Source organism: Sminthopsis crassicaudata, chromosome 5 (assembly GCF_048593235.1).
Source record: "Sminthopsis crassicaudata isolate SCR6 chromosome 5, ASM4859323v1, whole genome shotgun sequence".
Classification (NCBI taxonomy): domain Eukaryota; kingdom Metazoa; phylum Chordata; class Mammalia; order Dasyuromorphia; family Dasyuridae; genus Sminthopsis; species Sminthopsis crassicaudata.
In genome coordinates this window covers 293,936,387-294,078,016 of record NC_133621.1, presented here as the reverse complement: position 1 = coordinate 294,078,016, position 141,630 = coordinate 293,936,387, and the positions used below count along the sequence as shown (strand labels likewise).

The following is a 141,630-nucleotide window of genomic DNA, read 5'->3' as shown; positions in this document are numbered from 1 at the left end:
AGAAGCGTCCCAGACACAAACCAACCTTTCCCGTCCGATTTGTCCCGTTCTCATCCCTGCCATGGCCGTGCTTCTAAATCATTCTTCACTCATCTTTTCCCTCAGCCACAAGATGCCCCAGGCTCTCTTCCCAGTCCTGGTCCAATCTTAAGGGCTCGGCAGGGAATCGGGTGTAATTATGTTTTTAATATCTTCTTGTTGAGCCCTAATTGCTCTTAATTGTTCCCAGTGAAGGACATCTCTGCCATCTGTTCTATTTCTCTCCTCGAGACTGCACAATTCCCTTCATAAAGGGACCAACCTCATGTAGATGGCTGTGGAGTTAGTGACATCATACCTTTAGCTCCCCCCCCCCATCCCTAGTGAAGAATGGGTCCCCCATTTTTAAAGTGGTCAGACCCATTTTCTTTGAAATTAAAAAAAAATCACAAATTATCAAATGAGAGATTTCTATAAACACATCAAGATTTTATATATATTATGAGACAGCTAGGTGGTATGGTGGATGAAACACGGGGTAAAGAGTGAAGAAGACCTGAGTTCAAATCCAGACTTTGACACTTACTAGCTGTGTGACTCTGGCCAAGTCTCTAGACCTCTGTTGGCCTCAGTTTCCTCATCTGTAAAATGGGGATAATCACAGCACCTCCCTCCCAGAGGTATTGAGAGGATCAGATGAGATATTTATAAAGAGCTTAGCACAGAGTAAGCATTATATAAATGCTAGCTGTTAGTATAACAATCACTCATCGCTATCAAAGCACCATCTTCTCTTGGGGAAGAAGTCTTGGAGATCCCAGGAGGCCATTTGGCCTATTTTCACCCCTATTTGTGAGACAGTATAATGGGAAGCACATCGTTCTTAGATCAAGCATAACCCAGAATTCCCCTAGTGTATTTGCATAAGTCTCTTCTCATTGGTGGAGAGAACAATAACTCACAGGCACAGAGTTGGGAATCATTCTTTCCACCAATGAGGAGCCTTATGCAAATAAGCAGGTTTGAACCCCAGGTTACATTCGGAAAATGGATTCTGGATTTGATTTAGCTGTAGGATTTCCTTGTGTGTGTGTGTGTGTGTGTGTGTGTGTGTAGATAAAAATATTTTTATTTCAATTTGTATAGAGACAGAAATTTAGATATACATATATCACATATATGTGTATATATAGATGATATAGATATAAAGATATAGGCATCTTATTTAGAACCTCAAAAGGCTCTAAAACCTTCAAAAACCTCAGTATCACTCTATGTAATGAGAATATTATTTGAAATAAGTAGACCTGGGTTCAAGCTCCTTTGGTGTACCTTAGATCCAGTCAATTAAACTCTCTGGACTCCAGTTTTCTCATCTGAAAATGAGGGAGTTCGACTCTAAAATCCCTTGCAGCTCCAATCAATAAGCATTTATTATTCGCTCCAAGTTCTAGGCATTGGGGATTGAAAAAAAAGAAAACAGCGTCTGCTCTCAACTAGCTTATATTCCATTAGGAGACATAGTCTCCCTTGTGGATCTAATAGTTCTTGGATTCTGTTTATAGCCAGGGGCCATGGGGACCTGCCCATTGACTCATGCACATACCTTTTCTTTTATGAGCTTCAGTAGGGTGGAGTGTGGATGGGAATGGCCACTTAGTTCATCACAGAAATGACTTACCTTGACCATTACCATCACTTTTTTTTTTTTTTTTTTTTTTTGCTCCATGCCCAGTCCTGCAAACAGAATTGCCTACTCTAAGTAATAATTTATGCTGAGAAAGAAAATGATGAACCTTGTTTGTACTCTCTCTTTCTCTCTCTCTTTCTCTTTATTTCTCTCATTCTTTTCTCTCTTTCTCTTTTTATTTCTCTAATTCTGTCTGTCTCTCTTTCTCTTTATCTTTATTTCTCTCATTCTTTTCTCTCTTTATCTTTTTATTTCTCTAATTCTGTCTGTCTCTCTCTTTCTCTCTCTTTATCTTTATTTCTCATTCTTTTCTCTCTTTATCTTTTTATTTCTCTAATTCTGTCTGTCTCTTTCTCTTTCTCTCTCTTTATCTTTATTTCTCTCATTCTTTTCTCTCTTTATCTTTTTATTTCTCTAATTCTGTCTGTCTCTTTCTCTTTCTCTTTCTCTTTATCTTTATTTCTCTCATTCTTTTCTCTCTTTATCTTTTTATTTCTCTAATTCTGTCTGTCTCTCTCTTTCTCTCTCTTTATCTTTATTTCTCTCATTCTTTTCTCTCTTTCTCTTTTTATTTCTCTAATTCTGTCTGTCTCTCTCTTTCTCTCTCTTTATCTTTATTTCTCATTCTTTTCTCTCTTTCTCTTTTTATTTCTCTAATTCTGTCTGTCTCTCTCTTTCTCTCTCTTTATCTTTATTTCTCATTCTTTTCTCTCTTTATCTTTTTATTTCTCTAATTCTGTCTCTCTTTCTCTTTCTCTTTATCTTTATTTCTCTCATTCTTTTCTCTCTTTATCTTTTTATTTCTCTAATTCTGTCTGTCTCTCTCTTTCTCTCTCTTTATCTTTATTTCTCTCATTCTTTTCTCTCTTTATCTTTTTATTTCTCTAATTCTGTCTCTCTTTCTCTTTCTCTTTATCTTTATTTCTCTCATTCTTTTCTCTCTTTATCTTTTTATTTCTCTAATTCTGTCTGTCTCTCTCTTTCTCTCTCTTTATCTTTATTTCTCATTCTTTTCTCTCTTTATCTTTTTATTTCTCTAATTCTGTCTGTCTCTTTCTCTTTCTCTCTCTTTATCTTTATTTCTCTCATTCTTTTCTCTCTTTATCTTTTTATTTCTCTAATTCTGTCTGTCTCTCTCTTTCTCTCTCTTTATCTTTATTTCTCATTCTTTTCTCTCTTTATCTTTTTATTTCTCTAATTCTGTCTGTCTCTCTCTTTCTCTTTCTCTTTATCTTTATTTCTCTCATTCTTTTCTCTCTTTATCTTTTTATTTCTCTAATTCTGTCTGTCTCTCTCTTTCTCTCTCTTTATCTTTATTTCTCATTCTTTTCTCTCTTTATCTTTTTATTTCTCTAATTCTGTCTGTCTCTCTCTTTCTCTCTCTTTATCTTTATTTCTCATTCTTTTCTCTCTTTATCTTTTTATTTCTCTAATTCTGTCTGTCTCTCTCTTTCTCTCTCTTTATCTTTATTTCTCATTCTTTTCTCTCTTTATCTTTTTATCTCTCTAATTCTGTCTGTCTCTCTCTTTCTCTCTCTTTATCTTTATTTCTCTCATTCTTTTCTCTCTTTATCTTTTTATTTCTCTAATTCTGTCTGTGTCTTTCTCTTTCTCTCTCTTTATCTTTATTTCTCTCATTCTTTTCTCTCTTTATCTTTTTATTTCTCTAATTCTGTCTGTCTCTCTCTTTCTCTCTCTTTATCTTTATTTCTCATTCTTTTCTCTCTTTATCTTTTTATTTCTCTAATTCTGTCTGTCTCTCTCTTTCTCTTTCTCTTTATCTTTATTTCTCTCATTCTTTTCTCTCTTTATCTTTTTATTTCTCTAATTCTGTCTGTCTCTCTCTTTCTCTCTCTTTATCTTTATTTCTCATTCTTTTCTCTCTTTATCTTTTTATCTCTCTAATTCTGTCTGTCTCTCTCTTTCTCTCTCTTTATCTTTATTTCTCTCATTCTTTTCTCTCTTTATCTTTTTATTTCTCTAATTCTGTCTGTCTCTCTCTTTCTCTCTCTTTATCTTTATTTCTCTCATTCTTTTCTCTCTTTATCTTTTTATTTCTCTAATTCTGTCTGTCTCTCTTTCTCTTTCTCTCTCTCTATTTCTCTCATTCTTTTCTCTCCTTATCTTTTTATCTCTCTAATTCTGTCTGTCTCTCTCTTTCTCTTTCTATCTTTATTTCTCTCATTCTTTTCTCTCTTTATCTTTTTATTTCTCTAATTCTGTCTGTCTGTCTCTTTCTCTCTCTCTTTCTCTTTATTTTTCTCATTCTTTTCTCTATCTTTTTATTTCTCTAATTCTGCCAGTCTGTCTCTCTTTCTCTCTCTCCTCTCACTTTTTGACTGTCACTGTCTCTCTGTCTCTGTTTCTGTCTCTCTGACTCTCTGTGTCTTTCCCCTTTCCCCCCAATTTGAACTCCTTTAGTCATTATTGCCTATGGCACTTATTTGCTACTTAGGAAACTAATAATAAACTAATAATGAAGTAATGATAACTCATTTCCTACTAAATAATAATAATGATAACAATAACTAGCATTTCTATAGAGCCATCAAGCATTACTCCCTTAAACTTGGAGTGTATTCTCCCTGAAATGTACACAGCATCAAAGGCACAAACTAAGATTTTGATGACAAAGAAATATACATCTAGGGCACTCGTAAGACCAAGGCAACTCATCCCTCCAGTGTTACTACAATATCTCAATATTCTTGTTTTTCCCACCCAGTCTCCATGGGCTCAGCTTCTCTTTGGAGCAGATTACTAAGCTGGGTTCCCTAGATCTGCTCCTTTCCAAAGCTTCACTCCCTACTGCCAGTTCTCTTGAATACACAGTTGGCTCTATTCTCTGCTGCCAGAGGTCACACTCCTAAAAGCTGTTTCCTGCCCCTGGCTCCTCTGTTTTCTGACTCTAGAGAGGATGTCTTGTCTTTTTAAAAGCCATCAGGATCATAGTCTCTCCTTGGCTAGCTTAAAGGATAGCTGTTCTCTAACAACATCAAAAAAAAAAAAAAAAAAAAAGTCTCCATCAGCCTTCCTAAAGAGATAACAGTGGTTTCCCATTTCCTTTCCCGGCTCATTTTACAAATGTGGGGACTGAGGCATTAAATGACTTGTTCAGGGTCACACAACTAATAATTGTCTAAGGCCGCATTTGAATTCAAGAAGATGAGTTTTTCTGACTTTGGGTCCAGGACTCTATCCACCTCGCTGCCCCTTCTAGTACTTAACATAGTATATAACATAGTGATATAGCACATAATTTTTTGCTGTTCAGTTATTTCAGTCATGTCCAATTCTTTGTAATCTCATTTGGGGTTTTCTTTTTTCTTTTTTCTTTTTTCTTTTTTTTTGGAGAGGAATTTGGGGTTAAGTGACTTGCCTAGGGTCACACAGCTGGCAAGTTTCTGAGGCTGCATGTGAACTCGGGTCCTCCTGACTCCAGAACCTGGGCTTCATCCACTAGCTGCCCCTAAACATAGTACTTAATTAAAGTTGACCAACTGACTGATTGACTCATCTTAGTCCTGTGTGTCCTGGAGTGTGAGAGAAGGACCAGCCAGCCTTGAAAAAGGCATCAAGAGATATTATGTTTTAGGGAGAAAATTATGAGCCCTAGAAGACAGAAAGAATATAGGATGAGAGATGAAGGATCTGGGATAGCATCTACTTAAATGCCTCATTTTAGAGATGAGAAAATGAGAGCCCAGATTGGTCCAATAACTTGCCTATCCTTGGTCCAAGTGACATGTGATAAGTGATTCTACAAAGCCATCTACACCCAGAGAGAGGACTGTGGGAACTGAGTGTGGATCAAAACATAACATTCTCACTCTTTTTGTTGTTGTTTGCTTGCATTTTGTTTTCTTTCTCATTTTTTCCTTTTTGATCTGATTTTTCTTGTGCAGCAAGATAATTGTACAAATATGTTTACATATATTTTAACATGTTATTATATTTATATTTATTTATATTTATATTTATATTTATATTATATATTTAACATGTTTAACATAATTGGATTACTTGCCATCTAGGGGAGAGGGTGGGGGAAGGAGGGGAAAATTTGGAATAGAAGGTTTTGCAAGGGTCAGTGATGAAATATTACCTATGCATATGTTTTGAAATTAAAAAGCTGTAATAAATTTTTTTTAAAAAAGAAATGATTCTTTTTGCAAAGGCTAGTCATAAAGGGTGCAATGGAAACAGAACAAGGAGATTAGTATCTAAGAAGGAAGGGGGCCAAGGATGAGTTTACTGTTGGACTGATAGGAGTAGGCAGTGGCTGCCATGAATCAGGCAAGCTTCCTTCACTGCAATTCCCCTATGCTGATTCTGGGCATCTTACACACCCAGTTCTAAGTAGCTAGAGCTCATTATTAAATTTTTAGTGTGACCATTTATACCTTGGAAACTGGAAAATCCTACAAGTCAACACTTGACTCTTGCTTTATTGATTGTGTAGACTTAGGAAAATGATGGGAAAGAAATTAGTAATGCACATTAAATTTTAAAATATGTCTTGCTTATTTCCTCCTTCCCCCCCCTCCATCTAAGTAAAGTTTGTGAAATTCTTAACAGCACAGTCCCCGATATGCTCCTACTCCCCGTCAGGGCTACCCACGATAAGCCAAGAAGGCTCCCTGGAGGAAGAAGGGATGAGATCCTATCTGTCAAGCTCCAGGAAGGAGGTGCCCAGGTAGAGGAATGAGTGGTGAATGTGACTCTGAAGTGATGGAAAACCAGGTGGGTAAGGGATAAGGTAGTATGGCTGACACTAGGAGGGAGGTGATCCCCTGGGGACAGAAAATTGTGCCCCTTTGGATGTTAGCCTCTGATATAGCCCCAGTTCTTGTTCTTTTCCATAAGGTATTAAGTCAGGGCTGGAAAAATCCTTTCAATAGAAATTTAAAACTGGAAGGAATTAAGACATAACATTAGATACAGGAAGACCTTAGAGCAGTCATAGGAACCACAGGTCAGCCCCAGAAATGTCCTCATTACCTCCTAAAAGAGCCAGGGGCAGGAAACAGCTTTTAAGAGTGTGACCTCTGGCAGCAGAGAATAGAGCCAACTGTGTATTCAAGAGAACCTCCTCTTCTCAAATGGATCAGTAAATAAATTCTCTCCATTGTCCAGCGTTTCATTGTCCCAGAATCTCCATCCCCACTCATCTTTGCCCTTGTATTTATTATTGTTTTTACAATTTCATCATAAATTGAGGGGATATTTTCTACTCCCTGTCCTGAACCCCAATATTCTTAGCCATCCCCTGTGTGAATGACTGAGCTATTGATCTTCATGTAGCTGGGGGATTGATTAGCCAGTCTCTATTAATAAGCGTTCTTTGTCGTCAACTTTTCCATCGTCAGAAAGACATCAAGGAAAAGAGAGACGCTTTAAGGGTATCCCCTCCTCCCTCTATCCCCACTCCTGCTTCAAATGTATAAACCAGTTGTGATGGTTTTACTGTCTGAATCCACTTCCTTCTGCGGTCTCTGCGGTTTCATTCTGGCCATGGTTAATGACAATGAGTAATGTAACATGAAAAGGCTGTTGACAGGTCTTTACCAAAGGACCCAGTTAAATTGCAGCTTGAGGATTAAAAAACCATCTCAGCACTCAGAAGAGCCTGCAACTTTCTTAAGAGACATACAGTGATAATAATCAAAGAGCTGGAAACAGTTCTATAATTTAATGGACAAATAGGAGAACTAAAAAGCAATTGTGAGAATTTCTCCTCCCTCTTCCCCTGTGTCCCCTCCTCCAGCTGTTTGAGAGATGAAAGCTCACTGATGCATTTGGCTCTTGGGCCCCTGACAAAGTCAAAATACTTGTCCAAGGAAGCATAACTGCTCCGCAGAGAAGGACTCCTGGGGTCTCCATTTTTGTCAGAATCCATATTCCCTGGGTGATAAATGGGATCATGGTTATCTTTGTGAACTTGATAAAGAGATTTTTGGAGATGGAGTAGAGAAAGAAATAGAACCTTTCTCTAGACAGTACCAACTTTTGAAAAGTGCTTTGGCAATGAGAGGATCCAAATCAGTTCCAATTGAGCAGTGATGAACAGAACCAACTATACTCAGCGAAAGAACACTGGGAAATGAGTATGGACCACAACATAGCATTTGCACTCTTTCTGTTGTTCTTTGTTTGCATTTTTGTTTTTCTTCCCAGGTTATTTTTACCTTTTTTCTAAATCCAATTTTTATTGTGCAACAAGAGAACTGTATAAATATATATACAACATATATTGTATTTAATTTATACTTTAACATATATAACATGTGTTAATCAACCTGCCATTTGGGGGAGGGGGAGGGGGGAAGGAGGGGAAAAATTGGAACAAAAGGCTTGGCAATTGTCAATGCTGTAAAATTACCCATGCATATATCTTGTAAATAAAAAGCTATAATAATAAAAAACAAAAAAACCCAAATACATATATATACATATATTATATTTAACATATACTTTAACATGTTTAACATGTATGGGGCTGCCTGCCATCTAGAGGAGGGGGTAGAGGGAGGGAGGGGAAAAGTAGGAACAGAAATTTTTGCAAGGATCAATGTTGAAAAATGACCCATACATATGTTTTGTCAATAAAAAGCTATAATAATAATAAAAAAAAAGAAAGAAAGAAAAGTGCTAATCCCCTTCCGTTGGTTAGATCCAGGAATTGCTGGCCCAGAACATGAAATTTTCCCCCAGTCTGATGGGGCAGCTGAAAAACACTCTGAGCCATATAAGACTATGGATGGCTTTGAAGTCTGAGTCCTCAAGACTGACAATAGGATGACAAGAATCTGTGATAGCTACTGAGACAAAGTAGAATCCATCAATCTCGACTGCTCATGTTGATGGGAAGTACACTGGTGGAGGGCTCATGAACTACATCACATTAGAGAAAGACAAGTCCTCAGAATCTAAGTTCTAAATCATGGTTGAGTAAGGATGTCACTGCTATATGTGATGAAAAGATTGAGAATGTCAAGGAGTTTATTCACAACACTATGAGGATGGGGGAGTGAGGGAGAATGATGAAAGAAATGAAAGACTGCAGCAGCTAAGTGGATAGAGTACCAGCCCTGAAATCAGGAGGACCTGAGTCTCAGACACTTAACACTTCCTGGCTGTGTGACTCTGGGTAAGTTAATACCAATTGCCTCAGAAAAAAAAAAAAAAAAGAAAAAGAAAGAAAGAGTATCGATAGATAGATGAAATGATTGAATGAATTAAATAAGTCCTCACCATATGGAAGTAAAAAGATGTCCTTATACCTTAGGATCATATTGAGAATCAACCAATCAGTCAAGTACTTTAGATTAAGTAGGAAATGTCCTTGGATGAACTGGGGTGAGTTTATCTGGAAGAATATTTGGATTGGCTGAAGAAATGTGGCCATACAATGAGAATCAATTATAAAACAGACCAGGACAAAACTTTTTTTTTTTTCAATACAATAAATCTTTTATTCCATTTCTACCTTTACAATATCATTCCCATAAGTTCCTTTCCTTCCCTCACACCTGGGTTAGGTCTTTATTCTTGTAAGTCGATTGCAGTAGCCTTCCATTTGTTTTTCTGGCCTCAGGTCTCATCCCACTCCTATGTATCCTCCACTGCTGGTGAAATGTGATGTTTTTTTTAACATTTTATTTTATTTTATTTTTAATTTTTTTAATTTATTTTTATAATTATAACATTTTCTTTGACAGTACATATGCATAGGTAATTTTTTTTAACAACATTATCCCTTGTATTCCCTTCTGTTCCAAATTTTCCCCCTCCTTCCCTCCACCCCCTCCCCTAGTTGGCAGGCATTCCCATCCATATTAAATATCTTATAGTATATCCTAGGTCGACCAGGACAAAACTTAAGTTTTTAGAGTATGTAACAGAGATTTGTATTCCAGCAAATGCCAAAGAGCTAAAACCCTTGAGCAGTCTCTTAGGGAGAACGAGAATCCTTTAGCTTTAGCCTTAGTTTTCTCCCTCTCCCTCCTTCCCTCATCCCCTTGACCAGAGAAGGACCTTGTAAACTTTGGAGGTCAGGAGAATTTCTGATTATCCCATTAACATCCTAGTGGTGTCCCAGATCAAGGACCTTATAAACTTTATAGATCCAGAGAATTTCTGATGACTGCATTAGCAGCCTAGTAGTGTCTCCGGATCAAGGACCTTATAAACTTCGGAGGTCCAGAGAATTTCTCATTATTCCATTGGCATCCTAGTGGTGTCCCGGGATCAGTTAACGACATGGCTGCATTTGTAGCCAAGGGCAGAATGAATAGTAATTCATGGCTCCATAAGGAATTCAGGTAAGAATGGTTCCATACCTAAAGAGATGTCTTGAGCAGTCTGAGAAAAGGAGAAAAGCCATTAGGAGCTGAGAGATCTCTAAACTTGAGCCTCCTTTTCTCTGGACCCTTTCATAACCCCTCTCTCTAATTCTAGTATCTTCTGAGAATTATTCTCTATTACTCTCATATATAGCTTTCTGATCTACATGTTGTCTCCCCCACTAGATTTTAAGTCTTTTGCTTCTTTTCATATTCCTAGCACTTAGTACAGTGCCTGGCTACAAGTAAGGACTTAATAAATGTTTATTGGCTCACTGATTATTCTAAAGGGAGAATGTGTCATAGACTTTTAGTGGGAATGTTTCATACCAACTATTCTTCTCATATCTATAGTTAGTGCCCCTTCCTAATAGACATTTCAAGATGACTGACTAAGTTGGTTCTTGATTGCTAATGTACACTGATGGGGGCTCATGACATACATTAGAGAAGGACATCTCCTCCAAACCTTCAGAATAGCCCTTAGGCCTGAAGGAGACAGAGAAGTTCCCTCCATGGGCCTCCATGTTGGGCCTCCATGTTGGGCCTCTATGTTGGGCCTCCATGTTGGGCCTCCATGTTGGGCCTCCATGTTGATATAAGTGGGAATTAGAATTGTTACCTCAGAACATATGTTACAGGAAAATTTAAAGTATACAAAAAAAAAAAAAAAAAAGCAAAAAGGGAGACATGAATTGGGCAGTGCATTAGAACTTTCTTGTTGTTTGTTGCTGTTCACTTATTTCAGTAGTGTCCGATTCTCGGTGACCCATTTGTGATTTTCTTAACAAAGATCTTGGAGTGGTTTGCCATTTCCTTCTCCAGCTCATTTTACAGATGAGGAAACTGAGTCAAACAAAGTGAAGTGTTACACAGCTAGTCAATGTCCCAGGCCAGATTTTAATTCCAGAAGATGAGTCTTCCTGACCGCAGGTCTGGCACTTTAATCACCAGGCCACCTTGCTGCCCCAGCTGGTTTGGAGTTCTCCTGTTAAATTTGTTGTATACTTTAAAAAAAAAACAAAACCTAAAAAAACTACAAGCTATACATAATAGAGACCTGCTGTGTCACATACAATCTTCCTTTTCTCTTTGGTTATTTTTTTGTTTGTCATAATAAGGAAATATTTGTGTTTGTGGACTTTTGTCAAATTTATGATTTTTAAAAAAAATTTTAAATCACAATAGATATATTCTCTTGTATATCTATCTATATATAGATATTCTCTGTATATATATAGAGAGAGCGAGAGCGAGAGAGAGAGAGAGAGAGAGAGAGAGAGATCAGGTATTTTCTAATATCTATATCAGAGAAATAACAAGTAATTGGGAAGATATTGATCATTAGAAGGAAAAAAGTGGGGAAGATTAAGGGATTAAGCCTCTAGAGAAAGCAGGACAGAATAGCATCAAAGGCCCAGATAGAGGGATTGGTCTTGACAAAAAGAGTTGCCTCATTATCCGAGGAAAGGTGGTATCAGGGATGACGAAAAAAAGGTCTGGAGATAAGGAGGAGGGGAAAAGATGGAGTTCATAATGAACTCAATTAGTTCAATAAAGTAAGAAGTGAGGTCCCTCACTGAGAAGGCTATGGAGGTGGTGAGAGAAGCTGGTGGAAGGAGAAGAAGCTTCTGTGGGGTATGGAAAACTGAATCAATTAGTGGGGATTCAAAGGATTTCCTTCTTGCCAAGAGTCCAGTTGAGATACAATAAAATAAATTTGTAATGTAAAAAAAGATACAGCAGTGGTTCTGGAAGAACCATTTAAATGTACAAGGGAACCTTCAAGGTGCTCTCAATAACCAGTCCTGGCCCAGAAAGTCCAAATATGAGAATGTACCTTCTTCTTCTTTATAGTGGTTGGACACTCTAGGTGTGGAACACTGCATCCATGGAGATGTTGGTTAGCTTTGCTGACCTTTTTTTCCTCTCTTTTTAAAAAATGCTCATAAAGGACAACTCTCTTGATGAGAAGATGGGGGACAGATTGGGAAACCAAGGTAATATGGAAAAAAGATATTGAAGAAAATGTCATTAAATTGACAGTATTCTTTTTAAATGATGCAAGTGTTTGCTATGGCTCATGAAAAAACATGAGTGAAAACAAAGAGAGATGTAACCTGGAGAGTTGGGTACAAGCAGACCAGAAGGGAAAGAGAAAGCTCTGAAATGATGATGCTAGATGGCACAGTGGATAGAGCACCAGGCCTGGCTTCAGGAGGACCTGAGTTCAAATCCAGCCTCAAACATTTAACACTGATTAGCTGTGTGATCCTAGGTAAGTCACTTAACCCTAAATTGTCTTGCCAAAATATACATACACACTTTTTTTTTTTTAATGATGGTTCAAATTGAAAGGAAAATGGAATTTGAGTCATAAGGAATTCCCATCTGCCCCATGGCTCCTTGATATGACTCTATTTTTATTGACTTTGTAGGAATCTATTTCATTCTCCCCTCCCACCCTCTAAAATGTACACTCTTTAAGGGCAGGGATGCTTTCATTTTTGTCTTTGTGTCTCCATGGCCTAGCATAGGGACTGGACAATTGTTCTTCAATTGCATCTGACTCTTGGTGACCCAATTTTGTAGTTTTCTTGGAAGAGATACTTGGAGTGATTTGCCATTTCTTTCATAAGCTCATTTTACAAATAAGGAAACTGAGGCAAACAACATTGATTTGCGCAGGTTCATACAACTAGTATCTGAGGTCAATTTGAACTCAGAACCTTTCACTATGACATCTACCTGCACCTGGCCCATAATAGGTACTTTATAAATGCAGGTGAATTGAATTGGATTGAATCGGAAAGACTCCGGGCATTTCTGACCTGTGATAGAGGTGAGCCTTTATCTTAGACTTGCTTAATTGGCCATAAAAATGACGATGATGATAACATATAGAGAGACCTTTATAAATATCATCTCACTAGATCCTCATAGCAATCGTGGGAGATGGGTGCTCTTATGATCCCCATTTTTACAGATGAAAAACTGAGGCAGATGAAGGTTAAGAGTCTTGCTCAAGGTCATAATGCTAATAAATGTCTGAATCTGGATTTGAACTCAGGTTGGACCTAATATAGGATTAAGCTATCTATTTCATACTAAATTTTCATGACTACTTTTCTTTTCCCAGGGGAAGCATAGTAATAAACGCACTAGATTTAGAGTTGCAGAAATTATATCCCTGAAGGAAGATAAATGAGACAGTCAATAAGGTTCAAATCTTGCCTCACACACTTATTAACTTTGTTTTAACCACTTAGCCTCAGTTCCTTTATATGTAAAATGGGGATAATAATCTGGATTTTTTTTTACTTTTAAAAATGGATAGAAAAGAAGGAAGAATAATATTATAGAGGTGTGGTAAAGATTAAAATGAGATAATGTTTTGAAGTGCTTTGTAAACCTTAATGTTAGCTATTATTCTTTTTTAAAATCGTATTTTATTTTTTGTGATACATGCAAAGATAGTTTTTAACATTCACCTTTGTAAAAATCCTGTGTTCCAGATTTTGCTATTGTTATTAACCCAGCTGGGCTGCTTGCTAGCCATGGGGCCACGATTATCTGTGCCTCAGTTTCCTCCCTTGTAAAAGGAAAGGGCTGAACGAGATGCAGGTGGCCTCTGAGACCCGCTCTACGGCTGTGATGGCAGATTTGCTCAGGCATATAGAACTGGCCAGTCTCAGAGACAGGTGTCCTGATTCCAAACATGGTGATGCTCTCTCTAGCATTTTCAAAAATAATGCATCTTCTGCCCTACTTTTCTCCTTAAAAGAGGGCTCCCTCTCAGTACAAAAAGGAAGCTGGATATTTTAATATTTCATCCTTGCACTGAGAGCCTTCAGGAAGATTTTTGGCCTCTTCTTTAAAGAAAAGTGATATTCATTAGATCTAAGAGCTCATTTTTAAAAAAAAATTCCCCCAAAGTGTTTCTCACAGTCATGACCTTGCCCTGAACGTAAAGTCTGGGCTCTTTACCAAAACAAAGCCACTAAAAAACTCTCCAGACACTCAGGGACTTGGTCAAATATCCTCTCCTCTCCCCCAGACAGCAAGATAACACCGGCATTCTCCCCATTTGCTTTTAATTAGTAAATATAACACACACACTGGCTTTCGTCATTTGACCTCTTCTTTTGGGGGAATAACATCCTCCCTGGAGGAAGAAACAGGAAAAGGGGGGGCTGATGAGGGATGGGACTGACTCTATATGAGCAAAACAAAAATAATGTTAAATATAATTATATATCATAATAACTATCATATATATGTATAATAATTGGAGCCAAAAAACCTGCAACTCTTAGGCAAGACAAAGTCTTTGACTTAGAATTATTCTGGCTTTTCCTTCTGAGTAGTTGAAAATCAGAAGCTATTCTGAATAATGAGAGCCATCACAGTCCAGTTTTTTATTCGTTATTATTAACAAGCATTTATTAGGCGCCTATTACATACTAGGCATGGGGGATAGAAAGACACAAGCGAGGCAGCAGTGAGCCAGCATGTGTATGGTATGACATAAATCTCAGACCCACGATGCTCCAGATCCCAGGTGAAAAGCTGGCACCGAGGCCAACCCCCTCTTTTCACAGAGGAGGAATCGGGCCCAGAGAACTGGAGGGACAAGCCAAAATTTACAAAAGAGCCTGGGACTCTGAGTCCAAGGAGCTTTCCACTGAACCAGCACCTGGGGTGGGGCCCAGCACGTCCCAGGCACTGAACAAATGCTAGGTCACTTGGCTGACTGCCCCGGCAATGATTTGGCGCCCATGAGTTTGAACCCTGGCTCTGCCCCAGACTACCTGTGCTCCGGGGCTGGAGACCTGGGTTCCAATGCTGCTCCTGAGGCTTACCACCCATTACCTTGGCCAAGCCACTTCTCCTCTCAGCCTCCATTTCCTCTGTAAAATTAGGAGGCCAGATTAGATGGTCTCTGGGGAGGACTCTTCCATCTCCCCTCTGCTGCAGATAGCAGCCCTTCCATAATTCAGTAGTCTTTGGTAGATGGCGTTGCCCTTACATTCACCATCCTGTGAAGAGGAGCTTCTAAGCACGTAGACGGTCTGGTTTTGCTGTAAATCTGTCCATTCTCTCTCCCCCTCCCTCCTTCCCTTGCTTATCATCTCTTTTTCCTTTTTCTCTCTTTCCCTTCCTTGTCATTTGTTTGTGTGTGTGTCCTCTCTGTCTCCGTCTCTCTTCCTTCTCGCTCTCTATTTCTGTCTCTTCCTTCTCTCTCTCTGTCTCTCTCTGTCTTTGTCTCTGTCTGTGTGTGTGTCTTCCTTCTATCTCAGCTTCTGTTTCTCTCCTCTCTTTTTGTCTCTCTCTTCCTTCTGTCTCTCTCCTCTCTGTCTTTTTATTTCTGTTTCTATATTTCTGTCTCTCTCCCTTTTCTCCCCCTTTCTCTGTATTTCTGTCTTTCTTCCCCTTCTCCCTTCCTGGTCTCTATCCTTTTGTTTCTCAGCCTCTGTCTGTCTGTCTCTCCCCCTCTCTCTTTTTGTCTCTGTTTCTCTCTCTCTCTCTCTCTCTCTCCCTTCTCTTTCTGTCTTACTCTTTCTTCTCTTTGTCTCTCCTTTTTCTTCTCCTCTTTCTGTATTTCTGTCTCTCTTGCCTCTCTCTCTCTGTCTCTTCCTTCTCTCTCTCCCTCTTTCTCTCTCTTTCTCTTCCCTCTATCTCAGCCTCTTTCTCTCTCCTCTCTCTTTTTGTCTCTGTTTCTGTTTCTCTCTGTCTCTTCCTTCTCTCTCTCCCTCCTTCTCTCCCTCTCCCCCCTTCTCTCTGTTTCTCTTCCCTCTATCTCAGCCTCTTTCTCTCTCCTCTCTCTTTTTGTCTCTGTTTCTGTCTCTCTGTCTCTTCCTTCTCTCTCTCCCTCTTTCTCTCTCTTTCTCTTCCCTCTATCTCAGCCTCTTTCTCTCTCCTCTCTCTTTTTGTCTCTGTTTCTGTCTCTCTGTCTCTTCCTTCTCTCTCTCCCTCTTTCTCTCTCTTTCTCTTCCCTCTATCTCAGCCTCTTTCTCTCTCCTCTCTCTTTTTGTCTCTGTTTCTGTCTCTCTCTTCCTTCTCTCTGTCTCTTCCTTCTCTCTCTCCCTCCTTCTTTCCCTCTCTCCCCCCTTCTCTCTCTCTTTCTCTTCCCTCTATCTCAGCCTCTGTCTTTCTCTCTCCTCTCTCTTTTTGTCTCTGTTTCTGTCTCTCTCTTCCTTCTCTGTCTCTTCCTTCTCTCTCTCCCTCCTTCTCTCTCTCTTTCTCTTCCCTCTATCTCAGCCTCTGTCTTTCTGTCTCCTCTCTCTTTTTGTCTCTGTTTCTGTCTCTCTCTGTCTCTTCCTTCTCTCTCTCCCTCCTTCTCTCTCTCTTTCTCTTCCCTCTATCTCAGCCTCTGTCTTTCTGTCTCCTCTCTCTTTTTGTCTCTGTTTCTGTCTCTCTCTGTCTCTTCCTTCTCTCTCTCCCTCCTTCTCTCCCTCTCCCCCCTTCTCTCTGTTTCTCTTCCCTCTATCTCAGCCTCTTTCTCTCTCCTCTCTCTTTTTGTCTCTGTTTCTGTCTCTCTGTCTCTTCCTTCTCTCTCTCCCTCTTTCTCTCTCTTTCTCTTCCCTCTATCTCAGCCTCTTTCTCTCTCCTCTCTCTTTTTGTCTCTGTTTCTGTCTCTCTGTCTCTTCCTTCTCTCTCTCCCTCTTTCTCTCTCTTTCTCTTCCCTCTATCTCAGCCTCTTTCTCTCTCCTCTCTCTTTTTGTCTCTGTTTCTGTCTCTCTCTTCCTTCTCTCTGTCTCTTCCTTCTCTCTCTCCCTCCTTCTTTCCCTCTCTCCCCCCTTCTCTCTCTCTTTCTCTTCCCTCTATCTCAGCCTCTGTCTTTCTCTCTCCTCTCTCTTTTTGTCTCTGTTTCTGTCTCTCTCTTCCTTCTCTGTCTCTTCCTTCTCTCTCTCCCTCCTTCTCTCTCTCTTTCTCTTCCCTCTATCTCAGCCTCTGTCTTTCTGTCTCCTCTCTCTTTTTGTCTCTGTTTCTGTCTCTCTCTGTCTCTTCCTTCTCTCTCTCCCTCCTTCTCTCTCTCTTTCTCTTCCCTCTATCTCAGCCTCTGTCTTTCTCTCTCCTCTCTCTTTTTGTCTCTGTTTCTGTCTCTTCCTTCTCTGTCTTTCTCTCTGTATTTCTGTCTCTGTCTCCCTCTCATCCTCTTTCTCCCCCCCCACCCCTAATTAGGTAATTAGGTCCTATTCCCCTATCAGGTATTCTGATACCTGAGAAAACCAGGCTAGGGAGAAAACAGCTGTAATCAGCCTTGGCTCCCTGTGGACCTCCATCATAGTGCTCCTGCCACAAGGAATCAGTATCAATATAAAAGCATGAGGGAACAAACTGGGAAGTGGGAAAGTGACTCCCATCCCTCAATGGCAATAGACCCGGTAGCCTGATAGAGAGCTTAGCCATCCCTTGGTGAAGGGCATCTTTCCCTTTTTTGTGACCTGGTGCTCAACCTGGTGAAATCTCTGCAGCCTTTCTCAGAATCATGATTCATAAAACAAAACACACAGGACTAAAAAGGAAACCAGTTCTATTGAAATAGTTATCATCTTTTTTTTTTAGTTCACGGACCCAGGTTACAAACTTCTCCCTCTCCTTTTACAAATTTATAGACCCTTCACTGGAACCCCTGAGGCCCTCACTGAGAAGCCAAGAAGTAGCAGGACAGGGATCTGAACCCAGCCTTCTTTCTACAGCACTCAGTTGCCTCCGATTGATTATTCTTTTCCTCCCAGAGTCTCTGCTTCCCATTTTATGTAATTCCACTGAGTCTTCAGGATAGGACAAACTTGGAGAACTGTCCCCTCTCTTCCCCTGCTGCTTGATCTCCACCAAGCCTTTCCTTCTATTCCCAAGCATTTTACCGCCATCAAAAAGTCACATCCAATTATCTCCAGTGGGTTACCTTAGAGCAACTTTTAATTTAATCAGAAGTTGGAAGGAGAGAGTGAGAAAAGGATGAGAAAGAGGACACCTCCCCAGAGAAAGGGGGAGGACAGTGATAAAAAGAGCTGGAGGGGAGGACATTTTCAAATGCATTTTGATTATCTTCCCATCTTCAAACATCCACCCCCTTCACCCTCCCCAAGATATCATTAACATTCCAAGATGGTTTATTTTCTGTTCCATGCTGCAAAATTCCCAAGGGCCAGCATTTCACACTGACAGGCACCTTGTAGAGGCTTCCCAACCCAGCTGATCAAGAGTATTTATCCAGGGCTGGCTCTAGCAAATTACCTCTGGGCTGTCAACTTGAGGTCCCAGTCACCAAAAACCATGAGTCCGTTAAGAGTTCTAACTTAATTCACACAGAGAAGAGGTCAGGCAGGGTAAATCCTTCGAAGGATTTCCTAGTTCCATTGTTCATCCATTGACCTATCCATCTCTCTCTCTCTCTCTCATTTACGCTCATCTCTTACAGATGGAAATTCCAGGTGTTATTTTTCTTTAAAGTATCTAGAATCATAGCTGGATTCTGAGATTCTGTGGACAGCCTCGCTTTTCCCGTTCCCACCCCATTTTCCAGTTCTTTTCTTCCATCCCCTGTCATCTCAGGACGTTAACAGAAATGTACCTGCTTCCTCACCCCCATGCTTTTCAGAGAAATATGTACAAGGAAAAACATTACTTTAAAAGCCCCCCAAAATAGTTTAAGGGGGGAAACCCCTTAGAGAAAAGAACAACCCCCCCTTCACTAAAACAGTCGTTTCTTTTTTCCTCACCAATATCTTGACTTGAAGAAGAGACACCAAAATGGAAACTCCCTGGCTGAGTTTTTGACAAATCGGTAGGAAATCATAATCGAGAGGTCCGGAAAATGAAGCCCTTCCCCAGGATGACTCTTCTTAGCTGCCCACCTCCTCACACTCGCTGTATGGAGAAGAGGCTGAGGAGGCCTTGGATTCTCCATCACTGTTGCACTCTGGACTTGGGTCGGCGCTGGCCATGGCCGGGCTGTCTTTGGCCTTGTTGCAAGCCCCCAGAGAATGGCAGTCGAGCAGATCCTGGAGATGTTTGATGTAGCCGATGGCAGCTCGGAGGGTCTCCACCTTGCTGAGGCGCTTTTCCACCAGCTCCCGGGGGAGGTGGTCCCGCAGGCGAGCATAGCCCTCGTTCACACAGCGCACCCTTTGCCGCTCCCGCTCGTTCCGCTTCTGGATGAAGGCTGGCTCGAAGGCGCAATCCAGTACCCCCAGTTGTCCCGGCAGAGGAAAGCAGGCGAATCTTCCTGAGCAGCCCCTGTAGTAGGCCCGGTCCCAGTAGGCACTGTCCAGGTGGAAGGAGAAATGGAAGGGTTCTCCCAAAGCCAGCCTGGCACGATTCGGCACGTTCATGGATGTGCCAGTCAGGCGGCACGGTATTCTTTTCAGGGCGCTATGAGACTTACTGTTCTCCATTATTTGCCGAAAAAAAGGAGTCACCAAAGGGACTGACGTCCAAGCAGGAGGGAATGTTATCTGGAGAGACCCAAATCAAGCCCACTATTCCCAGTGGGTCTTCAGTGAAGATCTGCGGTCCAGACAGGAATCAGCAAACTCAGGTTCCCATGGAGGTTCCAAGGCGACTCTTCATGACTTAAAAAGTTCTCTGTGCTCGGAGGTTTTTATATAAGAATCTGAGCTGAGTTGGCAAGCAAAGTTTTCAGGACCACTAATCCATACCTTAAACCCCCATTCCCCCCTCTGATCTTCTTATTTCAAAAAATAACAAAGGATCCCCCACATTCAGTCCTGGAAATGCCAGCACACCCCCAACACAAAATAATCTTCCCCAGCTCCCAATGCTTTTCAATTATTATAATCCACTGAGTCGAGGTCTTCAGGAGATGAGTAGCTTGCAAAATGCCCAGGAATTTTCGGGTTTGGGAGAGCCCCGCCCAGGAACCCAATGATCTGCTGTCAGGCCAAGAAAGAGTTCACCGGAGGCTTTTCTCCTTGAAAATCAAAACCCAACTGGAGCCTTTGTGGTTTGTGGTGTTCAGGGCTAATGGGAAGAGCTCTTCAGACTGTTTGCAAACTTAAAACTCGCTCTTTCATTCCCAGGGAGGTGGAGGGGGGAAATCATCAAAGGAAAGAGTGCTCTCTTGTGGTTGTAAGGTGTGTCAAATCCAGGAGGACCCCAGGGGAAAGGAGAGTGCAAGGCCTCCCTCTTCAACCTCAGAAGTCTAGCTCTAATTTGTCAAATTTAAAGGAGACGGGAAGATATATTTTAGCAGTGACTGCAGGTAGGAAATCTATTGCCAATTAGTCAGGTTTAACAGGGTCAGGACAACTTTTTTTTTTTTTTAAGCTATGGTTATATATAAGAATAAGGAAGGAATGAAAAGTAGGAAGGAAGGAAAAGAGAAAGAAAGAAAGAAAGAAAGAAAGAAAGAAAGAAAGAAAGAAAGAAAGAAAGAAAGAAAGAAAGAAAGAAAGAAAGAAAGAAAGAAAGAAAGAAAGAAAGAAAGAAAGAAAGAAAGAAAGAAAGAAAGAAAGAAAGAAAGAAAGAAAGAAAGAAAGAAAGAAAGAAAGAAAGAAAGAAAGAAAGAAAGAAAGAAAGAAAGAAAGAAAAGAAAGAAAAGAAAGAAAAGAAAGAAAGAAAGAAAGAAAGAAAGAAAGAAAGAAAAGAAAGAGATGGAGGGAGGGAGGGAGGGAGGGAGGAAAGAAGGAAGAGAGAAAGATAGAGAAAGGGAGAAAGGGAGAGAGAGAGAAAGGGAGAAAGGGAGAAAGGGAGAGAGAGAGAAAGGGAGAAAGAGAGAGAGAGAGAGAGAGAGAGAGAGAGAGAGAGAGAGAGAGAGAGAGAGAGAGAGAGAGAGAGAGAAAGGAAGGAAGGAAGGAAGGAAGGAAGGAAGGAAGGAAGGAAGGAAGGAAGGAAGGAAGGAAGGAAGGAAGGAAGGAAGGAAGGAAGGAAGGAAGGAAGGAAGGAAGGAAGGAAGGAAAGAAGGAAGGAAGGAAAAAGACAGAGAGAGAGAAAGAGAAAGGAAGGAAAGATGGAAGGAAGGAAGGAAGGAAGGAAAAAGACAGAGAGAGAGAAAGAGAAAGGAAGGAAAGATGGAAGGAAGGAAGGAAAGAAGGAAGGAAGGAAGGAAGGAAGGAAGGAAGGAAGGAAAAAGACAGAGAGAGAGAAAGAGAAAGGAAGGAAAGATGGAAGGAAGGAAGGAAGGAAGGAAGAAAGAGAGAAAGAGAGAGAAAGGGAGAAAGGGAGAGAAAGAAAGGGAGAAAGGGAGAGAGAGAAAGAGAGAAAGGAAGAAAGGAAGGAAAGAAGGAAGGAAGGAAGAAAAAAGACAGAGAGAGAGAAAGAGAAAGGAAGGAAAGATGGAACAAAGGAAGGAAGGAAGGAAGGAAGGAAGGAAGGAAGGAAGGAAGGAAGGAAGGAAGGAAGGAAGGAAGGAAGGAAGGAAGGAAGGAAGGAAGGAAGGAAGGAAGGAAGAAAAAGAAAAAGAAAGGAAGGAAGAAAAAGAAGGGAAGAAAAAAGAGAAAGAAAAAAGGAAGGGAGGGAAGAAGGAAGGACTGGAGAAAAAGAGAGATAGTGAGAGAATGTGTTGTGAAGCTCAAGAATCTATCATATAAGGAAGTTTTCTAAGATGTAGCTGCTATGTTTTTAGGGAAATGTCAGAGTCAGAAGACCCGGAACTGACTCTGGTTACTACCTGTGGGATCTCAGGCAAACCACTTAATCTACTTCTTTTCCTTATCTGTAAAATTAGGCCCATAGATCAAATGACTTTCTAGAAATTAGAAAGGAAGGGGAAAGAAAGAGAAGAGAGAGAAAGAAGGAAAAAGAAAATGAGAGAAAAAGAATGAGACAAAAGAGAAAGATGATAGAAAAGAAAAAGAGAAAGAGAAAATAAGGGAGGAAAGAAGGGGGAGGAAAACCATCAAAAGGCCCCACAGTAACAACTGCCGCCAGACTTTTCTCCCGGTGCTTACTGTAAACATCCCTAAGTGCATTTCCCGACCTCCTCTAATCCCACCCAGAATCCAAGGGCCCGAGTCCTTGCATGGAGCACAGTGAACTATTTCCTTTCTTTTCAATGTTTAAACACACACATACACACTGGTAATTTATTTTCCCTTGGGGGTGAAAATGCTCTACTTGAAAGGCTGGGAGCCCCAGTTCTAGGGAGAAGCAAGGCTGACTTTGAAGAGCTGACTTTTTGCCACACAATCCAAAATGACTAATTAGTCCATTCATAGGAGGGAAGGTCTTTGAAGATGAAAGTCCTCTAAAGCCTAATTGTGTCATCAGTGTCCAGGGCTCAGTGCGAGCGTATATGTGTGTGTTCCATACTTCTCAAACATTTTCAACCTTATAAATCTATGGGAAAAACCATTGGGAGTCACATGCACCCTAACTTTTACACGTGGACTGGACCTTTTGCTTGTAAGTCACCTTCATGGTGTGGCCCCAACATGCTCCAGTTCATGTCCTGTATTTCACTGTTTATTCTCAAGGATCTGCCTGAAGCTACTGAAAAATTCTTCCATAAAGTCGAATGAAAGGGAAGTAATTATCCCTTTCAGTTACAGGTTAGTCACCTTTTAACGATCTAATTTACCCTGAGATATGTCCTGGCAAACTCAAGGATGTCAGTCTAGGAGACAGGTATAGGATTACAGGATCACTAACTGGAATCTAGAAAGTCATCTGATCCAAAGGGTTTATTTTTTATATAAGGAAAATAAAGGCCCAGTTCGATGAAATGATTTACCTGAGCTCTCAGCCCAGATTTAATCCCAGGTCCTCAGACTCAAACATCTCCCTAAAAGCATATAAGACACATCCTCAGAAAACATCAATATATTTTATAGGGACTTGTCCCTGCCTCTTCATGCCTTTGGCAGCTCCTGAGATTATATACCCTGCAGAAAAGATGCCAATCTTCCTCAATAGAGGAGGTTTCCTTATCTAGAAGTTCTCTACACCCCAAGCGTCAAGGACCGGATTAAAATGTAATGGGAAATTTTTTTGTTTTTAAAGAAGGAGGGAATTTTGGAGAGAATTTAGAACTTTTTAAAAAATGTTTTTACACATAATTGGAAAAAATTTTGAAATAAAAAACTACTTAAAGTATTTAATTAAAAATATAATGGAAAATAATGGTAATGAAATCATAAGCCCTATCCTTAGCCCTCCTAACTACTCAAGATCTTTTCATGGTTGTTTTTTCGCTCTTCTTCTTTTACTATATTCATGATCCGTTTCCCTCTTGAAAAATAGGAATAAGAGTAATTCTATTGTGAAGATCAAATAAGGTATTTTATGGAAAGCATCTTTCAAACGAGTCCTTTGCAAAAATGCTGGATAAATCTCAGTTACTAATAGCTTTCTTGCCTTTTGCCTGAGAAAAATGGGGTCCAGACATTCAAGGATGGCATGATCACCAGTTTTGGAGAAATTCAATAGAAATTTTTTGTAGGAGCCATTTATAGGTAAATTTTGACCAAAAAAATGATGTCATGCCTTTAAACCTGGATTTCTTTCACAAATGTATGTATATTTATATATGTAATAAATATTTATTGCCCCCTACCTTCCTGGGAGATGCAGAATGAAACATAGCTTTTCAGGCAATTCCAGTATGTTTATTTATTTATTTATTTTTGCTTAATGATCTTTATTTGTATTTATAAGAGAGGGTTTCTATGGGGAGAAGGTAGATGTTGGTGGGTGATGATAAAAATGCAAAAAATAAAATAAAATCAATCAATCAATAAAACAAAAAAAAATCAAAGAAGTTTAGAAGACACAGACAAGTTGGTTTTCAATGATATTAAATTTAATACAGACTTTAAAAAACATAATACAAGTTCACAAATTCATATACAATCCTTTCTTTGCTTTGCATTTTTAAGCTGATGTAACTTTACACTGCATTGAAAAAATATATATGGTCAAGAATGAGGGGAGTGTTATTTACTCTTGGTCAGGTCAGATGACATCTGAACTTTGGCACCAAGTTTAGGACACCTCATTTTAAGATGGACAGTGAAATCTGGAGACAATCTGGAGTTCATCCCAAGTCAGAGGAGCAGGGTGGTAAGGTGACTTGGAATATTGTCATGTGTGCACTAGTTTAATGATGTGGGAGTGTTTAATAGTTAGCATTTACAGGATGCTTTAAGATTTGCAAAGTATTTTTCATATTTTATCTTATTTTAATATTTAACTTCTCATGTACCCAAGCTGCTTGATACTGTTGGAGGATAAGCATTTATATTGTACCTACTATGTGCTGGACATTGTGCTAAATACATTATAAATATTACTCATTTGATCTTTACAACAACCATGAAATATAGGTGCTGATATCCCCATTTTACAGTTGCGAAAATGGAAGCAAACAGGATTAAAAGAGTTGCCCAGAGTCACACAGCTAGTAAGTGTCTGAAACTGGATTTAAACTCAAGGCATCCTGATTCCAGGCCTGACTCTCTATCACATTATCATATTGACTGGGTCCACTACAAATTCATGTTAATTTTAATTGGACCAGAGTTCTCAACTACAACTATTAAATCTACCAAATTTTTATTTTTCCTTTCCTTCTTCTTTATCCTACCTCCTTTTAGGGATCATTCCATCCCTCCCTTACCCTCATCAAGATCTCAACGCCTCTCTCTTTTCACTCAACATATATCCTTGTCTCTTACTATATACGGAGAATATAGAAGAAGCCATATTCTCTCCCTCATTCTAAGTTTTCAAACTCCTCTGTATTTTCATCTCTCCTCTTATTTTATTCCTGTCTTTGAAGAGAGGAAAAAAGCAATCTGCATTTTCAATCCCATCACTTATAGTCCAGCTTCTTAAATTGTGGTTCACGACCCCCTATAGAGACCTGTAACCGAATGTGGGGATTACGGAACTATGATTTATTGTCAGTAAATGTTTGATTCGTATACCTGTTTTATATTTTATATTCCTATATACCCAGGATCTCAGGCAAAAAGGGATTGTGAAAAGTTTAAAGCTCTATAGGAGCTTTCTCCTCCCAACTTTAGTCTTTCTTTCTCCTGGCTCTCTCCAAGGGAGCTATCAACACAATCAGTTATATTTATGTCATCCTTTAAAAAACAGCTTTCATTTGACTCTGCCATCCCCTCCAGCTATTGTCCTATGAAGGATATAGGAATTAATTGCTGCCAAGTTCCAAGAGCAACTGCCCAAACTCACACCTACTTGCTGCTAAATCCCTTGAAATCTGACTTCCTGATCTACTCTTCTACTACTGTTGATCTCTTTTCAGTAGATCTTTCTTTCTCAGTTGTTGCTCTTCCCAATTTGTGCAGTTTGGTCTAATTTTGGTGACCCTGTAGCTCAGATTATTTATAAAACACACTTCAATCACAGAGAATGATTATTTGGGTCTCCATCCTATTTGAGGAGTAAAGTGGGTCCACATTTCTTCAGGGAAAGGCCCTTAGAGAGAAAGAGAGACTTCAGGAAGAATAGAACACGAGATGTGTTATTTCCTCCACCATATCCCTAGTCCCAATTTATCACACCAGAGACTGTTATATTTTCTCTTTTTTTTTTAAATTAATTTTATAATTATGATTTTTTTGACAGTACATATACACTGGTAATTTTTTTTTTTTACAACATTATCTCTTATATTCATTTTTCCAAATTTTCCCTTCCCTCCCTCTACTCCCTCCCCTAGATGACAGGCAGTCCCATACATTTTACATGTGTTACAGTATAGACTGTTATATTTTCTTGAGTAAAATCAGCAATACTTTCTCTAACAGTTGAGCTGAGATCTCTCACTTCCCATAGGAGAATATTCACTGTGTGTTGTCAACATATTCTAATCTGTATAGTAACTTCTCTGGTTTCAGTTTTCCTATCAGTGTGGATAAATGAGTAGTGTTTGGGGGAGGGAGTCAAGCCTTTGAAGGGCATTCCTTCCCCATTAAGAGCTAATGATCCGGAGGGGGGCTTGAACCTACAACTTATTTTTCTTAGGACTCTATTTGAAGGGGCAAGGGTAGATAAGAGTTCTAGGCCAGTGACCCTCTTCGAGGCTACCAGAGTAGCTAGCTTTGTGGCCCCGTCTCCTACGCCTCTCAAAAATTAAAGTTTCCCTTGAAGAAGAGTGGGCAGAGGTGACTCCGGAGATATCATTCATGCTTCTATTTGAATCAAATCTGGAAAAATACATGTGCAACACACATACACGTAGGCCACGCTTTTGTTAACTCTTAGCTTCTCAAAGTTAACACCCGACTTTCCTAGGTCCTGGTCAGGCCCTATCTGCAAGACTGGATTCAGTTTGGAGCAACACATTCTGGAAAGATATTGATGATGGAGGGGTCCTGAGGAGGGGAATGAGTGTGGTGAAGGGCCTGAAGGTCATCCCAGTGAAGGGCATTTGGGAAGACAAGTGGAGATAAGGTACACGGAAGGGTTGCCTCCATTTGTACTAGCTGGCCCAAGAAGGCAGAACTAGGAGTCATGAGTGGAAGATGTGAAGAGGCAAACTTGGGTCTGTTCTAAGAGACCCCTCCTCACAAACAGAGCTGTCTAGAAGTATACGAGGCTGCCTTGGAAGGAGGAGGCGAAGTGCCACTTCTGGGGCCTTCTGGCAGGAGCTGAATGACCAGAGATCTTCCATCTCTGAAAGCCCGGATGGCTGCCCTCTGCTCTGGCTCTCCTTCCACATGTCAGATTGCACCTTCTCACTGAGGTCATTCTCCTCTCCTGCTCCCTTAGCAGGGCTCTTCTCACTGATTTCTCCTTAGGCTTCTTATTCCTCTCTGTCTCTCTGTCTCTCTGTGTCTGTCTCTCTATCTCTGTATATATATACACATTTATATATAAATAAGTATACACCTCTACACTTTCTTTCTTAGATATCTCATCAGTTCTCAGGATGTGAAAGTATCTTCAGAACAGGAACTGTTTCCCCCTGTGTTCCAGCAGGCCTAATACTGTAGGCCTTGTACGTAGCCTTGCACTGAGTTAATGCAGATTGAATTGAAGTTTTGAGGGGCTCCAGACTCAGCAGAAGAGAGTCCCACTCCCCCACGCTCCAAAAGTCGGGCACTGTCAGGTGCTTGCCGGGGATCTCTTCCAGAGGCATCTCCACTTAGAAATGTTTAAGAAAAGGCATCACCTTCTCCTCCAAAGCACCTCCTCTTCTCCCGGTCACGGAGATTTAGGAGCCCAGAGTCAGCCTGGCGTCTTCCACCCCTCTCATCGCCGAATCCAAGTCCTTTATCTTCTCTTCTAATTCTGTTCCATAGGACCCGGTGCTAATTAAGACCGCTGTTCCTCCTTGGAAGCCAGATTCCAGGAGGTTCCTTCTCTTCCCAGTCCATCCATGCCTCCCACTGCTGTCAGTCCACTAGCTATGGCCACGGCCAGGCCCTGGCTCCAGACCTCACTGGACCCACCTCTCGGCAGGCCCTCCAACGTCCCCATGCGCCTCATGCCCTCCCCAACACTGGGCCTGGGATCCTTCAAGATTCAGCTCCTGTGCCCTTGCTTCCTGGAGAAAACCCTTTCTGGGTCTGGGTGCGAATCCCCCCACTGCCAGCATCACTGTCTCACTCCAACTTAACATCCTTGCCAGTGTTTCCTTCTAGCTCCCATGAGCTCATCCCAGGTTCTGCTCCTGGTTACTCGGCTCCAACCCCATCCCCAACCCCCGGCAGAATGTCAGGTCCCTGAGAGTATGGGCAGTTTCACTGTTACAGGGATACAACAGCGAAACGGGCGTCACAGAGCCCACTGAAGTTCAGAGTGAGCCCACAGAGGCACAGTCAGGCTCAAGGTCTGGCACTGCGTCTTCCAAACCAACTTATATTTTACTGAGACATACAATCTGTAAGGGCCCTTTAAATGGGCAGTGCCACAGCGCATGGGGAGATTGAGGCCCGGAAGTAATTTCTGTGGATATTAGGACTGCCGTAGGTGGGATCTTGGCCACAATGAGATAGCTTCGTCATGGGTGACTCTCTCGCTGATTGGCTGTGTGTGACCTCACAGGCCCTATGTAAGCCCACTGCAGGCAGCAATCGCTCTCTTTAACCTGGAGCTCTTCACCCTGGCTCCCTAGCCTGGGTGGCCAAGCCGAGATGGGTAGCCAAAAGAGGTAAGGATTTTGGTAGTGAACACGTGGGTCTTCTGACCAGGTGTTCACTCGGGAACCAACAAGTCAGGGCATCAGTTAGGGCATTATGTGAGTCGGTATAATAAAGGCTTTTAAGATTACACGTGGCTGTTCTTGAGTGCGCTACTGGTTATTAAGCTATAGATTCAAGAAATCGTGGCCAGAGACCTCTGAAGGCCTCAGAGGAGGCGAGCCAGGTAGAGCTCACACTGCAAAGGACAGTGGTCAAAGGTACTCTGGTGGGTCTAGGGCAGACTAGTAATTGTAACTGCCAGGAGGGCACGTTACAACAATCACAATAATTACATCAACCCATATTATAAGATGTTAAGAGTATCTTCTGCTTTGGCCACATTTAGTCTCCAGAACCATTAACTACTGAGGCTCAGAGAGCTGAAGATGCTTCCATAAGGTAATAAGGAGAAGAGATAGTTCACATTCAAAGGTACCGTTCTACATTCTAACATCCCCCGTTCTAAGCCCTGTCCCAGCTCTGACATCCCCTGTTCTAAGCTCCCTCCCCGCTCTGACATCCCCTGTTCTAGGCCCTGACATCTCCTGTTCTAAGCTCCCTCCCGGCCCTGACCTCCCCTGTTCTAGGCTCTGACCTCCCCTGTTCTAGGCTCCCTCCCAGCTCTTACAGCCCCTGTTCTAGACTCCCTCCCAGCTCTGACATCCCCTGTTCTAAGCTCCCTCCCAGCTCTGACATCCCCTGTTCCAAGTTCTGCCTGGCTTTGCCTTTCCCAGTCCTAGGTTCTAAGGTCCCTGGTGGCAGGAACACCACAAACGTGGTCTGACACACACTAGGACATGTACTGCGCATGTGGGGAAGGGGCCACTTCGAAGTGACTGTTATGTGAGAGGGAGAATGAAGCACTTCAGTGGGACCAACCATCTAAAGTTCCCGCCTCCGTTGCCCTAGCAACCGCAGTTCGATCACTCGGTGCTCGATTTCTCCACGCTGTCTATCTTTGCCCCGGGGTCCCTCGCCGCGCTTCGCTCCCCCGAGCCCTTCGGTGCGCACGCGCAAGAATGAGTTGGGGAGGGCGGTAGAGAGGAGAACGACCGTTTGGGGGTGGGGGGGGAACTGTGGGAGGGAGTTAAGGGGAAGCCTGAGAGAAGCGGAGACGGAGGAGGCGGTGATAGAAAGGCGCTTTGGCGGGTGCGGCCTAGGGGAGGGTAGAGGTGAGGGAGGGGGCCTTGGGGTCAGGAGGTGTGGGGCTCGCGGGGGGGAGGGGAGGTGCCTGCTCGCCAAGGATTGGGGGAGGGGCGGCACCCAGTGCGCGTGTGCCCACAGACCAGGAGCGGGTTCAGGGAGGGGGCGGGGTTTCCACCAGCGGTCCGCTGCCAGAGGAACAAAGCGGAACTGGCGCTCGCACGCCTCCCCTGCCTCTGGTCTGCGCGTGCGCGGCGGGTGCGGCGGGCGTGGCGGGAGCCGAGAGGATCCGCCCTGTATTGGCTGTATGGGCACCCTCGCTGCGCATGTGTTCCCGCGGCCCCTCCTCCCGGCGGATGCCGGAGAAGGCGCTTGCAAAGTTAGCTTAAAAAAAAGAGGTGTGTCCAGGGGAGGGGCAAAGGTCAGTGGAGGCGTGGCCGTCGCCTCAGTCTCGCTGTCTTCTCTCCCGCCCAGGATTCGGTCCCAGGCTTCCCCGCGGAGGTCGGGGATGAGAAGCCGGGCTCCACCGCAGGACTGAACGCTCTCACCTCGGGGGGCTGGAGGGCCGGAGCCCCCCGAGGGCCACACCGAGGGACCGGGGCCCTGACCCTCCCCACCGCCCGCCGCGCTGTCACCTGGCGCTGAGCCCATGCATCCCAGGTGAGCCGTGGCCCCGCCCCCCGCGGGCCCCTCCCCCCAAGCCCCTAGGATGCTGAGGTCGGGCGCCAGCAGCACCTCAAGCCTTTGTTTGCGCCGCAGGTGGGGGCGTCCCCGGAGACCCGCCGGGCTCGGGCTCCCCCTCCCCTCGCAGCCCCTCTGGGAGCTGGTGAGAGCTGGAACTCAGCTGGCGGGGCAGGGGCACGCCGGGCCGGGGTCCGGCCTAGCGTCTGCCCCTGGCCCAGACCCCGCCGCGGGAGCTGACGTTTTTAACCCTTTCCTCCGAAAGCCCCAGAACGTGGTTTTCATTCCTTTGAATCTTCTCCCCAGATTTTGTCCCCAGGGCCGTTTTCTCTCTAATGTTTCCCCTCCACAGGACACTTTCCCAGCTACATCCAGGTGCCGGCGCTTCCACGTTGCGCCGCAGCTTGTGGCGGCTCCTCACCCGAGCGTCCGGCGGCACAGAAGGCCCGGGGGCACAGAAGGCCCGGGGGCACGGCCCTGGGCTTTCTCGGCCGAGGCAGGGAGTGGGGCAGGGGTGAGCGGGAGAGACGCGCTTGACCCGGGGTCCTGGCAGACTTCGTTAAACAGTGTCCAGTTCCTCCTGGCTGCGCTCGTCGTGTCTGCTTTAGCCGCAGGAGGCCCGGGCCTGGCTGAGGCAGAGCCGGGCAAGTTCTGTCAGTCATTTCCTGGCTGGGTGACTGGACGAGCCGGTGCCCCGGGTGCCTCAGTCTCCCTGTGACACCTAAAGCTTCGCACTGGGAAAGATGCTTTTGGGCTAAGCTTCCTGCTCAGTTGAGCTTCACTCCCTGCCAGGGAGCCCCCTTTCCGAAGCAGATGGGCCCCGGCGGGCAGCGCCAGAGGTGGGGGTCAGGGACGGGTCAGAGCAGGCGCTGGGGCTCTGCCGTCCTGAGGCTGCCTCCCTCCTGGTACACTGAATCATGGGAAGCTGTCTGACCAGTGCAGCAGAATGATAGCGCTTCTAGAGCACCTGCTTTGTGTCAGGCACCGAGTCCTGGGCCGAGCTCTAGGGTGATGATAAAAACGACCGGCACATGGTCTGGTCTCATAGAGCCTGTAAACTTGTGCTGGGCCTGTAAGGGAGTCCTATCTGAGAACAGAAGAACATTTCCGAGCAGGGAGGAGGGAGGAGGGGCATTTGAACTGGGTTTGGGGGAATAAATGAGGTTTCAGAAGCAGAGGTGAGAAGAGGAAGGGCGCAGCACGAAGAGGGGAGAGGGAAAATGTGGGACAGATGGGGGGTGTTCACTTTCACTGAAGTATCTGGTACATGGGAGGTAATGGATAGTGATATGGGAGAAAACTAGAAGGACGATGGCGGCCCCACATGGGAGAGTCTCTTGGACATCAAGTTAAGCAGGGAGTGCGGGTATGATTGGAGGCAGTTAGAAGTTCCTGAAGTTAGAAGATCTGTGTACAAAGAATGTCGTCTTGCCGGGAGGCTGGTTTAAAGGAAGTGAGACTAGATCCTTAGGTGAGGAGCAGGTGACACTTCCGCCTGAGACAATGATCTGGGCATAGAAGTGGGAGGAGGAATGTCATTCTATTGTGGACCGGTGCCTGACAGCATGGGCAGTAATGAGATAATAGGAAGCGTAGATGTCAGGAAGCTCTGAGATTTGTTTCCTCTTCATTAGGGAGATAAGGTTGCACTGATTTTTTTACCCAGTTTATTGCCTAGTACAGGGGCACATTTTTTAAAATTTTATTTACAAATGTTTTTAAAATTTTTTCCTCACTTTTATGTAAATAACAATTTTTAACTTTTTTTTTAAACATTCTGAGTTCCCAGTTCTCTGCCTCCTCTTCTTGAGAAGGCAACCAATTTGATATACATGTGTAATCATACAAAATGTTTTCATATTAGTTACATTTCAAAAAAAGAACACAGACCGAACACCCCCCCCCAGCCAAGAATAATGAAGAAATTTAAAGACAAAAAGTATGCTTCAAAATGCATTCATATTCCATCAGTTCTTTCTCTGGAGAAGTTCATCACAAGTCCTGCATCATTTTCTTGAAGCAGTGTATTGCAGAAAATAGCGAAGTCATTCAGAGTTGATCATCACACGTTATTGTTGTGTACAATGTTCTTCTGGTTCCACTGACTTTACTTTTCATCAATTTGTATAAGTTTTTACAGATTTTCCTGAGAGCATCCTGCTCTTCATTTCTTATAACACAATATTTCTCCATCAAAACTATATACTATAATTTGTTGGGCCATTCCTCAATTGGTGGCCATCCTCTCAATTTCCAGTTCTTTACTATCACTAAAAGAATTGCTATAAATATTTTTGTACCTAAAGGTTCTTTTCCTTTGATCTTTTTGGGATACTGACCTAATAGTCTTATTGAAAAGGTCAAAGTTTAAGCACATTTATAGCCCTAAGATCACATATTTATGTCTGGGTGAAGTCTATGACTTGGGAATGAAATGAAGTTAAATGAGCTTTGAATATTTAAATAGTCCACTCATCACAATATGATTATACCACCCCTTACTTTGGCTACCTCAGGTACTGTGAGCTGTGTTAGGGGGGAAAAGTTCATATAAGAGAGGTTTTGTTGAGATTAATTTCTAGAACTAAATCCCCTTTGGGACTCCCATCACTCTTGGGCACCAAGTTTTGTGTGCACTTAGACAAGGAGTCAGGCTCCCGCAGCTTGGAGAATTCCTCATGCTAGCAACGCTCTCTTGGTATCTGCTGCCTGGTCTCTGGTGCTGATGCTGATAAAGGATTAGCCAGAGGTTAGCCTCTGATCTGAACTAGGGAGTGAGTGATGGTGCCTTTTTCTTTTTCTTTTTTTTTTTTTAAATTTTATTATATATATTTTTAATAATATTATCCCTTGTATTCATTTTTCCAAATTATCCCCCCCCTCCCTCTACTCCCTCCCCCCGATGACAGGCAATCCCATACATTTTATTTGTGTTACAATATAACCTAGATACAATACATGTGTGTAAATACCATTTTCTTGTTGCACAATAAGCATTAGATTCCGAAGGTATAAGTAACCTGGGTAGATAGACAGCAGTGCTAACAATTTACATTCACTTCCCAGTGTTTCTTCTCTGGTGTAGTTGTTTCTGTCCATCATTGATCAACTGGAAGTGAGTTGGATCTTCTTTATGTTGAAGATTTCCACTTCCATCAGAATACATCTTCATACAACATTGAAGTGCACAGTGATCTTCTGGTTCTGCTCATTTCACTCAGCATCAGTTGGTTTAAGTCTCTCCAAGCCTCTCTGTATTCCTCCTGCTGGTCATTTCTTACAGAGCAATAATATTCCATAACCTTCATATACCATAATTTACCCAACCATTCTCCAACTGATGGACATCCATTCAACTTCCAGTTTCTAGGTACAACAAAAAGAGCTGCCACAAACATTTTGGCACATTCAGGTCCCTTTCCCCTCTTTAGTATTTCTTTGGGATATAAGCCCAGTAGTAGCACTGCTGGGTCAAAGGGTATGCACAGTTTGATAACTTTTGGGGCTAATTCCAAATTGCTCTCCAGAATGGCTGGATTCTTTCACAACTGATGGTGCCTTTTTCTTGTGAAAATCCATAGCAGCCCTATTGTTAATGCCAGTGGCCGTGGAATGGATGGGCTAGATCGTCTGCAGTGCCTGAGGTCTCACCAAAGAAATGTTTGAAACATTCTTGTGTTGGAGAAAAGTATCCAGTGCTTCTGTTTTTAGTTAAGTTACGGTTCTGAGGACAGACTAGTGGTTGACATAAAGGGACAAACAGTGCCTCAAAAATACCTCTGACAGCCAGATAGGGAGGGGCTGCTGCCACTGCCCATCTTACAGATGAAAAAGAGGGGAAGTGACTCTCCCAGGGTGGTCCAGAGATGGCAGCCCAGGCTCGGGTTAAGCACCCTCTCCTGCTTAAGGGGTCTCAGAGATGGTCCTCAGAGCCTATTAATTGTCAACCACATCCAGACGTCCGATTCCCTGTGTCAGGCAGTTTTGTTCTTGATGGGAAAAGCAATGGTGCAGGCCTTGGGGCAGGAGTAAAAACAAGGAGGCTTGGTAGTTTGGTTGTTTGTTTTAAGCCTAATAGTAGAATTGGATGTTTGACAGAGCTCAGAGACCATTTTCAGAAATGAGAGCTGTGGATGACTCTTTTCCCCTTGTCCAGTGGGCGTCTTGAGTCCATCGGAGCCGTGGGCTGCTGCAGTGCACCCTTGGACATCAGTGCTTTAGCTGCCAACCTGCTGTGTTCTTTTCTAGGATGAACGAGATGAACCTAAGTCCCGTGGGGATGGAGCAGCTTGCTGCATCCTCTGTGAGCAATGCCTTGCCCGTCTCAGGGAGCCACCTCGGCCTGGCCGCCTCACCTACTCACAATGCCATCCCTGCCCCAGGTGAGTGATGAAGCCCTGCTGGGCCGTGGGTCGTCTGTCCTAATACGGAGCTGTTCTCCTTCAGCTTCCTTGAGTGACAGGGGATATGGATAGCAAACACACCAGCATATTGTGCTCTGATAGCCAGGGGATCATGGGAACGCTTCCACAGAGTGGAAGAGGAATCCTCCTGCCCAGCACAAGGGCATCCTCAGGAGGGAGCTCCCTTCCCACACTTCCCCAAGAGCTTGTTCCTGATGGCTTTGGGCAGCTTTTGGGGGGAAAGCGCCGCTTCCACTTCTTGCTCCTGCACAGCCCTTCTGCATCTTTTGGAATTCCAGATTCTGTCTTTCCAATTGCTTTGGATCTGGGTGAGCAGATCTGGTGACACAGAGAGAAACTAATTTTTGAAAATCGGCCTACTTAGATACTGAGTTTATGGTCCTAAGTTCTCCAACTTCATAGATTTTGGTGCTTAAAATCTCTTACTCATGTTATAGTGATTGTAGGGTCTTCAATTTAGAAAGTACAGATGCAGAGAGTGGTTCCACATAAGGGGGAAGGCCCTTGCTTGAAGTCTCACTTGAAGTGGCTCAGCTGGGACTTGAACTTGGGTCCTATGACTGCATTCTTTTTCTCATGTGTCATAGAACATGGGAACTCTAAGAAACATTTGAGGACATCCGTGCAATCTGAGCTAATTCCTTCCCCTGGCCTCTGCCCATTCGGACGTCGGCTCTGGCCATTTTTACTTCTGCAGCAAGTTGTGCCTCCATCCCTTTCTGCCCCAGCCATCCCCTTCCCTGCTCTTCCCCAGATCAGTCACTCCCTTCTGCTAGCTACCTAAGCACAGCTGGCTTGCTTTACAAGCCTTACCCTCTTTGGGCTTCTAACAGGCCTGGGAAGCAGGTGTGACTGGTTCCATGTTAGAAACGGCCTCAGGGAGTTTTTGGGACTTGGCTGAAGTCACCTCCCTAGACTTCACTCTGGATTTGAACTTGGGTTTTCCTAATTCTCCATGCAGCTGCCTTGGATCTTCCCAAAGGCCACGTCTGACCATGTTGCCCCAGCTCTGAAGGCCTCAAGACTCCTTTGGCCACTAGATTAGACAGAAACCTACCAGCCTGGCATTGAAGTCCCTTCAGAGCTGGGCTGTGTCTCCCTTTTCCAGATGCTGTTCCATAAACTTGGCATTCCGTGCCCCCCATCCCCATGCCTTTGAAGAACTCTTCCCAGACTTGCTCTTTCAGCTCAGACAACCCTGGTCTTCCCAGTGCCCAGGGCCACCTCCTCCATGATGCCTTTCCTGCTTTCCAAGTGGTTCTTGTTCTCAAGCTTCTCTGCTGCGTGCCACGTCCCAAAGATATGTAAATCCAGGGGCAGGGGCAAGGGCTTCGTCCTTTCCCATTTTCTCAGGCCCTGACACATGGTGGGGCTGTAAGTTAATTGGCTAATTCTCTTTGGGGCACAGCACTGGGCCAGGCTACCCCACTCTGGGATGTCTAGGACAGGAAGAAGAGATGGGCCGTGCCCTGGAGTTGTCTCTGCTGTCTGCTCATAGCACCCTGTGGAGCCCCCTCCAGAAGAGCTCCTGCATGCCCAGCCTTGGATAAACCCTTCACTCTCCTGAAAACTTTGCTCTCAGCCAAACTCCTCCAGAATTAGGGGAGCGCAGTCCATGTCGGGCAGAGCAGCAGAACCAAGTAGGGGGCTGGCTCTCAGCTGAGCTGCTGGGAGTTGAAGTGCTCTGCTCCTGAAGCCCACATTGGGCAGAGCAACAGAAACAAGGAGGAACTACAAAGCTACACTATGTCCGCACTCTCTGAGAGGACCAGGGTTCAAATCCTGCTTCTTTTCTGGGCAAGTCACATCTCCTCCTAGGCCTTAGCTTCTCCTTGTTGTGGAATGAGAGGTTTGGGGTTACATGGTCTTTTAGGCTTTAAACATATCAAGCTTAAAGTTAAGATTTTTAATCACACAATTCGAATAACCAGTTTATTGAGTCTTAAAAGTGTCAGGATCATTTTGACTCTTAGCTGGTTATTGTATAACCATTATTAAAATCTAGGAAAGTGAGGATATGGAGTGTGGGTCTGGGACTGTCCTCGATCTCACTGTAGCAATGGTTGTGGGATCCACTCCAGAGACAAAAGACTGGGCATTTTTCCTTTCCTTTCTTTTCTTTTTAATAATGGCTTTTTATTTTCAAAACACATGTAAAGATAGTTTTCAACATTCACCCTTGAAAAACCTTGTGTTCCAGATTTTTCTCCCTCCCTTCTCCCCACACCACTCCCCTAGATGGCAGATAATCCAATATATGTTAACCATGTGCAGTTCTTCTGAAAATATTTCCACAATAACACACTGCACAAGAAAAATCAGATCAAAAGAAGAAAAAGGAAAATAGCAAGCAAACAACAAAAAAGTGGAAATGCCATGTTGTGATCCACACTCAGTTCCCACAGTGCTCTCTCTGGGTGTGGATGGCTGTCTCCACCACAAGATCATTGGAACTGGTCCGAATCACCTCCCTGTTGAAAAGAGCCACATCCCTCAGAATTGATCATTGTATATAGTCTTGCTGTTGCCATGTACAATGATCTCCTGGTCCTGCTCATTTCATTTAGCATTAGTTCATGTAAGTCTCTCCAGATCTTTCTGAAATCATCCTGCTGGTTGTTTCTTACAGATCAATAATATTCTATAACATTTATATACTATAACTCATTCAGCCATTCCCCAAGTGATGGGCATCCCCTCCGTTTCCAAATAAAACCAGCCATTTTTCAAAGAAAACTCTGGGTGGGACAGTTATTGTTTACTTGTGTCTGAAGAAGCCTCCCTTCTAGGTGAGGGGGCGGGGCTGGGGTTACAGGCAGGTTCAGTGACCCTGCAAGGCATGTTAATCCCCACTACCAGAGAGCTCTCTGTGCCTCTATAAGCCTGCTTTAGGACAGGGTCTTCCTGACAGGCCACTCCCTGTCCCTGTTTTAAAAATATATTTAATGGTGCCTCTGGTCTCTATCACCACCATTTCCCTTGTCCTCCCCACCAAATTCTGTAATGTGCTGTTGTCTCCAGAAGTTGCGGATCGCTCTCTGGGAAGAGATCTGCTGTGTCAACTCAAATCTCTCAGACAGATTCTTTTTCCTGTAGAGAGCCGTTGTCTCCAGACAGTTGCAGTCAACTCTGGTCCAGAGTAATGACTTCCCTCTTTTATCCTCCCAGAGAATGGGCATGGGATAATGCAAGGGCTTCTGGGAAAAATTACTTCAACCAATGAACTTGCTCCTCCTAAGCATGTAAGCTCTTCCACAGAAATTCACAAGTAAAACTCCCAGTCATGGCTGGAACTAGAGAATTGTCAAGTACCGACTTAGCACTTAGTAAGAACCTAACAGAACTCTATCTTATTTGAAGAAAAATGGTTGTGCCAAAGCATCGAATGCAGTCACCTGGTCTGGTCACATCTGTAGGGTTCTGTCCTAGGAGTCCCCACCCTTCTCTTACACAGGAGGAAGGAGCTTTTGTTATTTCTTCTCCAGGGAACTGGGATTTTTCTGGATGGAAAGAAGTTTCTGAGGTTTCCACCAGAGTTTTGCAAGAAGATATTTGGAAGTTTTAATGTAAAAGGAACTTCTCTGTTTTTCCAGGACTGCCCGTTGCAATTCCAAACCTCGGCCCCTCCTTAAGCTCTCTGCCTTCTGCCTTGTCTCTGATGCTCCCGATGGGCATTGGCGATCGGGGGGTGATGTGTGGGATACCAGAGAGGAACTACCCTCTCCCACCCCCGCCGTACCCACACCTGGAGAGCAGCTACTTCAGGCACATCCTACCTGGTGAGTCCTCTGGCCTCTTGAGAAAGGCCGCCTTGTGCTTAGCTAACCCCCCAACACTCTCCTTTTGTTCAGGGTGGCCATCCATGAACCTGCTTTAAAAAATGTCAGTCACTCTATTTCAGGCTAATGGGTTTCCTTTGTGATCCTTTAAATGTTATTTTATTCACTGACAAATGAGAAGGGAATGGCCTACAGGCTCCCCAGACTGACTGAGGGTCCAGGCCACCCCGGTGCCGAAGAGCCCCTGCTTTCAGGCAGAGCGCCTGCACCTCAGGTGTCCAGGTGCCACCTGCATGTTCTTGACCACAGTTGTGGGGGGGAATCTCCCCTTGCTGGGTGGTCCAAAGGCCCTCTCCTCCCTGCCCCAACCCTGCCAGCTTAGGGCTGGTTTTATAAGTGGGGAATGGGTTTTGCCCAGTGCCCAGCCTGCTGAGGGGCAGGGGGTGTTTCCAAGGAGACTGAAGGAGGCCCGGCCACTTGTGAGCTTGGAAATGCCCTTCTCTGGACACTCTGCCCTTATTTCAGGTGGTCAGCCAACAAGCACTTGATTTGGAGGGGGGTCCCTCTGCCAGACACCGGTCACACCCTCATTTGCCCTCTCTTTCCTCCCTCAGGCATCTTGTCTTACTTGGCCGACAGGCCCCCTCCTCAGTACATCCACCCGAACTCCATCAGTGTGGACAACAACCCCGCTCTGGCTGTCCCCAACAACCCTTCGGCTTTAGACCCTTATCAGCCCGGCGGCAGCGTTGGCCTGGAGCCGGGCATCGTGCCCATGGATTCGCGTGCGGTCGGTGCCCACGGGGCGCAGAGTCTCCATCCTGGGGACGGCCATGAGGTGGCCCTGGATAGCGCCATCAGCATGGAGAGCGTCTCCAGAGTGACCAGCCCCATCTCCACAGACGGCATGGCGGCCGAGGAGCTGACCATGGAGGGGGTTGCCGGGGAGCACTCCCAGATGCCAAACGGCTCCAGGAGCCACGAACCTTTGTCTGTGGACTCGGTGGGGAACAATTTGGCGGCAGAGGCCGTGGGGCACGGGGGCGTGATCCCTCTGCATGGGAACGGCTTGGAGCTCCCCGTGGTCATGGAGACGGACCACATGGCCGGCCGCGTGGGGGGGATGCCCGAGGGCGCCCTCGCGGACTCCATCCACACGGTGGCCATGAGCACCAACTCTGTCAGCGTGGCCCTCTCTACCTCACACAGCCTCGCCTCCCTGGAGTCCGTTTCCCTGCACGAAGTGGGCCTCAGTCTCGAACCCGTAGCCGTGTCCTCCATCAGCCAGGAGGTTGCCATGGGGTCAGGCCACGTCGACGTCGCCTCAGACAACCTCTCCTTTGTGCCGCCGTCCCTGCAGATGGAAGACTCCAACTCCAACAAGGAGAACATGGCAACCTTGTTTACCATATGTGAGTGGGGACGGGTGGGGGTGGGGAGAAGATGTGACATCACACCTGCCATCCTGGGCAAGCAGTTCAGCTTGGGGGATGGGGAAGGTGATCTTGAGCTCAAATTGGCTTTTGTGATCAAGTCATGCCCCCCTTCCCTTTTAACATGACTGAAAGATTATTTCATGCCTCCTAAGAATGTTTTCCTAAGATTATGAATGGCAGTCTGTCCTTTTTGCACATAAGGAAAGACCTTGGACTGTTTGTCATAAATTCCAGAAGCTCATGTCAGGGCTCATGGTCTCTGTGTTACGTCGCATTACTCTTTAGCAAAAAAAGAGTCAATGTGTTGAAGTTGTATTTTAACACTTTAGTGAGAAGAAATGTATTCCCCAGGGCACTGCTAGTGACTCTTACACAAGAGGGTAGACTCTCAGGAGCCTTCAGAGGGGACCAGGGCGTCCCTATTCAGTGGCTCTGCCCCCCAAGAACCAGCCAGGGAAGACCACAGTCATGATTAAGAGGAGGAAAAGGATCCAGGAAAAGCCAGATTCTGTTGCCAGAACTGCTGCAGCAGAGCCTAGTGGCTTCTTGGCATCGAGGAGGTGGGTACTGGAAGGTGAGAGAGGAGCTTAGCTAGGCCCATGAAAGCATCTTGAAAGCTCGTGCTTGATGGAGGAGGAGAAACTGTCCATTTATCGACATAAATCCTGGTCTTTTCTGAGTAGCCAGGCTTAACTACATGCCATGAAATAATTTTTAAATTCTAGCACCAGAATCTTGTTAGGCTCCCATGACTTCAGTGCCCTTCAGACCGTACACTACTAAGAGGGACCTCAGAGGCTGTCAAGGCCAAGTCGTCTGAGGGAGAGGGATTTCCCCCCCCCCCATTTGATAACCAAGATAGGCAGAGGGGCAGGGACTTTCCTAGGGTCACTCCTCTAGTGAGGGTCTGAAATAGAACTTGAACTCGGGATTACCTGATTCCAAGTCTGTAATAACAGTTCTAGGGAGAAACAGCTGAGTTAGAATGTAAAGAAGGAGACGCCAAGAAGGACCCTGGGCAAAGGAAAAACACTTACTTTGAGAAGCCCTGCCTGTCATCAGCTAGAACAGGTTCTTTCTAGAGTGAGTGGGAGCAAGAGGAAGGAGAGAGCCTGGCATGTGCTCAGCCCCTCAGTTATTATCTCAATGGCTTCTTAGAACAATCCTGGGAGGTAGAGGCTCTGATAATCCCCATTTTAACTGGAGGCAGGCAGAGGGAAAATAGTGTCTGAAGCTGGATTTGAACTTGGGTCTTCTGACTCAGGTCCAGTGTTCTGTGCAATAAGGTTCGGAAACTAAAATCAGGAAGACCCAAGTTCATTTGCTGCCCTTGACATTCATTCATGCTTTCTGGTCCTAGGCAAATCTTTACTTTATCTATCTGCCTCAACATTCTCTTCTTTAACATGGGGATTATCTTAGTATCTACCTTTCAGGGATAATGCTTGTAAAACAGCTTTGTGTTACTATAAAGAGCTGTCTTATTATTTACAGTTTGGTCCTAATGAGTGTGAATGAGTCCCCACGAGTAGTTGCATTACTTGAAACCACTTATTTCCTTTGGACTGGAACCAAGAACCATGTTTTATAATCATGAATTTAGGTAGTATGAAGTCAAATACTTGCCACCTCACTAATGGGACCTGGCTATAAGTCCTTAGCAAACTGTAAATCCCTATAGAAATGCTGGCTGTGATGATTAGTATTAGCATCATCTGAAGCATTGGGTTGCAGAGTTTTAACCTCAAATTCATCATCAAAACCTGGTTCCTTCTTTGTTGATAGTGAAGAAAGGATAAATGGAGACACTGAGTCATGCTGGGTTGACCAGGATCATGGGGAACCTCCCAGAGCTACTTTCAGGGGGAATGACCTGGGCAGCATACCTTCCAGAGGTAAAGCTTTTTTTAGGAGGTCCTGGTAGGGCAGTGATGTCAGGCCCTCTCCCTGGCCTGAACATGTACAGAACTACCCCACTTCAGGGAACACCGTGCAGCCTCAAGGTTCAGAGCATGTGTCCATTTGAGGAGAGTGAGCAGGGTCAGGATGAGGAAAGCAGCTGTACAGGAGAAGCGCCCGAGTAGAGGATTGAAGGGAGCAAAGGTTATAAAGAGAGACGTTTTAGGGAGTCCATTGCACAACGGAGAGAGGAGATTGATAATAGGGATGACGTAATTCAGTTTGACTCAAACATCCATAAATGAAGGCAGTGGAGAGCCTCTAGTGATGGCAAAGAGCAACATTAATACGGTACACAGGAGGGATCCACTGAAGGGACTAGGGGGAGGTTGTTAAGGAGTGAAGGATGATCTCAATTCATATATTCAATCAGGTAATTCATTAACAGCATAAGAGAAAGGAGGAAGTATTTCTATAGGGTCTACTCTGTGCCAGACACTTCACTAAATATTTTTAATGTATTATCTCACTTGAGGAAGGTGAAATTTTTCTGAGAAAAACAATATAATACTCTTTCCTGTAAGTGTCCTCTTGATGCTGCTTTCATAATTTCAAGGTCAAAACTATTTTTATAATGATGTCCTTTACTATTAAAATACCTCTCCCTTTTCCAACTATCTTTGTGAAGGCAAATTTTCTTCATATACTTCATCCATAACATAATGTGACAGATGGAATATAGAAGCAGAGAGGAGAGCCCGGATATCTACTGTTAAACTATAAATTAAAAAAAATTTGCAGAATGTAAAATTGGACCAATCTTCTCATTAAATATTTTGTTTTGTTTTGGAAAGCATGGTGTTTTTTTTTTTTTTTAATAAAAACATCTTATTTGTTAACATGAAAAGGATAAATTATTATTATCATTTTTGGTTTTTTGGAGGCAGTTGGGGTTAAATGACTTGCTCAGGATCATAAATAGATAGGAAATATCTGATAACAGATTTGAACTCAGGTCCTCCTGACTCCAGAGTTGGTGTGTGCTATCTGTTGTGTCGCTTAGCTTCCCCTTACTAATATCAATGTCATTATTTTCAAAGGAGAGAATATTTTAAAATTTTATCTGTTTTGATTTCTAATACTATTGATATATAACCTATGTTAAAGAAACAACCCAAGCTTTGGGATCCTTGTTTTCCTCCTTATCACACATCCAGAGACACCTATTTTTACTTATTTATTTTTAACATTTTAAGTATAGCTGTACTTTAATATTTTATCAAATAAAAATAATTTTCAAGATTTTTTTTTTGTCAATGATCACAGTCACTGTACAGTAGTGCCTTTACTGTGTACAGTATTGCCCTGCTTCTGTTTAATTCACTTTGTATCACTCCCATGGAAGTCTTTCTCAGGCTTTTATTTCACCAGCAATATATTAGCGTCCCAATTTTTCCACACCCCTCCAATATCTGTTGTCTTCCTTCTCTGTCATATTAGCCAATCTGACAGGTACTTCAGAGTTGTTTAATTTGCATTTCTCTAAACAGTAGTGATTTAGGGCAGTTTTTCATGCAAGTATAAAGAGTTTTTATTTGGAACTCCCTGTTCCAATCCATTGACCATTTGTCATTTCGGGAATGACTCATGTTTTTATAAATTTGACTCAGTTCTCTATTCATTTGAGAATGAGACCTTTGGCAGGAAAATTTAGTGTAAAAAATATTTCCCTGTTTCCTATTTTCCTTCTAATCTTGGTTCTATCAGCTTTGTTTGTGCAAGCCCTTTTTAATTTGATGTTAATCAAAATCATCCATCTTATATCCCATAATCCTCTCTCTCTTATTTGATCATAAATTCTTTTCTGTGCTCCCCTCATTTGCTTACTATACCACTCTGTTACTAAATCATGTACCCATTTTGGCCATGTTTTGGTATATGATGTAAGATGTTGTTGTATACCTAACTTCTGCCAAATGGCTTTCCAGTTTTCCTAGCAGTTTGTCCAATAGTGAATTCTTTTCCTAAGAGCTTGGATCTTTGGGTTTACCAAATACTAGATTACAATGGTCATTTCCTTTTCCTATCCAGCTAATCCACCATGCCATTCTTAGACAGTATTAGATTATTTTAATGATTAACATTTGGAAATACATTTTTGAGATCTGGTATGGCTAGGCCATCTTCCCTTTTCATTTTTTCATCAATTCCTCTTGATATTTGTGAACTTTTGTTCTTCAGGATATATTTTTTAAACCATTTTTTCTACCTATTTTTGGTAGTGAGGCTGGTATGGCATTGAATGAGTAAATGAATTTGGAGTCCCCAATTTTTAAGAATAAAAGGATCCCAAGACTAAAAAGACTGATAACTATTATTCTCAAGATTGAACAAGGGTCTTGTCTGTTGAATTAGAGGAAATTGAAGATATTATTTAAGGCCTTGGATAGGCTGTGGACATGGGGTATGATGGGAGTGTGAATTCTTGATGTAGTGATTCAGATGACTCATTTTTGTACTCAGCTCAGATTTTATGAAAGTGTCTCTTAAAGGAGAGCCGGCCAAGTTCCAGGATCCATTCGGGCCTCATTAAAGTTGTCTCATCTTCTCGTCTCCAGGGTGCACACTCTGTGACCGAGCCTACCCCTCAGATTGCCCCGACCATGGACCGGTGACTTTTGTTCCAGACAGCCCCATCGAGAGCCGAGCCAGGCTGTCTCTGCCAAAGCAGCTGGTCCTCCGCCAGTCTCTCCTGGTGCCAGATGTGGGTAAGAGCCATAAAACCTGCCTGCTCCCCCCCTCCTTGCTGTTAGTGGTAAGGACAGGTGCTGCAGGGAGATCACAGCTGGCCAGGAGCAATATTTGTGGGATTTGGGAATGGTGGCAGGAGCTGCTAAGTATAACTCGGATTGAAGTCATTAAGAGAAAACTCCCTTTCTCAGAACCCTCTCCTAAGTTGGTAGAAGAGAACTCTGGTATGGCAGGGTCTTCTTGATTCCCCACGGACAAGTCAGGGGCAAGTTTATGCTTCAGGCTTAGCCTTCTAAATGGCAACATGAAAATAACATCAGGAATATCCTTGATCACAAGGAGTGTTTTGTCAGTCAGAGGAGTGTTTGGGCAGTGATGGGGTGCCACAGAAGAACAAAATGGCTGCCTAGAATACATTTCCCCAAGTTTCACTTAAACTAGGGAGTCCAAGAAGTAGATTTGTCCACTTTTCAGGTTCTCCCCAAACCTGCTAAACTTTCTGGAAAACAGCAGATAAATCTAAATTATCCACCCAAGGTGTTGGAAGTTTCCTTTTACTTGATGATAATTTGGAGCAGAAGCATTTATAGCATGACATCCTTAGATTCTTTTGGAATGTTAGCTCCAGGAGAGCAGGTTTTGAAGAATAGGCAAGCTTCCCGGCTGCCAGAATAGAAGGCAAGGATGAATCAGATCCCTTCCCCTCCATCAGCTCCATATCACATCTTCCCTATTTGTCAAGAAGGGCTAACAGTTAGATCCAGGTACCTGGCAAGTCTGGGGGAGGAGGCTCCAAAGTTGCCTGCCCATGGGACCTGTACATGTGTCTTGCCCTTTTTTCTCTGAACCTTTGGAAGTGGCTTTGATTGTTGGATTCTTCCTGCTGCTAGGTGTGTGGACTGGAGAAACCATTCCTGTTCGGACTTGCTTTGGGCCACTGATTGGTCAGCAGAGTCACTCCATGGAAGTAGCGGATTGGACAGACAAGGCAGCTAATCATATCTGGAAGGTTGGTGTTGGTGTGTGTGTGTGTGTGTGTGTGTGAGAGAGAGAGTTTTCTATTAGAACTGTGGATAGATGCTGAGTGAAATGAGTAGGACCAGGAGATCGTTGTGTATTTCAACAACAATATTATATGATGATCAATTCTGATGAATGTGGCCATTTTCAACAATGAGATGAACCAAATCAGTTCCAATAGAGCAGTAATGAACTGAACCAGCTACACCCAGCGAAAGAACTCTGGGAGATGACTACGAACCACTACGTAGAATTCCCAATACCCCTATTTTTGTCTGCCTGCATTTTGGATTTCCTTCACAGGCTAATTGTACACTGTTTCAAAGTCCGATTCTTTTTGTACAGCAAAATAACTGTTTGGACATGTATACATATATTGTATTTAATTTATACTTTAACATATTTAACATGTATTGGTCATGTCATTGAGGGGATGGGGGAAGGAGGGGAAAAATTAGAACAAAAGGTTTGGCAATTGTCAATGCTGTGAAATTACCCATGCATATATCTGGTAAATAAAAACTATTATTATTTAAAAAAAATAACTGTGGATAGAGCACCAGTCCTGGAGACAGGAGGATGCCTTCCCATGTTCAAATCTGGCCCCAATTCTTCCTAACTCTGTGACCTGGATAGGTCACCTTACCATGTCTGTCTCAGTTTCCTCATCTGTAAAATGAACTGGAGAAGGAAATGGCAAAATCCCCCAGCATCTTTGCCTAGAAAATCCCAAATGGAGTCAGGAAGAATCAGACAAAACTGAGGACTGAAGAACCGAACAGCAACAGTCCTGCCTCGAAGAGGTAGGGGACTGTGCCTGTGAGCATTAGGTCTGCAGTCAGGCTCAGCTGATTTTTTTTTCCAGTGTAACTAAACTGCTTTCTCTGCTTGTAGTCCCTCTCCATTTTTTGGTTACAATTCATGCCTTGATGAGTAGGGAAAAGGAAAACTGCTTGGAAATGAAAGTGATGCAATCACAAGAGATAATCCATAAAAGTGAAGTTTATTTTTTAAAAGAAATTGTTAAGCCTTGTATTAAAGGTAGAAGGAAAGAGAAGTAGCCAAAATGTTTCCATTTATACAGTTCTCTTATGTAAAATATTGGATGGCTTCTTGTATTCTCTTTGCTGCTGGAGCCCTGGCTACCAAGTCAGTGTTGCAGAGTGAAACCCAGGCAAAGAGATTCTGAAAGTAAATGATTTGTAGCCCCTGGTCTGAATGTAGGCAGTCATCCAAAAACGAGATTGTGTTGTTGGGGGAAATAAAAAGGTCATATTGATAAATATTATTTCCCCCCATGACCTTGTTTTGGAGTCAGTGAATATCCGAGGTCTGCAGAGCCTGAACGGACTTCTCCCAGACAAGTAAGCTTCTGAAGCAAACAGGGTCGCTCACTTGCCTTTTCTCGTGGCGCTCCTGGCCCTGTTACAAACCCTGCCATGAGATTCCCCCCATCTCCTGCCTCCCTTCCTGGCTGCTTTTCTACCTGCTGACACGGACATTGCTGTTCTTGCCTGTGAGTCCCAGCTCTAGCTCTAGTACAAGTGGGTAGTAGAAGCCGAGTAATGGAAATGGGAGAAGTGCCTGGGGAGAAGGATTCTTGGACCTCCCTTTCATCACCGTCCCTTGTGGTTCTCTAAGCCTTATGGCAGGGAGAGAGAGTTGATGGGTTTGGCAGAGAATTCCCTGTGTGAAAGGGACTACTGCTGGATCAGTCACTGGGAACACATGCACAGGTAGGGCTCCTCTCCCTTGGCTCCCTGTATCAGCCCCAGGAATGTGTGTGTGTCCATGTGCAGGTCAGCAGCAGACAGCTGCTTCTGGGGAGCTGAGCCAGGCTGGAGCTGTGCTCCTCAGGGACGTGGCGAGTCCCCCTCGACTTGGACGCCAGCCAGATGGGGTGGAAGAGCTCAGCCTGTGTTTGTCCCTGTACAGTCCCGGGACCCACTGCTTGGAGTCTTTATTGTTGCAGCCAAATGTGATTCACCAGGGAATTCCTCCCATTTAAGTTGATTTGTAGACAATTAAAATTGGGATCTGAGGCTCTTCTCTCTTCCTAACTCATATTATCTGCTGGGAAGATCTGAAAGCCCTAAAGTTCTGATGAGGCAGCCAAGTCCCAGAGTTTGCTCTCAGACCAAGGGCCAGGCGTGTCCTGGTACAGCTTCCAGGCTTGGGGCCGAGGTCAGGGCTTTGTGTGCCCCATGGAGACCAGCTGGTTAGCAGGCACTGGGGTTTTGCATCCTAGTGTTCTGGCTGTGCTTGAGATGTAGCTGAAGTTACCAGGGGTCCTTGGGCAGCCCTGGTCAGTGATGATTCTTCCTACCCATAACCACTTCTCACTTTTTTTTTAAAATTTTTCTGCTGGCAGATATACCACAACGGGGTCCTTGAATTCTGTATCATTACAACAGACGAAAATGAATGTAACTGGATGATGTTTGTGCGCAAAGCCAGGTGAGACATCTTGGGGTGAAGAGGTCTGGGGCCGCTGAGGTGCTTCCTTTGGGCAGCCTTGAAGGTTCTTTCCTTGCCACAACACACTGAGGTCTACAGGCTCTGACCCCTATTCCTTAGATGAGGAGGCAGAGAATTTGGGGGATGTGACAAGCCCTTGACTCCTGACTCCAGATGCAGGGTTTTTTCTTCTCCTTCAGTATTGCATTTTACTTGAATGGTAGTTTTAGGGAAAATACACAGAAAATTCCAGGTTCGCACATACTTCTAGACAAAAGGGCTATCTTTAAAGTTTTTTAAACTGACCACATGATGTGTAACAAGTAAAAATAATGCTGAGGCAGTTTTCTCAAGGTCAGGATCCCATTTTATAAATAGCAACACATATATTGTTAGTAAAATGATCCCACTGGCCCCTCAGCCAAAAGCTAGGATGTGAGCCTGGGCATTTAATAGGCCAGCAGGATCCCAGAAGCTGGGTTGTGGCCTCTCTGTTTGAGCCAAGACCCTGAGAGAGGCTCACAGGGGCTTTTAAACTCAAGGGGGTCTTCCTTCTGATTGTCCAGAAGGGCCATCATTTGGCCCCCCATGACAAAGGTAAGACCTGCCCCTTTGGAGGTGGGGATGCTTATGCTCCTCTCTGGCAATTAAGGACTGGCTATAGTTACCTTGGCTAGAAAATCAGAATCATCCCAAATGGGGAGCCCCCTCCCCGATTTTGGCTTCTTTGTGGAGACCAAGTCACCCTGCCTTTCAGCAAGGAGGCAGAAGGACAGAATAGTTCCCTGGGGAGGGACCCGGTCCATGCCATTGCTCTGTTTACTGGTAAGCAGAAGCCAGTGTCCCACTTGGGAGAGGCCCAGTCCAAGCTGCTCAAAAATTTCACATTCACCAAAGTAGACATGTAAGCTAAGGTTAAGAGAGCTTTCTAAATTGGCACTGACTCCACTATCAGTTGATCTTTTTGGACTGGCATTCATCTGTTTCATTCTTGAGCCTGGATTCAAGCTCCATAGACAGAAAAACTTCAGTGTTCTTAGCTGTGACTGCCCTGTGAAGGGAATTAACAAACTGTGACGTTGCTAAATTTAGGAAATGCAAATAACAACTGATAATCATAGTTGACCCCTTAATGCTTGCCTGTATAAAAATCTGAACCCAATTTTTAGAGGTTCTTAGTAGACCATGCTCAGGATATTGGTATCCCATTAAAACCATTTACATTTGAAACATAATCATCTGATCTTGTTGCTTTCTCAGAAAAATTATTTTTTTGGCTTCAGCTACTCCCTCCAGCTGCCCATTCCCCCCTTAGGGGATGAGGCCCTGCTAAGGATCTAGTCCCATACACAAGCACATAGGGAACCAGACTCTTTGTAAGTAGATCACCTCAGTGCCTAAATTTAGTGAATTTACCTAAGAGATGCTTATTTTACTCCTTTGTAACAGAAGACCTGGGAAGGAAACATATTTACACTAGTCCAAGTAAATAATTCTAGATTGTATCATACTAGTGATCTATAGTAAAACATGTTCAGTTATTAACCATGTTCAAAGGAAAATAGGTATCTCACCCTCATTGACCATTGTTCTTGAATCCTCTCTACATAAGGGCACATTTCAGGTAATGCTTGTATAGTTTGCTTGCATTTCAAAGCACAGCCCAAATACAAGTTCCTGCCAAAGACTTAACTTTATATCTGGACTACTAATGGTAGTCACATGGGAACTCCAAGTACTTCTTTACTTACTTGTTTAAGTTGTGGAAAGGACAGCTTCAGGTTAAATACTGTAGATCTTATATACCTCCATTTTCTCATAGAAACTTAGATACGTTCTAGCCCTAGTCCTAGTATTAGTTAAAGAGTTAATATTGTGTTCATGTCTTCTATTGTCCTTCTGCCATGGTTATTTACCTTTGTCAGAAAATGGAAAAAGGACATAGCTATAATAAGGGAAACATGCTCCCCCAACTCATTGTCAGTTCTAAGCAGAATTCATAGAGGCATTCGGCTGTATTAACAGAATGGAACAGCCAGAATCACATTTAGCCAGAGGGGGAAATGTTCTGCTTGAAAGGGAGAATCACAGGGGTAGTAAGTTAGGAGAGTCCTGCCTCAGCCCCTGTCAAAAGTCTGTCTTCCCTGAGGCAGAAATTCACCTGGAGTAGTTCACAGATTAGTCATTCCTGTTGGATGCTGGTATTATGGGCCATTGGCTAGGTGACATTTCCCAGCAGTTTGTACCTGGAATCAGAAGCAGAATAAAACCAATATCAGTCCTGTCAGACTTAACTTTCAATAGCAAGTTTCACTAATCATACCTTAGGGCTGGATTTAGATGTTATAACTCTCATGTTTTTGAGAATAAATCTAAATTTTCACATATATATATATATATATATATATATATATATATATATACACACACACACACATGTAAATATAATGATTAGAATCTGTTAAGACTAGATGGATTTGGGATATTATTGAACTGGGACCCTCAGCTCCCTCCTTCCTCACCACCCAAGTACAGACAAACTGCTGATTGTTGTCTCCTTTAACCAGCACACTCCTCCAGCTGTATCCTGGTTTTAGGACAACCCGATTTCCTCGCTCCTTGTTTAAAATAAGCACCCCTTGAAACTGCTGGCTTTTGGTTTCTGTACCTTCTTGCTTACATAATTAACTATCCTCTAGTTTGTGGTTTTAGCCTTTATAAAGTCTTACCTCCCGATGTTCGGGGCTGCTTGATTTGGGTGTTGCTACTCCCCTTGCAGCCATCGGCAAAATAAACTCCACTTAAAATTTACCAAATCTCACTTGCTGTTTGTCTTGGCACAACAATATAACTCCAGTATATACAATTCTAGGTATAACTCCAATGGGTTTCATAATCCCAAATCATCCTTTTTACTGCTACTACAATATAAACTTTGTAAAATCCTATGAGTCATAGAAGAGGTGATCTCCTTCATAACTATATTCTAAAATTTCCAAGCTGTGGGGGGAGCCTTGAGACAGCAGCAGTCATGCCAAGCAGAGCAGTGAGTTACCAGATGAAGGAAATAAAGGATCAAGTCATAACACCTAGAGTCCCTGAAAGGCTTGATAAGGCCAGTGTTGGTCAGGACTCTTGTTTAAGTTCTGGGAATGGTTATACTTCATACCTCCAGAAGATGAGATTTTGCTACCAAGTTAAAATGTGGCTTTAATACAGTTAAATGTAGGTAGAACTTACTTTATTAATGTGAGCTGATATGTAATGTGAGCTGGATGTGAAGGCTTCCACCTCTCAATTTTGAAGCTCTCAGGTTTTGGCCTCATAGAGCCTTATGCCATATCACCAGCCAAAGTAAAATAAACTGACTACTGTGCCTAAATAGCAATGTCAAACATCTTATAAAAAAAAATATCTTTGATATCATTATTAAATCCTAATGAAATAGTTAATAGCAACTGAGTTTACAACCTAACAGTTTCCAGATTATAAGTAAAACCACTTTTTCTTAATTTCCCCCCCCATCTGTAACAGGCTTTCTTAATCTTATTTAATTCTTAGTGTTTTACTTTTCTCTAGTTTTATTTATATGTATATATATATATATATACATTACATATATATATATACATATATATATATATATACATATAAATAAACAAATTTTAACATTTGTTTTTAGAACTTTTGAGTTCCAAATTCTCTCCCTCCCTACCCGCTCATTGAAAAGGCAAACGGTTTGATATAGGTCTTACGTGTGTAGTCATGCAAAATATTTCCTAACATATTAGTAATGTTGTGAAAGAAAATAGACCAAAAATATCAAGAAAAATCAAGCAAATTTAAAAAATGCTTTATTCTGTATTCAGACACCATCAATTCTTTCTCTGATGATGGATAGCATTTTTCATGGTGTCCTTCAACAGTGGAAGATCATTGTATTGCTGAGAATATCATTCACAGCTGATCACATTACAATATTGTTATTACTTTGTACATAGCACATTTCATTTTGCATCAGTTCGTTGTAGTCTTTCCAGGTTTTCCTGAGAATATCCTGCTCTTCATTTCTTACAGCGTTCAGCCATTTCCCATTTGATGGGCATCTCCCCTCCCCAGTTTCCAATTTCTTGCCACCAGAAAAGATAAATATTTCTATATGTACAGATCTTTTCCTCTTTGTTTATCTCTTTTTAGAAGCAGACCTATTTCTTTTTATCTCTTTGGCACTCTTCAGTCAAAGGTTATATATACAGTTCCATAGTCCTTAGGGTATAGTTTTCTGTTCACTATACCACCAACAATGCATTAATGTCTCATTTTTCCCCTACATCCTTTCCAACATTTGTCATTATTATTTTCTGTCTAATCTTATTGGTATGAAGTATTCTGCAGAATTGTTTTAATTTGCATCCCTTTCTTTAATCAATAGAGATTTATTCTAACTCACATAGCTATAGGTAGCTTTGATTACTCTGTCCTTTCTCATGATCATTCATTAATTGGCTTCTATTTTTTATAAACTTACTTAATGTTCTCTCTATATTTAAGACCTTTATCAGAAAAATTTGCTTCAAAAGGTTTTTTCAGTTATGATTACTAAATGTATTTTCTTCCATACTATTTCCCCCCTCGCCCTTTTTATTCTGTTCTCCCTTTCCTTTTACCTAGTGCCTCCACCAAAATGTTTTGCTTCTACTTTCTCCCTCAATTTACTTTTCCTATCACCTCTCCCCCCCAACCTTCTCTTATCAGAGATTTCTATACCCAGCCTTGAAGTGTTTGTTATTCCCTCTTTGAGCCAGTTCTGATGAGAATAACGTTCACTCACTCCCCTTTCATTTCCCCTTCTTTCTCTCTACTGAAGAGCTTTTTCTTGCATTTTTTTATGTGAGTTTATTCCATCCTACTTTTCTCTTTCTCCCAGTATATTTTCTTTCTATTTTTTTTAGATACTGTCTTCATATTCAGCTCACACCTATACCCTCTGTACTATTCCTAGCTGCCCCAATAAAGAGAACTTTTAACTAGTTACAAGTTTTGTCTTCCCATGTCAGAATATAAACAGTTTAACCTTATTAAGTCCCTTATGATTTCTTCTTTCCAGTTTACCTTTTTTATAATTCTCTGTAGACTTGTATTTGAAAGTCAGAGTTCCTATTCAGCTCTGGTCTTTTCATCAGGAAGGATTAAAAGTCCTCTTTCATTTAATATATATATTTTTCCTTTTTCTGGGTAAGTGATTCTTGATCTTACATCCTATGCTTTCTGGAAGATATTCCAAACCCTCTAATCCTTTGATTTAGAAACTACTAAATCTTATGTTACCTTGACTGTGTTTTCATGAAACTTGAATTGTTTCTTTTTGGCTGCTTGCAGTATTTTTTCCTTGACCTGAAATGTCTGGAATTTGGTTATAGTATTCCTGGGATTTTCATTTTGGGAATCTCAGAAGGTAATCACTGGCTTCTTTCCATTTCAATCTTACCCTCTGGTTCTAGAATATGAGGGAAATTTTCTTTGAAAATTTCTTGAAAAATGATATCTTGGTTCTTTTTAATCTTGGCTTTCAGGTAGCTCATTAATTTTGTAAGTTCTCTTTTGGATCTATTTTCCAAGTCAGTTGTTTTTCTAGTGAGATCTCACATTGTCGTCTATTTTTTTCATTCTTTTGGGTTTGTTTTATTGTTTCTTGATTTCTTGTAAAGCCCTTTAGCTTCCATTTTTAGAATGTATAATTTTAAATTACAATTTTTTCAGGATTTTTTTTCTTCTGTACTTTTTTTTTCCCATTTGACCAATTCTACTTTTTTAGAGAGTATTTTCTTCAGTGAATCTTTGTACCTCTTTCCCCCCCCCCAATTTAGCCATTCAGCTTTTCAAAACATTTTCATTGGCTTTTTGTACCTCAACATTTGCCTTACATTTTTTTAAGGTGTTATTTTCTTCAGTATTTTTTGTGTCTCCTTTACCAAGATTTGTTTTTTTTATCATTTTCTTTCTTACATCACTCATTTCTCTTCTTAGTTTTTCTTCTGTCTTATTTGATTTTCGGAAATCTTTTTTGAGCACTTCCATAGCCTGTGATCAATTCATACTTTTCTTGGAAACTTTGGATGTTTGGCGCTTTGACTTTGTTTTCTTCGTCTGAGATGGTGTTTTGATCTTTCTTGTCACCATAGCACTCTTCTATGGTCAATTTTTTTTTTCTGTTTGCTCATTTCCCCAGCCTATTACTTGATTTTTGATTCTTTATTAAAGTAAGGCTCTCCTTCTAGGATGAAGACTGCCCTGTCCTAAACTTCAGGGATTTTGTGCAGCTGTTTTCAGAGATACTTCTAGGGACTTGTAAGTTTTTAGTTCTTCCAAAGTGGTATGCCAAGTGTGTTTACTACCCTCCTGACCTGGGCTCTGGTCTCTTGAGTGATCACAAGTACTTTTTTCTGCCCTGGTATTGTGAGGAAGGCCCCAATCTACTGTGACCACTCCTCCTCGCCCCGGGACTAACACCCAGAATTGTAATCCAGATCCAGATATGGACAGTGAAACAGTCTTGCCTCAGTACTAGTAAAGAGACCCTTTTGATCTTCTGACCCTTTACTATGTATGACTGAGAGCTCTGGAAACTGCTGCTTCAATGGCTTCCAAGGCCTGCTGGTCTGCTGGACCTTTGTCTGTGCTGGTGCAGTCCGCACTGGACTGTGCTTCTCCCTCACCCAAGTGCCACAGCCCTTTCCTTCTGTCTAAGTTGTCATTTGCTGGAAAATTATTTCACCCTGTCCTTCTGTGGGATTCTGCTGCTCCAGGAATTGTTTCATGGCCTTATGGAAAGGTGTTCAGAGCGATCGGGGGAAGGCTCAGGGGAGTCACTGCTTCTTCTCCACCATCTTGGTTCCACCTCTTGAAAACTTTTTCCAAAACTGTTGCCATAATCAGCGTTCACAGTAAAAAGTTCTATCGGTTTAGATTTGTAATTATTAGGTTAGCTCAAATAAGCCAGGCTAAAACTAAAAGTCATTGTTATTAAAAATGTCTTACCATTCTAAGAGGAAGGCTAATAGGGAGATAGAACTTTTTTGGCCCAAGCAAAAGGCCCTAAAGAGTCAGGCCAAACTCTTTGGGGTGTGGCCGGTTTTCCCCCTCAGGCCAAAATCCTTGAGAATTTTTATACAGAGTTAATACAGCTATGCTTATTTTGATTGATATCAGGAAACATTCAAGATATTATATAAACCACAACTGACATAGAACCCCGAGAATCACAGTAATCAACATTTTACATAGTGCTTATTGTATGCCAGGGGAGATCCCTGCTAACTACCCACAAGAATTTCTTATAAAAAACCCTGAAAGATGGATGGGCTGACCACCTAATTTCATATATTGTAGCCTAAGAAGGTTTCATAATGTTTAGGGCAGTATAGTATAATGAGTAGGCATATGAATTGAATCTCTTTTTGTAATCTCTAGTTCTTAACTAAAATTAAAATTCTGTACTTTAAATTGTTAACAGAGTTGGTAAGATCTTAAGGTTCTGCTTTTCCAAAGGTGGGGTTACCTTGAGAACTTTGCTTACCAACTCCACAGAAAACCATTCACTTTTCTAACAAGCTTTCTAATATAATGAATCATCAAATTTGTTAGGCACTGGAGATTAATAAACTGAAGTAATAGTTTATTTTAAACTATAGCTGTCAGATTTCTTCAGTAACTCAGGTTTCCCTAGCTCATACATTTTCTCACATTTTGTTTTAATGCCAACTAGTAAATTCTGATTTATAACCTTTTTTTTTTACCAAGAAGACCAAATTACCTTTAAAATGAGATTAGAATAGAGTCAATCACATCTGGATCTGTTTTTACAACGGTATCAAGTTGAATCTTCATGTATTTATTTTTGTTTGCCACCTAATATACTGCCAAAGATTTAAAAGTATTAGGCTTCTTTTGAGTTCAGATCTGCCACAATGATCCTAATAGGAAAACACATTTAGACCACAAACTAATTTAATTTCAGGACATAGGTCAACCAAATCTAGGTTTTATAACTAATGAGGACAAGATTTAAAAACTCAAAATTTCTGGCAGCCTTCAAGATTGAAAACTCAGTGTAATCACTTAGTTCATTCTTAGACACAAGGTGGCACTCCCAGCTCGATAACATTTTTCTCTATTTTGAAATGACTCAAAAAGTGTGGCAAGTCCTTGTCCCCCACACAATTACTTTGCCAGACTGTGAGAGACAAGTTGGAAGCCACATGGATCCTCTATCCCTCCTTATTTCATGGAAGCCAGAAATCTTCCTTAAACCTCTTAGCTTTCATATTTTTTTCCTAAAACTTTCTTTTACTTGCTAGATTCCTAAAATCTCTATATTTCAATAATATCCCAGATTATCTGTAGAATTAAATTTTTCCTTTAGCACAAAGAGTTTAATCCAAACTAATGGCTTACTAAATTTACTTCCTCAATGATTTGGGACATTTCAGCTCAGGTGACGTTTTCCATTAGTTTACCTGTGTTACCACCACTAAATTCTATCGAATTATTGCTTAGTTACAGCTTTTACTTGGAGAAATTTAAAAGGTAGAGTTGTTTTTTTACTGATTCATTTTCCAGCTCAGCTTTTTGTGGCCAACAGAGATGTTTTCCAATAATGCCTTATAAGGTTCCAGTTCTGTTTCAGCAATCCCTTCCCACAGGCCATGTGGTTTAGGTGAATGGCCTAAATGTCTAGTGCTCAGTTTATGAATCTGGTTTACAACTTTCATGGGAATTTGGGAGTCCCTAGCAGGACTCCATTCCTGATTGTTTAGATATCCCCCCTGGTTAAAAACACCCTCCCCCAATTTTTTAGCACCAAAATTAGCTGTCAGTTAACAGCTAAGGAAAAACCCATTCCCACATTTAATTCAAAGACAAATCTTGTGTCTCTTCTAAGGAGAAATAGGATTTCTCCACTGATCCTTGTTTCCCGGTGCCATGCTTACCCAGGGTAGGTGTAGATGCCAATGGGTTCAATCCTTTGGGGAGGTAGTTTAAAAGCTAATAGAGGAGTCTCCAAGTGAATTAAAGAGGCATTGTCACTCAGTAATATTAATGAAACTACAGCCAGAAGAAAAAAAAAAAGTGGTCTGCCAGACCAGATAGGAATAGTTCCATAAGTCCTTCCAATTCCTCAAACTAAAAACAAATAAACAAAAACAAATCTATTACTAGGATACTTTGCAATTCTCTGGCTAGAAACATCAGGAACTTCTCATTTCTCCAAAAAATCTTGGAGATCACTATGGAAGCAAAGTAGTTCCCACTTTTCTGGTAGAAATATGGGTCTCTCAGTTGTGTGAGCTTGGTGCACACCCAAATCAGCCCCCTGATTTTCTCTCAGTTTTACTTGGAGAGATCTTTGAAGGAAACAATTCCCTTCAAAGGCAGCCCAGAGAATTTAACTGGATTTTTATTGCCAATTATTTACATATACACAGAATTGCAATTTTTAATACAAAAATATCTCCAAGATGGTCCTTACCTCCTTCCCCAGAGATCTTGGGTTTCAGGGGGAGAGTCAGGTCACAGCCACGGTTTCCTAGAAGAAAAACACTTCTGAGACATGGAAAGTGTCCACCAGGGCCCAAAGAAGTGAGAGGTTATTTTTAAGATACCTGGGGGACCCAGCATACACCCTAAAATTCCCTAAAAATCCCCAAAACAATAACAAGTAAAAATGATGCTGAGGCCCAGTTTTCTCCAGGGCAAGAGAACATTTTACTAACAGTGATATGTGGATTGTGAGTAAATTGGTCCCACTGGCACCTGAGTCAAAAGCCAGGATGTGAGCAGGATCCAGCAGTAACCCATCAACTGGGTCACTGGCCTTTCTGGATGACCCCAGACCCTGAGTATGACCCACAGGGCCTTTTAAACCCAAGGGTGTCTTCACTCTGATTGGTCAGATGGGTTATCACGTGGCCCTCAAAGGCAAGACCAGCCCACTGGGTAGGTAGGTTGGCCGGCCTTCAGGTGGGAATGCTCAAGCTCCTCTCTGGCAATTAAGAAGTTTTAATTGCTTGATGGTCTTCAGCTGGCTGGAGTAACCTTGGCTAGAAAACCAGAACCATCTCAGATGGATCCCCCTGGTTCTCTCTTCCTTGTAGAGATCGAGTCACCCCTCATTTCAGCAAGGAGGCATTCCCTCAGGCTGTGAACAATGTAGCTACGTTCTAAAGTTAGTGAGGAAACCCCAGTTATCCTGGAGCATGTTTTCCTAAGTGGGGGAAACCCTAAGTGTTCCTTAGTCACACACTTGGGAGAGTTGGCAGGGAGCCCCAGCCTGGCCCTGCCCTCAGTCTGCTTTGAAGGCCCAGTTGCCAGTTTATACCTTTTCAGTCCCTTTGCTTCAGTTTCTCCCCTCTGGGTCAAAAAAAACAGCTGTGAGTGATCCCTCCTCCAGGAACGGCCCTTCTAATAGTAGGAAGGTCCCCACGTCCTACCTTGTTTGGGGGGGGGCAGGAATCTTCCCCAGCCTTCCCTCCCCCAGTCTTCAGCCCATCCTCAGGTGATAGAGACCTAGATGTGTGGCTGCCCACCCTCCTGCTTGTCTGTGCCTGGTACTATATAAACACCATGCCCCTGTCAGGGAAGAGGGGGATAGAATCCTGGACCCGCCTCCTGGGTCTCCTCATACTGCCCCGGATGGTCTGGGCCTGTGATCTCAGGAGCGGTCCACCAACACCCAGGGGAGTCCTCTCTGTGGGTAAATGCCGGGGAGCAGTAGCAGAACGGCCTGATGGGGCGGCTTCTTGGGCCAGTTAGAGCTGCACTTTTGAGGCCCCAATCCTGAGCTTGACCAGCTGTGAAATGTGTGGTGTTTCAGGAACCGGGAAGAGCAGAATCTGGTGGCTTATCCTCACGATGGGAAGATCTACTTCTGCACCTCCCAGGATATCCCTCCAGAGAACGAGTTACTGTTTTATTACAGCCGGGATTATGCCCAGCAGATGGGTAAGCTAGCTGTGGGTCCCTTTCCTTCTTAAGTGATGCTGTAGGGATAATGGGAGCAGCAGAAACAAGCAGTGCTGACGTGGGCTCCTAACAGCCTGTTTTCCCCCTCACAATTCGGATGACCTTCATTGTCCCAACCTGGGGCTGCAAATGGCTGAGATTCTGAAGTGGAAGTAGATTCTGGGGGGTGGATTTGAGAGGTTCATTTCCAGGCATTGACAGTCACATTCCCTAGAGTAGAAGCATACTGTGCTGACCTCCACAGTTCCACAGGCTGACACTGGGAGGGTCATGGAGACCTCAAAGACCTATGGGAGGCGTGGTGTGGTCAAGCACCGCCGAAGCCCTGGAATTAAGACTCCAGGTCCCAGGCTGGACCTCCTCAGGGTCAGCCTCATTTTGACTTTGACATTGCTCTAAGTCCCCCTGGGCATCTGGGGAACTCAGGCCAGGCTTCTTGTCCCAGAGACAGCCTAGACCAGACCAGATCTGACCCGTGTGCTTTTGCCCACAGGGGTTCCTGAGCACCCAGACGTGCACGTCTGTACCTGTGGCAAGGAGTGCAACTCCTATGCTGAGTTCAAAGTCCACCTGAGCAGTCACATCCAGCAGCACCTCCCAAGCCAGAGCCATGGAGGCGGCGGCCATGGGCCCAACCACAGCAAGGAGAGGAAGTGGAAGTGCTCCATGTGCCCACAGGCCTTCACCTCGCCCTCCAAGCTCCATGTGCACTTCATGGGCCACATGGGAATGAAGCCCCACAAGTGTGACTTTTGCAGTAAGGCTTTCAGTGACCCCAGCAACCTGCGCACACACCTGAAAATACACACGGGTAAGGGGCCGGCGTGGAGTGGGGTGGCCCTCCTCCCTCCTGGGGAGTTTTTGGGGAATCTGGGCTGAGGGCAGGGAGGCTCACGGGCCTTTCTCCCTTGTGCCTCTGTGCAGGCCAGAAGAACTACAGGTGCGCCTTGTGTGACAAGTCCTTCACCCAGAAGGCTCACCTGGAGTGTCACATGGTCATCCACACTGGGGAGAAGAACCTGAAGTGTGATTACTGTGACAAGCTCTTCATGAGGCGGCAGGACCTCAAGCAGCATGTGCTCACTCACACACAGTATGTAGGCCTGCCCTCTGGTTTCCTCTAACTGGGGAGTTGGACTAGATCTTTGGGGCTTGCTGGGGTGGGGGTCAAGGGGAAGGAAGGTGAGGGGAGTGAGTGACAGGGAAGAGTCAGGGCCTTGGACTGGGAGGGCCCTCAGGCAGCCAGAGTCAAGCTCTGACCTTTGTGTTTCTCAGGGAACGGCATTTCAAGTGCCCCAAGTGTGAGAAGCTCTTCTTGAGGACCAATCACTTGACAAAGCATCTCAACTCCCATGAGGGAAAGAGGGATTACATCTGTGAAAAGTGTTCCAAGGCCTACTTGACCAAGTACCACCTGACCCGCCACCTGAAGATCTGCAAAGGCCCTGCCTCCAGCTCCTCAGCCCAGGAGGAGGAAGAAGAGGATGAGTCTGAGGAAGAGGAGCCGGGAGAGGCCATAGTGGCCGAGGGCTGTCGGCTGAGCGGGGGCGTGTATGCTGCCGAGGGGGACCTCCCCGGACGCAAGTGAGGCTGAACTGGGTGGGTGGGGGGAGAAAAGGGGGACCCAGCCAGCATCCGCACTCCATGTAGGAACGCAGTTTTGTCTGTTGTTCCAGCCAGTGGCCGAGACAGACTGAACGAGAACGGGCAAAGCACTTAGAGAAACCTGGATCCTTCAGCCCTCACAGGGAGGGAAGACCGGACCACAGACCCAGAGTTTACAAAGGGCCACGTCTGAGCCATGTAGAGCCTGTGGGCCCAGCGACCAATGAGGAATTAGATCCTCTGTAGTGTCTATCCTGCCTTGTGGCTCCCCCTTTCTGGGCAGCACATAATCGCTCCCCCAACAAAGCGGCCCATCAGGGCTACAGCCCTAACTTTGGCTGGCACGTGGGGACTGAATCTGGACTCACCTGTGATATCCACCCCCAGGGTCTGGGGGCACTGATGGTTCATAGGAGAGGCCAAGGGACCGAGGCTGGGAACCACAAAAAGGGGGCTCTGCTAAAAAAGGGGGTGCCAGAGGCTAAAGAGGGGCACTACCACTCTGTCACATTTTGGCCAGACTCTTGTTATCATCCACACAGCATTGCCTTCCAAGTGTGGGCTCTGGTGTTCTGGGGAACCTGTGAGAAACCAGCACTCTCCGGGGCCCTAGAATCGCTTCCAGGCCGACCGCAGGCCCCTTCAAGTATGAGGGGCCCTGCACGCCAAGTCTGTAGCTCCTCTTTAGCCTTTTGGGGGGGTGACACTGTCTGGTACAGATTGCCTGTTAGAGATGGCGTCCTCTGGGCTGGGTGTGGAGGTGACCGGGAAGGTGTTGCTGCTAAACTATTTATTGAATGAATGTTTTTTCATTCAAACCTGTACTCTAGGAAAAAATTAAAAGCAATTTTTCAAGAAGAGACTTATTTGCAGTGTCTGTGAGGGTGTGTGCAAAGGTGTGCATCGTGTGTGTATGAATCCCAGCCGAGGAAGACATTGTTCCATCAGCATGGAACGGTCCCGGGGGGGCAGTGCTCTATTCTGGAGGCTGTCCTTCCCACCCCTACCCCCACTGCTGCCTCTCCTTTTTCTCCTATCTTGGCTCCTCCACTCCTGAGCTTCTCTGAATGAAGATGGTGAGAATGCCAAACTTGGGGCCCCAGAGTAAAATCCAACCAAGGTAGACTGAGGCAGCTTTTCTCCAAGCAAGGTACTAAGGGGCACTGCCAGCCTATAAAAAGGGTCAATGGCTTGCCCCAATTTAGCCAAATTTAATTTTATAGGCATTGGTTATAAGGTGAGCAGCATTGAGGTGGGGGAAAGCAGACATGAGCACCCCTCCCTCTCTGTGGCTGGGTGGGGTCCTGGGTCTAGGGGTAGCGGGCCAGGGACCTAGGCTGTATGGCTCCTTACAAAATGAACTAATATGGCCTCCATTGGGCAAGGAGTAACAGAGGTAGGGGCAGGTGAACTCGGGTGTTCCCAGAGGTAACTTGGACTTGGCATGGAGTTTCTCAGGAACCAATATTGGAAGAACACACTTCCTTGGCACAAAGTGGTTTCCACATGGTGCTAGGATAACTTACAGTTCCCTTAGAATTGGAGATTTTTATAAGAGTATTAAACCTTGAAACTTGGCTCAGGGTTTTTTTTTTTTATTAAAGGGGATAGAATAAACTTTAGGATCTGACAGCTTTTGAACTTTGGTTATAAAAGGCTTTGGTTATAAAATACAAAATAAATTTAACAGAATTCAACCAATTGCAGAAGGAAATAAAAATGTGAAATAGGGATCACTAATTTTCACAGTCTCAGGATATCTGGCTGAAGGAGACCAGGCACCAGCCATGACAGGGCGGGCACGTCCTATTCTTACTTGAATCTCATTAAAACTTCATGAGATAGGCACCATAATGATCCCCATTTTACAGAGGAGGGAACAATCTGATGTGCCCAGGGTCCCATGGCCGTAAGTACCTGAGGCTGGATTTGAAGTCGGGTCTTTCAGCCTCTGTGTCCCTCATTCTACGGCAATACTGCAGTCTCCTTCCCAGAAGCACAATATTGGCCCAACTCAGGCTTACAGAAATCCCAGGTGAAACTTCACAAACCTCCATTATCTCATTGTTCTTAATAAGAAGTGACTCTGGAGAGCCATAGTAGAGATATTGCATGATCAGCTAGAAGAGAATTTAAAAAAAAAAAAAAAAGGTCCATTAATCCAAACCACATCCAGATTGATGGCCTAAGGTAGAACCACCAGTTGCTTAGTAAAAATTAGTATAATCAAACATGGAACTTCGAAAGGACTAAAAATTAGTACAAACATGGAGCACTTCGAAAGGACTTTAAAGGTTATGTAGTACAACTCTCCCATTTTCTGTATGGTTAAATGACTAGTCCAACATCAGCAGAGGTGAGATTTCAATCCAGGTTCTCTGACTCCAGAGTTAATATTTTCTCAAATGAACCACACTGTATCCTCAGGAATTGCTGAGCTTGGGATAGAAGCCAGTGTGGTACAGTAGGATACAGTGCTGGGCGTAGTTAGCAAAGCCTGAATTCAAATTTGGACTCCCTCTCTTACTACTAATATGAAGCTAGAGAATGTGTATATGTATGTATGTATGTAAAAAGTTAACTAAAGTGTCTGGCTCTATATAAATGTTTTATTTTTTCCTCTTTTTCTTCCCCATCCTAATCAGGAGAATTGAATTCAAATGGCCTACTGGTCCTACTCTACTGGCTTATGTGACTCTGATCAAGTTCTGTCAATTTCCTCTGACTCGTTTTCCTCATTAGGAAAATGAGATTTGGACTAGAGTAGGGTTTATGATTCTGAATCTTTAAACATTTAAAAAACATTTTGATAATATTTCAATATAGCTGGTTTCCTTTACAATCTTACATTATTTCATTTTATTACACATTTAAGAACTCTATTTATTAATAGTATTTTATTTTTTCAAATACATGCAGTTAGCTCTCAACATTCACCTTTGCAAAACCCTGTGTTCCAAATTTTTCTCCCTCTTCTCCCCCCTCCCTTCTCCCTAAGATAGCAAGCAACCTGATATAAGGCAACATGCCATTCTTTTAAAATATTTCCATATTTATCATGCTGCCCCCCCAAAAAATCAGATCAAGAGAGGAAAAACTCAAGAAAGAAAAAAGGCAAGCAAACAACAACCAACAACAATATCCAAGTGAAAATACTATGCTATGATCTACATTCAGTCTCTTTAGTTCATGTTTTCAGGTCCTTCCCAGTTTTGGTGTTCTCTGTCCTAAGGTCTTTTATGGCATTCACATTCTTAATTCTAAAGTCTGACATTCCATGTTCTAGAGTTCTTCATGATTCTTAACAGTTCTAAAATAGAGCCTGGATGTGACATTCTCATACTAAGTGCCTTGTTCTCAGTTCTGACATTCCGTTCTCAGGCCCCTCCCAGCTCTCACACCCCCTGTTCTAAGCTCCCTCCCGGCCTTGACTTCCCCTGTTCTAGGCTCCCTCACGGCCTTGACGTCCCCTGTTCTAGGCTCCCTCCCGGCTCTGACGTCCCCTGTTCTAAGCTCCCTCCCGGCTCTGACATCCCCTGTTCTAAGCTCCCTCCCGGCTCTGACATCCCCTGTTCTAAGCTCCCTCACGGCCTTGACGTCCCCTGTTCTAGGCTCCCTCCCGGCTCTGACATCCCCTGTTCTAAGATCCCTCCCGGCTCTGGCATCCCCTGTTCCAAGTTCTGCCCAGCTTTGCCTTTCCCAGTCCTAGGTTCTAAGGTTTCTCCTGACGGGAACACCACAAACGTGGTCTAGCACGCATCTAGGACATATACTGCGCATGGGGGGGAAGGGAGATGCTTTGAAGAGACTGCGCTACAGGGAGACTGCTACCCTACTGGGAGACCAACCATCCTGACCCTTACACCCGCCTCCGTTGCCCTAGCAACCGCAGTTCGATCACTCGGTGCTCGATTTCTCCATGCTGTCAATCCTGGCCTTGGGGTCCCTTGCTGCTCTTAGCTCTCCTGTGGCTTTCCGTACGCACGCGCAAGAGAGTGTTGGGGGAGCAATGAAGAGCAGAAGGACCATATGGGGGTGGGGGAGAACTGTAAGGGGGTAAGGGGAAAGTCTGAGAGAAGCGGAGGCGGAGGAGGCGGTGATAGACGCTTTAGCGGGTGCGGCTGTCCGCTAGATGTGTCTGGGGCTTTGGGGTTGAGAGGTGTCAGGCTCGCGGGGGGAGGGGAGGTGCCTGACCGCGATGGGCTGGGGCGGGGCGGCACTCGGTGCGCATATGCGCAGAGACGGGGAGCGGGCGAGGAGAGGGGGCGGAGCTTTCAGAAGTGGTCCACCGCCAGGAAACAAAGCTCGCACTCTTCCCCTGTCATTCGCCTGCGCGTGTGCGGCCGGTTTGTCAGACGAGGGGAGGACACAGAATATTGGCTGTATGGGTACCTTCGTTGCGCATGCGTCCCCAAGGACGCTCTCCTCGGCGGGGGCCAGAAGGATGCGCTTGCAAAGTTATCTTTAAAAAGGGGTGTGTCTAGGGGAGGGGCAGGGGTCGATGGGGGCGTGGCCGTCGCCTCAGCCTCGCTGTCTTTCTCGCGCAGGATTCGGTCCCAGGCTTCCCCGCGGAGGTCGGGAATGCGCTGCCGGGGCTCCCCGCAGGACTAAGCGCCCCTCACCTCGGGGGGCTGGAGGTCCGGAGTCCCCCGAGGGTCCCGGGGTCCTGACCCTCCACCCCTGCTCACGGCGCTGACACCTAGCGCCAAACTGATGCATCCCAGGTGAGCCGTGGCCCCGCCCCTCGCGGGCCCCTCCCCCCAGGCCCCGAGGATGCCGAGGTCTGGGCAAGAGCGGCCCCTCGAGCCTTTGTTTGCGCCGCAGGTGGGGGCGTCCCCGGAGACCCGCCGGGCTCGGGCTCCCCCTCCCCTCGCAGCCCCTCTGGGAGCTGGTAAGAGCTGGAACTCAGCTGGCGGGGCAGGGGCACGCCGGGCCGGGGTCCGGCCTAGCGTCTGCCCCTGGCCCAGACCCCGCCGCGGGAGCTGACGTTTTTAACCCTTTCCTCCGAAAGCCCCAGAACGTGGTTTTCATTCCTTTGAATCTTCTCCCCAGATTTTGTCCCCAGGGCCGTTTTCTCTCTAATGTTTCCCCTCCACAGGACACTTTCCCAGCTACATCCAGGTGCCGGCGCTTCCACGTTGCGCCGCAGCATGTGGCGGCTCCTCACCCGAGCGTCCGCGGGTGCAGGCTCGACCGGCGGCACAGAAGGCCCGGGGGCACGGCCCTGGGCTTTCTCGGCCGAGGCAGGGAGTGGGGCAGGGGTGAGCGGGAGAGACGCGCTTGACCCGGGGTCCTGGCAGACTTCGTTAAACAGTGTCCAGTTCCTCCTGGCTGCGCTTGTCGTGTCCGCTTTAGCCGCAGGAGGCCCGGGCCTGGCTGAGGCAGAGCCGGGCAAGTTCTGTCAGTCATTTCCTGGCTGGGTGACTGGACGAGCCGGTGCCCCGTGTGCCTCAGTCTCCCTGTGACACCTAAAGCTTCGCACTGGGAAAGATGCTTTTGGGCTAAGCTTCCTGCTCAGTTGAGCTTCACTCCCTGCCAGGGAGCCCCCTTTCCGAAGCAGATGGGCCCCGGCGGGCAGCGCCAGAGGTGGGGGTCAGGGACGGGTCAGAGCAGGCGCTGGGGCTCTGCCGTCCTGAGGCTGCCTCCCTCCTGGTACACTGAATCATGGGAAGCTGTCTGACCTGTGCAGCAGAATGATAGCGCTTCTAGAGCACCTGCTTTGTGTCAGGCACCGAGTCCTCTGCCGAGCTCTAGGGGTGATGATAAAAATGACCGGCACATGGTCTGGTCTCATAGAGCCTGTAAACTTGTGCTGGGCCTGTAAGGGAGTCCTATCTGAGAACAGAAGAACATTTCCGAGCAGGGAGGAGGGAGGAGGGACATTTGAACTGGGTTTGGGGGAATAAATGAGGTTTCAGAAGCAGAGGTGAGAAGAGGAAGGGCGCAGCACGAAGAGGGGAGAGGGAAAATGTGGGACAGATGGGGGGTGTTCACTTTCACTGAAGTATCTGGTACATGGGAGGTAATGGATAGTGATATGGGAGAAAACTAGAAGGACGATGGCGGCCCCACATGGGAGAGTCCCTTGGACATCAAGTTAAGCAGGGAGTGCGGGTTTGATTGGAGGCAGTTAGAAGTTCCTGAAGTTAGAAGATCTGTGTACAAGGAATGTCATCTTGCCGGGAGGCTGGTTTAAGGGAAGAGAGACCGGATCTGATGAAGTCTTCTAGGTAAGGAGTAGGAGGCACTTAGCATGGACAGCGATCTGGGGATAGAAGTGGAGGGAGGAATGTCATTCCACTGTGGACAGAGGATAGCCACGTGCCTGACAGGATGGGGCGGATAATAAGAAATTAGGAAGTATAACTCTCTGGAAGCGTTGGGATTCGTTTCCTTTCCATTAGGGTTATAGACTTTGCACTGATTTTTACATAGTTTATTGCCTGGGTACAGGGACACATTTTTTTATAAATTTTATTTAAAACATTTTTAAAATATGTTTTCCTCACTTACACGTAAATAAATATTTTTACCTTTTTTAGAAAACATTCTTGAGCTCCAAATTCTCTCTCCCTCCCTTCTCTTCTTGACAAGGCAAGCAATTTGATATACACACGTAATCATGTAAAATGTTTCCATATTAACTGTAGGACAAAAAAAAGAACACAGACCAAACATCCTCCCCCCCTGAATATGAAGAAATCTAAAGACAAAAAGTATGCTTCAGAATGTATTCAGCATCCATCTGTTGTTTGGAGGTGGATAGGATTTTTCACCAAAAATCCTTCATAATTGTCTTGAATCACTGTATTGCTAAGCCATTCACTATTGCTGTTCCTGTGTACAGTGTTCTCCTAGTTCCACTCCACATTTCATCACTTTGTGTAAATCTTGGTAGGTTTTTCTGAGAGCATCCTGCTCTTCATTTCTTTTTTTTTAATTAAAGCTTTTAATTTTCAAAATATATACATGGACAATTTTCAGTATTCACCCTTATAAAACCTTGTATCCTAAATTTTTTCCTTCCCTTCCCCCCACCCCATCCCCTAGATGGCAAGTACTCCAATATATGTTGAACACGTATAGTCCTTCTATGCATGTTTCCATAAATATCGTGCCTGAGGTCTCGCCAAAGAAATGTTTGAAACATTCTTGTGTTGGAGAAAAGTATCCAGTGCTTCTGTTTTTAGTTAAGTTACGGTTCTGAGGACAGACCAGTGCCTGACATAAAGGGACAAACAGTGCCTCAAAAATACCTCTGACAGCCAGATAGGGAGGTGCTGCTGCCACTGCCCATCTTACAGATGAAAAAGAGGGGAAGTGCCTCTCCCAGGGTGGTCCAGAGATGGCAGCCCAGGCTCGGGTTAAGCACCCTCTCCTGCTTAAGGGGTCTCAGAGATGGTCCTCAGAGCCTATTAATTGTCAACCACATCCAGACGTCTGATTCCCTGTGTCAGGCAGTTTTGTTCTTGATGGGAAAAGCAATGGTGCAGGCCTTGGGGCAGGAGTAAAAACAAGGAGGCTTGGTAGTTTGGTTGTTTGTTTGTGTTTTAAGCCTAATAGTAGAATTGGATGTTTGTGTATTGATCAACCTGCCATTTGAGAGAGGGGATGGGGGGAAGGAGGGAAAAATTGGAACAAAAGGTTTGGCAATTATCAATGAGGTAAAATTAAAATTACCTATACATATATCTGGTAAATAAAAAGCCATAATAATAATTTTTAAAAAAGAATTGGATGTTTGACAGAGCTCAGAGACCATTTTCAGAAATGAGAGCTGTGGATGACTCTTTTCCCCTTGTCCAGTGGGCGTCTTGAGTCCATCGGAGCCGTGGGCTGCTGCAGTGCACCCTTGGACATCAGTGCTTTAGCTGCCAACCTGCTGTGTTCTTTTCTAGGATGAACGAGATGAACCTGAGTCCCGTGGGGATGGAGCAGCTCGCTGCATCCTCTGTGAGCAATGCCTTGCCCGTCTCAGGGAGCCACCTTGGCCTGGCCGCCTCACCTACTCACAATGCCATTCCTGCCCCAGGTGAGTGATGAAGCCCTGCTGGGCCGCTGGTCGTCTGTCCTAATACGGAGCTGTTCTCCTTCAGCTTCCTTGAGTGACAGGGGATATGGATAGCAAACACACCAGCATATTGTGCCCTGATAGCCAGGGGATCATGGGAACGCTTCCACAGAGTGGGAGAGGGATCCTCCTGCCCAGCACAAGGGCATCCTCAGGAGGGAGCTCCCTTCCCACACTTCCCCGAGAGCTTGTTCCTGATGGCTTTGGGCAGCTTTTGGGGGGAAAGCGCCGCTTCCACTTCTTGCTCCTGCCCAGCCCTTCTGCATCTTTTGGAATTCCAGACTCTGACTTTCCAATTGCTTTGGATCTGGGTGAGCAGATCTGGTGACAGAGAGAAACTAATTTTTGAAAATCGGCCTACTTAGATACTGAGTTTATGGTCCTAAGTTCTCCCACTTCTTAGATTTTGGTGCTTAAAATCTCTTACTCATGTTATAGTGATTGTAGGGTCTTCAATTTAGAAAGTACAGATGCAGAGAGTGGTTCCACATAAGGGGGAAGGCCCTTGCTTGAAGTCTCACTTGAAGTGGCTCAGCTGGGACTTGAACTTGGGTCCTATGACTGCATTCTTTTTCTCATGTGTCATAGAACATGGGAACTCTAAGAAACATTTGAGGACATCCGTGCAATCTGAGCTTCCTCCTTCCCCTGGCCTCTGCCCATTCGGACGTCGGCTCTGGCCATTTTCACTTCTGCAGCAATTTGTGCCTCCATCCCTTTCTGCCCCAGCCATCCCCTTCCCTGCTCTTCCCCAGATCAGTCACTCCCTTCTGCTAGCTACCTAAGCACAGCTGGCTTGCTTTACAAACCTTACCCTCTTTGGGCTTCTAACAGGCCTGGGAAGCAGGTGTGACTGGTTCCATGTTAGAAACGGCCTCAGGGAGTTTCTGGGACTTGGCTGAAGTCACCTCCCTAGACTTCACTCTGGATTTGAACTTGGGTTTTCCTAATTCTCCATGCAGCTGCCTTGGATCTTCCCAAAGGCCACGTCTGACCATGTTGCCCCAGCTCTGAAGGCCTCAAGACTCCTTTGGCCACTAGATTAGACAGAAACCTGCCAGCCTGGCATTGAAGTCCCTTCAGAGCTGTTCCATAAACTTGGCATTGTGTACCCCCTCCCCATGCCTTTGAAGGGCTCTTCCCAGACTTGCTTTTTCAGCTCAGAAAACCCTGGTCCTCCTAGCACCCAGGGCCACCTCCTCCATGATGCCTTTCTGGCCTCCCAAGTGGTTCTTGGTCTCAAGCTTCTCTGCTTAGTGCCATGTCCCTAAGATGTGTAAATCTGGGGGGGGGGGAAGGACTTTATCCTTCTTTCCCATTTCCCCAGGCCCTGACACATGGTGGGACTGTAAGATTGGCTAATTCTCTTTGGGGCAGAGCACTGGGCCAGGCTGCCCCACTCTGAGATGTCTGGGACAGGAAGAAGAGACGGACTGTGCCCTGGAGTTGTCTCTGCTGTCTGCTCATAGCACCCTGAGGAGCCCCCTCCGGAAGAGCTCCTGCGTGCCCGGCCTTGGATAAACCCTTCTCTCTCCTGAAAACTTTGCTCTCAGCCAAACTCCTCCAGAATTAAGGGAGCGCAGTCCATGTCGGGCAGAGCAGCAGAACCAAAGAGAGGGCTGGCTGCCTGTTGAGCTGCTGGGGGTGGGGGTGCTCTGCTCCTGAAGCCCACATTGGGCAGAGCCATAGAAACAAAGAGGGGCTAAAAGCCACACTGTCCATACAGTGGGCCCCGGGTTCAAATCCTGCTTCTCTTCACCTGTGATACAGTGAACAAGTCACATCCCCTCCCAGGCCTTAGCTTCTCCTTGTTGTGGAATGAGGGGGTTGGGGTGACATGGACTTTTATGCTTTTAGCTATTTATTCATGTCTGAATCGTCTTTGAATAACCAGTTTATTGGGTCTTAAAAGTGTCAGGATCATTTTGATTCTTAGTTGGTTATTGTATAACCATTATTAAAATCTAGGAAAGTGAGGATGTGGAGTGTGGGTCTGGGACTGTCCTCGATCTCACTGTAGCAATGGTTGTGGGATCCACTCCAGAGACAAAAGACTGGGCATTTTTCCTTTCCTTTCTTTTCTTTTTAATAATGGCTTTTTATTTTCAAAATACATGTAAAGATAGTTTTCAACTTCACCCTTGCAAAACCTTGTGTTCCAGATTTTTCTCCCTCCCTTCTCCCCACCACCACTCCCCTAGATGGCAGATAATCCAATATATGTTAACCATGTGCAGTTCTTCTGAAAATATTTCCACAATAGGAGGAAGGAATTTATGACCAGAGGAGAATTAGAGATCAGTATTGATCACAAAATAGAAGATTTTGATTACATCAAATTAAAAAGCTTTTGTACAAACAATACTAATGCAAACAAGATTAGAAGGGAAGTAACAAATTGGGAAAATATTTTTAAAAGGAAAGGTTCTGACAAAGGTCTCATTTCCAAAATATATAGAGAACTGACCCTGATTTATAGGAAACCAAACCATTCTCCAATTGATAAATGGTCCAGGGATATGAACAGACAATTCTCAGATGATGAAATTGAAACTATTTCCACTCATATGAAAGAGTGTTCCAAATCACTACTGATCAGAGAAATGCAAATTAAGACAACTCTGAGATACCACTATACACCTGTCAGATTGGCTAAAATGACAGGAACAAATAATGATGAATGTTGGAGGAGATGTGGGGAAATTGGGACACTAATACATTGCTGGTGGAGTTGTGAAAGAATCCAGCCATTCTGGAGAGCAATTTGGAACTATGCCCAAAAAGTTGTCAAACTGTGCATACCCTTTGACCCAGCATTGCTGTTATTAGGATTATATCCCAAAGAAATACTAAAGAGCGGAAAGAGACATATATGTGCCAAAATGTTTGTGGCAGCTCTTTTTGTTGTAGCTAGAAACTGGAAGTTGAATGGATGTCCATCAATTGGAGAATGGTTGGGTAAATTATGTTATATGAAGGTTATGGAATATTATTGCTCTGTAAGAAATGACCAGCAGGAGGAATACAGAGAGGTTTGGCGAGACTTACATCAACTGTTGCTGAGTGAAATGAGCAGAACCAGAAGATCTCTGTACACTTCAACAACAATACTGTATGAGGATGTATTCTGATGGAGGTGGAAATCTTCAACATAAAGAAGATCCAACTCACTTCCAGTTGATCAATGATGGACAGAAACAACTACACCCAGAGAAGGAACACTGGGAAGTGAATGTAAATTGTTAGCACTACTGTCTATCTACCCAGGTTACTTATACCTTCGGAAGCTAATAATTAATGTGCAACAAAAAAATGGTATTTACACACATATATTGTATCTAGGTTATATTGTAACACATGTAAAATGTATGGGATTACCTGCCATCGGGGGGAGGGAGTGGAGGGAGGGAGGGGATAATTTGGAAAAATGAATAAAAAAATTAAAAAAAAAAGAATAAACAGAATTCAGAGGGAAAAAAAAAAGAAAAAAAGAAAAAGAAAAAATGCAAAACCATGTGGCCTAGCTATACCAGAATTAAAACTATATTATGAAACAGCATTCATCAAAACCATCTGCGGTGACTCTGCATAGACCAACATCTCACATGATATATGGTCAAATAAAAAGCTTTTGCACAAACAAAATTAATGCAGCCAGAATTGGAAGGAAAACAGAAAACAAGGGGGAAATACTTGGGAGTATACCTGTGTAAACAACAACCAAAAAAATCACAATAATTTTCTCTGAAAAAAACTTAATTTTGATATAAATAGCTAAGAGAAATAAAAAAAAAAAAAGAAAATATTTCCACAATAACACACTGCACAAGAAAAATCAGATCAAAAGAAGAAAAAGGAAAATAGCAAGCAAACAATTAAAAAGTGGAAATGCCATGTTGTGATCCACACTCAGTTCCCACAGTGCTCTCTTTGGGTGTGGATGGCTCTCTCCACCACAAGATCGTTGGAACTGGTCCAAATCACCTCCCTGTTGAAAAGAGCCACATCCCTCAGAATTGATCATTGTATATAGTCTTGCTGTTGCCATGTACAATGATCTCCTGATCCTGCTCGTTTCATTTAGCATTAGTTCATGTCAGTCTCTCCAGATCTTTCTGAAATCATCCTGCTGGTTGTTTCTTACAGAACAATAATATTCTATAACATTTATATACTATAACTCATTCAGCCATTCCCCAAGTGATGGTCATCCCCTCCGTTTCCAAATAAAACCAGCCATTTTTCAAAGAAAACTCTGGGTGGGACAGTTATTGTTTACTTGTGTCTGAAGAAGCCTCCCTTCTAGGTGAGGGGAGGGGGGCTGGGGTCACGGGCAGGTTCAGTGACCCTGCAAGGCATGTTAGTCCCCACTACCAGAGAGCTCTTTGTGCCTCTAAAAGCCTGCTTTAGGACAGGGTCTTCCTGGCAGGCCACTCCCTGTCCCTGTTTTAAAAATATATTTAATGGTGCCTCTGGTCTCTATCACCACCATTTCCCTTGTCCTACCCACCAAACTCTATCTTATTTGAAGAAAAATGGTTGTGCCAAAGCATCGAATGCAAACACCTGGTCTGGTCACATCTGTAGGGTTCTGTCCTAGGAGTCCCCCACCCTTCTCTTACACAGGAGGAAGGAGCTTTTGTTATTTCTTCTCCAGGGAACTGGGATTTTTCTGGATGGAAAGAAGTTTCTGAGGTTTCCACCAGAGTTTTCCAAGAAGATATTTGGAAGTTTTAATGTAAAAGGAACTTCTCTGTTTTTCCAGGACTGCCCGTTGCAATTCCAAACCTCGGCCCCTCCTTAAGCTCTCTGCCTTCTGCCTTGTCTCTGATGCTCCCGATGGGCATTGGCGATCGGGGGGTGATGTGTGGGATACCAGAGAGGAACTACCCTCTCCCACCCCCGCCGTACCCACACCTGGAGAGCAGCTACTTCAGGCACATCCTACCTGGTGAGTCCTCTGGCCTCTTGAGAAAGGCCGCCTTGTGCTTAGCTAACCCCCCAACACTCTCCTTTTGTTCAGGACGGCCATCCATGAACCTGCTTTAAAAAATGTCAGTCACTCTATTTCAGTCTAATGGGTTTCCTTTGTGATCCTTTAAATGTTATTTTATTCACTGACAAATAAGAAGGGAATGGCCTACAGGCTCCCCAGACTGACTGAGGGTCCAGGCCACCCCGGTGCCAAAGAGCCCCTGCTTTCAGGCAGAGCGCCTGCACCTCAGGTGTCCAGGTGCCACCTGCATGTTCTTGACCACAGTTGTGGGGGGGAATCTCCCCTTGCTGGGTGGTCCAAAGGCCCTCTCCTCCCTGCCCCAACCCTGCCAGCTTAGGGCTGGTTTTATAAGTGGGGAATGGGTTTTGCCCAGTGCCCAGCCTGCTGAGGGGCAGGGGGTGTTTCCAAGGAGACTGAAGGAGGCCCGGCCACTTGTGAGCTTGGAAATGCCCTTCTCTGGACACTCTGCCCTTATTTCAGGTGGTCAGCCAACAAGCACTTGATTTGGAGGGGGGTCCCTCTGCCAGACACCGGTCACACCCTCATTTGCCCTCTCTTTCCTCCCTCAGGCATCTTGTCTTACTTGGCCGACAGGCCCCCTCCTCAGTACATCCACCCGAACTCCATCAGTGTGGACAACAACCCCGCTCTGGCTGTCCCCAACAATCCTTCGGCTTTAGACCCTTATCAGCCCGGCGGCAGCGTTGGCCTGGAGCCGGGCATCGTGCCCATGGATTCGCGTGCGGTCGGTGCCCACGGGGCGCAGAGTCTCCATCCTGGGGACGGCCATGAGGTGGCCCTGGATAGCGCCATCAGCATGGAGAGCGTCTCCAGAGTGACCAGCCCCATCTCCACAGACGGCATGGCGGCTGAGGAGCTGACCATGGAGGGGGTTGCCGGGGAGCACTCCCAGATGCCAAACGGCTCCAGGAGTCACGAACCTTTGTCTGTGGACTCAGTGGGGAACAATTTGGCGGCAGAGGCCGTGGGGCACGGGGGCGTGATCCCTCTGCATGGGAACGGCTTGGAGCTCCCCGTGGTCATGGAGACGGACCACATGGCCGGCCGCGTCGGGGGGATGCCCGAGGGCGCCCTTGCCGACTCCATCCACACCGTGGCCATGAGCACCAACTCTGTCAGCGTGGCCCTCTCTACCTCACACAGCCTCGCCTCCCTGGAGTCCGTTTCCCTGCATGAGGTGGGTCTCAGTCTCGATCCAGTGGCTGTGTCCTCCATCACCCAGGAGGTCGCCATGGGGTCAGGCCACGTCGACGTCGCCTCAGACAACCTCTCCTTTGTGCCACCATCCCTGCAGATGGAAGACTCCAACTCCAACAAGGAGAACATGGCGACCTTGTTTACCATATGTGAGTGGGGACGGGTGGGGATGGGGGGAAGATGCAACATCACCCCTGCCATCTTGGGCAAGCAGTTCAGCTTGGGGGATGGGGAACGTGATCTTGAGCTCAAATTGGCTTTTGTGATCAAGTCATGCCCCCCTTCCCTTTTAACATGACCGAAAGATTATTTCATGCCTCCTAAGAATGTTTTCCTAAGATTATGAATGGCAGTCTGTCCTTTTTGCATATAAACAAAGATCTTGGAAAGTTCCCAGGCTTGGGAGCCTTGGTTTCCCCCTCATCACACATAGAGAAACCTCTCTTTTATTTATTTATTTTAACATTCTAAAAATTGTTGTATTTTTTTCTCAGTAAAAATAATTTTTACTATTTCTTTCTTTTTTTGTCAATGATCACAGTCACTGTATAGTAGTGCCTTTACTGTGTACAGTATTGCCCTGCTTCTGTTTAATTCACTTTGTATCACTCCATGGAAGTCTTTCTCAGGCTTTTATTTCACCAGCAATATATTAGCGTCCCAATTTTTCCACACCCCTCCAATATCTGTTGTCTTCCTTCTCTGTCATATTAGCCAGTCTGACAGGTACTTCAGAGTTGTTTAATTTGCATTTCTCTAAACAGTAGTGATTTAGGGCAGTTTTTCATGCAAGTATAAATGGTTTTTATTTGGAACTCCCTGTTCCAATCCATTGACCATTTGTCATTTCGGGAATGACTCATGTTTTTATAAATTTGACTCAGTTCTCTATTCATTTGAGAATGAGACCTTTGGCAGGAAAATTTAGTGTAAAAAATATTTCCCTGTTTCCTATTTTCCTTCTAATCTTGGTTCGATCAGCTTTGTTTGTGCAAATCCTTTTTAATTTGATGTTAATCAAAATCATCCATCTTATATCCCATAATCCTCTCTCTCTTATTTGATCATAAATTCTTTCCTGTGCTCCCCTCATTTGCTTACTATACCACTCTGTTACTAAATCATGTACCCATTTTGGCCATGTTTTGGTATATGATGTAAGATGTTGGTGTATACCTAACTTCTGCCAAATGGCTTTCCAGTTTTCCTAGCAGTTTGTCCAATAGTGAATTCTTTTCCTAAGAGCTTGGATCTTTGGGTTTACCAAATACTAGATTACAATGGTCATTTCCTTTTCCTATCCAGCTGATCCACCATGCCATTCTTAGACAGTATTAGATTATTTTGATGATTAACATTTGGAAATACATTTTTGAGATCTGGTATGGCTAGGCCATCTTCCCTTCTCATTCTTTCATTAATTCTCTTGACATTCTTGAACTTTTGTTCTTCTGGATATATTTTTTAAACCATTTTTTCTACCTATTTTTGGTAGTTAGGCTGGTATGGCATTGAATGAGTAAATGAATTTGGAGTCCCCAATTTTTAAGAATAAAAGGATCCCAAGACTAAAAAGACTGATAACTATTGTTCTCAAGATTGAACAAGGGTCTTGTCTGTTGAATTAGAGGAAATTGAAGATATTATTTAAGGCCTTGGATAGGCTGTGGACATGGGGTATGATGGGAGTGTGAATTCTTGATGTAGTGATTCAGATGACTCATTTTTGTACTCAGCTCAGATTTTATGAAAGTGTCTCTTAAAGGAGAGCCGGCCAAGTTCCAGGATCCATTCGGGCCTCATTAAAGTTGTCTCATCTTCTCGTCTCCAGGGTGCACACTCTGTGACCGAGCCTACCCCTCAGATTGCCCCGACCATGGACCGGTGACTTTTGTTCCAGACAGCCCCATCGAGAGCCGAGCCAGGCTGTCTCTGCCAAAGCAGCTGGTCCTCCGCCAGTCTCTCCTGGTGCCAGATGTGGGTAAGAGCCATAAAACCTGCCTGCTCCCCCCCTCCTTGCTGTTAGTGGTAAGGACAGGTGCTGCAGGGAGATCACAGCTGGCCAGGAGCAATATTTGTGGGATTTCAGAATGGTGGCAGGAGCTGCTAAGTATAACTCGGATTGAAGTCATTAAGAGAAAACTCCCTTTCTCAGAACCCTCTCCTAAGTTGGTAGAAGAGAACTCTGGTATGGCAGGGTCTTCTTGATTCCCCACAGACAAGTCAGGGGCAAGTTTATCTTCAGGCTTAGCCTTCTCAATGGCAACATGAAAATAACATCAGGAATATCCTTGATCACAAGGAGTGTTTTGTCAGTCAGAGGAGTGTTTGGGCAGTGATGGGGTGCCACAGAAGAACAGAATGGCTGCCTAGAATACATTTCCCCAAGTTTCACTTAAACTTTTATTTGATGATAATTTGGAGCAGAAGCATTTATAGCATGACATCCTAAGATTCTTTCAGAATGTTAGCTCCAGGAGAGCAGGTTTTGAAGAATAGGCAAGCTTCCCGGCTGCCAGAATAGAAGGCAAGGATGAATCAGATCCCTTCCCCTCCATCAGCTCCATATCACATCTTCCCTATTTGTCAAGAAGGGCTAACAGTTAGATCCAGGTACCTGGCAAGTCTGGGGGAGGAGGCTCCAAAGTTGCCTGCCCATGGGACTCTGTACATATATCTTGCCCTTTTTTCCCTGAACCTTTGGAAGTGGCTTCAGTCCCTTTGATTGTTGGATTCTTCCTGCTGCTAGGTGTGTGGACTGGAGAAACCATTCCTGTTCGGACTTGCTTTGGGCCACTGATTGGCCAGCAGAGTCACTCTATGGAAGTAGCGGATTGGACAGACAAGGCAGCTAATCATATCTGGAAGGTTGGTGTTGGGGTGTGTGTGTGTGTGTGTGTGTGTGTGTGTGTGTGTGTGTGTGTGTGTGAGTTTTCTATTAGAACTGTGGATAGAGCACCGGCCTGGAGGCAGGAAGATGCCTTACCATGTTCAAATCTGGCCTCAATACTTCCTAACTCTGTGACCTGGATAGATCACCTTACCATGTCTGCCTCAGTTTCCTCATCTGTAAAATGATCTGGAGAAGGAAATGGCAAAATCCCCCAGTATCTTTGCCTGGAAAATCCCAAATGGAGTCAGGAAGAATCAGACAAAACTGAGGACTGAAGAACGGAACAGCAACAGTCTTGCCTCGAAGAGGTAGGGGACTGTGCCTGTGAGCATTAGGTCTGCAGTCAGGCTCAGCTGATTTTTTTTTTCCAGTGTAACTAAACTGCTTTCTCTGCTTGTAGTCCCTCTCCATTTTTTGGGTACAATTCATGCCTTGATGAGTAGGGAAAAGGAAAACTGCTTGGAAATGAAAGTGATGTAATCACAAGAGATAATCCATAAAAGTGAAGATTTATTTTTTTTTAAAGAAATTTGTTAAGCTTTGTATTAAAGGTAGAAGGAAAGAGAAGTAGCCAAAATATCTCTTATGTAAAATATTGGATGGCTTCTTGTATTCTCCTTGCTGCTGGAGCCCTGGCTACCAAGTCAGTGTTGCAGAGTAAAACCCAGGCAAAGTGATTCTGAAAGTAAATGATTCTAGCAGCCCGTCTGTGGGGCATATTTGGTTTCAGGGACTATACTAGTCTGAATGTAGGCAGTCATCCAAAAACGAGATTGTGTTGTTGGGGGAAATAAAAAGGTCATATTGATAAATATTATTTCCCCCCATGACCTTGTTTTGGAGTCAATGAATACCCGAGGTCTGCAGAGCCTGAACGGACTTCTCCCAGACAAGTAAGCTTCTGAAGCAAACAAGGTCGCTCACTTGCCTTTTCTCGTGGCGCTCCTGGCCCTGTTACAAACCCTGCCATGAGATTCCCCCCATCTCCTGCCTCCCTCCCTGCCTGCTTTTCTACCTGCTGACACGGACATTGCTGTTCTTGCCTGTGAGTCCCAGCTCTAGCTCTAGTACAAGTGGGTAGTAGAAGCCGAGTAACGGAAATGGGAGAAGTGCCTGGGGAGAAGGATTCTTGGACCTCCCTTTCATCACCGTCCCTTGTGGTTCTCTAAGCCTTATGGCAGGGAGAAAGAGTTGATGGGTTTGGCAGAGAATTCCCTGTGTGAAAGGGACTGCTGCTGGATCAGTCACTGGGAACACATGCACAGGTAGGGCTCCTCTCCCTTGGCTCCCTGTATCAGCCCCAGGAATGTGTGTGTGTACATGTGCAGGTCAGCAGCAGACAGCTGCCTCTGGGGAGCTGAGCCAGGCTGGAGCTGCGCTCCTCAGGGACGTGGCGAGTCCCCCTCGACTTGGACGCCAGCCAGATGGGGTGGAAGAGCTCAGCCTGAGTTTGTCCCTGTACAGTCCCGGGCCCCACTGCTTGGAGTCTTTGTTGTTGCAGTCAGATGTGATTCACCAGGGAATTCCTCCCATTTAAGTTGATTTGTAGACAATTGAAATTGGGATCTGAAGCTCTTCTCTCTTCCTAACTCATGATATTATCTGCTGGGAAGATCTGAAAGCCCCAAAGTTCTGATGAGGCAGCCAAGTCCCAGAGTTTGCTCTCAGACCATGGGCCAGGCGTGTCCTGGTGCAGCTTCCAGGCTTGGGGCCGAGGTCAGGGCTTTGTGTGCCCCATGGAGACCAACTGGTTAGCAGGCACTGGGGTTTTGCATCCTAGTGTTCTGGCTGTGCTTGAGATGTAGCTGAAGTTACCAGGGGTCCTTGGGCAGCCCTGGTCAGTGATGATCCTTCCTACCCATAACCACTTCTCCCTTTTTTTTTTTAATTTTTCTGCTGGCAGATATACCACAATGGGGTCCTCGAATTCTGTATCATTACAACAGATGAAAATGAATGTAACTGGATGATGTTTGTGCGCAAAGCCAGGTGAGACATCTTGGGGTAGAGAGCTCTTGGGCCGCTGAGGTGCTTCCTTTGGGCAGACTTGAAGGTTCTTTCCTTGCCACAACACACTGAGGTCTACAGGCTCTGACCCCTATTCCTTAGATGAGGAGGCAGAGAATTTGGGGGAGGTGACAAGCCCTTGACTCCTGACTCCAGATGCAGGGTTTTTTCTTCTCCTTCAGTATTGCATTTTACTTGAATGGTAGTTTTAGGGAAAATACACAGAAAATTCCAGGTTCGCACATACTTCTAGACAAAAGGGCTATCTTTAAAGTTTTTTAAACTGACCACATGATGTGTAACAAGTAAAAATAATGCTGAGGCAGTTTTCTCAAGGTCAGGATCCCATTTTATAAATAGCAACACATATATTGTTAGTAAAATGATCCCACTGGCCCCTCAGCCAAAAGCCAGGATGTGAGCCTGGGCATTTAATAGGCCAGCAGGATCCCAGAAGCTGGGTTGTGGCCTCTCTGGATGAGCCAAGACCCTGAGAGAGGCTCACAGGGGCTTTTAAACTCTGATTGTCCAGAAGGGCCATCATTTGGCCCCCCATGACAAAGGTAAGACCTGCCTCTTTGGAGGTGGGGATGCTTATGCTCCTCTCTGGCAATTAAGGACTGGCTATAGTTACCTTGGCTAGAAAATCAGAATCATCCCAAATGGGGACCCCCTCCCCAATTTTGGCTTCTTTGTGGAGACCAAGTCACCCTGCCTTTCAGCAAGGAGGCAGAAGGACAGAATAGTTCCCTGGGGAGGGACCCGGTCCATGCCATTGCTCTGTTTACTGGTAAGCAGAAGCCAGTGTCCCACTTGGGAGGGGCCCAGTTCAAGCTGCTCAAAAATTTCACATTCACCAAAGTAGACATGTAAGCTAAGGTTAAGAGAGCTTTCTAAATTGGCACTGACTCCACTATCAGTTGATCTTTTTGGACTGGCATTCATCTGTTTCATTCTTGAGTCCGGATTCAAGCTCCATAGACAGAAAAACTTCAGTGTTCTTAGCTGTGACTGTCCTGTGAAGGGAGTTAGCAAACTGTGATGTTGCTATATTTAGGAAACGCAAATAACAACTGATAATCATAGTTGATCCCCTTAAAGTTGCCTGTATAAAAATCTGAACCCAATTTTTAGAGGTTCTTAGTAGACCATGCTCAGGATGTTGGTATCCCATTAAAATGATTTACATTCGAAATATATAATCAGGGGCAGCTAGGTGGCACAGTGGAGAGAGCACCAGCCCTGAATTCAGGAGGACTCGAGTTCAAATTTGGTCTCAGACACTTAATACTTCCTAGCTGTGTGACCCTGTGCAAGTCACTTTTAACCTCAGCCTCAGGAAAAAAAAAAGTGAAATATATAATCATCTGACCTTATTGTTTTCTCAAAAAAAATATTTGTTAGCTTCAGCTATTCCCTCCAACTGCCCATTTCCCGCTTAGGAGGATGAGGCCCTGCTAAGGATCTAGTCCCATACACAAGCACATAGGGAACCAGACTCTTTGTAAGTAGATCACTTTAGTGCCTAAATTTAGTGGCCACACAAATGAATTTACCTAAGAGATGCTTATTTTATTCCTTTGTAACAGAAGACCTGGGAAGGAAACATATATTTATACTAGTCCAAGTAAATAATTCTAGATTGTATCATACTAGTGATCTATAGTAAAACATGTTCAGTTATTAACCATGTTCAAAGGAAAATAGGTATCTCACCCACATTGACCATTGTTCTTGAATCCTCTCTATACATAAGGGCACATTTCAGGTAATGCTTGTATAGTTTGCTTGCATTTCAAAGCACAGCCCAAATACAAGTTCCTGCCAAAGACTTAACTTTATACCTGGACATGGAACCATTAGTAGTCACATGGGAAACCCAAGTACTTCTTTACTTGTTTAAGTTGTGGAAAGGACAGCTTCAGGTTAAATAGTATAGCTCTTATATACCTCCATCTTATCTAGCATTAGTCCTAGTATTAGTTAAATATTTAATATTGTGTTCATATCTTCTATTGACCACCTGCCATGGTTATTGACCTTTGTCATAAAATGTAAAAAGGACATAGCTATAAGGGAAACATGCTCTCCCTAACTCAGTGTCAGTTCTAAGCAGAATTCTAAGCAGTTGGTTGTATTAGCAGAGTGGAACAGCCAGAATCACATTTAGCCAGAGGGAGAAATGTTCTGCTCGAAAGGGAGAATCACAGGGGTAATAAGGCAGGAGAGTCCTGCCTCAGCTCCTGCCAAAAGTCTGTCTTCCAACTCTTCCCTGAGGCAGAAATCCACCTGGCACAATTCACAGATTAGTCACTCCTGTTGGATGCTGGTATTATGGACCATTGGCTAGGTGACATTTCCCAGCAATTGTACCTGGAATCAGAAGCAGAATAAAACCAGTATCAGTCCTGTCAGACTTAACTCTCATCTTTTTGAGAATAAATCTAAATTTTCATATACATATGAAATATATATATAATATATTTATATATATATAAATACATGCACACACATATATACATATGAAATATATATAATATATTTATATATATATAAATACATGCACACACATATATACATATGAAATATATATATAATATATTTATATATATATAAATACATGCACACACATATATACATATGAAATATATATATATATATATATAAAATATACACACACACATATATATAGTGACTGGAATTTGTTAAGACTAGGTGGGTTTAAGTTATAACTTCAATATTCATGATTGATTGCAGATACAACTCCAGTCAGTTTCATAATCCCAAATCATCCTTTTACTGCTACTATAATATAAACTTTGTAAAAGCCTATCAGTCATAGAAGAGGTGATCTCCTTCATAACTATATTCTAAAATTTCCAAGCTGTGGAGCCTTGAGGCAGCAGCAGTCATGCCAGGCAGAGCAATGGGTCCCGGATGGAAGAAGTAAACATACATCCAGGTCATAACACCTTGAGCCCCTGAAAGGCTTGATAAGGCCAGTGTTGGTCAGGACTCTTGTTTAAGTTCTGGGAATGGTTATACTTCATACCTCCAGAAGATGAGATTTTGCTACCAAGTTAAAATGTGGCTTTAATACAGTTAAATGTAGGTAGAACTTACTTTATTAATGTGAGCTGATATGTAATGTGAGCTGAATGTGAAGGCTTCCACCTCTCAATTTTGAAGCTCTCAGGTTTTGGCCTCATAGAGCCTTATGCCATATCACCAGCCAAAGTAAAATAAACTGATCACTGTGCCTAAATAGCAATGTCAAACATCTTATAAAATAAACATATCTTTGAAATCATTATTAAATCCTAATGAAATAGTTAATAGCAACTGATTTTACAACCTAACAGCGTCCAGATTGTAAGTGAAACCACTTTTTCTTCTTTTTTAATTAAAGCTTTTTATTTTCAAAACATATGCCTGGATAATTTTTTCATTATTGACCCTTGCAAAAACCTTGTGTTCCAAATTTCTTCCTCTTTTTCCCCCACCCCCTCCCCTAAAGGGCAAGTAATCTAATATATGTTAAACATGTTAAAATATAAATTAAATATATGTGTGTATATATATATACACCATTGTCTTGCACAAGAAAAATTAAATAAAAAAGAAAACAAATGAGAAAAAAATGCAAGAAAACAACAAAAAGAATGAAAATACTATGTTGTGATCCACACTCAGTTCCCACAGTCTTCTCTCTTGGTGTAAATGGCTCTCTTCATCACAAGATCATTGGAACTGGCTTCAATCATGTCATTGTTGAAAAGAGACACGTCCATCAGAATTGATCATCTTGCTGTTGCTGTGTATGATGTCCTCTTGGTTCTACTCACTTCACTTAGCATCAGTTCATGTAAGTTTCTCCAGGCCTTTCTGAAATCATCCTGCTGGTTGTTTCTTACAGAACAATAATATTCCATAACATTCATATACCATAATTTATTCAGCCATTCTCCAATTGATGGGCATCCACTCAGTTTCTTGCCACTACCAAAAGGGCTGCCACAAAATATTTTTACACATGTGGGTCGTCCCTTTCCATTTAAGATCTCTTTGGGAATATAACTCCAGTAGAAACATTGCTTGGTCAAAGGATAATAGAAACACTGCTGGGTCGATTTGATAGCCCTTTGGGCATAGTTTCATATTGCTCTTCACAATGGTTGTATCAGTTCATAACTCCACCAGCAATGTATTAGTGTTCCAGTTTTCCCATATCCCCTCCAACATTCATTATCTTTTCCTGTCATCTTAGCCAATCTGAGAGGTGTGTAGTGGTACCTCAGAGTTGTCTTAATTTGCATTTCTCTGATCAATAGTGATTTAGTCTACTTTTTCATATGGCTAGAAATGATTTCAGTTTCTTCACCTGAAAATTGTCTGTTCATGTCCTTCGATTTTATCAATTGGAGAATGGCTTGAATTCTTAAAATCTGAATCAAATCTCTATATATTTTAGAAATGAGGCATTTATCAGAACTCTTGAATTTAATTTTTTTTCCTAGTTTATTGCTTCCCTTCTAATCTTGTTTGTATAAAACCTTTTTAACTTAATATAATCAAATTATCTATTTTGTGTTCAATAATGAACTCCAGTTCTTCTTTGGCCATAAATTCCTTCTTTCTCCACAGATCTGAGAGGTAAACTATCCTATGTTCTTCTAATTTTCTTATAATATCACTACATCTAAATCATGAACCCATTTCGACCTTATCTTTGTATATGATGTTAGGTATGGATCAATGTTTAGATTCTGCCATATTAATTTCCAATTTTCCCAGCAGTTTTTGTCAAATAGCAAGTTCTTATCACAAAAGCTGGAGTCTTTGGGTTTGTCAAACACTAGATTACTACAGTCATTGACTATTTTTTCCTGTGAACCCAACCTATTTCACCAATTGAACACTATTTCTTAGCCAATACCAAATGATTTTGATGACTGCTGCTATGTAATATTCTTTTATTTCTGGCAGAGCTAGGCCACCTTCAATGGCATTTTTTCATTAATTCTCTTGACATTCTTAACCTTTTGTTCTTCCAGATATTATTTTTTTCTAGATCCGTAAAGAAATTTCCTGGGAGTTTGATTGGTATGGCATGGAATAATTAGATTATTTTAGGTAGTATTGTCATTTTTATTATATTTGCTCTGCGTACAGACATATACAAATGTACACGTACATAGACACACACATCATGGATATTTTTCCAACTGATTAGATCTGACTTTATTTATGTGGAAAGTGTTTTGTAGTTGTGTTCATATAGTTCCTGATTTTGCCTTAGCAGGTAAACTCCCAAATATTTTATATTACCTAGTTACTTTAAATGGAATTTCTCTTTGTATCTCTTGCTGTTGGACTTTGTTAACAACATAAAATTGCTGATGATTTCTGTGGATTTGTATCCTGCAACTTTGCTAAAGTTGTGAATTATTTCTAGTTGTTTTTTAATTGATTTTCTAGAATCTACATATCATCTGCAAAAAAGTAATAATTTGGTTTCCTCATTACCTACTCTAATTCCTTAATCTGTTTTTCTTTTCTTATTACCCAAACTGACATCTCGAATACAATCTTGAATATTAATGGTGATAGTGGGCAACCCCGTTTCACCCCTGATCTTATTGGGAATGGTTGTAGTGTGTCCCTATTACATGTGATGCTTGTTGATGGTTTTCAATAGATACTACTGATCATTTTAAGGAAAAGTCCATTTGTTCCTATATTTTCTAGTGTTTTTAATAGAAATGGGTGTTGGATTTTGTCAAATGTTTTTTTTTTCTGCATCTATGAAGAAAATCATATGATTTTTGTTAACTTGGTTATTGATATGGTCAGTTATGCTAATAGTTTTCTTAATATTGAACCAGCCCTATGTTCCTTGTATAAGTCCTTCTTGGTCATTGTGAATTATCCTGGGGATGACTTGCTGTAATCTTTTTGCTAATATTTTATTTAGGATTTTTCCATCAGTATTCAGTAAAGAAATTGGTCTATAATTTTCTTTCTATTTTGACCCTATGTCATTTTGGTATCAACACCATATCTGTGTCATAAAAGGAATTTGGTAGGACACCCTTCTTTCCCTATTTTTTCAAATAGTATTCATAGCACTGGAATTAATCATTCTTTAAATGTTTGGTAGAATTCACATGTAAATCCATCTGGCCCCGGGCATTTTTTCTTAGAGAGTTGATTAATAGTTTATTTTATTTCTTTTTCTAAGATGGGACTATTTAAAGTAATTTATTTCCTGTTCTGTTAATGTGGTCATTATATTTTTGTAAGTATTTGTCCATTTCACTTAGATTATTAGATTTATTGACATATAGTTAGGCAAAATAACTCCTAATTATTGCTCCAATTTCCACTTCACTAGTAGAAAGTTCTCCTTTTTCATTTTTGTCTTTTCCCCTCCTAAGGCAATTGGGGTTAAGTGACTTGCCCCCCAGGAAGTGTTAAATGTCTTGAGGCCAGATTTGAAGTTGGGTCCTCCTGATTTCAGGACTGATGATCTATCCACTACACCACCTAGTTGCTCCCTTTTCATTTTTGATACTAACAATTTGTTTTTCTTTCCTTTTTCTAATCAAATTAACTAAAGGTTTATCTATTTTTTTTTCATAAAACCAACTCTTGTTTATTAATTCAATAGTTTTCTTTCAATTTTATTAATCTCCTCTTTTATTTTGAATTTCAAATTTGGTATTTAATGGGGTTAGGGGGGTTAATTTGTTCTTTTTCTAGCTTTTTTAGTTGCCAGCCCAATTTATTGAGTTTCTCTTTCTCTATTTTATGCAAGTAAGCATCTAGAGATATAAAACTTCCCCCAAGAACTTCTTTGACTGCATCCTATAAATTTTGGTATGTTGTCTCATTGTCATTTTCTTGGATGAAATTATCGATTGTGTCTATGATTTGTTTCGACACTCATTCTTTAGGATTTAGTTTCCAATTAATTTTTGGTCTATTTTCCTCTGGCCTCTTATGGCATGTAATTTTTATTGCATCATGATCTGAAAAAAAAAAAAACATTTACTATTTCTACCTTTCTGCATTTGATTTTGAGGTCTTTATGCCCTAATATATGGTCAAAATTGTATAGGTTCCATGTACTGCTGAGAAAAAAGTATATTCCTGTCTCCATTCAGTTTTCTCCAAAGGTCTATTATACCTAACTTTTCTAGAATTCTATTTACCTCCTTCACTTTTTTTCTTATTTATTTTGTGGTTTGATTTATCTCGTTCTGAGAGAAGAAGGTTGAGGTCCCTCACTAGTAGTTTTACTGTGTAATTCTTCTTGCAGCTCTCTTAACTTCTCCTCTAGGAATCTGGATGGCTATATCACTTGGTGCATATATGTTCGTTATATTACCTCAGTATCTATGGTACCTTTTAGTAGGATGCAGTTTCCTTCCTTATCTCTTTATTAGATCTATTTTGCTTTTGCTTGGTCTGAAATCAAGATCACAACCCCTGCCTTTTTTTTTTTTTTTCTCAGCTGAAGCATAGTAGATTCTGTTCCAGCTTTTTATCTTTACTCTTTATTACCCTTCTTTAGATGTGTTTCTTGTAAACAAATTGTAGGATTCTGGCTTTTAATCCAGTCTGCTATCCATTTTGGTTTTATGGGAGATTTCATTCCATTCTCATTAACAGTTACAATTACCAACTCCATTTCCTGCCATCTTGTTTTACCCCAGTTATACTTTTCTCTTTCCTTTCCTTCCCCCCCCCTTCCTTCCTCCCCAGTATTTTGCTTCTGTCCACCCCCTGCCTCAAATAGCCCTCCCCTTTCTAAATTTTTCCTTTTCTTTTTCTGTTCTCCATTTTATTAGTCTCCCCTTTTCCTTTCTTCTTTTCCCTCCTACTTCAGTTTACGGTGAGATCAGGTTCTCTGTGAAGCTAAATGTGTCTGACACTCTCTCTTTGAGCCATGTCTGATGAGAGTAAGATAAACATAATGCTTATCCCTCTCCCTTCTTTCCCTCAATTGTAATAGGTCTTTTTTGCCTTTTCATAAAATTTAATTTACCTCATTTTAAGTCCCATTTTCCTCTTCTTCCAATAGAATCACTTTTCCTCATCTAGTTTCTTTTATATATCATCCCAATAAAATCAGATGATACCTGTATCTTCTAAATATATCAATAACAGAGATACAGATGTCAAGAATTATACATATGTTCCCATACAGGGATGTAAGCTTTTTAACTTTTAAAAATTGTTTTTTCCTTTTTTTTTCCTTTTTATGCTTCTCTTGAGTTCTGCATTTGAAGATCAAATTTTCTATTCACCTCTTGCCTTTTCATCAGAAATAAATGAAATTCACCCGTTTCATTGAATGTCCATCTTTTCCACTGAAAGAAAATGCTGACCTTCAATCCTTTAAAGTGGAAGCTTGTAGGTCCTGAGTAATACCGATTGTGGCTCCTTGATATTTTAATTATTTTCTTCTGGCGCTTGCAATATTTTCTACTTGATTTGATAATTCTGAAATTTAGCTATGATATTCCTTGGAGTTTTCATTTTGGGGCCTCTTTCAAGACGTGATCAGTGAATTCTTTCAATAGCTATTTTACTCTCTGGTTCTAGGACATCAGGGCAGTTTTCCTTGATAATTTCCTGAAAGATGATGTCTATGCTTTTTTTTCCCCCATCATGGTTTTCAGGAAATCCAATATTTCTTAGATTGTCTCTCCTAGGTCTATTTTCCTGGTCAGTTCTTTTTCCAATGAGGTAGCTTACATTTTTTTTCTATTTTTTTCAGATTTGAATGATTCTTGTTCAATTCTAATTTTTAGTGAATTATTTTCTTTAGTTAGTTTTTTTTTTTTTGGTCCCGTTTTGCATTTGGCCAATTGAGCTTTTAAATTAGGTGTTTTGTTCTATTGCATTTTTTTTTCCCATTTCACAAATTCTGTTTTTCAACAAATTGGTTTCTTTTTCATATCTACTTTGTAAGGAGTTACTTGCCTTTTCAATTTTGTCAAATCTATTTTTAAGGAGTTTTCTTCAGATTATTTCTGTTTTTTCTTTTCCAAACTCTCTTACCACATTCTCATTTCCTTTCCCCATTTTTCTTCTAACACTTTTAAGATCCTATTTGAATTCTTCCAAGAGAGCCTTGTGAAATGGAGATCAACTCATATCATCCTTAGAAGCTTCAAATGGAGTTGATTTGCCTGTAGGATCCTCAGGGTTTGAGGTCTATTCTTCTCTTTCTCCATAAAAGCTGTCTATGATCAGGGTTCTTTTTGCTTTTTTGCTCATTTTTTTAAAAAAGGTTGAAGTCAGCTCTTAAGGCAAAGGGGTGACAGCTGCTTTAGTTTGCCCTGGGGCTGGTGCTACTGACTGATTTTTGGTGCTGGGTAGGTGTGGCCAGGTCTCACAATTTTCTGAGGTTCAGAGGCTCACTATTTGCCCTTTGTATTTGCTATGGGTGACTCACCGCTAATCTGTTGATCAACTGGTTTTAATCAGGACAGAGTAGCCCAAGACCCCCCCCCCCCCAGTAGATTTTCTAGTGCACCACAAAACTCTGATTCCATGGTCTGAGGTTCCTTGTACTGGCCCACAGCAGCCTCTACCCTGCCCAATTTAAAGAAATTTTTTCTGAAGTTCTTTTCCAAAGTATCATCTTCTAGAAATTTATTGTACTCCAAATATTTGTGGGTTCTGTCACTCCAAAACCAGTTCAGAGGTTTGATCGGATGTTGATCTGAGGGATACTAAGAGGAATTCAGATAAAGACATGTCTACTCTCTGCAGTTTTGTCTTGGCTCCATTCCCCCAAAAGCTACTTTTTCTAATTTTTTTCCCTATCTGTAACAGGCTTTTATTCTTATTTTTTAAAATCTTTTTTAATTCTTAGTATTTTATTTTTCTCCAATTAAATATAAGAACAAAATTTAACATTTGTTTTTAGAACTTTTGAGTTCAAATTCTCTTCTGCTTGCCCCATTCCCTCATTGAAAAGGGAAACAATTTGCTATAGGTCACACATGTGTAGTCGTGCAAAACATTTCCTAATACATTAGCCATGTTGTGAAAGAATATGGACCAAAAAAAAAATCAAGAAAAATCAAGCAAGTTAAAAAAGACACCATAAATTTGTGGTGATGGATAGCATTTTTCATCATAAGTGGAAGATCATTGTTTTGCTGATAATATCATTCATAATTGATATCTTATAATATTGCTTTTATTTTGTACATAGTACATTTTCCTTTCCAACGGTTCATAGAAGTCTTTCCTGATTTTTCTGAGAGCAGGCATTCTCATTGCCTTTTTATACCTCAGTAGTTGGCTGACTCTGCTTTTTAAAGTGTCATTTTTTTCTGCATATTTTGTCTCCTTTACCAAGCTGTTGACTTGTTTTTCATGATTTTCTTACATTATTCATTTCTCTTTCCAGTTTTTCCTCCGCTTCTTTTACTTGATTTTCAGAATCCTTTTTTGGAGCTCTTTCACTCACTGTTCTTGGAAACTTTGGGTGTTTGGAGTTTTGACTTTATCTTTTTCTGAGATGGTATTTTGCTCTTCCTGTCACCTTTCTATGGTCAGAATTTTTTTTCTATTTGCTCATTTCCCTAGCTTATTACTTGATTTGTAACTCTTTGTTAAAGTAAGGCTCTGCTTCCAGGATGAAGAGTCCTTTCTCCTAAGCTTCAGAGGTTTTGTGCAGCTGTTTTCTTATTATTTTATTTCTTATAGCATAATAGTATTCTATCACAGAGGACAGTTTGTTAAACCATTTTCCATTTGATGGGCATCCCCCTAGTTTCCAGTTTCCTGCCACCAGAAAAGAGTTACTATAAATATTTCTGTACATACAGGTTCTTTTCCCTTTTCGTTTTTTACCTTTTTTTGGAAACAGATATACTAGTGGCACTCCTAGGTCAAAGAGTTTACTACATGGTTCTATAGTCCTTAGGGCTTAGCTCTCTCCACCACTATTCCACCAATAGTACATGGATGTCATTTTTCTCTCATCCTCCCCAACATTTGTCATTATTATTTTCTGTCCTATTAACTGGTCTTATTGGCATGAGGTATACTGCAGAATTGTTTTAATTTGCATTCCTCTAATCATAGCTATTTAGAATATCTCATAGTGATAGGTAACTTTGATTACTTTTAATTGAAAACTCTTCCTTTCTCATGATCCTTCATTAATTGGCTCCTTTTTAATAAATTCAACTTAGTTCTCTATGTATTTGAGGCTTTTATCAGAGAAAATTGCTTTAAAAGTTTTTTTCAGTTATCACTAAATGTATTTCCCTCCATCCTATTTTTCCCCTCACCCTATTTACTTTGTTCTCCCTTTCTTTTCACCTAGTGCCATCTCAAAAGTTTTGCTTTTGATTACTCCCTTCCTCAATCTACCTTCCCTATCACTGGCACCCCCAGCTCAAACTTCCTATTAGATAGATTTCAATACCCAACTGTTTGGGCCAATTCTGATGAGAGTTAAGGTTCACTCATTCCTCCTCACCTTTCCTTCTCTGTAAAAGCTTTTCTTTCATTTAAAAAAAATGTGATAGTTTACCCAATTGTACATTTCTTTCTCTTTCTCCTAGTGCATTTTCTTTCTCATTCCTTAATTTTTTTTTAGATACTGTCCCTTCATATTCAGCTCACATCTGTACCCTCTGTACTATTCCTAGCTGCTCTAATAAAGAGAACTTTAAAAAATGAGTTAAGTGTTGTTTACCCATGTTAGAATATAAACAGTTTAACCTTATTAAGTCCCTTATAATTTCTCTTTTCTGGTTTACCTTTTTAATAATTCTCTATAGTCTTGTATTTGAAAGTCAGATTTCCTATTCAGCTCTGGTCTTTTTATCAGGAATGCTTGAAAGCCTTTATTTCTTTTAATATATATTTTTTCCTTTGAAGGATTATACTCAATTTTTCTGGGTGATTCTTGATCTTAAATCCTTTACCTTTTATTAGATCATATACCAAACCCTCCAATCCTTTGACGTAGAAGCTACTAAATTATTTATTATCCTGTTGTGGTTTTTTTTGGCAGCTTGCAGACCTGAAAGGTCTGGAATTTGGGTGTAGTATTCCTGGGATTTTCATTTTGGGATCTCTTTCAAGAGGTAAATCACTGGATTCTTTCCATTTCTATCTTCGCCTTTGAGTTCCAAATTCTCTCCTCCATCCCCTCTTGAAAAGGCAAAGAATTTGATATAGGTCACACATGTATAGTCATACAAAGCATTTCCTAATACATTAGCCATGTCATGAAAGAAATTAAACCAAAATAAAAAATCAAGAAAAATCAAGCAAGTTAAAAAAAAGACACCATTAATTTGTGGTGATGGATAGCATTTTTCATCATTGTAGAATATCAGGGAAGATTTTCTTTGATAATTTCTTGAAAGATGATTTCTAGGTTCTTTTTGATCTTGGCTTTCAGGTAGCCCATTAATTTTTTTTTTTTTTAGAATTTTTTTCCCCACAGTATATATGCATGAGTAATTTTTTTTATAATATTATCCCTTGTATTCATTTTTCCAAATTATTCCCCCGTCCCTCCTCTCCCTCCCCCCGATGACAGGTAATCCCATACATTTTACATGTGTTACAATATAACCTAGATACAATATATGTGTGTAAATCCCATTTTCTTGTTGCACATTAATTATTAGCTTCCGAAGGTATAAGTAACCCAGGTAGATAGACAGCAGTGCTAACAATTTACATTCACTTCCCAGTGTTCCTTCTCTGGGTGTAGTTGTTTCTGTCCATCATTGATCAACTGGAAGTGAGTTGGATCTTCTTTATGTTGAAGATATCCACTTCCATCAGAATACATCTTCATACAGCATTGAAGTGTACAGCGATCTTCTGGTTCTGCTCATTTCACTCAGCATCAGTTGATGTAAGTCTCTCCAAGTCTCTCTGTATTCCTCCTGCTGGTCATTTCTTACAGAGCAATAATAATCCATAACCTTCATATACCATAATTTACCCAACCATTCTCCAACTGATGGACATCCATTCATCTTCCAGTTTCTAGCTACAACAAAAAGAGCTGCCACAAACATTTTGGCACATACAGGTCCCTTAACGCTCTTTAGTATTTCTTTGGGATATAATCCCAATAGCAGCAATGCTGGGTCAAAGGGTATGCACAGTTTGATAACTTTTTGGGCATAGTTCCAAATTGCTCTCCAGAATTAGCCCATTAATTTTTAAGTTATCTGTCTGGGATCTATTTTCCAAGTCAGTTGTTTTTCTAGTGAGATCTTATAGTGTCTTCTATTTTTCCATTCTTTTGGCTTTTGTTTTGTTTTATTGTTTTGTTTTGTTTTTTGGGTTTTTGTTTGTTTGTTTGTTTTTGGTAAAGCTTCCATTTGTACTGAATTACAATTTTTAAGGAGTTCTTTTCTTCAGTTAACTTCTATACCTCTTTTTCCATTTGGCCAATTCTACTGTTTAGAGAGTTTTTTCTTCAGGGAATCTTTGTAACCCCCTTTCCCCCGCCCCCCTTTTGACCAATTCAACTTTTCAAGGCATTCTCATCGACTTTTTGTATCTCAACATTTGATTTACTTTGTTTTTTAAGGTGTTATTTTCGTCATTATATTTTGTGTCTCCTTTATGAAGCTATTGACTTGTTTTTCATAATTTTTTTTATATCATGCATTTCTCTTTCCCAGCCTAGTCACATTTCTGGTGCTCAGTTTATGAATCTGGTTTACAACTCTAATGGAAGCTTAGAAAAGTCCCTGGCAAGAATCCATTCCTGAATGTTTAAGATCTCTCCCTTGTCTAAACACACACACACACAGAGTCATTTTTTTAGCACCAAAATTAGCAATCAGTCACTTAACAGCTAAGGAAAAACCTTTTCCCACTTTTGATACAAAGGCAAATTCTGTGTCTCTCCTAAGGAGACATAGGATTTACCCTCTGACCCTTGGTTTTTTTACTACTGCTTTCTCAGTGCCATGCTTGCTCAGCCTAGGTGCAGATGCCAATGGGTTCCATCCTTTGGGGACATGGTTTAAAAGCTAATAGAGGAGTCTCCAAAGTGAATTAAAGAGGCATTGTCACTCAGTAATATTAATGAAACTACAGCCAGAACAAAAAAAAAAAAAAAAAAAAAGTAGTGTGCCATAACCACACTCCACAGACTAATCCAACCATAAGAGAAAGGGGTTTTCTTTACACTCATACACATATACTCATTCACAGAGGTAAAAAAAAATAATAATCATCTCCTCTAACCCATTTTTCTCCATTCCCATAGGAACCCTATTAGGATACCAGGTGAGAATAGTTCCATTGGCACTCCTGAATCCCCAAACTAAAAAAAAACAAAAGAAAACAAAAACCAAAACCCAAAATCCATCACTAGGATACCCTGTGATTCTTTGACTAGAATCAGGAAATTTTCAGTTCTCCAAAAAGTCTTGGAGATCACCAAGGAAGCAAAGTAGTTCCCACTTTTCTGGTAAAAATATGGGTCTCTCAGTTGTGTAAGCTTGGAAGAATGCTGAAAATTGGTGCACACTCAAATCAGCCCCCTGATTCTCTCTGTTTTACTTGGAGAGATCTTTGAAGGAAACAATTCCCTTCAAAGGCAGCCCAGAGAATTTAACTGGATTTTTATTGCCAATTATTTCAGACATATACACAGAATTGCAATTTTTAATACAAAAATATCCCCAAGATGGTCCTTACCTCCTTGCCCAGAGATCTTGGGTTTCAGGGGGAGAGTCAGGTCACAGCCACAGTTTCCTAGAAGAAAAACACTTCTGAGACATGGAAAGTGTCCACCAGGGCCCAAAGAAGTGAGAGATTATTTTTAAGAGACCTGGGGGACCCGACCTTTACCCTAAAATTCCCTGTGAATCCCCAAAACAATAACAAGTAAAAATGATGCTGAGGCCCAGTTTTCTCCAGGGCAAGAGAACATTTTACTAACAGTGACATGTGGATTGTGAGTAAATTGGCCCCACTGGCACCTGAGCTAAAAGCCAGGATGTGAACAGGATCCAGCAGTAACCATCAACTGGGTCACTGGCCTTTCTGGACGACTCAGGACGACCCTGAGTATGAGCCACAGGGCCTTTTAAACCCAAGGGTGTCTTCACTCTGATTGGTCAGATGGGTTATCACGTGGCCCTCAAAGGCAAGACCAGCCCACTGGGTAGGTAGGTTGGCCGGCCTTCAGGTGGGAATGCTCAAGTTCCTCTCTGGCAATTAAGGAGTTTTAATTGCTTGATGGGCTTCAGCTGGCTGGAGTAACCTTGGCTAGAAAACCAGAACCATCTCAGATGGATCCCCCTGGTTCTCTCTTCCTTGTAGAGATCGAGTCACCCCTCATTTCAGCAAGGAGGCATTCCCTCAGGCTGTGAACAATGTAGCTACGTTCTAAAGTTAGTGAGGAAACCCCTAGTTTTCCTAAGTGGGGGAAACCCTAAGTGTTCCTTAGTCACACACTTGGGAGAGTTGGCAGGGAGCCCCAGCCTGGCCCTGCCCTCAGTCTGATTTGAAGGCTCCTGGGCCCAGTTGCCAGTTTATACCTTTTCAGTCCCTTTGCTTCAGTTTCTCCCCTCTGGGTCAAAAAGAACAGCTGTGATCCCTCCTCCAGGGACGCCCCTTCTAATAGTAGGAAGGTCCCCATGTCCAATTTTGGGGGGAGGGGGCAGGAATCTTCCCCAGGCTTCCCTCCCCCAGTCTTCAGCCCATTCTCAGGTGATAGAGACCTAGATGTGTGGCTGCCCACCCTCCTGCTTGTCTGTGCCTGGTACTATATAAACACCATGCCCCTGTCAGGGAGGAGGGGGATAGAGTCCTGGACCCACCTCCCTCTTCCTGGGAGCTGGGTGTCCTCATGCTGCCCTGGGTGGTCTGGGCCTGTGATCTCAGGAGCGGTCCACCAACATCCAGGGGAGTCCTCTCTGTGGGTAAATGCCGGGGAGCAGTAGCAGAACGGCCTGATGGGGTGGCTTCTTGGGCCAGTCAGAGCTGCACTTTTGAGGCCCCATCCCTGAGCTTGACCAGCTGTGAAATGTGTGGTGTTTCAGGAACCGGGAGGAGCAGAATCTGGTGGCTTATCCTCACGATGGGAAGATCTACTTCTGCACCTCCCAGGATATCCCTCCAGAGAACGAGTTACTGTTTTATTACAGCCGGGATTATGCCCAGCAGATGGGTAAGCTAGCTGCGGGTCCCTTTCCTTCTTAAGTGATGCTGTAGGGATAATGGGAGCAGCAGAAACAAACCTCGGGGCTGCACTGACATGGGCTCCTGGAAGTGAGTTAGCTGGGGAACTCAGGCCAGGCTTCTTGTCCCAGAGACAGCCCAGACCAGACTGGACCTGACCCGTGTGCTTTTGCCCACAGGGGTTCCTGAGCACCCAGACGTGCACGTCTGTACCTGTGGCAAGGAGTGCAACTCCTATGCTGAGTTCAAAGTCCACCTGAGCAGTCACATCCAGCAGCACCTCCCAAGCCAGAGCCATGGAGGCGGCGGCCATGGGCCCAACCACAGCAAGGAGAGGAAGTGGAAGTGCTCCATGTGCCCACAGGCCTTCACTTCGCCCTCCAAGCTCCATGTGCACTTCATGGGCCACATGGGAATGAAGCCCCACAAGTGTGACTTCTGCAGTAAGGCTTTCAGTGACCCCAGCAACCTGCGCACACACCTGAAAATACACACGGGTAAGGGGCCGGCGTGGAGTGGGGTGGCCCTCCTCCCTCCTGGGGAGTTTTTGGGGAATCTGGGCTGAGGGCAGGGAGGCTCACGGGCCTTTCTCCCTTGTGCCTCTGTGCAGGCCAGAAGAACTACAGGTGCGCCTTGTGTGACAAGTCCTTCACCCAGAAGGCTCACCTGGAGTGTCACATGGTCATCCACACTGGGGAGAAGAACCTGAAGTGTGATTACTGTGACAAGCTCTTCATGAGGCGGCAGGACCTCAAGCAGCACGTGCTCACTCACACACAGTATGTAGGCCTGCCCTCTGGTTTCCTCTAACTGGGGAGTTGGACTAGATCTTTGGGGCTTGCTGGGGTGGGGGTCAAGGGGAAGGAAGGGGAGGGGAGTGAGTGACAGGGAAGAGTCAGGGCCTGGACTAGGAGGGCCCACAGGCAGCCAGAGTCAAGCTCTGACCTTTGTGCTTCCCAGGGAACGGCAGATCAAGTGCCCCAAGTGTGAGAAGCTCTTCTTGAGGACCAATCACTTGACAAATCATCTCAACTCCCATGAGGGAAAGAGGGATTACATCTGTGAAAAGTGTTCCAAGGCCTACTTGACCAAGTACCACCTGACCCGCCACCTGAAGATCTGCAAAGGCCCTGCCTCCAGCTCCTCAGCCCAGGAGGAGGAAGAAGAGGATGAGTCTGAGGAAGAGGAGCCGGGAGAGGCCATAGTGGCCGAGGGCTGTCGGCTGAGCGGGGCCGTGTATGCTGCTGAGGGGAGCAAGTGAGACTGGACTGGGAGAGCCAGAGGAGCAGAGGGGGACCCAGCCTGCGGCCGAGACAGACTGAACGAGAATGGGCAAAGCACTTACAGAAGCCTGGATCCTGCAGCCGGCACAGGGAGGGAAGACCGGACCACAGACCCAGAGTTTGCAAAGGGCCACGTCTGGCCCAGTGACCAACAAGGAATTGGATCCTCTGTAGTGTCTATCCTGCCTTGCAGCTCCTCCTTTTCTGGTCAACACATCATTGCTTCCCCAACAAAGCGGCCCATCGGGACTGTAACCCTAACTTTGGCTGCAACGTAGATGCCAAAAATGAATCTTTCTCCTTGGATCTGGACTCACCTGTGACATCCACCACCAGGGTTCTGGGGGCACTGATGGTTCATAGGGGAGGCCAAGGGACGGAGGCTGGGAGCCACAGAAGGGGGGCTCTGCTAAAAGTGGGGGTGTCAGAGACTAAAGAGGGTTGCCACCTGCAGGGTCTGCAGGGTTCTGAGTAGGGAGGTGGGTATTGGGAGGCTGGCCAGGCAGGAACAGAGAAGGGTCTGCAGCATTTCGGGCAGACCCTTGAGGTTTTAGCATCCACACAGCATTGCCTTCCAAGTGTGGGCTCTGGTGCTCTGGGGAACCTGTGAGAAACCAGCACCCCCTGGGGCCCTAGAACTGCTTCTAGGCCAACCTCAGGCCCCTTCAAGCATGGAGGGCCCTGCACCCCGGGTCTGTAGCGCCTCTTTGGCCTTTGGGGGTGGTGACACTGTCTGGTACAGATTGCCTGTTAGAGATGGCGTCCTCTGGGCTGGGTGTGGAGGTGACCGGGAAGGTGTTGCTGCTAAACTATTTATTGAATGAATGTTTTTCATTCAAACCTGTACTCTAGGAAAAAATTAAATCAAAAGCAATTTTTCAAGAAGAGACTTATTTGCAGTGTATGTGAGGGTGTGTGCACGTGTGTGCATCGTGTGTGTATGAATCCCAGCCGAGGAAAACATTGTTCCAGCATCGAATGGTCCCGGGGGGCAGCGTTCTACTCTGGAGGCCATCCTTCCCACCCCCACTCCCACTGCTGCCTCCTTTTTCTCCTATCTCGGCTCTTCCACTCCTGAGCTTCTCTGAATGAAGGTGGCGTTGGAGTGATATCTAACAAAGGTAGATTGAGGCAGCTTTTCTCTAAGCAAGTACTAAGGGGGCGCTGCCAGCCTATAGAAAGGGTCAATGGCTTGCCCCAATTTAGCCAAACTTAATTTTACAGGCATTGGTTACAGGTGAGCGGCATTGAGGTGGGCAACATTGGGGAAAGCAGACATGAGCACCCCTCCCTCTCTGTGGCTGGGTGGGATTCTGAGGCTAGGGGTGGCGGGCCAGGGATCTAGGCCCTGTGACTCCTAGGGATGAGCTCAGTACTTAGCTCAGTGGGAGGCCCCACGGGAAAGAGTCCATGACCAAGCCCCCATGAGTCGCTAGGAACCACCGTGGCAGGGCTGCTCCATGACCAGAGGAGAGGGCAGCTTCCACTTCCGTCTCTCCTCCAGATGTACCCACATGAGCAGCGTCCAAGGCGGATGTGATCCCGGAGACAAATCCTTATCAAGCACTTGGAAGAGAATCGGAGATCCAGGCGGGTTTGTAGCCTGGGGTTCTGGAACTCCTTTAATTTTTGTTGACCACCATTTCTATAAAATTGGTTTCCTTTGTGATATAGTACATTTTATTTTACTTAGAAGCTGCAGTGGAAAACCACTCTGGCATTTTATTTTATTTAGAAGGCAGTCATGGCACAAAGGAACTTGATCTAGAGATAAATGAGATCTTATAAAACATCAAGTCCAACCCCCACATCTAACAGATAAAGAAACAGAGGCAGAGAGAGATTGTGAATAGGTTAATATACATCTACACACTGTTTTTCAAACATTCTAATTTGGGAGGAGGGAGTATATCTTGAGATAAGGAAACCAATTTTAAAATAACAGACTTTGAGAATTTCAGAATGTCCATCTTAATTTAGGGCTGGTTATTGTTTTTTCTCTGAAGGTTGATTTAAGCCCCACCTCTGCATAAGGTGAGCTGGTAAGCTGGCAGGGACACAGGATTACTCCAGAAGAGTCACGTGAAGGATGTTAAAGACGACTAGGATCCCGGGCTCCCTCCGTGGGTAAGCCACGGGAAATCCAGAGCGTGGGAAGGAGGCCCCTGTGACATGCTCCGAGCAGATGCAGGCGGCCTTCTCCCAGCTTTGCTGGGCTGGGCGACTTGGCTCCTGGCCACCTCGGGGAGATGAGATGCCCATTAGTAGGAGGTTTAAGGCGCTCACTGAGGATACCAAGACAAAAAAGGGAAGACTTCCTGTCCTTCACAAGGATATAGTCCTTCGAGGGCATCATACATTCATTTGTTCCTTCCTTCATTCTACATACATTCTATCTAGATCCTCATTCATTAAACAAAATATTTATGATGCACCTACTATGTGCCAGGCACTGGATATGCAAAAAAAAAAAAAAAAGAAATCATTCTATATTCAAGGAGTTTTCATTGTGGCCAGACACTCATTCATTTATTAAAAAAAAAAAACATTTATTTATATATTATATATAACATATTAGGGACAAGAAGATGATTAAAAATAAACATTTTAACAATAGAACAGTTCCTGTCCTTGAGGAGCTTAAATTCTCCCCAGTCCCTAGAAAGGACAGCATATTCTATCCAAAAGCATTCATTCCTTCGACAAAACATTTATGTTCTTAGGAGACGGTGCCATGGTGCCCAGAGCGCTGGGCTTGGGGTCAGGAAGACTGGCCTTCCCGAGTCCAGTCCCAGCACTTACTAGCTGTGTGACCCTAGACAGGTCACTTAATCTTCTGCCTCAGTTTCCTCATCTGTAAAACGAACTGTTGTGAAAAATCACTCTGGTATTTTTGCCAAGACCCGAAATGAGTCAGATAAAAGCGCAACAACTGAACCCACCATCAGCATTTTCATGAACACGTACCAGGCACTGGGCTAGGCCCCCCTGAAGGAAGGAGTGGGGATAGCTCTTAAGGTGAAAGAGTAAAAATGTTCTTATTACGTGAAAAATAGGCCTGAAAAGAATACATAAAGGAAGTTATGGTTCTGGGTTTTTTTCTATAGAAACGAGCATTTTCAGATAGAATAATTTGGGAGCATAGGAAACATTCTTTAGATTAAATTCTCTTGGTTTGGTCTTTTTCTGCTTAATCTAGAAACTTCATTCAGTTTTTTTTTTTTGGGGGGGGGGAAATGAGGCAATGGGGTTAAGTGACTTACCCAGGGTCATACAGCTCAGTGTTAAGTGTCTATAGTTGTATTTGAATTCAGGTCCTCCTGACTAGGGCCTGTGCTCTGTGCTCTGCTCCACGGAGCCGCTTGCTTCCCCTTCATTTTTTTTGCACAGCTCCGGCTCTGTAGCCACAGATGTTGGGCCTGCTAGGCCTTTGGCCAATCAGGATGGGCCACTTCTCTATGGGTCAGATTTAAGCAACCACATGACCTGTGTTTTAGCATCTTTTTGTAACTAGCAGGGGTCCTCCCCCACATTTTAGAAATGAATTAAAATACGCTAATGCAGACTCTACTAGGACACCTTCCTGAGGCCTCATAGCTCTACTACAGGCATAGGTTTAAGGAGAAATCCCAGCTAGTCAATCAGGAGGGAGGCAGGGCCCAGCTTCCAACCAAGCTTTCATCTCTATTTGCTTGTAAATTATTCTCTCTAGGTCTGTCTTCCTTACCAACTATATTAAGTTAATTATTTACTTGCTGTCAACCATATAAGGATGCTTTTTTAAAGTGGCCCCAAGGTGGTGTGACAGCCTCAAAGATGTAATAAAAATGTCTATTCATAACCAAAAGGTTATCATTATTTCCCAGCTACTCCTTTTTTTCTTTCCTTTTCAGTTTTTAATAATAGCTTTTAATTTTCAAAATACATGCAAAGATAGTCTTCAACACTTACCCCTGAAAAACTGTGTTCCAAGTTTTTCTCTTTCCATTTCCCCTAGTCCCCTTCCCCTAGATAGCAAGTAATTCAACATATATTAAACATATGCAATTCTTCTATACATATTTCCAAATTTATCATGCTCCCAGCCACTCATTTTCATTTAATAGCTTTTTATTTTTGCAAATACCTGTAAAGAAAATTTTCAACATTCACCCTCGCAAAACCTTGTATTCCAAATTTTTCTCCCTCTCTCCTCCCTCCTTAGACTGGAAACTACAAAAATTGTTTCTGTGTTTTTTGTTAAAATTGTTAATTGTTGGGGGCTGCTAGGTGGCGAAGTGGATAGAGCACCAACCTTGAATTCAGGAGGACCGGAGTTCAAATCTGGTCTCAGACACTTAACATTTCCTAGCTGTGTGACCCTGGGCAAGTCACTTAACCCCAGCCTCAGATTAAAAAAAAAAAAATTGTTAATTGTTAAACGCATATTTCCATACTCGTCATCCAGCCATTCATTTTAAGCAATGCTCTATCCTGCAGATAAAGGCCCACAATCTTTGAAGGGACAGCTGGGTGGTGCAGTGGATAGAGCACTAGGCCTGAAGAGCTGATTTTAAATTTGGCCTCAGTCAGTTATTAGCTGGCTGACCTTGGTCAAGACACTTACTTCTTTTTACCTCAGTTTCCTCATTTGTAAAGTGACCTGGAGAAGGCAATGGCAAACCTTTGGCAAAAACAAAGGCAAATATTTTTGTAAATGGCAAAAAAAATGGCGATGTCTCTGTCAAGAAAACCCCATAATTGGATTACAAAGAATCAGACAGGACTGAACAATGATAACAATAGTCTTTGAAGTTTGCTGTCATGAGATCTGGATCTGTATTTCTTCTCTTTGCAGACAAACATAGCTAGCCATCTTCTAAGCTTCTTGATAAACCGATTCTACGCTCAGACACAATCTCATCCAAAGCACCCTAATTACCCGTTTTCATTTGCTTCCATAATGCCTGGCACATAATAGGCAATTTGCTCAGCGACATTAAAGAATTCTGATAGCACATGCTGACACACTGGCTAAAGGACACTAAAGGATAAGAGAAGGTTTTCCTTCTCCGAGACTTCCCTATTTTCTTGAAATGGCAGATCTGGTCCCTAATTAAGAGGAAACAAAATGAAAGTAAGTCACATCTACTATAGTTATCCTTTCCACATGTTGATTTTCCCCATTGCGGTTTAGATATCTCATGAATCAACACAAAAAAAAAAAAAAAAATTGGGAGTTTTATGTAAGCTACATCTGACATGTGAAGGCCAGCAGAAAACACAAAAAGTTTAGAAATTCAGAAATGAATAATATCCGTATAGTATTGTGTAATGTCAATATATTTTACCTTTAATAACATAATAATTGACTTATCTGGTATGAAGGGCCAAAAAATTTTATGTGAATTTTCCCTATCACAGGGGAACCATGTCCTCGGCTCCCACAATGTGGAAGGGATGGCTATTCTATCCTGGGAGATGATGTGAGGGCTGGATGAGGCAAGAGAAAAATATTTCTTTAAAAGAAGTCAGAGACAAAACCTTTATCTCAATATTCCTTTACAGAGAGGACAGAAATAGTGTGTGGGCACAATGCTTTGAAGGAGAGATCACTGCCATGGATGAAAGGCCTGAAAAAGACTCTTCCCTGCTTTAAATATTTCCATGGCTTGCCTACCTTGATTAGTCAATGTAGGGGTTCTTAACATTTTTGGGAATTACAGACCCTTTTGGCAGTCCATGGATCCCCTTTTCTGAATTTTTTTAGATGCCTAAAAGAAGATTACACAGGAAAAACCAAGTACGTTGAAATATAGATAAATTTGTAATTATATATAACTTTATAAATCTACATTGTATGAAACTATATTTCTCTATTTGTCCATTTGTCTATCCATCCATCCATCTATTTATGTCAGTCTCTGTCCATCCATCCATCTTTGCCTATTACTCTTCATCCATCCATCCATCCATTTGTGTGTATGTTTATGGATCCTTGTATAATAATCCCTGAGTAAGAGTCAAATCTGGTGAGCAATACAAAGACCAACTTCTCCAAAAACATTAAGGGATATTTGATCTCGGCAAAGAACCTTTAACACATCCCACATTTAAAATCAACAGTTAACCTTTGGGATCAAAGAGAAAGAATGGTGGGTTGATGATTAACACAACTGTTGAAGGCTCAGAGCTAATGTGTTTCAGATGATTAATCTGGTCACAAAATCATAATCCATATTTCTGGGGTGCTTCAAGTTGCTAACACCCCTCACCTCATACCACTGGAAGGCAGAAATGGCTTATTATCCATTTCACAAAAGAAATTGGGGCCCATGGAAGTTGTCCCTTACACAGGGTGGAACGAGTGCCCAGGAGCTGATTAGGTATCCCCCTCCCTCTTCCTTTTCTTCTACTCCTCTACACTCCCATGCATCTCTGAATCTTAGAATTCACAGCAGGGAAAGAGAATTAAACTATCATTCTACTTATATTTCTACTACTAAGAACAATCGCTTCCTTCTACCTCCCAGATGACCTTGAATTTGACTCCTTTATATTTGCATTTATTCTCTTTATGTTTATTATTCTGTATATAGTGTCCCAAATGTGTCAGTATAGTCAAACTATTAAGGCTTCAGTTTTTCTCTTAAGATAGATTTCTTATAGCTATTAAGGCTTAAAACATCACTGAGACTTGTGGGAAATCCTATAGATGCCACGTGGGAGCAGTGACAGAATGCCTCCTTCCCCATCTTGTCTGTGTGGCCCAGAGCTAATCATTGAAACTTTCATCCCTCCAGGTAAGTCTCTAAAGTCATACTATGCTGCCTTGTGTTGATGGAGGTTCTCCTGAAAAAATCTCACATCTAGTTCAATCCCCCTCTACTTATTTGTGCTTATCAGCTCCTTTTCCTCCCCCATCAGAATGCCGGCTCCTTGGAAGCAGGAGCCGTTTCAGTCTTTGAATTGTGTGTCCAGCACCCAGCACAGTGTCTGGCGTTAATAAATGCTTGTTGACGCATTACCAGTTGGCCATCTTGATTTACATTTTCAAACAACTAAACAGAATCACACTTGCAGTCGGGCACAGGCCCTATGTAAACGAACAAAAGCTTACATGTCACACAAGATTAAGAAGCAAACCTCAGTTCACAAAGCTGTCGCCTTAGCTTTTTTTTCTGTTAAGGGACCACTCATCACCGTTGATCGCCCAGACTAACAGGTTGACACACATCCCTCTCTTATTTACTGAGATCACAAAGCTCAAGTTAATTCTGATATCCAGGAATCTTGGTTTGTCAGGCAGATTTCCTCTCCAGTCCTGGCTGCAGCTAATATTAAAATGGGATTTATCTTTTGTGTTAGTTATGTGCACAGACTGCTATCTCTGTGGTATCATGAGCCTTATTATATTTTAAGATGCGCTCATCTCTCCTCCAGGGTTCTCTTCCGACTTAATGGACACCACGCAGATCCTTTATTGCCCCACTAACCCAGCCATTCCCACATTCTGCTGTGGACCACATGGTGGGTTCCAGGATCTGTGTGTTTGCAGGGGGATTATGGGCATTGCGTTTATAAGCAGAGAACACTTTTGTGGCCCATTGCCTTTAATTGGTTAGGGCACATGGGCATTCGACTGTGAGGTATAAATTATTCAAAAGCCTCGAAGATGATCGAAGAATATGCTGTTAGGGACTTTTCAGGAACTGGCTCAGAGAGAAGAAGAAAATTCAGAAAACAAATAACCACAAAAACCAAATAATTTTGCAGTTGGAATTGCTAAAGAAGGAAGTTTTACGTTTTCTGGGAAGGGGATGGGTAACTGATTAATTCACTGAGTTCATACTTTGTGAGCACTTGCAATAGATTCACATATGTACATAGGTGCATACACATGTGCCAACTTAAGTCCTGGTGCTTTAGATCCCCTAGGTGGGGGAGAAACAAAATGAAGGTCAAGGCTTTTGCCATCAAAGATATTTCAGGGGCCACAAAACATAACTGATAATGACTAATTGGTGGGACTAAGGTCAGGTCAACCCTTCTTAACTCAATGTTCCCATCAATGTTCTCCCTTAGTCTTCCATCTGAAGACTTGAGAGGATTTCAGAGTTGTGAAGCACCTTAGAGACCATCTAGTTCAACCTCTTCTTTGACACTTGAGGAAACTGTGACACAGGAAAGTGACTCGGCCAGTCCCAGACCTAATGACATTATTCAGTAACACAATCAGGCCTGGAATCAGAATAACACTCGTTGCATAATCAGGACTCAAATTATTGTTGCCTGATCACTCATGCTGACTAGAATTGCTCTAGATATTGCTCATTATCTCTTTGAAATAAATGCAAAGTATTTTATGTGACAAGCTCCAATGGCCTGAATTTGTTTTTAATACACGAACCCCTTTAACAAAGAACAGTAAAATCCCATTAACTTAACCTATTAAAGAAGTGACGTCTGAATTAATGAGTTTTCTAGTAGATAAGAGTAATTAGATTAACCACTAGAAAACATTCTCTTCTTTGCAGATGATGGAGTTGGAGATAAAAAAGCTTGTGTGCCTCCCAGCAAAAAGTACGTGAATACGTCATCAACAGTATTACAGAAGTCTCCAGGGAAGACGAGGTGGGCCTTATGGCAGGGGGTGCCCACATCTGCAAGGCCACAGAGGTGGCTCTGGGGAGAGGAGGCACTAAGAATGATGGGTGGGGGGTGAGCTGGTGAAGGGCAGCAACAAGATGGAGGGATTGGGTTCTAATGCCTCCTCAGAAGCTTGGTCCAGTCCTAGTCCTGAACCCAGGTGGTGTGCAGCTCCAAGTGCTCTTCCACACCCCCCACTTTGGGCCTTGGTTTTTCCTGCTGTAAAGTGGGGGCATTGGAAGAGCTCAGGTCTTCTCAAACTTACCTTCAGACCACCAGCACCTGAGACTTCCATCTTGGGACTGCTGACCTCCTTGGCCATCCTTGCCAACCTGGTGCCCTCAGGGTAATGACATCCCCACCCTCTTGCACAAGGGCCTTACAGACCCTCATCTGACCCTGACCCTGGGAGGAAGAGGTTGCTATTAGGCCCTCCTCTTACAGATGAGGAAACTGAGTTAGGCTTCAGGGATATGACTCGCCAGATCCCCCAGATGCAAGTCTGAGGCTTCCCTTGACCGTGAGTCTCCTCAAGTCCCGGCCAGCAGCACCCCTTGGCAGTGTCCTGTTGTGGATGACAAGCTCCCTTTTGTCTTTTTATTTTGTGGGGAGAGTGGGTAGGACCTTGGGCACAATCAGACATAGAGAAACAACTATTTGCTGACTCAAAGTCAGGGTGGAAATCCTGACTGATGGATTGCTGCCCCAGAGGAGCTTGGGAGGGACAGCAGGGACCCCCAAGAAGCACAGATGTGCTGCAGAAACCATTTTTAAAAACCACAACCAGGATCCCAGCTGTATGGAGCTCCTGATAATGGCAGGATGGAGGGGGGACAAAGGGAGCCCGCTTTTTGGACTTGGGCTTTGGCCCAGGACAGATGGAAGGTGCAGGCGTGCCCACTCCCCTCTCACAGTCACCCCCAGACTGCTCCATATCTCCAATGATGCACTAACCTCCCCTCACACATACCTATCCCCTCACTCCCACTCCGAGACCCTCCAGAAAGGGAGGACTTCAGCCGGTGGGCAAAGCTTCCTTGCCCCATCAGTATGCGTGGCCAGCCTCAGCAGCAAGTGAAGGGACATCCCGCGAGATCGTGAGGTAAAAAATTTATTAGGATTCCATGGCCGTGTCCACGTCCCCACTGTCTCTCCCTGGGGGTGTGAGGGAGCTGCTGACCCCTGACTGGGACTGGCTGGTGACCATCAGCCGTTCTCGATGCCCAAAAACTTCATTCACTGAAAAGGAAACAAGAGCCTGAGGGTCATGACCTCCCACAGGACCAGTGTCCAGGAGGGAAGCAAGTCCTAAAACCCATCCAAAATGCTCCTTTTGCAATCAAGGCCAAGATACTCCCGGAGGCCGGGAACTATCCCTCTCCCTCTTGCCCCTCTGCTCCTTCAGCTGTTTCCCTGAGCCTGGCACTGTGCCATGACAGATCCTTGTGGAAAGACCAAAATGGGGCTCCCTCAGAGACGAGACCTGGTATGAGCAGAGGGGTTCTGTGGGAGGGAGGGGAGGAGAGGCGTCTGGAGGACCTGCAAATTTCCTAAGGAAAGGGGCTGGGTCCACCCACTTGCTGAGAGACCCCGACTTTCGGCTAGCTGCTCACACAGCATGCTGCACCCCCAGAGCTCTGCAAGGATCCAGGTTTTGGTAGGTTTCTTTTTAACTAAGTGTTTGGAGTGCTTTTGTCAAACTCCATAAAGAGCCATTCACAAGGTGGTAATGGCCCCGGAGTCAGAAGAGCCCCCCGCCTGGGCGGGCACCTGGGCTCTCTCCAACACTGCTAACTGCCATGCAGCTGCCCATTGGGGTGGGGGAACCGAGCAGAGGGTGAGAGAAACGGGGGTGGGCCAGCCACTGAGGCTGCTTTTGCTCACATCCACTGGAAGGGAACCTTACCTGAAGAGATGGTGCTGATGTCCCAGACCCGGAGCCCCTCTCTCTGCCCCCCAAAGGCGTACACGAAAGGCAGATCCGGGCAGCATGAGGCACAAAAGAGAACACCCTGAGGGAGAACAAGCGGGCACCATTGGTGCTGGGTCTGCTCCTGCTCTCTGCCCACCTCCCGCCACTCTCTGCTCCTGGGCCTTGCCCACCCATCACCTCCTCTGAAGACCCCGGCCACGGACACAGGCAGAGTGACGATAGCTGAGCCCTCTCCCCGTTCCATCCCGGATGTCCTCCCGCCCCACCTGCTTTGGGCCAGCTCCTTACTCTCTGAGATGGGGACAAGGAGGTCTGAAGGACTCCGAGGACCCATGCTTTCGGGGAGTGCAGGGCCCCTGGCAGGGAGGATGCCTTCCCCGAGGCCCGAGGGCCAGCGAGCCTCTTACCATTTTCATGTCCCGGGAGTGCACCAGACTCGGCCTGTCTCCTAACACGTCCCAGATCTTCACGTATTTGTCGGAGGAGGAGGTCACGAGGCAGCCCTTAATCTGGCTGCTCAGCTCGAGCCCTGGAAAGGGTGGCCCCACGGGCACCCAAGGGGAGAGACTTTCAGCAGCTGCCCTGAAGTCCCCGCCCAATCCTGGGGACCGAAGGGGGCAGTCGCACACTCACCAGAGACTTCTTCATCGTGTGCCTTGAGTGTAAAGATGGGCTTGTTTGAACGGGCATCCAGGTTGTACACAAAGCCGTCCTCTGTGCTAGCCTGGAGGGATAACAAGGCGCCTGTCAGCGGAGGGCCCTGGAGGCTGGGGGCTGTGGGGCTCAGCGGCCTCTTCTGTCAGTCAACAAGCCCTCGCCACACGGCTGCTATGACAGACTCGCTCCCCACAGGGATGTCTGGGTGGGCATAAGGAGAAAGCCCAAGGGACTCTGGGCTGCAAGGAGACTCTTGTTAGGGTCACAGCAGAGGCGCCGTGCCCCAGACAGAGCTCAAGGCCTGAAGTCGGGAAGCCAAGTTTGGCCTGATAGCTTGGCCTGCCTCAGTTTCCTCCTCCTCCCTCCCAGGGTGCTTCTGAGGACCTATCACAACATGATGTGGCTCTTGCTGTGTCACTGCCACCGGGAGCTGGGCGGGTAAGAAAGGTGGCAGCAAGCCTGCCCTCACCACGCACACCTTCCAACAGGGCTGACACGCGGGAACAGCCAAGGGCACGCTCCCCAGAGGTGGGTGGGCAGGCTACCAGCGGGGCCAGTCCAGACTAGAAGAGCTCAGGCTCCTCTCCCTCCATCTGCCTGGCCTCAGCCGCCCCAATGCCCTGGGCGCCAGACCCAGTCCTCGCTGGCAGATGGGCGGGCACTCCCAAGGATCCTTGCCCGGACAGCAGCAGGGCCAGCCTCTCTGAGAAGAGGTCAAGGCTCTGAGAAGGTTCTTACCAAAAAGTGGCAAGGAGAGAAGTGATTCCACGTGACCCTCTCCACCTGCCCGCTAAACTTCCAGAGGCGGTGACTCTCCTGGGGACTGCGGCAGTCGTACAAGGCCACGGACCTGGAAGGCCGAGCACAGGGAGGTGAGGGGTACCGAGCACTCAGACCCTTCCTCGGGCTCTCCCCCACAGGGAGGGCACCAGTGGCCTCCCCAGCTGAGGCAGTCCAGGCTCCGCTTGGCCTCTGTCACGGTCTCAGACTCTCCCCTTCCTCCTCCAGCCTCTCCTCTCTGCCTTGGGCATCAGGGCTATGCGGGCACTGCCCCCGGGCATATTTCTGGACTTGGCATCTTTGGTTCCAGTCCTTACTAATACTCTTAGCAAAATGACACTGAGCAAGTCACTTTGACTAAATGAACGTCACTTGTAAAATGGAGATAATTAAGACCATTGAGAGCATGAGATGAGACAATAGATCAGTGTTTAGTAGCTACAAAATGCTGCTCCCAAGGGGGAGTGGGATACACATGCTGGGCTGTGGGACCCTGGGCAGTTATTTCACCTTTGCCTGCCTCAGTTTCCTAATCTGTAAAATGGGGACAACCCCTCCCCCCCAGGGTGTTGTGGAGACCAAAGGGAATAAATACTTCTGCTCCTGGCAAACTGCACTGCTAGCTACTCTGCATTCCCAAGTCCTGGGTGCAAATCTTCCCCTCTGCTGCTTGCCAAGCTCCGGAACTCAGTTTCCTCAATGGTGCTTCATTCCTTTCTTGCTTCAGGCTGACAACCCTTTGACCCCCGATCTCTCAGTTTTATAGACCTGCATCAGTTTCTTAAAACCAAGTATCACTACCACTATTTTTCAGACCCAATTAACTTTCTCTCACTGAGAAATCCATTAGAATCAAGAGGGAAGGAAACATGCTTCCCACAACTAAGTCTGCCTAGAGGTCTGGTCCAGAAAGGTGGCAGGGGCGGACCCTGCTCTGTTCCGATCACCTTTGTCATTTCACTGAGTCTCAGGCCAACGTTCTCATCATCACTCCCATTTTAAGCAAAGGTGGACCTTTTCCCCGAGAGCGACATAGGCACCCTCTAACCCAGGCCCACTCTGGCCTGCTCACTACAAACTCTAGAAAGATTCCCCAGAACACCACGACCCAACCAGAATCGTTCCCAAGTGCTGCTGCACCAGGGAGGACACTTACTTGTCGTAGGACCCAGAAATCAATGTCTGTGCTTCAAATGGATGGAACTGCAGCGTCTGGACCTGAAGAAGTCACACAACAATGCACAACTGTGGGATGCAGCTTGAGAAAGGAGAGGATTCCAAACCCCTGGCATTAGAATTGACCAAGCCGGGCCCTGAGGAAGGGATGAAAAGGGGCATATTCCATCTAACTTGGGCGATGTACTAATTTTGCTCAATCGACTTTTCCCTTTCTTTTATCTGTTGTTTTAAGAGGTAGCTTGAAAGAATCTGGAAACAAACTGAAAACAAAATAAAAACGAAGGAGACAATGACCTCATCCCTAGGAGGGCAAGACTAGATACAGGCAGTCTGTGCAGCGACATCCCTGTCCTGGATGGGCGAGAGCGCTTCCTAAAACACATGCGTCTGCACCCTGATGCCAGGACAGATTCCAGCCAGCACTCGGGGTGATCTCCTGTAATCATGGGATGAGGATCCCTGGAGTCTCTCGGGGCACGCTTCAATAGCTGAAGGACACTGGGCTTGGGATCTCGGGGCATGAGACGAAGGCAGTCTGTCTTATTGGAGTAGTGTGGCTTTCTCCTGGGACCCCAGAAGAAAAAATATCCAATCAAGTACCTTGTCCGAGTGTAAAGTCAGGTTAGCCGCGGGCTTCCCCAAAGACATGTCCCATAGGATCACTGTGCTGTCGGCAGATGCGCTGGCCAACACATTTCTGGAAAAGGAGACGAGAAAACCTAGCAAGTCACCTTCACAAAAACCTAGAGACGTTATCCTGGGCTAACACAAGAAAAAGAAAAATGGCTTCTCTTTGTGCATTAAATGAAGAGCCATCTTTAATATATTCTCCTGAAAACTGAGCCCTAAATCTTCATCTGGGAATATTAAAAGAACCTGATTAAGAGAAAAACAAGATGGAACCAAGTCGTCTCTGTGAGTGCTGCTGTGGGAGAGAAAATCAGTTACTGGAAAGCAACATGACTACGTTGGGAACCAGACTCCCCAGGGCCCATCATGGCCAGGTGGGCACTCACATGGTGGGGGAGGCAGAATGCTCAGAAGTGAGCGTGGGTGCCTGGGATGCTCAGTGAAGCTTGGGAGTCTGATGTTGAGATGTACCTGAGATTTAGCATTTCCTTTGGTTACTTAAGAATGTTCTAAGAAGGGCTGTTATCATTCTGGAGAGGCTGCCAGGAGCATGACCCAGAAGTCAGAAACCCTTGTTACATGCAGACAGAGATGGAGTCGGTAGGCAGTGGGATGTCATTAACAGGGAAAACGAACTGTCAAGGTGTATTATTTAAAAATATTTTTACCTGATTAGTTTATTCCACGAGAGATCGAGAACAGCATCAGTGTGTCCTTCTGGGGCCTCTTCGGCTGCTCGGCTCTGTAATAGGTAGCGACCCTCAATTACTTTATTCCTTTTTAAAAAGGAAGTCTTTTGGTAGTGAATAAGAATAGGCTTTACAGAATAAAGGCAGCAAGGGCCCAAAGCTCAGTCTATTCCCTGGACTGGGGTCAGAGGGCCTGGGGTGGAGTCCCATCAGTTGTGTTTCTCCAGGCAGGTCGCTGCGCCCTGTAAAATGGGGATGAGATCTGTGACCCCTTTCTCTCATAGGGCAGCATGAAGTTCCAATGAGACATCTGTATAAAGTGCTCTTTAGGTCTACAGGATGCACAGAGAGGTCAGCTGGACAACCTTCCTCAGGTCACTGAACCTCCAGGCTTCAGTTTACTATTCTGTAAGATGGAAGCAATGACAATAACCGATGTCCAAGGTCCTCTCTGGCCCTGATTCCAGGGGGAGGCCATGTCTCTCACAATCAAGATGCAGGATTTGACCTAAGCATGCTCAGGTAACTGCCAGGCACACTTAACATCTACTGTCTGGCACAGGAACAAGGAACCATGCCAGTGAGGAGGTGCTGACCCCCCAGCATTCACTCTAAGAGCCAAGAACGGGGCCCCGTGCCCACCCGAGCAGCTGTGGAGGCCGCTGGTCAGGCACTGTCCAGAAGGGAGCCATTCAGAGCAAAAGAGCTGCCCCTCAAGTTCATCAAAAGTCAGGCCTTCCCTGTGATGATGTCAGTCCCATGGGGCTTTCAACATTCCCTTTACCTTTTTCCCCTTCTTCTTTTTCTTCTTCCTCCCATCTTTGCTTCCAAGTGAGAAGACCGGCTCTAAGGAGTCCACAATATCAAGGTCCCACACTTCAATCACAGGGGACATTGTGCCCACGGCCACGTAGTTTCCTGAAAGAGGGCACAGTGTGTTCCAGCTAAAAATCCACGGGCTGGCTTGGGAGGCCCCGATGCCTCAGAAACATGTTCGTTACTGCTGTCTCTGAAACTGATGGACGCGTGGCACTCGCCGCCCATGCACAGGCAAAGCCGACGTTGGCTTCGTGCAGCTTTTTTCTATGTTGTGGATATCCCCAGGTTTGCAGGCGGATCTGCACCCAGAGCCCATCTCTGTAGGCAGCTCTGCCTGGGCACATAAGGTTCTGCTAGAGCCCACTCACTCGGGGGTCACTAGATGCTTCTGCTTTGGCCATAGTCTGGGGGCTTCCCACTGAGGCTGCCTGCTCCCAGCTACCCCTCTGGTGCCCACAATCTGATGCGCACTGTCACCCTCCCCCAAATCCAGGACACAGGCCAGCTGAGAAATGAGAGCATCTGTGTCTGTGAGGCCTGGATGGCAACAAAGGTAGATGCACATACCTCAGACAGCATCGTTTCCAACCACAGGGGACACCCCCACCCCCCACCCCCACCAATGAGTGAGATGTGCCCTATTTACCAGAGGCTTCATCAGGGTTGGGATCAAAATTCAGCCATTCCACACTCAGAGGGTATGCAGACAGGATGATGTCATGGTGCACATAAAACGAGTCTTCTTCCTGGTTATAAACTGGAAGAAGAGGAAACCCATTTTAGCACAAAGAGATGAAGATCTGAAAAGCCAGGAGGCACCTGGCCCTTCAGCCAAGCCGGATGGGGCAGGACAACGGACAGCACCCAGGTGTGCCAGGCTCCCTGAGGCCCGAGGCGGGGTCACCAGACAGCACAGAGAACCTGCCTCTTTCTGGCTGGGTGATCTAGGCTAAGTCAGGAACTTCTGAGCCCCAGGCTCCTGTTCTGGAAAATGGGGACAAACCCACTAGTACTGCCAGGGTCTGACGGAAAGCAGTCTGTAAACCTTAGTTGTGAAATACCATTCCCAACAGCAACAGAAGGGAAGCCTGGGTGCAGAGGTCAGAACAGGTCACTTCTCCGGGCCCCGTCCGGGAAGGGCTCTGAGCAATGGCCTCTGCTAAGGCTGCTCCTTCTCCCCAGTCAGTCTGTGTAACTGCTTTCAGATAGAAACCAGCAGCTGAGTTTCCTGTGTGACGTGGGCCCCCAGCCAGCGCCTCAGAGGGGCCTTCACTGGGCACACTTCCTAGTAGGGGCCTGGAGACCTTGACGGCCCAGGCACCCCTATGCCATTTAATGACGTGACTGAGCAGGCCAGGGGCCTGCTACAAGCAGCAAGAAGAGCTCCTGCTTGGGAAGGGATGGGGAGGGGAGATGACAGGCCAGTGGCACCCAGGCCAGGTACTGCTGGAGGGCAGGGAGCTGACCGGTGGGGGCCAAAGCCAGAATCAGAGTCATAGGGACAGGGCAGAGACTCGAACGGTCACTATGAATCACACACCAGAGGCTGGTGCTGGCTGTGAGCAAACACAAAACCATGAAATTGTCTCTCGTCATAAAAACTTGACTCTGGGATTAGAAAGATGGGAGTCTAAATTCTGTTTTTGATAAGTCAAAGGCAGCCCAGCATAGGGGCGCGAGGTGCCGGGTTCCAGGCCCGCCCTTCCTCACTGCTGTACCCTGCAACAGATCATCTCTCTGGGCCTCAGTTTCCCCAGTTAGGGATGACATGAGAATCATTTCTAGCTTCTGTGACCTGTAGCTCCTGCAGGAAAGCAGAGAAGGGCAGCGCCTTCCTGACAAAGTCCAGCCTTGTCACTCCCGGGCCTCTGGAAGCTTAATGCCCACTGTGCCAACAGCAGACTGGATGGGGGCATCCAGAGAGGCTGGGACCCAGGGGAGCCACGATCGGCTCAGGGGTCCCACTGGACCTGACCCTGCTGTCTGGCTGCCGTGATCGCTTGGTCACTTTTTAGTGATGGGGCCTCATCTGCTCACTCACCGTGGACCTCCAAATTGCACTGGTCATCTTCAGCCCGGCCACACACAATGAGGTTGTCGCTAGGCTTAATCAGGAAATCTTCATGTTCGTACTGCTCCTGAGAGTTGGGAAACGGAAGAAAATGACTCAGAGAAGTGGACATCAAGGAGGGCGTGAACAATGTTCATGGGGGGGGGAGCCGGCTCAGCACTCACCGTGTTTTTGAGGGTGACGTAAGGGTCCTCGTCGTTATTCCCATAGACTGTGAGCCCCATGAGTGACTCCTGGAGAGTCTCGGTGTCTGGAGGAAGAGGGAAAGCACAGGCCCAAGATCAGCCATTTAAGACGTGCCAGCCCAAATGGCAAACCCCAACCTCTCGCACCTTCGCCCAGCTCCCAGGAAGTGGAATGGAGGAGAATGAAAGCCTCTTGCTTGTCCTACCCTGTCTGTTTCTCCCCGGAGTTCTCTTTCTCTCCCTCTGTCTTCCTTCCTCCCTGGATCTCTCTCTTTTCCCCTCCCTCCCTCTCTCTCTCTCTCTCTTATCTGTCTCTTTTTGTGCATTCATGAATCCAGCCAAGCCCTCCTCAGCTCCTGCAGCTGCCATTTCTGTGCAGCTCATCTCCCCTGTAGGAGGACAGCAGCAGCAGCAAGAATCCAGTGTCACTAATAAACACTAGGCCTCCTCTGTCCTGGCAGGGGTGGGGGCCCGAAATGCCAACTTGGATTGTGGCTTTTGGAGGGAGCAAGGAGCCACCGGGGGTTTGAGGGGGACGGGCGTTACCACACTGGAGCTGGGAGGACATTCCAAGAGCATCTGAAGGGGCAGATCCCCCGAGGGGGGCCGAGGCCAGGGATCGTGGGAGCAGCCCAGGGATCTGTACTAAGGTTGCATCCACATGGATCCTTGGGAGGGTGGAGCTGCTGCTCGTCCCTGGCTCGGGCTTAGCCAAGGCCGAGGGGGCCGAGTCCTCCTCACAGCTGCGTGCGCCCAAATGCTGCTTCCTTGAGTGCACGGCACGGGTAACGTACGTGTTCCCCAAACGGTGAATTTGGAGCTAGAAGCTTGGATTCCATTTCTCCCCCCCAATGCTTATAGCTCGGGGGTCAGATGCATCCTGTACAATGGGCAGGCCCTTCCACCTCTTCCTAGAGGAGCCCAGGCCCTGGGCCAGTAGATGAGATGGGGAGTTTATGTTTACAAGCCAACGCGGGGCGAACCCTCCGGGCCGTGAGGGCACAGACTCTCACCCGCGTCCTCGTCATCGTACTTGTCCAGCTCGTACTCGGCTAGCTCGTCGTCCTCCAGGCCGTCCTCTCCCTCAGGGGCGCCCTCCGACGGGGGCTCTGCCACCCGGGCTTGAACGCGGATGCAGTCCGGGTCCTCCTCTGTGGCGTCTTCTCCATCACTGCTGTCTATGTCTCTGCATAGAGAACCGAGAGTCAGGGAGTGACCGGCCTCTGGGGCTCTCAGAGCAGTGTCACCCTGGGGAACACGCAGGCGGTCCGTGGGCCAAAACTGTGGGGCTTACAGAGACGTGAGGTCCTCAAGGGGAGGCTGGGACTGATGGGGAGAAGACAGCCCCCGGAGGAGCGGCCGTTAGAGGGACAGAGGCAGACGAGGAGAGGAGGCAGCATGGGCCCGGGGCTGGCACCAAGGCACCGAGTGCCGGGAGGAGGTGGTGTGGGCCCAGGGCTGGCACCGAGCACTGGGAGGAGATGGTACAGGCCCGGGGCTGGCACCGAGCGCTGGGAGGAGGGGGTACGGGCTCGGGGCTGGCACCAAGGCACCGAGCGCCAGGAGGAGGGGGTACGGGCCCGGGGATGGTACCTAAAGCAGTGACTGGAAGGCCAAAGGATGCTCCAGCCCCTGTGTCCAGGCCCCTTCCACAACTCACCTTATTTTCTCCTTGGCTTCATCAATGAGACGCTTGACCTCCTCCTTGCTTAGCTCTACCTACAAAGACATTTCGGGTATTCCAAAGAACAATGGAAACTGGGAAGCTGAGAATGTCTAAAGCCCCTCCTACTTCCCCTCTGAAAGCCCAGGAGCTGTACCCCTGGCGGAAGGGCCCCTCTGCAGCCCCCCAGGGCCCTGGTTTGAATCCCGCCTCTGCCTCAAGGCTGAATCAGACAATCCCTTAAGGTGGCTCAGAGACAATCTGAGGATCTGGGTTTAAATGCACCTTGGCTTTGGGCAAGTGACTTTCCTTCAGGGTGCCGCCTCAGTTTCCTCATCTGCAAAATGGGAATAACGCAGCAGCTTCTACAAAGAGCCACTGCGGGGACATCATTGGGTGAACCTTACAGTTATGTTATTGCTGTTAACCGTGAGTCCTGTTACTGTTATTCCTTGTGACGTCTCCCCCACCCACTTTTTAGGGGGTCCTGCGGTGAACAGAGCCCAGGCCAGAAGTCAGAATGACCCGAGTTCCAATCCTGCCTCAGATACAAGAGAGCTGTAGGACCCCAGGAAGTCACTGACTGCCTCATTTTCCTCATTCTACAGAAGGAAATGGAGAGTCACCGAGGTGCCCCTGCCCAGGGGTCACGGCTGAGGGGTCACGAGAGTCAGGCACAGGTGGAAACACCGAGGCAGGGGGGGAGGGGACCAGGCCCGCCCGAGCCTCAGAGAGAGCTAAGAGCAGGCTGCTCACAAGGATGCCGCTTCCTTCCGACATCGCAGCCTGTGGCCCTGCTTTAGGACTGGGGGTGCTGGGGAACCGGCCTCCCGCGCTTTCAGTGTCTTACACAGGACCAGAGGCCTCTGAGGGAGGCGCAGAATCCTTCCCTCCCCCACCCCCCAGGGACTGGGCAAGGATCTCCGGCCGAGCTCCTCCCCCATCAGCACCCTCCTCCTCCCTCAGCTCAGACCTGCCCCACCCCCAAAAGCCTTTGCAGTCCGTCCCCACACTTCAGCCCTACGCCTCCTGCTCTCCCTCCTCTTCCTCTCTCCTTTCCCCCTTTTCTTTCTTTTGTCTCTCTCCTCCTTCTCTCCTTTCTCTCTCATGTCTTTCCCTCCTCCACTCTCCCCTCTTCTTCCAAGGCCCCGCCCCCCGCGGGTTCCCCCTTTCTCAGCCCCCAGTACCTCACCCCCACCGCGAGCTCCACCCCGTTTTCTCCGACCTCACCACGGAACCCGAACGGCCCTCGCCCTCCTTTGGGGACCCCGGGCAGTCCGGACCGGGCACACGCGCGCACAGCAGCGCCGGCTTTGGTCACTTTCTATCACTTTTAGACACAGACTGACTCCGGGGAAGCTTCGGGTTCTAGAAGAGGCTGCGGACGAGGAGGGCATTCCGAGCGTCCAGGCAAAGGTTCGGAGGGAGGCAATGGAACTTCACCGAAGTTTCCTCCCCACGCCCCCTCCCCTTCGAGCCCCAGAGGGACGAGTGGCCGAGCCTCACCTTATCCGGAGTCTCCTTGGCGACGCCCCAGCGGACCCACGCCGCGCACGTCACTTGCCGGCTGCGCCTCATGGAGCCGGTGGGTCCTCGGAGCCGCAGAGGGAGGGAGGGAGCTGAAACTTCCTGGCGCGGACCTGATGATGTCACAGGACGGGAGAGAATCCCCTCCTGAAGGGCGGAGCACGGAAGTCACGGGGCGGCCGCTCCTCCAATAGAATCAGATATCTTCCGCCTCCCCTCTCATACGTCACCATCGGGCGCCGTCCAGGGAAGCGGAGATGGAAAAAGCTGGTGAGCACCACGTGGAGCCTGCGCCAGCGCGGGGAGGCGGAGCTTGTTGTGGTGGGGCGTGTCCAAGGATGGGAAGTTGAGTCCGGGGAGGGGCCATCTGCTCCGATCCCTTCATTTTACAGGGAGAGAAACTGAGTCCCAGGGAGGACACAGCTTTAGAGCAGGAATGACTTGGGTAACTTTTAGTCTACCCCAGTGGCCATGTCGCTGCCCCCGAGGTCCAAGGGAGCTGACCTGTGGGTAGCTGGAGACGGGCCCAGAGCACTGAAGAGAACCAGAGGCCTGGACTGAAGAAGGAGATTGGGGGCAAGGGTCAGAGGAGGGACGGGGCTGAATCTGGAACCGGAAAGAGGCCGAGCCTCCGGAAAGAGGCCGAGCCTCCGGAAACGGCGTCAGAGAAGAGTTTAAACCTTCCGCGGGAGCCCCCAAACCGTGCGCAGTGTCCAATCCTAGAGCGTTCAGTTTCTCGTGATGGGATCCGTGGGCAGAGCCGGAGCCCTGAGAGTTGAAATAACTTCCCTGCCAAAGTCCAGTTTCGAAGTCGGGTTCCGGGAGTCTCAAGTTTGACACTTTCAATTATCAGTTGGTGATGATTAAAAATAAACAGCTTTGTCCGATTCTTTTTGTTCAGCAAAACAACTGTTGGACATGTATACATATATTGTATTTAATTTATACTCTAACTTATTTAACGTGGATTGGTCGACCTGCCATGGGGGGGAGGGGAAAAATTGAAAAAAAAAAAGTTTTGGCAATTGTCAACGTTGTAAAATTACCCATGCATATATCTGGTAAATAAAAACTATTATTTTAAAAAATAAAAATAAATAAATAAGTAGAAAAGAAAAAAAACACAGCTTTGTTAGGAAGAAGACTAAACAGGGCGGGCATAATCATTCACATCGTTATGCCAGTCACCAGACAGAGAAAAGGGTGATGTTGCAGACTGGAAGTTTAGAAATGGCCTATGGGGGAATCGGACACAGAGGAGGAGCGCCACCTGCTGTACCTAGACGTACATTGCAGTCCTAAATTGTTTCTGAGACCCCGGAAAAGGGAAAAGCCCCTACTATGTGTCAGGCACAGCGCGAAGACCCAGGGACACAGAGAAAAACAAAAAGACAACACACGTCCGCAGGGACTAATTAATGTGTTAGCATCGCGTGTTAATGACTATGTACAAACAAGATAAAAGGGGATGGATTGAAGGCATTCCGTGTAGGGGAACAGGACTTGAGGGGGATGGGAAAGATGGGGTTTTAGTTGAGAGCAGAAGAAAGCCAGGGAAATGGGAAGCTGGAAATGAGCATGGAGAGCGTCCCAGACTTGGGAGAAACCATTAACAGCGGGAGTCGGGGGACGAGGGGCCTGGGGGGGGGGGACAGCCAGGACACTAGTGTCGGTGGCTTATGGGAAAGGGAATAAGATGGAAGAACCTGGGAAGGCAGGAGGGGTCGTGTGGGGCTTGAATACCAAGCTAAGGATTTTGTGTTGGCTCCCGGAGGCGATAGGGAGCCACTGCAAGTTCAGTGAATAGGAAGTGGTGTGGTCTGACCCGTGCCTTAGGAAGTGAGCAGGGCTTTGGATCAGGGCCAGGAAACATGGAATTTTTTAAAGTGTCTGAAATAGAAATCCATGGTTTTATATTGTATTCTCTCTCTCCGTTCTGCTGGCTACAGGGCATTTTTTCTCATTTTGTATTGATTTAAAATGAATACATTTTTTAAAGTTAAAAAGAAAAAGAAACATGGAGTTTTGGTATTGAGGCTGTTCTCTGTTCACTTCCCCCCCTGATTTTGTCACCTCCTGTTTCCAGTGAAGGTTCCTTCCAGCCCTAAAACCCGAAACAGTTTGCTTTCCCCTTGTTCTGGGTTCAACTCCTGCCTGTGCCACTCTCGCTAGCATAGGAATGAGAGCCGGCAGGAGACTTAGAGATGTTTTAGTCCAGCCCTCTAATTAAAAAAGAAATTATTTTTTAACGACCTTAATTTCCAAGTATGTCCTGCAGGGGGCAGCCTGGTACAGTGGTAAGAGAATTATATTGGGACTAGGAGGACTGTTTGAATTTAAGCTGTGCTTTCTTGGGAGGCCCTTCCCTTTCTGGGTCTCAATCTGTTAAAGGGGAGAGTGGACAAGACGACTCGAAAGCTTCAGCCCCAAATCGAGGCTCTATGACTGTCATTCCCATGGGCCTCCGTTTCCTTTTGTGTAAATAAGGGTTGGTAAATAAATAAAATACATAAAATAAAATAAAAATAAATAAATAAATAAATAGGGGTTTGGCTCTTGCTAGAGAGTGTTCTGGGTTTAAAATCCAGAAGATGACACACACTTCTGGCCATGGCCAATTTGTTTGGGACCGTGAGTGTTTGTGTCTAAGATTGTTCTAAAAACTGTTCAATGAGGGTGGAGTAGGAGGGAGGGATAACACTATTACTTTAGCATGAGGGAGGTTGGATCTGAGGGCCTCTAAATCTAGTATGCTGTGATCCTAAATCCCTCACCTTTCCAGGTCTCGGTTTCCTCGATCTGTAAACTAAGGGAGTTATACTTTATAACCACCAAGGTCCCTTTCACCTCGCTCTTGTGCTCCTATGAACCCAAGTCACTTGCCTCAGTTTCCCCCATTTGTAAAATGAAAAATTTTGCCTAAATGGCCTCTAAGACCCTTTCAGCCCTCCACCTGTGAACTTCTTTGATTTCCTCAGGGCTCAGACAAAGCAACTTCGGTGACTTTTACATAGTATCTGTCTTTGTCTTTCCAGGTTTATATATGCCTTCATCTCCCTATCCCAGAACTCCAACCGTGGCAGACACTCAATAAGTATTTGTTGGTTGATAGCTGACCCACAGGAAGAAAGGGGCCTGAGGGAGCACCGTGGGAAAGGGATCTTGCTGACATCTCCACCAGAAGATTGTTACTATGACAGGCGGCTCCCCGGGAAGCTCCCCTTGGTGCCGAGTGCTGACGATCCACCCACTTAACCGGATCCCCCAACAGCCAAGGGAGAGGCATCCCAGTGTCATGTAGAGGGACAGATGGGGCACACACATGTCCACATTAATGTTTCTTACCTGGTTCTCAGGACATTCTGGCCTCTTGTGTGGCAATGGGGGGGGGGAGTGGAGGCTGTGGGGTCCACACCGGCATTCCAGTTTGAAGCTAAGACAGAGCAGAGCCTCGAAGGGCAACAGGGCCATGGGCAGCTGGAGGGACAAATAAAAGCCATTTCCTATTTATTTGCTGGATTTTGTGGGTAAAGAGGAAAATAAATTACTCATAGCTCCTGGAAATATTTATCGGGGCGGGACAGGGTAGTGATTGGATATAGAAATGCAATGAAATCAGCTGATAGCGTCTCTGAGGACAACAGAAGCTGATTGGGTTAGCTACTACATACGCTGACCTCTGGGCCAAGAGGGCAATTCCAGGTGGCCTCGTTAGAGAGTGGGCCTAAGAATCGGGCATTGAAGGACTCCTTCCTGAAGCATTGGGACTAGGTGACCTTTCCTTAGGACACTTGGCCCTCAGGGCCTAGGACAACTGTTTAAAAATATAAACTGCAAGGCAGATACTTACCTGCTTTCATGGATAGAGTTTTCTTATCAAGAGTTTCTTATACTAAAGAAATCACAGGTCCAGTCATATTTCCCTAGTGTCCAACTTTCCAAGACCTCATTTGTATTTTCCTGACAAAGATACTGGAATGGTTGGCCGTTGCCTTTTCCAGCTCATTTGACAGATGAGGAAACTGAGGCAAACAGGCTGAAGTGACTTGTCCAGGCTCATACGGCTAGTAAATTCAGATTTGAACTCAGAAACATGAATCTTCCTGATTCCAGACACAGTATTCCATCTACTGTGCCACCTAGCTGAACCCATTCCACATCCCTTGCCTCCCCCACCCCCAAAAAAAGAGAAGTTATTCAATCCACATGCTGTATGTTTATCTCAGTCAGGGGTTCTTGACTTGGGAGCTGTAAGTCACCAATGAATCTGTGAATAAGGGGATCCAGGGAGAGTCCGTGAACTTTGGGAAAAAAATTACATCTTTTAAAAAACAAACAAACCTTTGGTTTCTTTTATAAACCTATAGATTTTGTGCCTTTAAAAACATTATTCTGATTCGGTTCTGCACACATATACTGTATCTAGGATATACTATAACACATTTAACATGTATGGGAATGCCTGCCCTCTAGGGGAGGGGGTGGAGAGAAGGAGGGAAAATTCAGAACAGAAGTGAGTGAAAGGGATAATGTTGTAAAAAATTACCCATGCATATGTACTGTCAAAAAAAGTTATAATTATAAAATTAATTTTAAAAATGTAAAAAAACCCAAAACATTATTCTGAGGAAGGGCTGATATTTTTGCCTACCTGCCCAAGGGGTCCATGACAGAAAAAAGGATAGAAATCCTTGATCTAGTAACAAATCCAGATATTTGGGCCATTATCCATCAAGCAACACTGCCTATATACCACCCCATTCTAACCCCTTTAAAGCTTAAAGAAGGAGGATATCTGGTTCACCTCATTTTTATAAGCACAACTAGGTAGCACAGTGGTTAGAATGCCAGGTCTGGAATTAGGAAGACTTGAGTTCATAAATGGCCTCAGACATTTAGTACTTGTGTGACCCTAGATGAGTTACTTAATCTTGTTTGCCTCAGTTTCCTCATCTGTAAAATGAGCTGGGGAAGAAAATGGCAAACTCTGCTCCCTCTGCCAAGAAAACCCCAAATGGAGTCATGAAGAGTTGGACATGACAACACCAATTTTAATCCTTTACTGGAACTTGTTCCCCTTCATTTCCAACTGGTGCCATCCTCTGCTCCTTCCAGGTTCAGCTCAGAAGTCACTTCTTCCTCCTGATATCTGAAGACAAACTCTTCTCAGAATTTCCCAGAGCACTTTGGGCTCTTCTTTCTCCAATCTGCTACGCAAGCTGCTTGTTGTATTCATGGTTTGTTGTATTCCCCCCATGGAAGGGTGGGATTGGAAGACATGGATTTGTATCCCCTTCTTTGCCACTTAATAACTGTATGACTTTGAATAAGTAATTCTCCTTTTTGCCAAATAATTTGCCAAATAATGAGTCTGAATGTTAAAGTCAAATCAAAATGGATTTGATGATCCTATCCAATTAGATTGTATGTAAGCTCTTCCTGGGAAGTAACTGTGTCCTTAACATAGGAGCCTGCATCCAGCAGGTGTTTAATAAATGGGGTTGATGGATTGCAGCCTTGACCTGATCAGATAAAATGGAAGCTCCTAAGGGAATAGATTCTTCTATTCTTTGTATTTGTGTTCCCAGAGTCAGGGCAGGTAGGGGCTTAATAAATACCTGTGGATTGATTGATTGCAGAATTGAATTGACTCAACAGGTTTGGTTAGTTGCTGAGAATCAAGAATTGGGCCTTTGGCTACAGCCTCACCCAAAGGAAAACAAAGTCTAATGTTCCTTCTCCACCCATCCCCAGTCCTGCCAGGGACTCATGTTATTGCCATAGCAACATTTTCAATGGATGTAAAATACCTGGAAATAAGTAGCAGCGCCCAGGTAAACTGAGTGTATTTCTTGTTCTTGTTAACTTTTTCTGGGGGGGGAGAACTAGACTGAACCCTAAACTCCTCACATTCATGTCCAAACATCTCCCGAATGATTCCACAAACAATCAGTAAAAACACATTTTAATGCATCGACTAATAAAAGTTTATACTCTAATATTGCTCACAAGAATAAACAATTTCCAGGAAACGTGGCTGTCCATGAAAATGTTCAGTTACGACATGACTATGATATATCAGAGAAGCTTGGGTTTTAAAGATTGTCTCCTTTAAGGAATTATATTCAGAATTCATGCAAGCATAATTCATAGCAATAATGGTCAGGAACAATCAGCATTATTTATGATTGCTTCTAGAAACGAGAAGCTATTGGGAGATGGACACAGGATTTTTTTTTCTTTCTTTCTCTGTTTCCAAAGGTCAGGATTGGAAGGTCAGGTCTAAGAGTGTGGGACCAAGGATGTCCACTCCACCATGTGGCCCATTTTTTATTTTAGACCTTCCTTGTCATCCAGATATGTGGGAGAGGATCCTACCGATTTGGACCAAAAACGGGCAGGCAGCCTTCTCTCCTATCCATCGTACATCTTGATGCCTGCTACCTTTTCTCTTCTGATGTGAGGCTCAAATTTAGAGGGAAGGATCACCCACAGACTGGTGGCAGGCAGAATGACCTGCTCCTTTTTTTCTAGCTTCTTTGATGCCAGACAGAAGGGAAAACAAAGGGAAGGGAGGGCAGGGAGCAGGAAGGCTGGTTCCTAGCAGCTTCAAAAGGGAGGATGCGTTCAAGAGAATTTGACTCAGAGCTTCTGAGTCCACTAAAGAAAATAAAACAGACAAACAATCCAGATTTTGTGAATCCAGTTTTGTCAGACTGCTCATGTCAGCGGTGGGGAATGTTGGAAGCATCACACATTCCTGGAGCACCGACATGGCCACTGAATAACATTAGAGCTGTTATCTATCAGAGCTTCGGTGCCCGGGATAAAAGCGTGGCTCCCGGAGGTATCCCTGAGTAGCAAAGCCCAACTCTGTGGGGCAGCTGGAGACAATCCATGGCTCTTCCCCGCTCCTGTATTCTGAAAATGCTCGGCAGAGACCTTCCGGGTTGTGTTTTATTGCAAACTTCTTGCTTAAAATCTCAGTCCCAGCTCCAGAGCTGAAAGAGATCTTAGAGGCTGTTTGTTCTTTATACAGATGAGAAAACTGAGACCCAGAAAAGGCATAAGGCTCCTAAAATTAGCAATCCATAGCTGGGAGGGCCATCTGGTCCAATCCCCTCTTTTAATAGAGAAGGAAAGATAGAACATATAAGATAAGCATCTCTTATTGCTATCATGGTGCAATACAAGGTAAACATTGTTATCAGTTCCATATTAGATGGAACTCCTTGCAGGCAAGGTCTAGATTATAGCTCTCTTGGAATTCCTTGGTGGAGAGGATTTTTGCATATCATAGCTCCTTAAATTCAATGGTTCCAGGCAGCTAGGTGGCGCAGTGGATAGAGCACCAGCCCTGAAGTCAAGAAGACCTGAGTTCAAATATGGCCTCAGACACTTAACACTTCCTAGCTGTGTGACCCTGGGCAAGTCACTTAATGGTTCAATGAAAGTAAATGTAATTCTGTAGTATGTTTTCTTCCCATCATAGAAAGCTACCCTCAACAGGATCTGGATTGTCATCCAAAGACAAATGGAGACTGGAGAGAGGCCCCAAATGAAACAACACAATGAAATAGCTTTCTGGCAGTGTTGGGCTGTTTATTCCTTGGTTTTGAATCCCTATGCCTTGGTACAGCACCTGGGACAAGTTTAGCAATGAATAAATGTTTAATTAAAGGAGTTATTGCCAATCACATCCTCTGCCTCCATAGAATATCAACTCCTTGAGGGCAGGGACTGCTTCACTTTTGCCTCTGTATCCCCAGTGCTCTAGAGGGTGTCTGTCCATATAAGAAATAGATGATATTATAAACAACAAATAATAATTGCAAACAATATTTCTGTGAACAATAAATAATAATATCAAACAATATTGTAAACAATAAATAATAATGATAAACAGTATTTATTGTAAACAACAAATATCTTTGCTATTGTAAGCAATGAATAATAATGGTAAATTATTTATTGCAAACAATAAATAAATATACTATTACTAATAAATAATAACTGTAAACTATATTTATTATAAATCATAATATAGAGGTAATAATTGATGGTGGATTGAAATGAGCCGGAGACAGAAATGGCAAACCATTCCAGTATCTTTACCAAGAAAACCTGAAGGACAACATGTATATCAGTCTAACACAATGCATGGTATGCAATAGGTGCTTAATAAAGGCTTTTTACAAAAATTCTTGGGAATTAGTGGGTCAATAGAGAGTTGATGCTCTTTCTTTGTGATGATGTAAACAGAGGTGGAGATATGGCCCCACTCCTGGGAACAGATGGTTGCCTTTCTCTAGGAAGAAAAGGATTCTGTCGAGAAGATTGGTCAAGCTAAGAGCTTTTAATATCACCCTGTTTTTACTCTTCAGCTTTCTGCTAGAATAAGAAACACCCTCTCCTAGGTTTTTTTTTTTTGGGGGGGGGAGGGACTTTAACAAGCACAAATACTTCAATATGTATACCTTTCAGACTCATTGATATTATTGCCCACTTGGCTTATTTGCACGTGGCTAAGGAGGAGCTATATTGCTGGTATACATGGTATGAGGGTATTAGCTTTGGGGTCATGAAAACCCAGGTTCAAATCTAGTCTCAAATACTTATTAGCCAGATGATTCTGGGCAAGTCACTTAAAAAGCAACTTTCTCTGTCTCAGTTTCTCTAAATGTAAAAAGGGCGTCACCCTGATGCATTGTTGGTGGAGTTGTGAAAGAATCCAACCATTCTGGAGAGCAATCTGGAACTATGCCCAAAAAGTTATCAAACTGTGCATACCCTTTGACCCAGCAGTGCTACTACTGGGCTTATATCCCAAGGAAATACTAAAGAAGAGAAAGGGACCTGTATGTGCCAAAATGTTTGTGGCAGCCCTTTTTGTAGTGGCTAGAAGCTGGAAGATGAATGGATGTCCATCCATTGGAGAATGGTTGGGTAAATTGTGGTATATGAAGGTTATGGAATATTATTGTTCTGTAAGAAATGACCAGCAGGAGGAATACAGAGAGGTTTGGAGAGACTTACATCAACTGATGCTGAGTGAAATGAGCAGAACCAGGAGATCATTATACACTTCAACAATGATACTGTATGAGGATGTATTCTGATGGAAGTGGATATCTTCAACATAGAGAAGAGCTAATCCAATTCCAATGGATCAATGATGGACAGAATCAGCTACATCCAGAGAAGGAACACTGGGAAATGAGTGTAAACTGTGAGCATTTCTTGTTTTTCTCCCCAGATTATTTTTACCTTCCGAATTCAATTCTTCCTTTGCAACAACAACAAAATTCGGTTCTGCACACATATATATATTGTACCTAGGATATACTATAACATATTTAATATGTATGGGAATGCCTGCCATCTAGGGGAGGGGGTGGAGGGAAGGAGGGGAAAAATTAGGAACAGAAGGGATAATGTTGTAAAAAAAAATTACCTATGAATATGTACTGTCAAAAAATGTTATAATTATAAAATTAATTAAAAAAAAAAAAGGTGTCACAACAGCACTAACCCCTTGGGGTTATTGCATCAAAGGAGATTTTTGTAAAGTACTTAGCCTGGCAGTTGTTGTTATTGTTTAGTTCTTCCCATCTAACTCTTTGGGACCCAGTGGGGTTTTCTTGGCAAGGAAATGAAAAGTTTGCCATTTCCTATTCCAGTGGATGAAGGGACACAGAAGCACATAGTAGGCGCTTAAGGCAGATTTCCTCCCTTACCCATAGAGAATACTTAATAAAATCATGGATTTCTATCTGGAAGAGACTTCTCTTCTTATAGATGAGAAAATGAAGGCCAAGAGGTCATAGGATGGTAGATCTAGAGCTGGAAGGCAGAGGAGGAACATCTATTCCCAGCTCCTTATTCCACAGATGAGCAAATTTCAATAAATGCTTGTTCCATTAACTGCCCATTTCTTCCTATGTTACATCCCCGTTTATTCCGCCTCAGATGTAAGCTTAGATAACAGGTGTGGTGGGACACATTTCCCCCCTTTGCCAGCGTGGAGATGTTCTGACATAGCTTCATTGGTCTCGGGGGCTGGAGTGCATGGCAAACATCTGCCAGCGGCTGGAGGGAGCCGCATCAGGCGCTGAAGACAAAGGCCCAAATAAAGCCATGGCAGAATATTAGTGTAATGGCGCTGGGGCTAGAGGTTCCCCTAGAGGCTTCCCCATCCCATTACACTTATTTTTAGCAGACTCTACCCAATAACATGCCAGTTCATTAACCTGCCTTCAACCATAAACTTCTTCTGCTTTCGATTTTCTTTCCAAGAAGGAATAATTTTCATCTAATGTTTGGAAAATAAACTCATTAACAACAGCAGTAACAACATTTCTAAGAGGCTTTCAGGTTTACAAAGTACTTTCCTTCCAACAACCCTGTGAAATAGGTAGAATACATGTGGGGAAGCTGGTCGAGCTCTTTACCTGAATCCCAAAAAAGGGCTTGAGTGCTGGCTAAGAAATGATCACTCAGGTCCTTCTACCTCCAGGCCCAGGGCTCTATCTACTGCACCACTTAGCTTTCCCAATTTAAGGGGAGCAGATGTCAAATATTTAATCTCTGACACGGAAAAATCTACTATTTGTTGGCTCGGGTCTCTCCCACCTTGTATGAATTACCATGGCTGAGAAATTCGTTTCTTAATGACCAGCCTTGGAAGAAAGGGATTATGGATATAAAGAAGCTGTGTCATACTCTCCTGGCAGCAAAATCAAACTGTAATTGGGAGATGTTTAACAAAATCAATAAAAACACAAGAGCTCATAGATAGCGTTAATTTGTGGTTTTCTAAGTCAATCTACTGCCCACAGAGTTTTAATACTACTGGTGGAAAGAGCATTGAACTTGGAGTTAGAAAAACTGATTTAACCTCTGGGTCTCTAAAATGACGTTTTGACCTTCTATGATAAACCCACTTGAATTGAGCCGCTCTAATCCAGTCTGTGATGGGCACAGTGCCCACCAGGACTGCTGCTGCTACTCTAGGAATTCTACGTCAATTCTTCTAGGAAAGGAGGGACACTCAAGACACTTATGTAAGTGTTCTTGCCTGTTGTTTATGTTATTGTTGGTTTTGTTTTCCAACAGGCCATTACAGCCGAAACTGGTTTTTTTCACCCTGTTGTGCTCAAACACCATTGTCTCAGATGATGTGTTTGAACATCATCATCGGAGAGACCCCTATGTTCTGGAAAACAAGGGAACAGGGTGAATTTCACACACACAAATTCGTACATGCGGTACTTTAGTCAAAGACAGAAAATAGAACAAAGCTTTGTTATGGACATCAGTGATGAGATGATTGGAAGTCAGAACATCAAGAAAAATAAAATCATATTCACTGCATCTCATGCAGCTGCAGCTCAGAGGGCAGCAGAAGCCCCAGGATTATGCAAAACTAGTCTTGAATTAGAAAATGACAGCTCCTTTCAGAGTGTGGCCATGGATTTATCACTCTCTCACCAAGATCTGCAGACTGGATTTTGTCCTAGACATAGTGGAACCTGTTCAGCATGGCAGATTGAGAGGAGAGAAGCTGAGATCGACAACAGACCCTATTTGGGTCCAGAGTTTCCCGAAGGGAGTCAGAGGGCTTCACCCAAGCTTCGTAACCAGTTTTATGTCCTTAAGTCCTTTGGAAGTCACCCTGGGCAAGCCTGCCGACACCTCAAAATCATGGTTTAAATGTATAAAATAAAACACGACGTATTTTATGTTCCCAAGATTATCAAGCTCCAGAAGTAAAATTTAAAGAAAAAGTGATGACTTTCTTTCTTTCCCCATCCTTCTCTTGATACCCAAAGGTAGATGGGCTGCTATCTTTCCTTAATGTCACAGGAGGAGAGAGCAGGACCTGAGGTGCAAATCCACTGTCTGACTGTTTATATTTAGATCAGGCACAGGTAAGATCAGTGAGCCTGGGAAGGGATGCCCTATGTACAGCACTATTGCTCCCAGGTTTGGTCGAATTCTAGGGAGAAAACATGTTCCTTGAGGGTGGGGATTGCTTTATTTTTCCCCAGTATTTCCAGGGCTTAGCAAGGAAAAATTTAAGGGAAGAAGGAGATTGAACCCGAGATTTCAACTTTCCCTTGAGAGGATTTCCTCTACCAATGTAATTTATTAGCACTTGCATTGTTGGTCTTATAGAGTTACTTGGCACGTGGAGAGTGATTGGCCCATAGATTGGCCCAGGTCTTCCTGGCACTAAGGCTGACTTCTTACCTTCTATACTATGGTTTTCTGGCACATACTTGGCACTTAATATATATTTATTATATTTATTTTATATATGATATTTTCATATTATATATAATTATGATATTATATCATGTATAATATTAAATATATCTAACATATTTATTATATATATAATTTATATTATATAATTATAATACTACATGATATATAATATTCACTATTATGTAATATATTTATTATATATAATATATAAATTAATATGTTTGTTGAATTGGGTTGAATCGAATCCCTTACTGCTTAAAGAAAATCAAATTTCAGGGATGGTGCAAGTGGGAGAGAAAACGACTGAGCTTCTTCATCTGTACAATGAAGGGTTAACCTGATGACCTCTATATATGATCCCTATAATTGAAAACCCTAGGATGTCAATGGGATTTTCTTTTCTTTTTTTTTTTTTTTGCTGAGACAACTGAGGTTAAGTGACTTGCCCAGGGTCACATAGCCAGGAAGTGTTAAGTGTCTGAGACCAGATTTGAACTCGGGTCCTCTTGACTTCAGGGCTGTGCTCTACCCACTGCACCACCTAGCTGCTCCCACAATGGAATCTTTATATTTTCCTACATCCGTGCTTTGGGGGACTGGGTTAGAAAAAAGAATCTCCCTGTGGCTCTCAGAAGTAAATTCATAAAAATAACTGTTATTTGGATGGCATATTGAGATTTTCAAAGAGCTTTCCTTATAATATTTCATGTAATGCTTACTTGACTCTAGGAGGTAAGTGTTATTATGAGTCTTATTTTCACAAATGATAAAATGATTCCTTTCATGTATAGGATGATGTCCCTTCCAACGCTCACATTTTATGATTCTGTGAAATAGCTGTTCAAAGAGAAGGTGAGTGACTTCACTGGTGAGAGTTGAAAGTGGATTTAAATAAGTCAGAACTCTACCCACTACCCCATCCTATTTCTGGGATGGACAGGAAGGGTTTGGATTTGGCCCAGTTATAGGCTGACCGTGTCCCCTAAATCACTTTGCTCTGTAGGAGAATTAGATAAATTATATGGCTTTGACACCATAATCCCAGAGTGATGATCTCATCATTTATTTATTATGAACAATGGGCTTGTTAGCTACAACATGGGTATAGAAAAATAAACAGGGTGGCTAGGCAGTGCAGTAGATAGAACACTGGGCTTTTTTTTTTTTTTTTTTCCCCATGGACCTCTTGAAATGATCCATGGGCTCCAGGATGAAAAGTTCTGTTTTTAATAAGTGTATTTATCAAGCACCTACTATGTGTCAGGCTCTGTGCTGGGTGCTGAAGGTCCAAATATAAAGAATGAAACAATCTCTACTCTCAAGGAGCTTTCAGCACCTTTTCTTCATATAACCTAGTTCAGCGAACATTAACAGAACACTTCCTATGTGCTAGGTACCACAGTAGGCACTATTGTGACAAAAATGAGACAGTCCCTCTAGGGATTCAAATCTGACCTGAGATGCCTACTACTTCTGTGATTGGGAAAAAAAAATCACTTTATCCTGTTCGCCTCAGTTTCCCCATATGTAAAATGAGCTGGGAAAGGAAATGGTAAATCACTGCAGTATCTTTGCCAAGAAAACCTCAAATGGGGTCACAAAGAGTTGGATCTGACTGAACAACAACAAAATTGAAAGAAAAATCTCTTCCACTTTTCCCCGGACTTATCTCTAATCTTAAGCTGCCCCAGGAGGGAGGTCTGGGTAGATTTAATGAGTCCTTATCATATTCTATCAGCAGTAGCAGGAAGTGCTGTGATTTGGTCTAAATTTCTTGCCTCTAATAAAACATCAATGTCTGTCCATACCCTGAAGCTTTGCTCAAAGACTTTCCTCTGAAGTCATGCTGCGGCCTGTCTTCCAGGTAAGACCATCTCTTAATGAGCTGTTTTCACTCCTTTGGCAACAAACCCTCTTGGACGGGGTCCAAGGTGGACCCATCCATCTTAAACTCTGCTGCAGAGAGAATAACATAGAGGATTTAGGGCCAGAAGGAACAATTGCATCATAAGATTCAGAAGTGGGTGAGGTCTTAGAGCTCACCCAGGCCAGCTATCCCCCGATACCCCCGGAGGGAGAGGGAGCCCAGCTCACCGACAGCACGGACTCAGCTTCGAGCTGGGCCTGGGGGTTAAAGATGGCGGAGTCACTTTCTAGGGCCAGAGCATGCTTACATTGGGAAGCCAATGGAGGTGATGAGTAGAAGCAAGGTGGGCCTTCCTGCTACACAAGGGCCATGGGACCCACAGATTTTGCCCTGGAAGGGTCCTCAGATTTAACAGATGAGGAAACTGAGATCTGGAGGGGTGAGTGATCTGGTCAAGGACACATAGGTAATATACACCAGAGCCAGGTCCTAAGAGATGATCTTATCTGACCCTTTCATTTACACAAGAGGACCTGAGGTCTACTTCTGGGCGGGACTGTCACTCCTCTCTGCTAACAATAGATTGCGGTCACTCTGCAATTGGTAGCCTTGGAGAGCTGTCTAGACACCCAGGTCAAGGCCCTCAGTGAAGGGCAGAACCGTGGTTCACTGATGGGAATTCTTGCCAGGACACGGAGCTGCCTCTGAGTCAGGACATACGATGGGCGCTCTGGGATCCCAGGAGGCGAGGAGGGGCTTGGCCCGGCCACGCTCCCTCAGCCCGTGGTTGTTCCCACTTCCCAGCCTCCCAGCACTCCATTAACCAAGGTAGGGAAAGGGAGGCCAAGGGAAGCAAAGCGGCTGGCCCAAAGTCACAAGGTGTTAGGGAGCAGAGCCAGAATCTGGTTCCACACTGCCCCCTTTCCCGAGCCTTATTGGGAGGCGAAAAAGGCAATGGAAGGTCTAGAGGGGCTGTCACGTTTTTGTCACAATGATGCCTCCTGTGGTACCTAGCACAGAGGAAGTGTTCTGTTAATGTTTGCTGAATTGGGTGGTAGGACGAGAAGGTGCTGGAAGCTCCTTGAGGGTGGAGATTGTTTCATTCTTTATATTTGGACCTCCAGAACCCAGCATAGAGCCTGGCACATAGTAGGTACTTAGTAAATACTCACTGATTAAAACAAGACTTTTCATTCTGGAGCCCATGGATAATGTCAAGAGGTCTATGAAAAAAACAACTTTTTCTTTGTTTGTTTCTTCCTTCCTCTCTTTCTTTCTTCCTCTTTTTCTTTCTCTCTTTTTCTCTCTTCTTTCTTTCTCTCTCTCTCTTTCTTTCTTTCTTCCCTGTTCCTTCCTTCCTTCCTTCCTTTCTTCCTTCCTTCCTTCCTTCCTTCCTTCCTTCCTTCCTTCCTTCCTTCCTTCCTTCCTTCCTTCCTTCCTTCCTTCCTTCCTTCCTCCCTTTCTTCCTTCCTTCCTTCCTTCCTTTCTTCCTTCCTTCCTCCCTCCCTCCCTCCCTCCCTCTCTTCCTTCCTTCCTTCCTTCCTTCCTTCCTTCCTTCCTTCCTTCCTTCCTTCCTTCCTTCCTTCCTTCCTTCCTTCCTTCCTTCCTTCCTCCCTTCCTTCCTTCCTTCCTCCCTTCCTCCCTTCCTTCCATCCCAGCAATTAGAAATCACCTAACCAAGATCACACAGATAGGAGGCTTTTGAGTCCATTTGGCAGATGAGTAAACTGAGGCCCAGAGAGGTTCAATGATTTGTCCTACGTCACCCAGGGTAGAAAGCACGAGAACTGAGATTCAAATCCAGATCCTCAGACTCTCAGGCCTATCTACTTTCCCTTGCCTCAGCTTTCCATCTCTTCCTTGGGAAATCTGCCATAAACTCCAGGAACCAATGAAAGGTAAACTTGTTTCCAAATAAACAGCCCAGGCACTGTGAGCCAGCCTCAGGCACCTCTGTTAATTCTCTATTCATGCTGGCTGATTGACTTTTCAAATTCAGAGCTAAACTTAGAGACTTGTCCTTCCTGGGGGTACTAATAATATGATTGCCTGTTCAGTAATGAGAGATTCCGTTCTGTATGATTGCAGGGTGGTGTGTATGTGCTTCCTTTTATCTGCAGGAAGTTTAAAATTGACTCTGTTATTATTATTATTTTTAAGGGTTTGACAAGCCAGGCCTTCACACCCGCTTCTGCTTGGGGGAGATTGGCTTCCAAGACCCTGGGGGATGGGGGGGGGAGTGGAAAGCTGTCAGTGATTCTCCATCCTGTTTCCCAGAAAAGATTTTTTGATTTGGGGTTCATGGGGGGCGGGGGGGATTTGGAGCGGGGAACTGCATGTACTTGAGCTGTCTTATTCCAAAGTACAAATGGAATGATGGTGGAACTTTCCACTTTGTGTCTGATGGGGATTTTGGCAAATATTCCTCAGTGGCTTTGTGGTTGAGACACCCTTTCTCTTGGTCTTTTTTTCTGGATCATTTATCCCTTTTATTAATCAGGCCAGCAGATTATTAATAAAAGAATGGTTATTATAAAAAATAAAAATCAAAAGATGGTTTTTTGGACTTCTCTCTTAGACCCAAGACTCCTAATGGCAGTGGGGTCAGAGTTTTTGAGGGTGGCAATTAACTAATATTGGTTAACAGAGAGAGTCATGGGAGATATTAAAAGGAAAGTCTTGGGGCGTGTGACTTGGCCAAAGAGACAGCGATTTCCATATCATGTGTCTTAATGTCGCCTTTCCCCAGCCCAATCTGAGCAAACACAATGGATCTCTTGATCTTAAGACCCAACTGCAGGGGCCCGGAGGAGAGAGGGAGGTGGATGACTCTGCACAGCCCTGCTCAATTAAATCCAATTCACTGGCAAGCCAAGACATCACAGGTTAAGACATCACCCTGATGATGTCATTGGCTCAGCAAAGAACCAAAAAGACCCTTCTGTGTGGGAGAAGGTAGGAGGCAGCCCTGTGGAAGGGAAACAGTCTGGAGTTTGGAGAGGAACGAGATTCAAATCCTGCCTCACACAGTTACTACCTTTGGGGCAAGTTTCTGACTCAGTTTCCTCATTTGTAAAAAGAAGGGGTTGGAATGGAAGACCTCGAAAAGGGATGCTGGCTGTGAATGAGTAGTGTGGAGAGTCTTGGGCCAGATGCCAGGAAGTCTGGTTCTCCAGCATGGCTTGGGCACTGATTGTCTGGGTCACCCAGTCTGGGTTCAGTTCCAGAACTGAAGAAATCCCTCTTCCTCTCTCTGTTCCTATCCTATCAAACACAATTCCTTGGAACAATAACATGGGCAACCACACGAAAAAATCCTTCTCTCTTGGGACCTTAAGTGGCTCCTTGGTTGGTCTGCCAGAAAGGAGCAGATTTCAGATTCTGAATATTTGGGGGACTTAGGGTCACAGACCAGAGCTAGAAGGGAACTCGGGACATATCTAGTCCCCATTTGGGGACACTGGGGCACAGGAAGGAAGTGACTTGTTTAAGGTCACACAGGTAGGAAGGCCAAGAGGCAGGTCTTAAGACCCCTGATCCCAGAGGTTCCATGACTCTATTAAGGTCCTTTAACCTCATTCCCATTATTTGACAAATAAGGCAACCGAGGCCCAGTGAGATGAACTGACTTATTCAAAGTTTGTTAGGTAGCAGGGTCAGAGTTTAAACCGAAGTTGCAGGAATTGCCCAAATTCAAAGTTATCAAACTAAAATGAATGAAATTGAACCAAAGTACTTTTGGGTCCTGGGACTATAGAACTGAAAGGGATCTCAGTGGACATTTAGTCTGGTCCTCCTTCCCTTGACAAGAAAGGCCACTGAGACCCAGTGAAATGAAGAAATTTAAAGTTTGTTACGTAGAAGGCTCAGAATTAGAAATGTTTGTAGAAGCAAAGATTTAGAGCTGGAATGAGGAACCATCTCCAGTGTCATCACTGTGTGAAATGAAGCTGAGGTCTTCTTGGGCCTTGGAAGCATTGGAAGGGACCTCGCAGGCTTTCATTGGCAGATGAGTCAGCCGAGGCCCAGAAAAGAGATGAGCCTTGCTCACGGGCATCCAAGTACCAAGCAGCAGAGCCAAAATTCAAATTCATCTTCCCCTCTGAAGGCAGCTCTGCCCACTCTACCATCCAGTCCTAATGTCAATGCTGGTCTCTATCATGTACACAGTAAGCGTCCCATGGATGTTTGTTGAACTGAATTGGAATTAATTACAAATGATCAGGGTTAGCCCATGACACTAGGGGGCCCTGTCATACAGATTATAGAACTTGGTGACTTGAGCTTGGAGAAACTTTCTGGTAATCAAAAAGTTTAAACAACCCAACTCTACTCCAGCCATTCCTCTCCTTTCATGTGGAAGGAACCGACAATTTATCTTTGAAAAACAAACAAAGCAGCTCCCTTTCCCAAGAGACTTTTACTGAGATTCACTAGGAAGATAAATCAACCCTCTCATTTTTTCCTGGGGCCCAATCTGAAATGTCCCTGTTCAGCTCACCCATATTTCCCTAGAGTCCTTTGTGTGGGAGCAGTTGGGGTGTTCCCAAAGGCCTCGCATCTACCACCTCCCCATGCTTGCCTTTCTGTCGATGCTCATTTCTTTTGTAGCTCCTTGAAGGCAAGGAAAACTTTGACTTTTTTGTAGTTTTTTTTTTGGGGGGGGGAGGGGAATATCACGACTAGCATTTAGCAAAGTGCGTAGTACATAGCACAGAGCAATAAGCTCTTGATTAAAATCGGCTGGTTGGTTGACCATGTAATCAAATTAAAATGGCCACTTGTTACTGGAAAGATGGATCAATAACTCCCCCACTGCCCAACTTAAAGCTCCTTGGCTACCCCTTTATGAGCTTTCTTTCTGCATACCCGAGGGCAGAGCCTGTTTAATTTTACTACATCTCCAGCGTCTACCTAGCACCAGGCTCTCCACATGCATGGATCCATCCCTCCGCCATCTTGTACCTGGACTAGGGCATAGACACCAATTGGTTTTCCTGCCTCGTTTCTCCCCACTATGGTCACTCTCAGTTCGGCTAGCAGCGATTTTCCTAAAGCATAGTCACGATCACGTCAGCCCCGCAATCATTAAGTGCCAGTGTTTCTCCATTTCCTCCTGGATCAGGGTCCCCAAAGTCTTAGTGCAGTTTTCAGTATGGGACATCATGTAAAAAACCCTCCAATTGACTCTTTAACTTTTTTGGGGGTGAGGCAATTGGGGCTAAGTGACTTGCCCAAGGTCAAAAGCTAGTAATTGTTAAGGATCTGAGTCTGGATTTGAACTCAGGGCCAGTGCTCTATCTACTGTGCCATCTAGCTACCCCTAATTGACTCTTAATCACTTTGGAGCCCAGCTTTTCCCATCTCTCCAGCCTCCTTATACTTCTCCACACAGCCCATGTTCCTCACGGTTTCTCGACTTCCCTTCCTCCTCGCTTCCTTCACAAATCCGTTCCAATCCCACCTTCTGCAGGAGGCCTTGACTGTTCCACCCACCCAGGCCCTCTCAGTTCCTCTCTCATTTATCCTGTATAGGTCCTTTGTTTGTGGTGGGCTCCTGGGTATCATGGACCATTTTTGGCCTTTCTTTGAATCCTCAAGGCCTCAGGGCCAGAGTAACTGGCACATAATAAACGCTTAATAATTAAAAATAAATAATAAATACCCGTGGAAACAAGATGAAAGTGGATGGGACTGTGTCTGAAAGCCTTGGCACCTGAATAATGGCGGAAGGCTCTCTAAGTTAGGTGCTATGAGAGCTCAATTGGTATCAATGTTCACTTCCCATGGAGCTTTAAGGGACAACAGGGTTTTCGTTTTGTTTGTTTTTTTGGTAAGTCTGTAACAAGACAAGGTCTACCTTGGAGTGGCCACTCAGGGTAGTTGCTCATCATACAAAAAGATCACAACATGGAAAAAATCATGTTTGCTTTAATGACAGAGAAAGCACACCAAGCTCAAACATGAACACCATTGGGGAAAGGGGGGTTGCCATCACGCAAGCCAAGGCGGAGCTGCTCTGCTCTAGCATTGAACATTCAAGGACAGGAAGCGGCCAGGAGGGCTGCATCTCAGACAGCTTCTTCAAGGACATGGACGGACACGGCAGGAGCTTCCTGCCGGATCACATGCTGTGGATCTTCCCCGGGATGGGCGGGAAGCCCTTTGAGTTCTCCCCTTTTGGTCCAGAGGGAACCTGAGAGGCTTTCCGAGTGATCCACACCAACGTCCATCGATGGATTCCTAGCTGATGGGCTGAACATCCCTGGAGTGGGAGCAGGAGCCCAGAAGCAGCCACTGACATCAAACATTCTGAGCGACGGACCCAAGAATTACCTCACGTGACAGAGGCGTGGGGGAAGGTTTCCTGAAACAGATTCTGAGGGGCGGGCGGCGGTAATTTCTGAAGAGGCATGCTGGGAGAGAAGGAAGCTGATAGCAAGATGTCGCCCCAAATGGTGAAGAGTCTTTGCTGCACTCGAGTATATTTTAAAACAAGGGTGTGTGAAAAGTTCTGAGAAGTTATTGTGGTCTTTCAGCCCTCTCTCTTGCTAGCTACTGACTTGCAAAGGGAACTGAGACCCAGCAGTCAATAAATGTCCACGACCCAGAGTCCTAGACCGTCCACTCGTGGGGTGTGATGGGAAATCATTCTATATTACATATTTAGTCATTACAAATAACATAATCACGCTCTCTGGTCGGTAGTAAAGTACTGATATCTTACTAGAACTGAAGAGAGCCCCGGGATAAATGCTAAATGCTCTCATGTCTCCCTCCCCCAAGTCCCTTCCCACCCCTGACCCACCCTGGCTTCCCTCAAAATTCAGTTTCCACCAATATGATCCCATGGAAACCATCGATTGCACTACGATGCTCCACCAGGAAAGGAATAGGCAGCTGTGGCTGGACCAGCGGCGGCGGCAGAGCGAGAGACGACGTTGTCCCATGGAATCCTTGGCAACTCTGTAGCGTGGATATCGTGTGGGCCAGGTCCATCCCCATGCAAAGGCTTCACCAGGCAGGAACCCCAAATAACGATAGCATGCAGGATTGTTTCTTCAGTGGCAGAACTGGAGGTGGTTGTTGGCAGTGTACCTCTTGTGTATCACTGTGGTTGGCGAGGCAAGATTAAATCGGCTGATAAACAACACCAGTGGAAATCTTGTCTATTGCACTGACACAGGGAGTACCTTTGACCTTTAAAAAAACAAGGAAAAATCCCAAACTTGGATCCTTATACACAATTCTGTTGAAAAGGAACTTTTAAGCTTTTTAGAAATATATTTTTAAACTACAAGGCTACCCCATTTTTTAAATGAACATATATATATATATATATTTTAAAAAGTCCCCACCCTTATAAATTTGCCTAGACTGTTCCTCACGATTGCAATCTTTCTAACTGTCTCTCGGGCGTGATGAAAACTCACTAAACCTGCAAACACCAGTCTCTGGAAGTGCATACGGGGATGCTCCTAGGAGTGGGTACTGGACCGTTCTTCATCAGGCTTCAGGAAGCCCAACCATCTCTACATGGGTGTGTTTCCATCAGCGGTCCCCAGCACGAATGGGCGTGCTTCAAGGGATGTCCAAAGTGGGGTCACAGCTCCATGGTCCCCTCACTGGATTTCCAAATCAGGACCCAGTCGCTAGCCAGCCATGAGCAGGATCTCCCTGGTGTGAGGAATGCACGAGAGCTGTACACAGTCACTGAGCCAGGAGGAGCCAGGACAGCCGAGGAAGCCCCTGGGTCCAGATGAGAACATGCCGGTGGGAATCGTGTGTATTCTTCGGAAGCCGACGCAGCCAGAGAACGAGGAAGGTCCTTCGGGAGTGCCCTCTCGTCTCGGGGGTTTAGACGATAGAGCCTTTGGAAGAGGATAAGTGAATGGATTGTATCCTGATTGCCAACGTCCTCTGCAAGTCCTGGAGTACATCCTGACCCGATGCTTCTCCATTTTTATCGTACAAAAGCTGCTTGAAGGCCTCGTTCTCAATGAGGACCATCATGTTCTTGAGGAAGTAGCCTTCACAGTAGGTCGAGAGCTCCGTGACGCCGAGGAACTGGGGAAGGAGGAAAAGAAGGTCGTGAGTGTGATACCTGTGTAAGCTGGGGCTGGAAAGTTGGGAGCTGTCTCTTCCAAACCCTCACTGTACAGATAGGGAAACTGAGGCCTAGAGAAACAACATGACTTGCTCAAGATCATGAAGATAATAAGTCAAAAGGTAGGATTTGGACCCAGCTCCTCTGACTTGTTGAGCTTGATTCTCACTGTGACAGTTCTCTGCTGACCCCCTGTAGTGTGCCCTACTGCATGTCCTGGGTTAAAACATAGCAAATGCCCAGAGCCTCTCACATTACTTGGGATGCAAAATGGCCATGACCTGTGTAGTTGGGATCGGGCAGGTAGAGGAAAAAAATGGCAGGAATGGAGCTTAAGGGTCAGTGGGTAGGGAATGGAATTGGCGAGTAGAACAGAAGCTTCTTGAGGTCAAATGTGCTCTCACATTTGCTTTAATAGAGCTAGCATCAAGTTCTGTGCCTGGCATACAGTAGGCACTTAATAATTGTTGATTAAATAGATTAGTGACTAGTGATCTCTAGGGAGAGAAGAGAACTTTAGGATAATGACTCGAGGACAGTGTGGTACTGAGTAAAGTATTAGATTTATAATCAGAGTCTGGGTTCAAAAGTGGCTCCATTGAGGGGCTTGAGTAACCACTTCCCTTTCCTGACCTCAGTTTCCTCATCTGTAAAACAAGGAGATTGAATCAGATGGATTTGGAGGTTCCTTCCAGCTCTAGCTCAAGAATTTTAGTCTCTTCCTGCCTCAGTTTCCCCATCTGTAATTAATACAAGGTCCTTTCTAACCCTAGGGGGCTTCTGGCTCTCCTCTTGGCCAAAATGTGGCAGAAATGAGGTAGGTACTTGCCAGCCTGGCCAGTGAGTTCAGTTACTCTGTGAAGCTGTACTTTGCTGTTAGGATTGGGCATCCTTCTCCCCCAGGCAGACGGGGTGAAGGCACGGAGAGCAAAGGTGGGGAGGAGACTCTGAGATAGAGCCATGATCCAAGAAAGAAGAAATCATTAATGACAAATTTATTATTTTTTAAAGCGTATTGCTTCCTGGCCTAGATGGGAAATATGCCCATGACCTTGGCCTCCTTAGCACAGAGCTGTAACCCACTGAGCTAACCATCTGCGAGCAAAAAGGATGTGTCATTTAGGACATAAAACCGGAAAGATGCTCAGTGGTATCCTAATGGCCTGAATGAATTAGTACGACTATTTATTCAGCCCACCCAAGAGGAGATTGGGCCTGATAGACTCATAAACTGGAGTGAGAAGGGTCCGAGAGCCTGGCTTACACAGGTGAGAAAAGCCAAGACAGAAAGAAGAAGAATGATCTTCTTTAGACTACCCAGCTAGTGGTGGAAGCAGAATTAGAATCCAGATCCTGTGACTCGCAGCCTAGAGCTGCTTCCATTACTAGATCCATTATCTGCTAGATCCTAAGAAACATAGAGTGTTAAGAGAGAAGCAACTCTAGAGGCTAACAAGTCCAGCCTTTCTCCAACCCAACTTGTTGTAAAGCTACCAAACAAGGATTCGAACCCAGGGCATCATTTCTGGAGTCTAGAACATCTGACAAATTGTCCAAATCCAACTCCAGACATTTATGATTTGTGTGACATGGGCAAC

The 141,630-nt window shown here is 44.5% G+C and overlaps 5 protein-coding genes and 2 long non-coding RNA genes across 11 annotated transcripts in view; 2 read left to right on the top strand and 5 right to left on the bottom strand.

The window, feature by feature from the left end:
- Positions 1-16,800: 16,800 nt before the first annotated feature.
- Positions 16,801-20,011, bottom strand: ASCL4 (achaete-scute family bHLH transcription factor 4). Its single transcript, XM_074271508.1, has one exon. The coding sequence runs from the start codon at positions 19,416-19,418 to the stop codon at positions 18,867-18,869; it is 552 nt and encodes a 183-aa protein (XP_074127609.1). The 5' UTR covers positions 19,419-20,011; the 3' UTR covers positions 16,801-18,866.
- A 9,794-nt stretch (positions 20,012-29,805) lies between these two features.
- On the top strand, positions 29,806-61,929 carry LOC141544862 (PR domain zinc finger protein 4-like). Of its 2 annotated transcripts, none has more exons than XM_074271505.1 (11): positions 29,806-29,939; positions 34,209-34,342; positions 37,978-38,163; positions 38,778-39,575; positions 44,117-44,266; positions 45,140-45,258; positions 47,641-47,726; positions 58,600-58,727; positions 59,242-59,559; positions 59,673-59,841; positions 60,024-61,929. In XM_074271505.1, exons 1-11 carry the CDS (start codon positions 29,929-29,931, stop codon positions 60,334-60,336), a joined length of 2,412 nt encoding a protein of 803 aa, XP_074127606.1. In that variant the 5' UTR covers positions 29,806-29,928; the 3' UTR covers positions 60,337-61,929. The 2 variants fall into 2 exon arrangements, with proteins under 2 accessions (XP_074127606.1, XP_074127607.1); XM_074271506.1 differs by lacking the exon at positions 29,806-29,939 and adding an exon at positions 33,462-33,670.
- On the top strand, positions 29,811-97,914 carry PRDM4 (PR/SET domain 4). Of its 4 annotated transcripts, none has more exons than XM_074271501.1 (12): positions 64,420-64,468; positions 64,901-65,077; positions 68,252-68,385; positions 73,190-73,375; positions 73,990-74,787; positions 76,470-76,619; positions 77,388-77,506; positions 79,435-79,520; positions 95,606-95,733; positions 95,924-96,241; positions 96,355-96,523; positions 96,705-97,914. In XM_074271501.1, the coding sequence occupies exons 2-12, from the start codon at positions 65,067-65,069 to the stop codon at positions 97,003-97,005; spliced, it is 2,400 nt and encodes a 799-aa protein (XP_074127602.1). In that variant the 5' UTR covers positions 64,420-64,468; positions 64,901-65,066; the 3' UTR covers positions 97,006-97,914. The 4 variants fall into 4 exon arrangements, with proteins under 4 accessions (XP_074127604.1, XP_074127602.1, XP_074127603.1 ...); XM_074271502.1 differs by lacking the exon at positions 64,420-64,468 and adding an exon at positions 64,649-64,735; XM_074271503.1 differs by lacking the exons at positions 64,420-64,468; positions 64,901-65,077 and adding an exon at positions 29,811-29,939.
- Positions 47,721-57,626, bottom strand: LOC141544864 (uncharacterized). The gene is made up of 4 exons (XR_012482826.1): positions 57,500-57,626; positions 57,256-57,312; positions 49,888-49,972; positions 47,721-48,777 (listed from the first exon to the last, which is right to left on the bottom strand). It is a non-coding gene; the product is annotated as an uncharacterized LOC141544864 (long non-coding RNA).
- On the bottom strand, positions 81,494-94,608 carry LOC141544865 (uncharacterized). The gene is made up of 3 exons (XR_012482827.1): positions 94,501-94,608; positions 94,257-94,313; positions 81,494-81,911 (listed from the first exon to the last, which is right to left on the bottom strand). It is a non-coding gene; the product is annotated as an uncharacterized LOC141544865 (long non-coding RNA).
- An 8,836-nt stretch (positions 97,915-106,750) lies between the features above and the next one.
- PWP1 (PWP1 homolog, endonuclein) lies at positions 106,751-118,346 on the bottom strand. Its single transcript, XM_074271507.1, has 15 exons — positions 117,768-118,346; positions 116,259-116,317; positions 115,612-115,784; positions 114,578-114,663; positions 114,384-114,480; positions 112,989-113,099; positions 112,308-112,441; positions 111,503-111,576; positions 110,805-110,901; positions 110,182-110,243; positions 108,984-109,095; positions 108,222-108,312; positions 107,996-108,117; positions 107,562-107,667; positions 106,751-106,894 (listed from the first exon to the last, which is right to left on the bottom strand). The coding sequence occupies exons 1-15, from the start codon at positions 117,837-117,839 to the stop codon at positions 106,770-106,772; spliced, it is 1,521 nt and encodes a 506-aa protein (XP_074127608.1). The 5' UTR covers positions 117,840-118,346; the 3' UTR covers positions 106,751-106,769.
- Positions 118,347-137,838: 19,492 nt separating this feature from the next.
- ABTB3 (ankyrin repeat and BTB domain containing 3) overlaps positions 137,839-141,630 on the bottom strand; it is a 333,872-nt gene continuing 330,080 nt past the window's right edge. Inside the window, exon 18 of the mRNA XM_074271499.1 lies at positions 137,839-139,992. Within this exon, the coding sequence (XP_074127600.1) occupies positions 139,783-139,992 (210 nt within the window). The 3' untranslated portion in view covers positions 137,839-139,782. The remainder of the gene's footprint in view (positions 139,993-141,630) is intronic.

Coding starts and splice junctions, on each gene's coding strand:
- PWP1 (XM_074271507.1), bottom strand. CDS start 117,839: ATGAGGCGCAGCCGGCAAGTGACGTGCGCGGCGTGGGTCCGCTGGGGC. Junction 115,785..116,258: donor GAAGCCAAGGAGAAAATAAG/GTGAGTTGTGGA, acceptor TTCTCTATGCAG/AGACATAGACAGCAGTGATG. Junction 114,664..115,611: donor GTACGATGACGAGGACGCGG/GTGAGAGTCTGT, acceptor CTCTTCCTCCAG/ACACCGAGACTCTCCAGGAG.
- LOC141544862 (XM_074271505.1), top strand. Junction 44,267..45,139: donor TCTCCTGGTGCCAGATGTGG/GTAAGAGCCATA, acceptor TCCTGCTGCTAG/GTGTGTGGACTGGAGAAACC. Junction 58,728..59,241: donor GGATTATGCCCAGCAGATGG/GTAAGCTAGCTG, acceptor TTTTGCCCACAG/GGGTTCCTGAGCACCCAGAC.
- PRDM4 (XM_074271500.1), top strand. CDS start 66,522: ATGTCATCTTGCCGGGAGGCTGGTTTAAGGGAAGAGAGACCGGATCTG. Junction 73,376..73,989: donor CTTCAGGCACATCCTACCTG/GTGAGTCCTCTG, acceptor TTCCTCCCTCAG/GCATCTTGTCTTACTTGGCC. Junction 96,242..96,354: donor ACACCTGAAAATACACACGG/GTAAGGGGCCGG, acceptor GCCTCTGTGCAG/GCCAGAAGAACTACAGGTGC.
- ASCL4 (XM_074271508.1), bottom strand. CDS start 19,418: ATGGAGAACAGTAAGTCTCATAGCGCCCTGAAAAGAATACCGTGCCGC.